Below are 144,179 nucleotides of genomic sequence, written 5' to 3'. Positions count from 1 at the left end.
AAATTTCAAGAAGTTCAAGTAAATAATTAGCACAATATTTCAAGTTTATGATACAGATAAGATCGACAGGAGAAAGAAGAATGAAGTGAGCGGAAGGTGGGAAAAGGAAAGTAGTTTGAATAAAAACAAAAACAAAAATAACACCAATAGTAGCATAGCATATGGCGAAGGGATAAAGTGTAGATAGTCTAACAGCATGAAATACTAAAATGCTATACACCATGACACTACACAAAAATAAAAAACTAATTTGAGGATTCTTGTAGAAGTTAAGATTCAAAATATCTTAGAATTGTAACATGGAAAGGGCGCCAAAATTTGTAAAGCTTTTTAAAAAGGCGTAAAACAATGTAGGTACTAGACATATGTTAGATGATTATAAGTAAAACTTTATGTAAGAACCATTGTAAAGACTCCAGCAAGAACCAGAAGCAACGATCCACAAGTTGCAACAAGAGAAGTATCAAGAAAGAAAAGGACGTAATTAGCAAGAAACAATTCCTACAAGGCAGAAGCGTTGAGAGAAGGGAAAGGACAGCAAGACCAACAAAGGGCAGTTGTATCCGGAGTCGGCAGTAAATCTACTGCTAAGCAGAACCACAGAGTGGCGGAACCCTGCAGAGACACATGGAAGGCCAGAAGGGTCCCAGGACGCCCCGACTCAGCAGAGCAAGCAAAAAGCGGCCCAACGAGAAGAGCACTTGGGCAAGCCACCACTGGCAAAAAAAAAAAAAAAAAAATGTGTAAAAGTCACACTACTGCTATTAAACAGGACACTGATGCACGAAACGGAAGAAAACTTCCACAAGGTATAAATGACATGTCCAAACAATTTATCAAACTGTTACTAAGAGGGGAACTTCATAGTGACTAGTTATCAATAGTATTCCCATATCCTGCCCACAGAAGAACCAAGAATCAAGTAAGAAGCAGAGAAAAAGCAGGAAGAACAGAAGTTGAAGACTCGCAAGATTGAGAACAAGAAAGAAGATGGGTGAAGAATAGACGACATACCATCCCAAATCCCTATCCTATTGTAAGGTAGTCGTCTGCGAAGTATTACAACGAAAACCAACCGCTTTCAGCGACATATAACGATGACTTTCACGTATAGAAAGCCAGTAAACCACGAGATTCGGCACTCACAGCTCCATTCCATTATGGGACCTCCACAACAGCAACTCACAGTTGCAAAACCAACAAGGAACGACGAACGAAGCTGTACATCACATTCTCACCATCCATCTTGTTCAAGTCCATCAACTTCGTGCAAAAACATTCGTCAACCTCATGCATAAACATTCATAGGATAATGCAAATGCGTGAAATCATGTGATGTACGAATTTTGCACAAGACACGTGTGAAAAACTAAATAAGTGAAGCACACCAGACAGCTAATAAACTACAAAATAACAGTCATTGACTATGGACGTAAGTAAAAATAGACTATCGATAAAAATAAGTCATTAGTTCTGAAATGGGCAGTGTATAAAGATCAAAAGTAAGGCATAATAAACGCTAAAACTATATGCTACTTATTTTCTCCTCATTAAATAAAAGAATAATTATATTTTACTTATTTTCTCCTTACAAAAACAAAGAATATAAAAATTATCTTGCTGGATGTTTTCCCAATTTTTTTAACATTTGTACCATTTGTTAGGACAATATCTCAATACTTATGTATGTATATTTCTTTGTCAAAGCAATTCTTGGAAATAATACATATTTGTTAGTGTAACAATGTTGAAATGAGTGTCTAGAAACAAAAACATTTTACTTGTACATAACATTTAGAAAATGTGTTAGGAATAGATTTTACTTAATTACTACATTACTAAAAAAAATATTTCTAAGAAAATCGATGTGAAAGACTCCTCACTTTCGATAACAAACTTCGTAAAAAAAAAGTGAAGTTGAAGAATTAATTTTAAAAGATTGGCTGCTTCTCTCTTCGAACGCAGTATTTAAAGCTAGTGCCTAAGTACTTCACGCACTGGAAAAAGTAATGCGTCCCAGATACATTGTCACACGAATGAAGTAGAAGACACTATAGCTTCCTTTACTAAAACACAGAATGGATGTTAGAAGACAGATATTAGGTATGAGATATAGTTGTTTCCTGCACCGCTAAAGCTGCATGAGTATCTACTGGCTAGTAGTCTTCAGGAACGTCTTACACATTTATATGGGTTACTATCAGATTTAGAGGATCGATAGGGAAAAGAAAAATAAGAAATATACACATTGTTTCATTTAGAATGAATATATATGATGCAATTTTTAAGATTCTTTCTGTTACACTAACCAAACGTCGGTCGTTATTGATGGTTCTTTATTGAACCAATCTGCCTCTGTATCTCACTACGCCCACAAGAGACGTAACCTTTTAATTTTCCGTCTCCTGCATTATTACAATATTCACGCGACGGGAAGTACAGTTCCTATAGTGTCTAAGAAATAATACCAGCTTTCTGCAGGACAGAAAACGCAAAGAGCTATGTTGTGTCGTGAGTGTGTGCAGTGTAGTTCAACTACGGGCATATGCAAAACTGAGGGACGAAAATAGCATGATGTGCCCTTCCAAAACTCAATGAAGCTTGGACTATATATAGAAAGAACTGCTGCACTGTAGTACAGAAGGTAACTGAAGGAAATTTGCAATGAGGGCTAACAGAAATGACACTTTGAATATTCAAAGACAATGCATACAGTGAAGTCATCGCTATTCGTGATGCTTCCCTGATCATTGCAATAGGGCCGGCCGATGTGGCTGAGCGGTTCTAGGCGCTTCAGTCTGGAACCGCGCGACCGCTACGGTCGCAGGTTCGAATCCTGCCTCGGGCATGGGTGTGTGTGATGTCCTTAGGTAAGTTAGGTTTAAGTAGTTCTAGGTTCTAGGGGACTGATGACCTCAGATGTTAAGTCCCATAGTGCTCAGAGTCATTTGAGCCATTACAATAGGCGGGATATGATTCTTAATAGCGTATGTGATCACCACCAACGCCAACGTGCTCCGATGCTGACCACAAGGTTTGTAGATCGTTCCGTTTCTCCATCAGTGCGTTTCACAATTTATAGATGCTCACTGGTGCGCGTGGTCTTGCTGCAATATGTCTCCCCAACGCATGCCACACGTGCCAACTAGATTATAAAGTTGGGCGACCATGGAAGCCAGTTCATTCGCCGAATGTGCCCTCGTCCCATGGCTCCCCTAACTGTACTGCCAGATGAGGTCGCGCGATGGTAACATAAAAATGAAGTAAGGATGAATGCGCCACTGAAAAGAAAAACTTTGTGGTAAGTTCTTATGGGACCAAACTGCTGAGGTCATCCGTCCCTCGGCTTACACACTACTTAACCTAACTTAAACTAAGTTACGCTAAGGACAACACACACACTCATCCTCAACGGAGGAGTTGTAACTCCGACGGGGGGAGCCGAGCGAACAGTGGCAAGGTGCGCTTAGACCGCGCGGGGTAGCCGCTCACTGAAAAGCCGAGCATGACCTGTCGTAGAAGTACAGTGTGACAATAACACTGACGGTGAGTGTAACGTTTTCAAAGACTTCTAGATGTGTATGCCGATAAAACATTATTTCTCTTCACACAATAGCACCTGAACCTCAAAAATAAAGTCCCCGAGTGCATTACATGTTCCCATATCTCGTCATGTGACGTCATAAAATGCAGCCAAAAACATTGTCGAACATGATCGTTTTGGTGGCCTATGTGTTGTTTATGGTTTGACATGGAGAGGCATGAAGTTACATGGCCGTACTGACCTCCAGATCTCTGAATGTCATAAACCAACAGGTCGGTGTTGTTCTGACACTGTACTCCTTCCACACGTGCGTCTTTTCAGGGCTGCATTCTTTGCTGATTTCATTTTTATGGATGACAATCCATGACCGCATTGACCTGCACTGGTGGATGTGTTATTGGAAAGAGATCATATTCGCCGTATGGACTGCTTGCCAGTCCCCTTGACGTTAGTCCCAACAAGCACGTGTGGGATGCGTTCACGAGATATTTTGCAGGATGTCAACATGCATCATCGCCCATCTAGCAGTCGTCAACCACGCTAGGGTGAGTGGAACGCCCTACTACAAGGACTCCTTATCAATCTTGTGACCAGCATGGCATCGTATTTCAGAGCATGCACTGACTGCCGTCTTCATCACTCACCTTATTAATAACCATGTCCCACCTCTTGTAAAGGTCCAGTGCACCATCATATAACACGGTGAATTCAGTGTAATTATTGTGTTTGAATAAAAGCGTCATTTGTGTTCGTCTCACCGCATATTTCTTTGAGCTACTTTCTATACTACAATGTAGCAGTTTTTTCTGTTTGTGGTCCAAGTTTCATCTAACTCTTGGTAGTGATATATTATGCGGAACATACTTTCGTCCATTTGTTTTGCACACCACTGCAAAAGAAACGCCGACAACAGCATTTGATTTGACGACACATTAAGCACGTTGTCATTCAGGCTACTCGAAATAATTTTTTGATTTCTGATTCTGATCGCATGGTTGAAACCAGTACTCGTAATTAATAAACATTTATTTGATTCGCAGCTCCTACCGAACATAAAATACGATTTTCTTACGAATACCTATAAACTGTCGGACACCTCCTAAACAAAGTATAGCTGCTCAGGGAAGTAACAAAAAACTTGATGTGATTCTTGAGTTTCTCCCGGCGTATTTGATTAAAAAACTTGATGTTCCGCGATGTCTTTCCTCGCTTACCAAGGTATTCGCTAGTTAAAATGTAGCTGATGTTACAACATGACACAGTAACTTGATCTCAGTCAGAGAAGGCAGCATATGGAAGAGACGTAGTAATACGATAGAAATATCAATAATGAAGACGTTACCAAAGAGCTCTACTCAGAAATGGAAATTTAGCGCTTTGGTCATGTGTCTGGTTTGTGAACGAAATTTAAACACAGCTTCTTCTAGTCACAGAGACCGCAGCAGTTATTTTTACCACTGAAGTTGAAACGTCCCCTTTTGAACAATTATACAAGACTGTGCTTAAACTGACACACAATATTTTTTAGCGCAACGCAATCTGACTTTCAATAATCCCCACAAAAGAATGGCCCTGACTAACATTAACCTATACCTTTCACAAATCACTTACCTCACAAAAATCTTCGTTACTCGAACTACTGCAATACAGCGAGCGCCACTACTGCCAGCTAAATAAAAGATTCAAACTACTGAAGGCACTAACTACTGATAGGCATAGTTAGCAAATGAAAGATTTTAATAGAGAACAAAAAATGTATTTACCTTAATAATGTTGAAAACTTATAATATACATAGCAGTTCATGACATCCAGTTTTAAAAATTTCAAAACTCCGCCATCTCTCTCCCCACATCCACCACTGCTGGCGGCTCACCTCCAACTCTGCAACGCTACGCGCTGTTAACATCCAGCTGCCGCTGCCCAACACTACAATGGCAGACAACAATGCAAACTATCTACAGACTGCACACAGCACAGGCAGTGATTTTCATACAGAGCGCTACATAACGTTGCCAATAAGAAAACATAAACAGCCTACTTACATAGCCCCCATGCCCCCTCATTTTTTGAAAAAAATTATTATTTACTCGATCTGTAGACATAAAATATTTATATTAGTACATCTATAAAATTTTATTTTAACCAATGCTGCAGTGCAGCTAGAAACTAGATATTAAACAAAATAGGTGAAGCAAGGCGTGAGACGTCATTCACTAGCCATATGGCATTTCATAATGCAGTAAGCAATCTTTCAACTAGCAAGACAATAGACATAAAATGTTTCTCATCATTTCATTTCAGTAAATATCATAAATTAAGAACTCTACAGTGTAATCATTTTTTCAAGTTTGAGGGTGACATATTTACGATGCTTTCTACAAAGGAATGTCAATGGCGAGGATAATGGCCTCCCGTTTTTTTTTTTTTTTTTTCTTCTCCACCTGCGCCTCTGAAACGCACACACTAATGGCTTTTTTTCCAGGCATCTGTCGCGCAGCTGGGTGCTTACAGAGACCTACCTTTCTTCCCGAAATATTTACGATAGCAGTTTCCGCTACAGTGACAGTCTCATATAAAAATATTTCACAGGGCAAGAATTTGCGTTACAAATCTGTAGAAACAAAATCCTATTGATGTAACAGTGTCCAAAAAATTTTCGTTGGCATTGTAATACATTCACGCATTTACATGCATTTCATAACTCTTAAAGTACGATTCTTGGTTTCCAACAACCTTTTAGCTGCCGCTGCCCAACACTACAATGGCAGACAACAATGCAAACTAGCCACAGACTGCACACAGCACAGGCAGTGATTTTCATACAGAGCGCTACGTAACGTTGCCAATAAGAAAACATAAACAGCCTACTTACATAGCCCCCATGCTCCCTCATTTTTTTGAAAAAAATTATTATTTATTCGATCTGTAGACATAAAATATTTATATTAGTACATCTATAAAATTTTATTTTAACCAATGCTGCAGTGCAGCTAGAAACTAGATATTAAACAAAATAGGTGAAGCAAGGCGTGAAACGTCATTCACTAGCCATATGGCATTTCATAAAGCAGTAAACAATCTTTCAACTAGCAAGACAATAGACATAAAATGTTTCTCATCATTTCATTTCAGTAAATATCACAAATTAAGAACTCTACAGTGTAATCATGTTTTCAAGTTTGAGGGTGTCGTATTTACGATGCTTTCTACAAAGGAATGTCAATAGCGAGGATAATGGCCTCTCTTTTTATTTCTTCTCCACCTGCGCCTCTGAAACGCACACACTAATGGCTTTTTTTCAGGCATCTGTCACGCAGCTGGATGCTTACAGAGACCTACCTTTCTTCCGGAAATATTTACGACAGCAGTTTCCGCTACAGTGACAGTCTCATATAAAAATATTTCACAGGGCAAGAATTTGCGTTACAAATCTGTAGAAACAAAATCCTATTGATATAAAAGTGCCCAAAAAATTTTCGTTGGCATTGTAATACATTCACGCATTTACATGCATTTCATAACTCTTAAAGTACGATTCTTGGTTTCCAACAACCTTTTAGCTGCCGATGCCCAACTTCCCCCCCCCCCATGAACAATGGACCTTGCCATTGGTGGGGAGGCTTGCGTGCCTCAGTGATACAGATAGCCGTACCATAGTAACAACCACAATGGAGGGGTATCTGTTGAGAGGCCAGACAAACATGTGGTTCCTGAAGAGGGGCAGGAGCCTTTTCAGTAGTTGCAAGGGCAACAGTCTGGATGATTGACTGATCTGGCATTGTAACAATAACAAATACGGCCTTGCTGTGCTGGTACTGCGAACGGCTGAAAGCAAGGGGAAACTACGGCCGTAATTTTTCCTGAGGGCATGCAGCTTTACTGTATGATTAAATGATGATGGCGTCCTCTTGGGTAAAATATTCCGGAGGTAAAATAGTCCCCCATTCGGATCTCCAGGCGGGGACTACTCAAGAGGATGTCGTTATAAGGAGAAAGAAAACTGGCGTTCTACGGGTCGGAGCATGGAATGTCAGATCCCTTAATCGGGCAGGTAGGTTAGAAAATTTAAAAAGGGAAATGGATAGGTTAAAGTTAGATATAGTGGGAATTAGTGAAGTTCGGTGGCAGGAGGAACAAGACTTTTGGTCAGGTGATCACAGGGTTATAAATACAAAATCAAATAGGGGTAATGCAGGAGTAGGTTTAATAATGAATAGGAAAATAGGAAGGCGGGTAAGCTACTACAAACAGCTTAGTGAACGCATTATTGTGGCCAAGATAGATACGAAGCCCACACCTACTACAGTAGTACAAGTTTATATGCCAACTAGCTCTGCAGATGACGAAGAAATTGAAGAAATGTATGATGAAATAAAAGAAATTATTCAGATAGTGAAGGGAGACGAAAATTTAATAGTCATGGGTGACTGGAATTCGAGTGTAGGAAAAGGGAGAGAAGGAAACGTAGTAGGTGAATATGGATTGGGGCTAAGAAATGAAAGAGGAAGCCACCTGGTAGAATTTTTCACAGAGCACAACTTAATCATAGCTAACACTTGGTTTAAGAATCATGAAAGAAGGTTGTATACATGGAAGAATCCTGGAGATACTAAAAGGTATCAGATAGATTATATAATGGTAAGACAGATTTAGGAACCAGGTTTTAAATTGTAAGACATTTCCAGGGGCAGATGTGAACTCTGACCACAATCTATTGGTTATAACCTGTAGATTAAAACTGAAGAAACTGCAAAAAGGTGGGAATTTAAGGAGATGGGACCTGGATAAACTGAAAGAACCAGAGGGTGTACAGGGTTTCAGGGTGAGCATAAGGGAACAATTGATAGGAATGGGGGAAAGAAATACAGTAGAAGGAGAATGGGTAGCTTTGAAGGATGAAGTAGTGAAGGCAGCAGAGGATCAAGTAGGTAAAAAGACGAGGGCTAGTAGAAATCCTTGGGTAACAGAAGAAATATTGAATTTAATTGATGAAAGGAGAAAATATAAAAATGCAGTAAATGAAGCAGGCAAAAAGGAATACAAACGTCTCAAAAATGAGATCGACAGTAAGTGCAAAATGGCTAAGCAGGGATGGCCAGAGGACAAATGTAAGGATGTAAAGGCATATATCACTAGGGCTAAGATAGATACTGCCTACAGGAAAATTAAAGAGACCTTTGGAGATAAGAGAACCACTTGTATGAACATCAAGAGCTCAGATGGAAACCCTGTTCTAAGCAAAGAAGGGAAAGCAGAAAGGTGGAAGGAGTATACAGAGGGTCTATACAAGGGCGATGTACTTGAGGACAATATTATGGAAATGGAAGAGGATGTAGATGAAGATGAGCTGGGAGATACGATACTGCCTGAAGAGTTTGACAGAGCACTGAAAGACCTGAGTCGAAACAAGGCCCCCGGGGTAGACAACATTCCATTGGAACTACTGACGGCCTTGGGAGAGCCAGTCCTGACAAAACTCTACCATCTGGTGAGCAAGATATATGAAACAGGCGAAATACCCTCAGACTTCAAGAAGAATATAATAATTCCAATCCCAAAGAAAGCAGGTGTTGACAGATGTGAGAATTACCGGACAATCAGTTTAATAAGCCACAGCTGCAAAATACTAACACGAATTCTTTACAGACGAATGGAAAAACTTTTAGAAGCCGGCCTCGTGGAAGATCAGTTTGGATTCCGTAGAAATACTGGAACACGTGAGGCAATACTGACCTTACGACTTATCTTAGAAGAAAGATAAAGGAAAGGCAAACCTACGTTTCTAGCATTTGTAGATTTAGAGAAAGCTTTTGACAATGTTGACTGGAATACTCTCTTTCAAATTCTAAAGGTGGCTGGGGTAAAATACAGGGAGCGAAAGGCTATTTACAATTTGCACAGAAACCAGATGGCAGTTATAAGAGTCGAGGGAGATGAAAGGGAAGCAGTGATTGGGAAGGGAGTAATACAGGGTTGTAGCCTCTCCCCGATGTTATTCAATCTGTATATTGAGCAAGCAGTAAAGGAAAAAAAAGAAAAATTCGGAATAGGTATTAAAATCCATGGAGAAGAAATAAAAACCTTGAGGTTCGCCGATGACATTGTAATTCTGTCAGAGACAGCAAAGGACTTGGAAGAGCAGTTGAACGGAATGGATGGTGTCTTGAAGGGAGGATATAAGATGAACAGCAACAAAAGCAAAACGAGGATAATGGAATGTAGTCGAATTAAGTCGGGTGATGTTGAGGGTATTAGATTAGGAAATGAGACACTTAAAGTAGTAAAGGAGTTTTGCTATTTGGGGAGCAAAATAATTGATGATGGTAGAAGTAGAGAGGATATAAAATGTAGACTGGCAATGGCATGGAAAGCGTTTCTGAAGAAGAGAAATTTGTTAACATCGAATATAGATTTAAGTGTCAGGAAGTCATTTCTGAAAGTATTTGTATGGAGTGTAGCCATGTACGGAAGTGAAACATGGACGGTAAATAGTTTGGACAAGAAGAGAATAGAAGCTTTCGAAATGTGGTGCTACAGAAGAATGCTGAAGATTAGATGGGTAGATCACATAACTAATGAGGAGGTACTGGATAGGATTGGGGAGAAGAGGAGTTTGTGGCACAACTTGACCAGAAGAATGGATCGGTTGGTAGGACATGTTCTGAGGCATCAAGGGATCACCAATTTAGTATTGGAGGGCAGCGTGGAGGGTAAAAATCGTAGGGGGAGACCAAGAGATGAATACACTAAGCAGATTCAGAAGGATGTAGGTTGCAGTAGGTACTGGGAGATGAAGAAGCTTGCACAGGATAGAGTAGCATGGAGAGCTGCATCAAACCAGTCTCAGGACTGAAGACCACAACAACAACAACGCCCAACACTACAATGGTAGACAACAATGCAAACTAGCCACAGACTGCACACAGCACAGCCAGTGATTTTCATACAGGGCGCTACGTAACGTTGCCAATAAGAAAACATAAACAGCCTACTTACAAAGTATGCGTTTACAGTGTATTTGTGACCGTTGTAATAAAGTGGAACAGTACGGTAATTGCCGGCCGTGGTGGCCGAGCGGTTCTAGGCGATTCAGTAGGGAACCGCGCGACTCCTACGGTCTCAGGTTCGAATCCTGCCTCGGACATGGATGTGTGTGATGCCCTGGGGTTAGTTAGGTTGAAGTAGTTCTAAGTTATAGGGGACTGACGACGCACGATGTTAAGTCCCATAGTGCTCAGAACCATTTGAACCAGCCAGTACCGTAATTTATTAATTATTTCTTTATTTACTATTGTTTACAATTTTGACACTCACCAGCTGGACTGTAATGCGGGTCTTTTTTTTTTTTTTTTTTGCATAGCTACAGAAAGTTTTGTAAAACTGTTATTCAGAGTCACTTTACGATTTTTAATTTTGTTGAAGAATTTTCAGTGATCAAATTATATTTTGCCTCATCTCGGTTCCAAGAGGTCCGGAACCAGTACAGAAAATTAAAATAAAGATCAACATAAACATCATTTCCGCCATTTTTATTGCTCATGAAAACCACACATTGCATATTGTACCGCCATACAGCGAGAGCTTCAAAGGTGGTGGTCCAGTCTGCTGTACACACTGGTACCTCTAATACCCAGTAGCACGTCCTCTTGCGCTCATGCATGTCTGTATTCGTCGTGGCATACTATCCACAAGAGGTACTATTGGTCCAGATTGTCCCACTCCTCAACGGCGATTCAGCGTTGATAGCGTGGTTGGTGGGTTACGTTGTCCATTAAGAGCCCTTTCCAATCTATTCCAGGCATGTTCGATAGAGTTCAGGTCTGGAGAACATGCTGGCCACTCTAGTCGAGCGATGTCGTTATCCTGAAGGACGTCATTCACAATATGTGCACGATGGGGGCGCGAATTGTCATCCATGAAGACGAATGCCTTGCCAATAGGCTGCCGATATGGTTGCACTATCGGTCGGAGGGTGGCATTCACGTATCGTACAGCCGTTACGGCGCCTTCCATGACAACCGGCAGCGTACTTCGACCCCACATAATGCCACCCCAAAACAGCAGGGAACCTCCACCTTGCTGCACTCGCTGGACAGTGTTTCTAAGGAGTTCAGCCTGTCAGTCTGACCGGGTTGCCTCCAAACACGTCTCTGACGATTGTCTGGTTGAAGGCATATACGACACTCATCGCTAAAGAGAACTTGATGCCAATCCTGAGCGGTCCATTCGCCATGTTGCTGGGCCCATGTGTACCACGCTGCATGGTGTCGTGGTTGCAAAGATGGACCTCGCCATGGACGTCGGGAGTGAAGTTGCGCATCATGCAGCCTACAGCGCACAGTTTGTGTCATAACAGGAAAATCATTATTCAACATGGTGGCGTTGCTGTCAGGGTGCTTCCGAGCCATAATCCGTAGGCAGCCGTCATCCACTGCAGTTGTAGCTCTTGAGTGGCCTGTACGAAGCATATCATCGACAGTTCCTGTCTCTCTGTATCTGCTCCATGTCCGAACAACATCGCTTTGGTTCACTCCGAAATGCCTAGACACTTCACTTGTTGAGAGCCGCCGGCCGGAGTGGCCGTGCGGTTCTAGGCGCTACAGTCTGGAACCGAGCGACCGCTACGGTCGCAGGTACGAATCCTGCCTCTGGCATGAATGTGTGTGATGTCCTTAGGTTAGTTAGGTCTAATTAGTTCTAAGTTCTAGGCGACTGATGACATCAGAAGTTAAGTCGCATAGTGCTCAGAGCGATTTGAACCATTTTGTTGAGAGCCCTTCCTGGCACAAAGTAACAATTCGGACGCGATCGAACCAAAGTATTGACTGTCTAGACATGGTTGAACCACAGACAACACGAGCCGTGTAGCTCCTTCCTGGTGGGATGACTGGAACTGATCGGCTGTCGGACCCCCTCCGTCTAATAGACGCTGCTCATGTGTTGTTGTTTACATCTTTGGGCGGGTTTAGTGACACCTCTGAACAGTCAAAGGGATTGTGTGTGTGATACAATATCCACAGTCACCATCTATCTTCAGTTCTGGGAAGCGGGGTGATGCAAAACGTTTTTTGGTTGTATAAAGGCAATAAGAAAAGTTATACGGTTATAAGGTACATTCGAAAATGAACTAGACGGAGGCTGTAAAATGAACACCGCTGTAGTGATCGGAACGTCATGTTATACGGGCGCAGGTGTGGTCCCTTTACGACTGCTGGAGCCGCCTCAAACTCGCCGCTTGAGGCACATGGGCGCACACCTAAGTGACGACAGCGCGAGCATGTGCACGGGTTGCCCGCGAACTGCACCCACTAGTGCTGAAAACAAGGTAATGTGGGTTGAAATGAAGAGAGAAGGGACGTAGTGCGTTTCTTACAGCGGAAGCAGTACGGGGACCGGAGATTCATCGAAGAACACCACAACTGTGCGGAGAGCACGGCATGTCCATTGCAATGTCGTCGCTCACTCCGACGTAAGGAGCAACGACTGCCGCCGTAACTCGCCGCTCTTCAACAATGGTGGTATCCACCAGCTGGATGTAATGTGGAATCGTGGCCCAGATTGTGTGCCATCAGCAAACGTTATCTGTCTTTCCATGAATCGCTTGCGCCATGGCTTGACACTTGTAACTGGCGTGCCGTGTTCTTCGTATGCTTGTGCCATTCTTTGGCGAATTTCCGTTCCCTGCACTCGTTCCGCTATAAGAAACGCACTACAACCCTTCGCTCTCCTTTCGGAGCCACCATTACCCTGTTTTCAGAATTACCGACAAGGGGAGGCAAAGACGTTGGGATCACAGACTTACTTCAAGCTTTGTACTCCTCGTGCAGGCCATTAAAACTACATAATGTTCCCAGAAAATCGCAAAAGAAGTGTTACGCGCGTATTATGTACCTGATGTATCTGTGCTAAGATACCGTCTCTGAGGATTCATTGTGGTCAAGTGCTGTCGGCACAGTAGCTAAGCCTGTTCGGTCACAGAGCTGGCTGCTCTCTGTAACAAAAAAACTGAGTGAAAGGATCAACAGCGAACTTCAACGAATGTCATTTGACGTCCGCTACGACCAAACACAACGAATAATAACGAACAAAATGTAAAAAACAAATGCATAATGTTCGCGCTATGCAAGAGCATCACGAGCGAGGCGCCGGTTCTAATCCCGCTGACATTTCTTTTTCCCATCGTTTCGACAGTACTTCTTGCAATCGCCATTGTATCTGCAGAAATCGTCGATGATTGCTCTGTATCAATAAAGTCCGCTTCTTGAAGAAGAATTTCAAAGTACACAAACGCATCTTTTAACACACACATTATACAATGAATTGTCGTGACTTTCATTACCCACAATAGTCGAAAAACGGCGAGTCACGTTAATTTTTGTAGTACTAGTGTAAAATCTTGCACCTTCAGTATTTCACCTTACTGCATTAGCAACGTCTCACCTCTACGCAGGTTAACTGCCAGATAGGCCCTGCCTTTGGTCTGCCGTTGGAAGCGTCGAGGTGTAAAGTAGTTCTGGGTATATAAAATTTAAATTTTTGATCGGGAATTAACTGTTCACAGAGATTTCGGGATTGCAGTCGTCGTAAACTTCATTCCGCGATATTTCGGCTGGACAACTGCCAGCCATCTTGAGCTCAGCCCGACGAGGACTGACGAAGACTTTTTTTTTCTTTATTGTATTTCAATTTCTCATCGGGGCGGGCTGGCAGCAGCATATGCGCTGCTCTTCAGCCGAAAGACATAGAACAAACAATAGAAGACATTTAAAAATAACAAAGGAGAGAATATGGTGAACATAAATATAAAAAAAAGGTGGAACATCATGGAAGGCAATAGACAAAAAATGGGGTGACTGTAAATTGGAGATAAAACTGTTTAAAAGTAGCACACACAAAAAGCCACACACTGCGACAATTAAAAGAGCACAAGGCACAGTATGACTGGAGCATAAAAGGTATCGATGGATGGCGTTGCACATAGCAAACACTGACGGCGGACCTCAAGGCAGTACACAATTAAAATCACACCTCTTGATGCACAGGAGAAACAGCACTAAACAACACTGATGTGGCACACTGACGATGATCAAAACAGAGGATCTGCCAGGTGCAAGGAGATGAGGGAGACCGGAAGACGGGAGGGAGGGAAGAGATGGGGGATAAGCGCGGGGGGCGCGCGAAGTAGGGCCAGGTAGAGAGGGATGTGGGATGGAAAGAGGCAAGTATGGGGTGCAGGGTTTCAGGGGAGGGGGGGAAAGGAGGAAAATCCGCTCTGGGAGAAGGAGGGAAGAGGGAAAAGGGGGCCCTGGGGAAGGGGGGGGAACAAGGCCAGGTTTTAGTTGGAAGGAAGGGTAGATGTCACGCTAAGTTCGTCATCCGGGAGGGGGAGGCGTTGGAAATTGCCCTGATGAAGGAGATGGAGGGTGTGGAGGTGGAGAGAGGGAGCGATACAGCAGTTGAGGCGCGGCAGTGGGCGGGGGGTGGAGAGGAAGGAGGAAACCAGAGTGTGGGGGGGATCAAGCCTGCGGACAATGTAAAGGATGCGGAGATGTTGGAGGAACAGGAGGAGGTGGGGGAAGGGGATCAGTTCATACAGGAGCCGTGTGGGGGAAGGAAGGCGGATAAAGAAGGCAAGGCAGAGCGCATGGCGTTCAAGGATTTGGAGGGCCTTGTAAAAGCGGGTCGGGGCAGAGATCCAGGCAACGCTGGCATAACAGAGGATAGGATGGATGAGGGATTTGTAGGTGTGGAGGATGGTAGAAGGATGCAATCCCCATGTCCGGGCAGACAGGAGTTTCAGAATGCAGAGGCGGGAATGGGCTTTCTGCTGGACGGTCTGGAGATGAGGGGTCCAGGTGAGGTGTCAGTCGAGGGTGAGGCCAAGGTATTCCAGGGTGGGGGTGAGCTGGATGGGACGACCATAAAGGGTGAGGTAGAAATCATGGAGGCGAAAGGAGCGAGTGCTGCGGCCTATGATGATTTCCTGGGTTTTGGAGGGGTTGAGATGGAGGAACCACTGGTTACACCAAGTGGTGAACTGGTTTAGGTGGGTTTGGAGTGTATGTTGAGACCATTGAAGGGTAGGATAGAGAGCCAGGAAGGCAGTGTCATCAGCATATTGGAGAAGGTGGACTGGTGGGGGTGGCTTGGGCATATCAGCTGTATACAAGAGATAAAGGAGAGGGGAGAGGACAGAACCCTGGGGAACACCAGCCGTGGTATAAAAGATATGGGTGTTGGTGTTGTGGAGGGTGACATAGGAAGGACGGTGCGAGAGATAGGAAGCGACCAGACGGACAAAATTGATAGGCAGGGCGTAGGTTTGGAGTTTAAAGAGGAGACCGGGATGCCAAACACGGTCATAGACATTTTGGAGGTCAAGGGAAACAAAAATGGCGGAGCGGCGGGAGTTGAGCTGGAGGGACAGAAGGTGAACAAGGTTAAGGAGTTGGTCTTCAGCAGAGAAGGAGGGTCGGAAGCCACACTGGGTAAGGGGGAGGAGGTGGTGTTGAGCAAGGTGCTGATGGATACGGCGTGAGAGGATGGATTCAAAGACCTTACTGAAGACGGAGGTGAGGCAGATGGGACGATAGGAAGAGGTGGCAGAAGGGGGTTTGTTGGGTTAGAGGAATAACAGGATGCGGGAGGTCTTCCACAGGTCAGGATAGAAGCCAGTTGAGAGGATGGCATTATAGAGATGGGCGAGGACAGTCAGGAAGGAATAGGGGCTTTCTCGAAGGTGACGGTAGGTGACACAGTCGTGACCAGGGGCCGTGTTGCGTTTGGACTGGAGGATAAGTTTAAGGTCTTGTGCTGTGATGGGAGTGTTTATGTCGGAGGGGGGCAACTGCCCCAACTACTGGAGACTAGGAGTAAGTGGAGCGACCGAGGTATCGGCACGTTCCATGACGGTGGGGAAAAGAGAATTATCAAAGTGGGGATCATCGGGGATAGAGAAGACCTCGGAAAGGTGGGAAGCGAAGTGGTTGGCCTTAATGAGGGTGTCAGGAAGGGGGCGATCGTTATGGAGGAGGGGGTAGTGGGGAGCGGATAGGGAGCCAGTGGTGGTGGTGGTTAGTGTTTAACGTCCCGTCGACAACGAGGTCATTAGAGACGGAGCGCAAGCTCGGGTTAGGGAAGGACTGGGAAGGAAATCGGCCGTGCCCTTTCAAAGGAACCATCGCGGCATTTGCCTGAAACGATTTAGGGAAATCACGGAAAACCTAAATCAGGATGGGCGGAGACGGGATTGAACCGTCGTCCTCCCGAATGCGAGTCCAGTGTGCTAACCACTGCGCCACCTCGCTCGAGGGAGCCAGTAAGGCGATGGAAGGCAGACCAGTACTTGGAGGAGTTGATAGGGAGGGTGGCGTTGAATCGTGTGCAGGTCTGGCGCCAGTCTCGGCGTTTCGTTGCTGTAATAAGGTTCCGTACGTGTCGCTGTATTTGCCGGTGGCGTTGGAGTGTATCCCTGTCACGAGTGCGCAGGAAAGAGCGATAGAGGCGGCGGGATTCACGGAGGAGGAGGACAGCCCGCGGAGGGAGAGTGGGACGGTGTGGGTGGATGGTTTTAGTAGGAACATGGGTCTCCACGGCGTCAGTAATTACCTTCTGAAGGAAGGACGAGGCGTGGATGATGTCGTCAGGATGGCGATAGGTAAGGGGGTGGCTTTCGACCTGGGTGGAAATGCGAAGACGTTCTCCGCTCCGCCTTATATAGTGCGCTGATGGTACTGCCGCGCATGCGTTGAAGTCGTGGAGACAGAAGGTCAACACCCTCGCGGCAGCGCCCTCGCTGGTGGAACTGCAAGACACAGCTGCCGTCCGTATTGTCGCTGGCCGCAGCTATCGAAGTCTTCTGGCGTCTTCGTCTCGAGCAAATTTCGGAGATGACGGGATTCCATGCGTTATTCAGTTGGTAACCACTGTCACGGTTCATTAGATTTTCCGTAACGCGTATTTCTACGGATTCTTTGATAATGGAGTCCCAAAAGGTTGTTGCTGTGGCAAATATGTTTGTTATAATAATTAAATTAAATAAAAAATAGTGACTAGTCAAATAACATGAAATTCATTAGAACTTCATAGAAATACAAGCGTTTTTTACATTATATGATCTCTGAGATGTCGTATAAAATAAGAAATAAAAAAAATACGACCAGTGATGAAGAAAGTATAGGTTAAAAATTAATTCTGAAGGGAAGTCGAACCGGCACCTCATACACGTCAGCTTTATTAATCTCGAAAGCTGACCACTTTACCACCATGAACTCTAACGGCCTGCACGTACCGACAGGTACATCAGCTTCATGATAGAAACGTAAAACTTCTGTTATGATTTTCTCGCAATTAACAGAGTAGTGCATCTTCCTGCTTGCACATTATGTTGTTTTGGTGGCCTACTAAAACGTATACAGTTTGAAGTAAATCTGTGAACCCAACGTCGTGGTCTTCCCTTGTGAGTACGGTGGACGGTCGACGCGTATAGGTGCTCGATCTGTCGTCACGTGAGCGTGCGCCCATGACACCTCTAGCAGTGAGTTTGTTTATTTTTATTTTACACGTCTAATTCAGTAGGACCAAATTGACAAGCAAATGTCCAAGGTCATGGAACGTGTCAGTACATGAAATTACAACATAAAAGTAGTAACAGATAAAACAAAATGTTTATGAACCCAAAAAACTCAAGCCATAAGTTTAAGCAAACTCAATCAACAATATGACATGGAAATCAGCTTAATTTTTCAAGGAACTCCTCCACAGAATACAAAAATTGACCCGCGAGGCAACACTTCAGTTTCTATTGGAAAGCGCGTAGATTATCGCTAAGATTTCTGAATTCTTGTAGTAGCTTGTTGAAATTGGATGCAGCAGTATACTGCACTTTCTGCACAAGAGTTAAGGAAGTGTGATCCAAATGTAAATGATATTTCTGCCTAGTATTAACTGAGTGAAAGCTGCTAATTCTTGCGAATCAGCTGATATTGTTAACAACAAACGCCAGTAAAGAATATACTATATAGACAGGCCAATATTAGAAGACCCAGACTTGTGAACAGGAGTCAACAAGAAATTCGCGTACTTACACCATTTATTGCCCGAACTGCCCGTTTCTGAACCAAAACTATCCTTTGATAATGGGAAGAGTACCTCAAAATATAATACCACGTGACATAAGCGAATGAAAATAAGCAAAGTAGAACCGGCAACCTGTGGGCTGGATCCGGGGAATTAATTTGTGGGAGAGAGAGCGAGGCACTTGCAATGTATCACTCCCGCACCGCAATGTCAGATATTTCCACCCACCATGGGGTCGTCTTGGTCTTGCAGGAGTTCCTCTGAACACTGGAGATGTGGTGCTGTGTCTCTATAAAGGAAAAGGGTCCCAAAAAATAATTTATCGAGATGGACGGTTGTTAGATGAATTGGTGTGATGGCTCATGACATTAGAAAAAGTGTGGTCATGCTGCCAGATTCGAAGCATTTCGATGACTTTGGGCGAGAATATTGATTTGTCAGACACAACTCAGTTAGCAAATTCTACAGCAAACAAAATTTTACTTTTTCTTTAAATGGCACGGAAACAGCTGTTTTCAGGTGTGCTGATAAAGAAAATGTTAATGCAAAACAGGGTTGTCTCTCGTTTTGAAGTTATGATAACAGTACGTTACCGCCTGTACATTGTGTTCGGAAATCCTGTTACAAACTACTAGGACTTAATTGAACGGAGTGGCTACATAATAGATTGAACAGGAAACCATGTCCAGAAACGCCCCGTTTCCGTTCTACTACGTTTTTACTTCAGATGTGTAACTCATCACCTTCTGCTTCAGGAATTGAATTAGTGGTGCCGCGATACTATAATTAGGTAACAGTTGGAAGGGAAACGTAACGAAACTTCCATTACTCACTTAAGGGGGGTAGGACGTCAAACGGGCCGACTTGGAGCAGGACAGGCACCGCAGGACATTTTAATTTGCACTGTCTATACTTTTACAAATAAATTCATAAAACTTTAACAGCATGAACAGGAAGGATTCAGGATTCATACTCATAGCAGTGGAAGCTCAAAAACGTAACAAAACACTTTTTTTTTACATATGAAATTTCATCATTTTTTCACTTACTACTGGCTGCATTTGTTGCTATAGGTACACTTTTCTTCCTAAGTAAGAGAGATTCTTCGATGACTTTTGCGCGGCATACAAACCATAGTTCCAGGTGTATGAAACTCTAGAAGTTATTTAATTTATGAAAAAATGAATGAACTGTTACATTTTAAACTTCATGTTTAGAAAAAATTCAAGTTTTATAGTTAATCATCTAAATTTTTTTCCACAGTTTTTTTAATATATTTGGAAAATTCTAGAGTTTCATACGCCTGTAACTACTCTCCGTATGCTATGAAAAATTCATCGAAGAATGTCTCTTACTTACGAAGAAAAGTGTACCTATAGCAACAAATGCAGCCAGAAACAAGTGAAAAAATGATGACATTTCACATGTACAAAAAGATATTTTGCTACGTTTTTTAACTTCCACTGCGATGTGTGAGTCCTCCATCCTTCCTGGTCATGGTGACAAAGTTTTATGAATTTATTTGTAAAAGTATAGACAGTAGAAATTAAAATGTCCTGTGGTGACTCTCCTGCTCCAAGTCGGCCCGTTTGACGTCCTACCCCACTTAAGTGCATTTGTTTGTATTAATACTTAAACATTACGTGTTTATGTTACTCCAAAACAAAAAAGAGCCCAGCATACTGTACGTACAGAACAGTACTGATGTATTACAACAGTTGCTCGATGTGGCGACCACCAACGTTGTTACAGACGTTGTACCTATAAGGTATGTCCTGGTACACACTCTCCATCCCACCTGGTGTCTCTTCAATATGTAGAGCAGTGGCCAGCACATTTTCCGCTGTCTCTACACGAGTCTCATAAATTAAACTTTACGTACGACCCGACAACAAGTAGTCCATACGAGTTAAATCCGGCGATTGTGACGGCCATGCGGTCGAACCACTTACGCTTTTCCATCTTTCACCATACCGTCTGTTGAGATGTCTCCGAACAGCATGTGAGACGTGGCGTGGTGCACCATCATGCTGAAAGCACATTTCCTGAGGGAAATTCAGTGCGGCATCATCCTGGACGAGCAACTCTGAGACTTTTCCCCTCATCAGACGTGGATACTTCACATATCTGAACTGAAACTGTCGCACAAAGGAAACAGTAACTTTCCGGACATGGGTTCCTACTCAAACTATTATGTACTCACTTCCCTGTACAAGTCCTAGAAGCTTGTATCGGGAATTCCCGAACACCCTATATCAACTTATACATATATTTACCTTGGTGTTATTCCTTGGAGGAAGGTCACTAAAGGGGCAACCGCTTTGCCTAGTATTTGTAGTTTTCTACTGGTGATTCCCTGATTAATGTTCAGCAGTAATCAGCTAACACTGATGCAATCCACTTTCCCTGGTATCTCATTTCCATGCCAGATATTTGCTGATGTGAGGGTTCTCCATGACCGTCGGTTACAGCACCACAGTTGTCAGGAAAGAAGGACACGCAGTAGCACCCCAATCTAATGTAGAAGTGCAGAAGATTTGCCAAAAGATCTTTATATTTTTCTGTCCTCTTATTTCATGGAAAGTTTGTTGACACTTTAGCAAAGGCGTCCAAAGCTAAAGTAAAAAAAAAAAAATGGCTGTGAGCACTATGGGACTTAGCTTCTGAGGTCATCAGTCCCCAAGGAACTTAGAACTACTTAAACCTAACTAACCTAAGGACATCACACACATCCATGCCCGAGGCAGGACTCGAACCTGCGACCGTAGTGGTCGCACAGTTCCAGACTGTAGCGCCTAGAACCGCTCGGCCACGCCGGCCGGCAGCTAAATTTTCATCACATGTCAGGATGCTGTTGAAATGCTCATCTTTGTACAGCTTGCGTGTCTCGGGACCCATCTTCTACTTTCTCCTCGCCAAGACGTGGAAATTTCTAGCGTAAACAGAGAACTGCTTCCCCAGCTTTGTTTTCCATTTGGCCCAATTTCATATGAAGATTGGGGAGAATTACGTTCTTGGATTCGGTAAGTGGTTCGTGAAAACAATTGTGAGATTCTGGTTCAGGTGACTGACGCTGAGGTCAGACTTTCTTTTTATAATGAGGAGCTTTGGCGCGGCTGGCCCTGAGGCACAGGAAGCAGCAAAATTTGGTGTAGCCGTGTTGCAGCCCAAGTAATATACCTATGACTTCCAGGTCCCCGGAAATCTGCCATTTAGAATTGCCATAGTTCAATCACAATAACAATTTTTTCATGTAATCATATATTTCTTTCATGTTAAATGCATATCCAATCGGAATCGATGGCGACACTTTTGCCACTGGTGCAGTAGGATGCACTTGAGACTTATCCGGGGGGAGTCGATGAACAACCGTTGATCACATTTATAGCCAATGCACATAGCAGCCATTAGTCCCTGTACATCTCTACAAAATGCCACGTTCTTTTCACTTTCGAAAAATGGAAAGAATGGCATATGACGGCTAGGAAAGCAGTCAGATTTACCGTCTTATCAACACAATTCCACTGTTGCAGTCTTAACGCCAACAGTGCAGCTTTACCTTTCGGCAATTACAGATCTCTCACGAGGTCGTTGATTTCACACTGTGCTGTTTTAAGAATCTGTACACTCATCGTTACTCACAAAATCAGGATCTTTCGAAGATCTGGGTTTCGAACGCGATGGTGCAGCACCAGTTTCACTACAACCCTCGTCAACTTTACAGTAAAGTGAGCCCACAACAAGCAGTCCGTCTCTGTGAGGCACTGACCGCATGGTCAACGGTATGTTAGGTCATGTCATGGAAGACTTTTTCTTCTTGCAGGAATTGTCACAAAAAAGTAAGAATAAATCACATTATTTGATTGTCCTCCCCAGATCATCGCCATCCCGACGTCAATGGAAGATCTTTTACAGTTCAACCACGAATGAAGACTTGAGACGCAAATTATGCAGCATACATGAGAAGCCCAGAGTTTGTCACAGTACTCGATTTCACAGCCAAAGTACAGTTTGTACGCCTTCCTAACATACGGCGTTATATGCCTTCTTTGCGATTTCAGTATAGCCTGTCCGCTTTACGAATTTTCAGAGCATATTGAATCATAGGAATTACAATGATCATACGCTCCAGTAACACGTTCTTCCAGCACACAAACAGAACAGAGGTTGTAACAGACTGAAACTACTCTTAAATAAAAAACGCTCCGTTCCTACCTTTTTCTTCCCCTTCCCCTCGTTGCTACGAGGCTGCTCTGAAAACAGCAACAAAATACACACAGTTATTGTTGCCTGAAACTTCATCACTCTGTGTACTATCAGCGGAATTTCGAAGTCGCTATGGGAAGTTACTGACAATAAACGCTAATAAAATACGATTACAATTGAATGCACCACCTTTAACTTGGAACCGAGATCTAATTGCAGTTTTACATTGTCGTTATCGATATCAGCTTGGCCGATATAGTTAACCAATATTTATTTCATCCCAGTTACATTTTCATCGTTGGCTAGTATTTTTGTCCGTGGCGTATGTGTGGAATACAATTTATAATCATTACCGCCATTAAAAGGAAGCTGGTGAAGATACTTTTTAAGAAGTGAAAAAAATGTATCTACAGTGGTGTCAGCAGGCTACATTTGGTCCTGACTGAATACATGCGATGATCGGATCAAGAAATTGTTTCTTTTGTTAACATTTTAGCATATTCAATAAAAAAATCCTTTGAATTAAATATTGAAGTAGCCAGTGTAACAGTATTTCACTGCATTACTTACCAACAAAGTTTCTGTGCGGCCTGCATACTTGAGTAAGTACACAAATCTGTCCCATGGGTACCAAAGGTTGCCCACGTCTGTTCTAGATGGATTCACAAGGCTCATAGCATCCTCTTCTTGATGTCTGTACCAATTCTGCCCTTAAAGTAATGCAACCGCATATTCTTGAACAATTTTTTATTGAACATTATGAGCATCACACACAACAAAGAGTGGTGTTTTATCTACACATCCTACTTTTTCCCCATGTAATCTCCACCCCTTTCCTTGATCTTTCGCCAGCCCGAAACAAGGGTGTGTTTGCCCTGTCGGTACAAACACTTTTGAATATCCAGGAGTGCTGATAATTGCATCCACACTTCCTTTGCTGATTGACAGATACAGCGCCAACTGCCGAGTCGTGATGCGTCTGTCCTCGCGAATGACAACATCAGCTCGCTGCAACATGTCAGGTGTGACAGCCGTGGATGGTCCCCCCGACCGCTGAAAATCGTGGAGCTCCACCGAACGGCCTTCTGATGGACCACCTCACCCTCAGTGCCCAGCGACTAACTGTACTTCTGTCGACAGCAGATGCTCCATAGAGTTCGCATAAGCGTTTGTGAATATTCCGCACAGTTTCTTTCTCTGCAGCGAGAAATTCAATGACAGCAAGTTGCTTGGTACATCTCCTGCAGTTACGTTATGTGTCGGAAGTGACGAAAACTTGCCGCGCTCACTTAGGAGGCTTCAAATAATACATATGGAACATTTCGCGTTTATAGTAATGTTTTCGGCTGAGAAAAAAAAAATTCGGCGCGTTCCTTTCTGGACAACCATCGTAAATACACAGTATCCCATACACACCAGTATGGTAAGCGCCACCGTAAAGCCGTCGGCACACGGACCGTGCTGTCGAACGTTAACGTTGAGCGAGCCAAGTTCAACGTGCTGCCGAACGCTCAGGAACGATGCGACTTGTGCATACGGTACGTGGGCCCCAACGTGGTATACGCGATCGCAACACACTCCAGGGGCAGTTGTGGGATGTTTCTAGAGCGTAAATCACAGTGTTTATGTGGTGTCACCGCCAGACACCACACTTGCTAGGTGGTAGCCTTTAAATCGTCCGCGGTCCGTTAGTATACGTCGGACCCGCGTGTCGCCACTATCAGTGATTGCAGACCGAGCGCCGCCACACGGCAGGTCTAGTCTAGACTCCCTAGCACTCGCCCCAGTTGTACAGCCGACTCTGCTAGCGATGGTTCACTGCCAGCATACGCTCTCATTTGCAGAGACGACAGTTTAGCATAGCCTTCAGCTACGTCATTTGCTACGACCTAGCAAGGCGCCATATTCAGTTACTGTAATCTGAACAGATAATATTGTGAATCATGTACCGTCAAGAGCGACGTTCATCATTAATGGATTAAAGTTACGTATCAAAATAGTTACGCCCGCTTTCTGAATTCTAATTCCTTGTCATGTTCCAGACCTCACGTCAGTATAGTTCTTCCCTCCTCACGCCAGCGTGAGCTAAAACGCGTGCATTTCGGCCTCCACTAGTAACACAGTGTTGGCTCTCAGCCAACACAACAGTTGACTCAACAGGCTGCGTAAAATTCCCACGATAGCTCTATTAAAACGCACATTTCCTCCATTTTTCATTTCCTATTCACGTTGTTCTACATGAAATATACACAAATAAAAACATCAACATCGATGTACATGGTTTAAGACAAAAAGGAAAGTAAGACGTCCAATCAATAAGGAAACAGGCTTATAAAAGTTCTATTACAAACAGTGCGACACAAATTTGCAATAGTTCTTCACATAAGATAAACACTATTTTATCTTCCCCACATTTTAGTAAAACCCTAAAGTCAATAGCTTTATACAAGTAGCGCAAGCTGTCCTGTAGATTAAGCCAATCGAAGAAACTCACTCCTCAAAGAAAGGTGAACTTATATTTACATAACATCAAATATTGTAGTATATACTTACATTAAACTAATAATAAAGCATCAGAACCAATTATGAGGGCAGTTCAATAAGTAATGCAACACATTTTTTTTCTGAAACAGGGGTTGTTTTATTCAGCATTGAAATACACCAGGTTATTCCCCAATCTTTTAGCTACACAACACTATTTTTCAACGTAATCTCCATTCAATGCTACGGCCTTACGTCACCTTGAAATGAGGGCCTGTATGCCTGCACGGTACCATTCCAGTGGTCGATGTCGGAGCCAACGTCGTACTGCATCAATAACTTCTTCATCATCCGCGTAGTGCCTCCCACGGATTGCGTCCTTCATTGGGCCAAACATATGGAAATCCGACGGTGCGAGATCGCGGCTGTAGGGTGCATGAGGAACAGTCCACTGAAGTTTTGTGAGCTCCTCTCGGGTGCGAAGACTTGTGTGAGGTCTTGCGTTGTCATGAAGAAGGAGAAGTTCGTTCAGATTTTTGTGCCTACGAACACGCTGAAGTCGTTTCTTCAATTTCTGAAGAGTAGCACAATACACTTCAGAGTTGATCGTTTGACCATGGGGAAGGACATCGAACAGAATAACCCCTTCAGCGTCCCAGAAGACTGTAACCATGACTTTACCGGCTGAGGGTATGGCTTTAAACTTTTTCTTGGTAGGGGAGTGGATGTGGCGCCACTCCATTGATTGCCGTTTTGTTTCAGGTTCGAAGTGATGAACCCATGTTTCATCGCCTGTAACAATCTTTGACAAGAAATTGTCACCCTCAGCCACATGACGAGCAAGCAATTCCGCACAGATGGTTCTCCTTTGCTCTTTATGGTGTTCGGTTAGGCAATGAGGGACCCAGCGGGAACAAACCTTTGAATATCCCAACTGGTGAACAATTGTGACAGCACTACCAACAGAGATGTCAAGTTGAGCACTGAGTTGTTTGATGGTGATCCGTCGATCATCTCGAACGAGTGTGTTCGCACGCTCCGCCATTGCAGGAGTCACAGCTGTGCACGGCCGGCCCGCACGCGGGAGATCAGACAGTCTTGCTTGACCTTGCGGCGATGATGACACACGCTTTGCCCAACGACTCACCGTGCTTTTGTCCACTGTCAGATCACCGTAGACATTCTGCAAGCGCCTATGAATATCTGAGATGCCCTGGTTTTCCGCCAAAAGAAACTCGATCACTGCCCGTTGTTTGCAACGCACATCCGTTACAGACGCCATTTTAACAGCTCCGTACAGCGCTGCCACCTGTCGGAAGTCAATGAAACTATACGAGACGAAGCGGGAATGTTTGAAAATATTCCACAAGAAATTTCCGGTTTTTTCAACCAAAATTGGCCGAGAAAAAAAATGTGTTGCATTACTTATTGAACTGCCCTCGTATATACGCTAATATTATAAAAGAAATATTTAGACTTTGTGAGATTCGAATCACCATCAGAGCATGTATACGGCCTAGAATCATCATCGCTACTCATTACGCTAAAGTGACAATTTCGTAAGGGCTTCTTATAAGATGTTGTCACTTGCTAAAAGCTTTAATCGTAGCTATGTTACTAACTGAAATTTAATTATAACAAATTGTACCAAGAACAATGTGTTTTTCGTGGATCCTCCGTGTGTAGCTACCTTCAAATGATATACTTTCATAATACGCAAGTTACAACAATTCTTTTGATACGAATATGATGTCTCTCATTATTTTATTGCAATGAATCACGCAGCTAACAGGTTTTCGAATGATTCTCAATTTGCTGGTGCTCAGAAACGACACATATACGTGTAGGCTTGAACCGAATGCCAATATGGCGCCCCACAGCTCAATGCTGAAGGGAGATGGCGTGCATGTGACGTAGATGGCGTTGTGCCATCTGATTGGTCAACGCTCAGACGCATCCTCAGGATATCTGACATGCTAGATATTGCTCTGCACGTGCGGAAAGCCTCCCGAACGTGCTCTTCCACGCTCTGCCTTCAGAAACTCGGCACGCTCAACGCTCAACGTTCGGATGCACGGTCCGTGTGCCGACGGCTTAACTCTGGTTTCAGTTGCTAAACTGTGTCGCCTGACATTTCCTCTGGAGTAGGGGCGCAAGCGGCATTAGACTGAGCCGACAGTCCGTTAGCGTTGCGACGCGGCGGGCGAACCGTCCCACACGTATTGCGGAGTCCGGTGGTCCGTCTGAAGGGCGCACCAGAGCAGACTGTGAGGGCCGAGGGGCGCTCGTAAAGCGGACAGGGCGCCCCTGGCGAATAAAACGACGGCCAGCCCGCGGGGGCGGAGGTGGCGGGGGTGGGTGGCGGCGTGCGTCGTGAGGCGGACGCGCCGAACGCCAGACACTACAGCACACACCGCGCCTTGCCGGGCCGCACTAGACGGAGCTTATCGCAACTGCGACTCCAGTGTCCGCCGTAAAGTCTTATCCAGCGACACTCCAGTAATGAGCAGTAAATTTCCGGCCAACAGCTTAATCGCTGCCAACTCTGGAACAAGTTTCCTCCGCCGGACCCTCGATAGTTAACGGCGGCAACACGCGAAAGGCCCCTGTTGATGCCACCGGTAACGTGAGTGGAATTAAACGCCCAGAGGCTTTACTGGTCTTACTTACTACCCATCAAGGTCCTTGCTGTTTCTTGATTCGGACACATTTCTAATGTTCCATTGTTTGACCGACGGAAAGACTAAGGAATTAAATTTCACGAAAAATGCATTTCATTTATAAATTCTCTTTCGGTCAAGGGTTTTCTAACTTTTTAGACCCACGGCTCCGTTGACCTGAACATAAACGCTCAGAGCTCGTTTCACAAATGTGATGAAGTCTTGGTGTAAATAAATCAAAGTTTCGGAAAAAAAATAATAGCAGTATTTATTTATTTATTAATTGTTGACATAACACATTTAAATCACCTTTTGATGTTACTGCGTCGTATTCTTGCAACGAAATCACTGGCAAGGATTGGGTTGTTTCTACAGCAACAATTCATCAGAATGTCGGTACATGATTTGAAACAGCGAGTCGCATTTCTTTCTCCACATTCATTCGCGTTAATGCCTGCCAGTGCGGAGAAACCTACCTCACATGAATAGGAATTTTTAATTTGTACGAAAAGTCGTAGGGCCTCGTTACCTGCTTGCGGATAGTCCAGCTTCACCAACCTGCAAAGCTCAAGTGGTGGTGTGGAAACGAACTTCGGTTTCAGTGTGGAGTTCAAAGAAGTATCAATAAATTGCTCTGTCCGCCCATCAACGCAAGTGTTGATGTAAGTTCTGTACTCAGAGGATCTTTCATCCAGTTGTGTTGATGAATTCCTTCTGGCAAGTACTTGAGAAAGTAATCACTGAGTTCAGTTACATTATCCTTAAACGCAGACTCCAGTTCTTCACCCAATTGAAAGTGAGCAGTAAAGGTCCTCCGGGTGTTCAACGCGGTTGTTTCCGTTTCCTGCACAATATTTCGCGGAGCGACGCAGCCGTTTTCTTTAGACGCTGTGTGTGCTCGCTACCTGAACACCCGGAAGCTCACGCCGAGAAAAGCTGATACAATATTTTGAAAGTGCGATACTAGTTGAGATAACGTAATGTACATCTTTATAATCCAAGATACTTTTTCTTCAATAATAGAAGTTCCTTTCTGAAAGCTAGGATATCGTCCGAAACTTGCAGAACGTTGTTCTTATTACTTTGAAGGAACACTATCAGTGATCTGAATATTCGAAAATATCAAAACGATACCGCAGCTTGAAAACAAAGTCACTGCGGTCTTCTCGCAACTCATATGATTCTATTGGAAAATGGAAATTTGTGGTAAGGTCTTATGGGACCAAAATGCTGAGGTCATCAATCCCTAAGCTTACGCACAACTTAATCGAATATAAACTAACTTACACTAAGGACAACACACACACCCATGCCCGAGGGAAACACGAACCTCCGACGGATTGATGATTCTCTTGAATAAGATTAGAGTGAAGGTCATTCCAGAACTCAAACACCAATTTAAGGCAGTTTGACGTGAAAGCCAACGAGAGTTGGCATCAACTCATATTTTTTGAAAACACTTCGGCTTAAGCTGCCAACTCTTAGTGACGGTTACCATTTCGATGACTGACAACAGGGTTCACGCTCTTTGGTTACAGTTCCTCTCGGGGTATAAAGTAGTGTGTAAAAATAACATGGGGAACCTCTTCATGGGTCACAGCTTGCAGTCCGACATAGGGGAAAGGAGAGGGGCAAGATAGGCAGCTTCAGCAAAATGGGAAAAGGCTATAATCTATAGGTAGAGAGCCGGTATCTGAGGGAAACTACATCAGCTTCACCAGTAGATAGCAGCCCGTCATGGGGAAGAGGGAAAAAGATGGTGAAGCGGGAAAAAAAGTAGAAGGGCTGTATTTTATAGACTGTGTGCTGCTATCTGAGACAAACTGCGTCAGCTTTACCAGTAGACAGCAGTCTTACTTAGGGGAAAAGGGAGCAAAGACGGTGAGGAGGGGAAAAATGGGGAACAGCGACATTTTATTGATGTAGTACTGCTATCTGTGGAAAACTACGCCAGTTTCACCAATAGAGAGCAGGCCGACATAGAGCATTAATGAGGAAGATGGTGAGTCAGGACAAGATGGTGAAGGGCATTATTTCATTGGTAGAGTGCTGATATCTGAGAGAAACTACCGCAGCTTCTGCACTAGACAGCATTATGATATAGGGGAAAGAGGGCAAGATAGAAAGTTGGAACAAAATGGGGAAGGGCTACATTTTATAGGTAGAGTGCTGTTATTTGAATGAAACTACGTCAGCTTCACCAATAAACAGCAGTCCACCATAGGAAAGGAGGGAGCCAGATGGTGAGGTAGGGAAAAAGGGAGAAGGACTATACTTTGTAGGTAGAGAGCTGCTACCTGCGGAAAATTACGTCAGCTTCACCAGTAGAAAGCAGTCCGACAAGGAGAAAGGGGAGGCAAGTTGGTGAGATGGGGAAAAATAGAAAAGGTGTATATTTTATAGGCAGAGTGCTGCTGTCAGAGGAAAACGTCAGATTCGCCAGTAGCCAATCGTCACAAATACGAGAAAGAGGACAAGATGGGGAGACGGAACAAAATGGGGAATGGTTGTTTTTATGGACAGAGGGTTGCTATCTGTGGGTAACTGTGTCAGCTTCACCAGTATACAGCAGTCCAATAAAGGGGAAGGGGGAGCAAGATGGCGAACTGTGGCAGAACGGGAAGGGTGCATTTTATAGGTAGAATGCTGCTGTACATGGAAAACTACATCAGCCTTACCAGTAGACAGCTGTCTGTAAAAGGGGAATTTTGAGCAAATGGTGAGGTGGGACAAAATGTCAGATCACCAGAACACATCAGTCCATCATAGGGAGAGCTGGAGAAACAATGGGATACAGAGCAAAATAGGAAGGGGCCGTATTTTATATGTAGAAAACTGCTATCAGAAGGAAATTACGTTCGCTCCACCAGCAGACAACAGTATAATAAAGGGGAAGGGGTATCAACGTGATGAGTTTGGCCAAAATGGGAGAGAGCTGTATTTTACAGGTAGAATGGTGTTAAACTACATCAGCGTTACCAGTTGACTACCGTCCAACAAAGGAAAAGGTAGAGCAAGATGGTGAGGGAGGAGGGGGCAAAATGGGAAATAGCTATACTTTGTAGCTAGAATTCATGTCAAAGGGAAACGACCTCAGTTTCAGAAATAGACAGCAGCCGGAACTATGGGAAGGGGAAGGAAGATGGGGAGGTGGGACAAAATTTGTAATATATATATTTTATAGCTAGAGTGCTGATATCTGTGGGAAACTACGTCAGCTTGACCAGCAGACACAGTCCGATGCAAGGGAAGTGGGAGCAAAATGGGAATTTGGGGCAAAATGGGGGAGAACAATATTTTATAGTTAGAGTGCTGCTGTATGAGGGAAACTATGTCAGCTTCCCCAGTAGGCATCAATCCGACCTAGGGGAAGGGGCAGCAAGATGAGAAAGGAGGATAAAGGGGAACGGGTACATTTTTTAGGTAGAGTGCTCCTACGTGCGGAAAACTACGTTGTCGTCATCACCAGAGAGTAGTCATTGTTTCCCGCATCAGATACTGTGATACGTGTACAGGTATGTATAATTTGTACCCTGATTTGCAATATTTATTTGTTTTTGTGGAAGTAATACGTATTGTACATTAACAACTGTTGAAATTGTATATGTAGCTTGAACAGTACACCTTATTGGCAATAAAATGGTGGGCATGAATTCAGTTTTCACTAAATAGTTTTCGTCTAGCCCTAACATAACCTGAAAAGAATTTAGCTTTGCTGTGAGGGTCGGAATGGGTAGCTTTCCTGTCTCCCCCAACCCCCTCCACTCCCACATACTACAGCTCACTACACAGGGTTTTGCTTTACTCAGGTCTCTATTGACTTCAGAATATAATAATTATGCAATTTTAATTATAAATTTCTGTGTAGTTTCCAGGTTTTGCTATATATTATACAGTAAAAAAAGTTTTTTGGCCTAACTAGTAAAGACCTTCGTGACTTTGTGTTTCAGTTTCCTGAAAGGAACAACATTAAACATCCGTTAACGCAGCAGCCAGTTATGCTGGATGAGAGTGGGTAAAAGTTTATTTGAACTAAATCCGACCTTGACAATAGGAAAACTGGATGCTACATCAGTCGCACAAGCAATGTGCTTTAGCCAAGTTGTTGTAGGAAATTTTTTCGATCTATTGGAAAGTTAAGTAGATAAATTGAAGTCTACTGGAGACAGAATCTTCGATTGTGATGAAATTTTTTCCACAATCAATCCTAAACGACATGCGAAAGTTGTCACTTCGAATGGCTGCACGTAAGTAGGAGCAGTTACCTCAGCAGAAAGACCACAAACTTGTGACTGCAGAGATATGTCTTTCAGCTGCAGGGTGCTACGTCCCACCGATGTTCACCTATCCCCAGAACAGGATGCAACAAGAGTCTGAGAGTGGACTACCTTCTGGTTCATGGGTAGAAGTCCAAGAGACTGGTTGGATACAAAAGAGCTCTTTTTGTCTTGGTTTAAAAGGTTTGTTGTATTTATTGGAGCTTCAAAGGAAACACCAATACCTCTCATGGATAGTCACAAAATACGCACCAATAGCTTAAAATTCATCGATATAGCCTGTGAAACGGGTGTTACTTGCATTGTTTACCAAGCATTCCTCACACCACCTTCAACCTTTAGACGTGACATTTATGGAGCCTGTGAGTAAGTTTCACGAAGATAAGAACATGGCTTTGTAAAAATCATGGCAATGTTTTCACGCGGCATCAGATAGAAAAAAAATGGCTCTGAGCACTATGGGACTTAACATCTATGGTCATCAGTCCCCTAGAACTTAGAAGTACTTAAACCTAACTAATCTAAGGACATCACACAACACCCAGTCTTCACGAGGCAGAGAAAATCCCTGACCCCGCCGGGAATCGAACCCGGGAACCCGGGCGCGGGAAGCGAGAACGGTACCGCACGCCCCATCAGATAGAAGTTCATTCGAAAACGCTTTCATCAATTCAGCCACCGTGAACACAGTAGTGACACGATTTAGAAAATCAGAAATTTGGCCTTTAGACAAATATATGTTTGAAGGAAGTGATTCCCCCCCATCCTCAACTTCTGACTATCACAAAGCTCTTGCATCAGAAGACACAGAGGGCTCTACTAAAGAACAGATGCCAGAAAATCCAAAAACAAATTGGTCTACTTCGGGAGATCCATACTACGGGAGTGAAGCAGTTGTGTCAAACTGGAAAACAACTAGAAAGTCACCAGCTGAAGATCAAGTGGGCGCTTCGTCGAATTTTCAGGTTGTCAGCCCTGAAATAAGTTTAGCTATTCCAAAAGTTGAAAACAAAGGAAACGAAAGCCCTCCAGCCGACGCGGAAAAACGTTTTTACTGACACTCCTCACAAGAATGAATTGGTTGAAGAGATTAAAAGAAAAGAAAAACCCTAAAGTTGTATACCAAAACGAAAATCATTCTGGAATAGTATGCCTACTAATCAAACAAAAAACAGGATAAACACTCTACTGTTAAAGAAATAAGTACTTCTCCAAAGAAGGTTGGACACGGTGAACTGCACCTGGACGTTGGGTCCACAGCTCTTGCGCAGAGATAGGAAGTGATGGCGATGAGGCAGTTCAAGTTTGTACGTTATGCGAAAGTGATAAGTAGGGTAAGATCCTAATTCAGATACAAAAATTTTAACTCCTAAAACTACAAAATCATGCTTTGAGATCTTTTCATTTTTTCATTACTGATTATTTCAGAAGTCCTTATTTAAGCTTTAAAATCATATAAATGTTGGTTCCCCATCTTACCCCGCATATTGGGCAAGACGGGGAACACGTTCTTTTTGCGTAATCAGGGTATGCATAAGTAAACTTGAGAAATTTACTAGTTTCTTCTTGTGTATTTTTGTAGTTTAATAGTTGAGTAAACAATTATAACCAGATCGGCTTATGCCGGCCGCGGTGGTCTCGCGGTTCTAGGCGCGCAGTCCGGAACCGTGCGACCGCTACGGTCGCAGGTTCGAATCCTGCCTCGGGCATGGATGTGTGCCATGTCCTTAGGTTAGTTAGGTTTAAGTAGTTCTAAGTTCTAGGCGACTGATGACCTTAGAAGTTAAGTCGCATAGTGCTGAGAGCCATTTCTTCCTTTCCAACAACAGTACACGTAAGGCCAAGAAGCGGGTAGCTGTTGTCTTATTTCCTGAATTTCCGTCTATTCATGTCTTTAGAACCGCATAACACATTTGAAATACTCCGTTTTGTACTTATAATAAAAAATTTCATCTTGTTGATAGAGAAACACAAAAAATTTCTTCTTGTTGATAGAGAAACACAAATGACACATAACATACCACTATTAAGAACGATCTACATTTGATAAAACCAACCCTATTCAGAAAGCAAGAAAAGCAAATTATAATCTTTATGAAACCAAAGCGATTTCCCTAGTGTAAGGCCGTGACGTCCCTGGGAAAAGTGACGTACATTTAGAAACCACTACATTAGAAGGTTATCAGTTTCATTCAGTAAATATGAAAATTTTCTTACATTTGTTTTATAATTTAGTTTAATCTTGATTTAACGTATAATCTATTTTAAAACTACATAGGTACCAGTCGCACTTCAAAAAACAAGTGTAGTGGGGACTTTAAGTGTTCGTGTAGGTCAACAAGACGCTTTAAGAAAATCTAGCCAAAACGTTCTTTCCCAGAAAGTTATAGGATAACGTACAGTTTATCGTGGACTCCGAGCTCAGAGCAACGTCACACTTTTCAAACTGTCAAATATTACCTCAGTTAAGGTACTAGGCTGGGTTGTAGCAATTTCCTTATCTTGCCAATACACTCGGCCAGCTCGAAAACATGCGTGGTTTTTTTAGAACTGTAGTAGTTTATGCCCGACAAATAAATACTGGTGCAGAGAAAGAGGGAGAGAGAGGAAGAGAGAGAGAGAGAGAGAGAGAGAGACGCTATAACCACCTATGCAGCGGCACTATTATTCTCAATGTTACGTAAATTCTATGCTAAACAATGACTTTTCATAATATTAATTGTGACTTGAATAATATTTACGGCAGTGAGAACAAGATTTTTACCAGATAGCGATTTATTCATTAGCAGGCCTGAGTCTCGTAGGAGTATTCAAATGGTTCAAATGGCTCTGAGCACTATGGGACTAAACATCTATGGTCATCAGTCCCCTAGAACTTAGAACTACTTAAACCTAACTAACCTAAGGACAGCACACAACACCCAGCCATCACGAGGCAGAGAAAATCCCTGACCCCGCCGGGAATCGAACCCGGGAACCCGGGCGTGGGAAGCGAGAACGCTACCGCACGACCACGAGATGCGGGCTCGTAGGAGTATTCATTATCTTTGCGTTGGTCGGGTATATTTAATGAAAACTCTTGTACAAGATATATTTTCTTTTGCCGATGGCAAAAATATTTAAAATATTTTTTTTTCTGTTATCTTATGGGCGAATTAATTATATTTCACGTAATGGCTGCCAGTAAGCTATTACGACGAAAGAATGGAAACTGGCCAACGATAAACTAGAATTCTAGCGATAATTAATTATTTCCACATAGTTATATTCACATGCAGTGAGAGGTATGAAGTCTTTACCACACAATTACATAGAAATTCCGTACATTATGTACTCATAGTCTTTATTATTCTTAGCATTTGTTACAAAGAAAAATATTTATTATTAAAATTTTTCTTCAAAGCAAGTAAAGGTGGAGAGTTTTTCTCACTCATAAATAATATTTCACCACTGATATCAGCTTTATATACAGGATTAACCCAGGTGCAAAAGCTGCTAAATGTATTTTTTGACGATTTTGAGTTGAGCATACTACCGTATAGAAGTTTTTCAGCGCCGGTACGATGGAATTAGTTTCAGGGTGCAAAACCCGCTACAAACCATTGAAATTGGCTGTAGAAAATCGTGTTCAGTTACAAAAGCCACTAGCTGCACGTTGTCTTCGGGTACAAAACCCGCTAAATGTCCAGCGTTTTCAAAACCCACCAAGTTCAACAGGCATGGCGGTCGCAAGGAACGCCAACTGACATCGTACTTATCAGTCTAGAAATTCAAAGCAGTTGTTACGATTCGAAGGTATGTTTTTATTATTCAACGTTAGGCACGCTGCGCTGTAGCGAACGCATACGCAACAATGAAGCTCTCGCTGCCGTTGCGTTGTCAGAATGTACTCCGGAAAGCACAGTTCAACTGTTCAGTAGGATGTTCGTTGGCGTGTTTTCATGAGTGGTTTGAAGAAAGTAAATGATTTTGTGGACGGTTTAAATGCAGAAGATGGCACAGACGGAGTGGAAGTAATTGAAACAATAGGAATTCTGCAAGAAGTCGTATCCATCGTTGTAGTTACAAATGGCCAGAACGAGACCGCGGGCGAAGTCCCCCCCCCCCCGCCCCCCGGAGAAAGAAGAGGCGTCCTGTTCAGTGGAGAAGAAATGTTTCCAAAATAGAGAGGTATGGACATGAAAGTGTTATTAAAGCAATGTTATGCAATGAGTATTGCCCTGACACTGTTATAACATACGTGGAAGGATAAGTGAAAATTACTGGTAAATGACATTTCCAGATTAAAAAAGCCAAAAAAATTGTGTTCACGAAAAGGAAAAACAAGAAGATTTGTCTAGTTCGAGGAGAGCCCTTCTACAGTTTTGAAGCTGGAGACAGGAAGAGCATCCTAAAGAGCGGAAAATTTGAGCAAAGGAAACGGCTGATACCAATCACAGCTGGTATAAAACTTTCAGCAGCCAAACTTGGAAACGTCAAACTGCTTTTGGAGTCGCTCCCGCAGCTGCCAACCATTTGAAGATGCCGGAAGCGATTTTGAGTTGATGGATAGTGTTGAAGTCGACGTACTTAAAAGCAATTTTCAGCTAATTTCATTTTCTAGAATATTTTGTCGCTGTTTTAACTAAGATGCAACTTCCCACCAATTTTATTGTTTTCTAAAATTTTGTCGATGTTATACCAATATGCAATTTGGAGCTTATTTTATTTTCTGCAATAAATTGTGATCTCAAAAAAGTGAAGGTGTATTTAAAAAAAATAAAAAGCTAATGTTAAACTTTCGTATCTGTTCCTTTTTGACGTTACGTAAATCAGTTTTTCCTGGTAAAATAATGTCACCTTCGTATTTCTATATGCCAATTTTGTAGAATTTTCAGACTTCTCTTTGAAAAAAAAAAACTTATTATGTTTATATTCGCAATAATTTGATTCCACCTTTATTTCACTCCTAACATATCACCGAACAGCCGGTTTTGCAAGCGAATGTTTGTTTTCTACTTGGATCGATACATTTATAAACCCGCTACTTGCATAAATCTGGTGCAAAAACCGCTAAGTCAATATTTCACTTAAGTTCTTGACGTATAATAGATAACTGCAAATTTCAGCTATTAATAATGTTTAATTATTTTATTTCTTATTTTTAGGAATGACATGTAGTCTACTTTAATAGTTAGGATGATACAAGTTCTTCGCGATTATCTCAGTTTCGCTTATCATGCAGTTAGTATATTTTGCATCTGAGCTACTCACATAAATACGTATAGTTTTTTTCGTTATTGACACAGTTCACTTGCGGCTGTCGTAACATTTTACTACGGTTTTTAGGAGGCTTTCCAGGAGACGGTGCAGTGAGTTAACAGTTTGCTCGTGATTTCGGATGATCTTCAGAGTACAATATGTCATTGCACCTCTTTTGCGAGAGGCAGCGGATTAGTAATGCTTACACTCCCTGCAAAATTGTTTTTCATTTTTGTTCTATATGTAAGCTTCTATGCTTTCATTGTACTTCTCCGTCTCCCCAGCCATCAGCACTAAAATCCCTACTGCCCTATAGTCTGGAGCCGCACAACCGCTACGGTCGCAGGTTCGAATCCTGCCTCGGCCATGGATGTGTGTGTTGTCCTTAGGTTAGTTAGGTTTAAGTAGTTCTCAGTTCTAGGCGACTGATGACCTCAGCAGTTAAGTCCCATAGTGCTCAAAGCCATTTGATTTTGAAAAATTTGGAAACCGATATGTGTAATAACATAAATGGATTAAGTAAACCGTTCTTCCATGACACCAATGACCACTTCACCACTAGGATTGCCGGAGTGGCCATGCGGTTCTAGGCGCTACAGTCTGGAACCGAGCGACCGCTACGGTTGCAGGTTCGAATCCTGCATCGGGCATGGATGTGTGTGATGTCCTTAGGTTGGTTAGGTTTAATTAGTTCTAAGTTCTAGGCGACTGATGACCTCAGAAATTAAGTCGCATAGTGCTCAGAGCCATTTGAACCATTTTTGAACCACTAGGATTCGCTACTGTGCATGGCAGTAACATCGAAGGAAACAAGTTTGGGGAAGATATTATTAGCACGTATAATATCGTGCAACGGTAAGGAAAATTATTCATAAGAGATAATTAAGGAAGGAACCATGGATATGAGAGGAAATAATAAGTGAGGAAATCTGGAAGTATGTTGATAAGTGAAAAAAACATTAGTTCAACGTTCGAAAAGAAGATGTCTGGCGAGAGATCTCACTAGAGACCCTACAATATTGTTAACAAGAAAAAAATTTCTTTTTTAATGCATCATGGATTAGATCAGATACAGGTTACTAGATAGTTTTTTCCGCAGACACAGGACTGTAAGTGAGAAGAAGAGGAGAAAATTATAGTGACTCGAACACACATTCGAGTTACTGAGCATGTCAGATTTTGTACTGCAGTTACGGTGCACGATTCACTCATGTCCAGAATTAAAAACTTCATTTCCATAGAAATCCCATCCCCTAGACAAACTCGCGATGGAAGGAAAGTTATAGAGCGTAAATTAAAAATGAATAGAGAAAATTTAAACAAGCTGAAGCATAATTATTTTCCATCTTTCCGAACACTTCGATGGTAGTACAGGCTACAAGAGCAGACTAAAAACTAAACTTCGCCCGAATAGACCACGAAGGCCCAACTGTACCAGCCGGCCGCCGAGTTATCCTCAGCCCACAGGCGTCACTGGATGCGGATGTAGTGGGGAATGTGGTCAGCACACCGCTGTCCCTGCCGTATATCCGTTTACGAGACCGGAGCCGCTACTTCTCGATCAAGTATAGTCACCCACGCAAGTGTTAGCCCAACCAGGTAGCGCTTAACTTCAGTGATCTGACAGTAACCGGTGTTACCACTGCGGCAAGCACGTTGGCTATAAGAGCACATAGTTTACTAGAAACCGTACAGTTTGTGTAACATGATGCTTTTTCCCCACTATGTCCACAGCAACATCGAATGTAGTGGTAGATGCATCATTTAAGCAAAAACATAAAGGCAGAATAATCAGATGCCCATATCTGAATTGTGTGACTACTTACGAGCAAAATATACAAACTGAGTAGTCCATGTGCAAGAAAAGCAACATCAAGGCTGATGTGAGCTCAGGAGCGCCGTGGTCCCGTGGTTAGCGTGAGCAGGTGCGGAATGAGAGGTCCTTGGTTCAAGTCTTCCCTCCAATGAAAAGTTCAATTTTTTATTTTCAGTTTATGTGACAAACTCTTATGTTTTCATCACTTTTTGGGAGTGATTATCACATCCACAAGAAAACCGAAATCGGGTAAGGTAGAAGAATCTTTTTACCCATTCGCCAAGTGTACAAGTTAGGTGGGTCGATAACATATTCCTGTCATGTGACGCACATGCCGTCACCAGTGTCGTATAGAATATATCAGACGCGTTTTCCTGTGAAGGAATCGGTTGACCTATGACCTTGCGATCAAATGTTTTCGGTTCCCATTGGAGAGGCACGTCCTTTCGTCAACTAATCGCACGGTTTACCGGTGAGGTCGCAAAACACAGACACTATACTTATTATACTGAACAGAGACGTCAATGAACGAACGGACTGATCATAACTTTGCGAAAATATAGAAATTAAACTATTCACTGGAGGGAAGACTTGAACCAAGGACCTCTTGTTTCGCACCTGCTCACGCTAACCACGGGACCACGGCGCTCCTGAGGTCACGTTAGCCTTGATGTTGCATATCTTACGCATGGACTACTCAGTTGGTATATTTTGCTTATTTTTTCATAGTTCCACACAACTTCTTACGGTTTTCTCGATTGATCTGTGTTCAGTTTTTCAAGGCCTATCCATTGTGCCAACGTATATCAAATCTGAGGGGGGTGCGATGGGGAGGTTCTCTTGTAAGCTTTACGCCTCGCCTGGACCCGTCAACAGCGACATTGGACTATTGATGACTGGAAACATGTTGCCTGGTCGGACAAGTTTGAAATTGTTTTGAGCAGATTTATGTTTACGGGTATGGAGACTACCTCATGAATCCATGGACCCTGCATGTCAGCAGCAGACTGTTCGAGCTTGTGGACGCTCTGTAATGGTGTGGAGCGCGTGCATTTAGAGTCTAGATACGACTCTAACAGGTGACATGCACGTAAGCAACCTGTCTGATCACCTGAATCCATTCATGTCCATTACGTATTCCGACGGACTTGAGCAATTCCAGCAGGACAATGCGACATCCCACACGTCCAGAATTGCTACAGAGTGGCTCCAGGAGCACTCTTCTGAGTTTAACCACTTCCGCTACCCACCAAACTCCCGACACATGAACATTATTGAGCTTATCTGGGATGCCTTGCAACGTGCTATTCAGAAGAGATCTCCACTCCCTCACACTCTTACGGATTTATGGTGAGCCTCGCAAGATTCATGGTGTCAGTTCCGTCCGACACTACTTCAGACATTAGGCGAGACCATGCCACGTCGTGTTGCGGCACTTCTGCATGCTGGTGCGGGTGCTACACGATATTAGACAGGTGTACCTGTTTCTTTGGCTCTTCAGTTTAAAATTAACTAAACAACTTTAGTTTTAGAGATCATAGTTGCAAGTTTATGAATTACCCTTGTCGTTTCTTAGAATTTCCATGACATTAGTCAGTTACTTCAGCATCGTCGTGGCTATGTAGCTTAGTGGGCTAATGCAATAACTTGTAACACTTTCGAGACAAACAATAGCACGTGAGCAGCATCAGCAGCGATTGTTTGTGAGCGTGCCGCCACCAGCTCGGGATTCTGCGGCCGTGCTGGCTTCCGGAAGGTTGAAGGCGGACAAGAGGGTGCAGCCTGGGGGCGGCGGCGGCGGCAAGTATTCAGAGCAGCTTGCTGCGCGTGCCGCCAGGGGTCAGGATTAGGGGCGAAACGGCCAAGTTGGGCGCAAACATTTCCTCAGGGAGGCGCGACGCAGCTGCCGGCGGCCAACTTCGTTTACAGAATTAAAACTTCGGCGCAGCACTTTTTTCCCTCTCCCGCTTTTCTTTATTTCGCCGTCTCTTGCGCTTCTATCAGCGCGCTGAGTATAGGTGAAATTTATCTTTAATTTCATTTGGACTCTTTGCTGTTGTAATGGTACATTTCTTCCTTTGCATTTTTCATTAAAAGTTAACCTGTAGTGTCTCTGAAGGATTGTGTTTAGGAGATGTTTTGTGGCAAGTGTAACGTATTTCCACCCAAAGTAGTTACATCAATGTTGAAAAATTAATTTGCGCATCCACTGGTACTTTCCAAACGTTTCACAACTTCACTAATTGTATTTGCTTCATAAAGGGAAGATCACAATGAACCTTTTAGCGGAAACATTTCATCTGTTGTTTTTGGTTAAACGTGCAATTAATTTGATATTCTCTGCGGTATGTCGAATTGTGTGGCCTTCACGGAGGTGGGATGTTACCTGCGTCAAAATCTATATTCTGCAGACCACTTGAAGTGTGTGGCAGAGGGTACTTCCCATTGTACCTGTTGTTTTCCATTCACATATGCAGCGAGGAAGAATGGTTGTTTCAAACCTATATGCGCCCTGTAATTTTCATAATTTTACCCTTGGGGTCCATACGGGAACAATCCGTACGACGTTGTAGGGTATTCCAAGGCCCATCACTTACGGCTATTTCTTGAACCTTTATAAGCAGACATTCTCGGGATAATATGAGTCTTGAAGATACACTCAGATTCAGATACACTTCAGTTTCTTTAGCAGCAACAAAACTGCGACCACTTGTTCTTCCCTTCGCTGTTTAGGTCCAATATGTCTGCTGTTTCTATTTGGTACAAGTCCAACAAACTTGAGTTGCATTCTAGGATGGGTCGCCCGAGTGTTATCTAAGAAATCTCCTGTGTAGACTAATTGCATTTCCTTAGAGTTCCACTGATGGAACGAAACCTGTCACTGCTTTACCTATGACTGAGCCTACGTGATCTTTCACTTCCATATCCTCACGAATTGTTACAACCAGTTCAGACACGTTGATACTGTAGCTATAGGATACAACGACTTTTCGTTTTATAATTTCTAAACATTTAATGTAAGTTGCTAAACTTTGCACCACTTCGATATTTTATCAAGATCTGCTAAATATTTCTGAATCTTTTTTTAGGGACTACATCATCATGGATAACTGCATCATCTGCGAAAATTCTACAGTGACTATTAATGTTGTCTGCGAGATATTTAGTATATAACATAAGCAACAAGGGTCCCAAAACACTTGCCTAAGACACCCTTGAAGCTATGTCTTTCTCCCGATATCACCATTACTCGCCTTCGAAGAAAACAAGACGTGTCCTCCCTACCAAGAAATTTTCAGTCCGGTCACAAATTCCGCTTCATACCTATATGGCCGGCCGCGGTGGTCTCGCGGTTCTAGGCGCGCAGTCCGGAACCGTGCGACTGCTACGGTCGCAGGTTCGAATCCTGCCTCGGGCATGGCTGTGTGTGATGTCCTTAGGTTAGTTAGGTTTAAGTAGTTCTAAGTTCTAGGGGACTGATGACCACAGCAGTTGAGTCCCATAGTGCTCAGAGCCATTTGAACCTATATGGTCGCACCTTCGATAGTAAGAATACGTGTGGAACAGAGTCAAATGATTTCCGGAAATTACATATTAATCTCTACTTTCTATTTAGAACTTCACGTCAGATGCAAAAATTCACGTTTTATTCATTTAAGATGTCAGGGAACTTAGCCCTCTGTCTAGACATATGCGTTAGAATTAGAATCCTGGTACAAGCATTTCTGAAGCAATGCTGTTGCTTAACTACAGACGGTCTGCCATTATCAAGAACCTGAAGTACACCGACTAAATTTATTCGACTGCTCAGAGATATTTTCCGAGCACTTTGCCATAAGGCCTCGCGGTCTCCCGTAATACATTACATAATAAGAGTGTATATCTGGTCTATTTTGAATGTAAAATTTAGTCCAACTGGACATGAACAATTCCAATATTTCAAACAACATCACGAATTCTCATTTTAAAGCAGAAAAATTAATTGAAAGAATAACAAGAGTCAATGAAACAGAGAATTATATGCAAAGTAGCAAGGGGCTTCATTCAAAGTGGTCCATAACTATTACATAAAACCTTCGCACGTACTGTTAACTTCTTTCGCGTCTGTTGGTCTCTATCGTCTGTGACTCCTTAGCGTCTGGGAGCCTTTGTGTTCGAGGCTTCAGCACCCGAGCTGTTAGTGTTGCAGTTCCGAACATTCGTGACCCTTAACCTCATGCGCTAGTGCGTGAAATAGCTAACCTCACTAGAAGCCGAGCTAGTTAAAAGTTAATTTCTTCGACTTTCGATTACAGACATTTACTATTGGTCTCAAGTACCAACATGCTTCATAGTAAACCATATCAAATAAGCTGTATTAAATGAATCCTGTGACCTTTCAAGGTCTTAGTTCGTTGTACAGGTGCAACTCAGAATCAAAGTTTCAGTTCATTTTGAAACACGGTAACTGTTAATGAGCATCTTTGGCGGAAACCACTAAATGGTGCCGCTAGCTGATTGTAATGTTTGAATTTCAATTTATTGATCAACGAATATTGACTGCAATGACTGATAATATTGTGTCGCGTCGCTTTCACGTATCTCGACGAGGTGAAGAATACTGGCTGGGCATAGGAAAAGGACATTACACCTTCGCTGATCGTGGAAGTGCCAGGAGGCAGCAAATGGGAGGAGTCACAAATGGCGCGGCACCCTGGGGCTCGAAGGTAAGAAGTCAACAATACACAGTTTGTCCTTGCGATTTCGTGTATCATTTAGTGACTGTATACAAACGAAATAAGCATTCGTGTATACTTGCTCGTGTTATATGTTCGCTGTCTTCGAGAAACTACGCACGGAGTGACAGGCAGGAAGTACACGTTGTAGAACGAACTGAAAGCGATAGACGTCGTGTCTGAGGGAGGCACACATACAGGTGTTATAAAAGACACAAACGCCAAGTATGTATCGAAATAACTGACACGACGAACTTGCCGTAATAATCGATGTTTAAAGTTTAAGCAATAGCTCACTGTGCTTCAATTAAATACAGTGTAACAGCTGGTGGGTGACTAAGGCAAGTTTGTCGCGTTGTCGAATTGGTATTGTAGCCTATACACTATTGGCGTGTTGAGTGTCTGTGGTTGTGTTAGTGTGATTGGTAGTAATTTGTAGTATTTGACCATGTTAAAGAAGTCCTACAGGCTCAGATCTATGTAGAGGACGTGAACGAAGAAACAAGTACGGGGGAACAGAGATGGATGATAATAGGATATGAAACGTATTCCCTGAACAAATGAATACGGCAGAAGAGTTAGTATCATCAGATGCGACCGAACTGTACACGTTGTTTTGCGACGGAAAAGATTGAAAGTAACAGCGTCGGATTGTCGATACGCAATATTGATTCCACTGTACGGCCTAGCTGAATAGGTAAACCTACAAATGAAGTGGGAATGGATGTTTTGTTTGACTTTTTAATTAAATTCAAGGAGGAGTATCGAGAATTTAAGGAGGAGATATTAAAAGCTAATCGGCAACGGGGGGTACAAGAACGAAAACACAGGGAAGAACGGGATCATAAAGATCGAAAATTTAAAGGGGAAATATAACAGGTATTCAAGAACAGGATCTAAAAGGTCGAGAATTTAAAAAGGAAATCAAACAGACGATTAAATCGATAGAGGCTCAAAATAAGGAAAGAGACGAAAGGTTGGCTAAGGAAATCGAGAAACTGAGACTAGACATTAAGTCAGCCAGAAGTTAACATCATACCTTCCAGGAATCGGTAAATACTTTAGAGGAGGAATTGGAAGAGATAAGTAAAGAATAGATGACCTATCGATCAAAGTAAAAGATCTACAGATAACAAGCCAAGAGTATATCGACGATTATTTAATGGGTCAGACGAAAAAGACTGAGCTGGCGTTGTGGCCGATCGGTACTATGCGCTTCAGTCCGGAACCGCGCTGCTGCTACGGTCGCAGGTTCGAATCCTACCTCGGGCATAGATGTGTGTGATGTCCTTAGGTTAGTTAGGTTTAAGTAGTTCTACGTCTAGGGGACTGGTGACCTCTGATGTTAAGTCCCATAGTGCTCATATCGATTTGAAGCATTTTTGGAAAAGAATGAGGAAGACATGTCCAAGTGCATAGAGACCACTTCAGAGGAGGTACGATGCCAAGTACAGAGCGCTGTAGAATCAGTTAGTAAATCGATGAAGCAGGGATCATCGACACCCGGAAACACCGAAATCATAGAACAATTTAAAGCTGAGTTTCAGAATATTAAGGAAAAGCGTAATCTCAGAAATTCCCGCTTGGCAGTGTGAAGTCAACAATTGAGTATGATTGATTATGGCGTGTGGAAGACGAGTCAACCGAACTACAATCACTGGATAGATTCTCCGATCAACGTTCACAGATCTCTCCAGAGATAAAGAAAAGGAGGTGGAACGACTATCGGAAGAAATCGGTTAGCAGTAGCGAAGATTCAGATTACAGGAATCGACTTTTAGACCGTCGAAGTGCAACTTCGTCGACAAAGGTCAGAAATAACATATTTAAAGCCAGGCAGTTCCAAACGTTTTCAACAGAAAAAATTCTATTCACCCTATGATGTTCATAAAAATTTTTCAAAATGTGATTGAGATTTACAATTCATAATTTTACTACCCGATATAGGGCACACTTCGAAAGGTACACAAATAAGACCCGATATGGGGATGAACCCATCAACCATACGGAGGTTTTAAGAATTCTGAAACGGAAAGTCCAATCCACCTGCGAGAGAAACTAAAGTACCAGATGATGATTTAGATCAGTTCCTGTCAGTAATAGACTCTCTAGAAGAGAGGACGCTAGGCAGCTCGTAAATCAGATATATAATGCATATAAAACGAATCCGTACAATGTATACCACGGTGATTGTTGCAAGGAGTAACATCGCAACGGAAAACCGCAATATGATAACAATAATACTAATAATCGAAATTATCATCATAATAATCGGTGTACTGACGATCATTCGGGAAACAGAAGGTCTGGTTCACATGATCATCAGCCGGGTAAAGGAAATGAGGAGCGCCGGAACAAAAACCGATAAATCCGCATTTGCTGTTAATAGAGGAAGTAACAAATAGTGATCTCTAAATGGCTCCACAGGCTATAAAAAGAAGAAACACACCATAAAACACTTGAAGTCGCGTTGTGCTGAAAATTATTTTGTGGCAGCATGTGTTATTACTCCCGTATCTCCCCCTTACAGCTCAAACACGCGAGTACTGCAAAAGTGGATACATCGGGTTTTGTTCTGGCTTTCGCCAAATAATAATGAGGGTGCTATGCACAATAATAATAAGAGGCATTATGAACAGAGACCGAACGACAGTGACAGCGGTTCATTGAACTACACACATAAGCGAAACTGTGACGATCATAATATGACACCGGAGTATAACATGAGAGACGTCCAATGGGGTAACACCAATCGGCCGTTCCATGGACAGCGTCTGCAAACATAATAGAGACGTCAGGGAAATACATGCCACCTCAAATTATAAATAAAACTGAGAATAGGCCGTGTAATCAATACCGTGGATTGGCGACTCAGAACCATGAGGTACGACTGGTAGTTGTAGAGGAAGGGAATAATGACAGAACAAATGAATCAAAGAACTAGAGCCAGCCTCTTCGTGCCTTCCGGAAGTGGCTGGTCGTAAAGAGGAAGCAGAAACACCATTAGACGTAAGAGTGCTAAGACACAATGGTGGGATGGACGTTCCAGAAGATGTACTAGAAAATTCGAGTGAACGTAGAATAAATGGTGCAGGCAGTGGTCCAGTTTTAATAAATAATGAGCCTGTTCAAAAATGGTTCAAATGGCTCTGAGCACTATGGGACTCAACTGCTGAGGTCATTAGTCCCCTAGAACTTAGAACTAGTTAAACCTAACTAACCTAAGGACATCACAAACATCCATGCCCGAGGCAGGATTCGAACCTGCGACCGTAGCGGTCTTGCGGTTCCAGACTGCAGCGCCTTTAACCGCACAGCCACTTCGGCCGGCAATGAGCCTGTAAATATCCTGCTTGATAGTGGAGCACCGTTTACTGTGATGAGGATTTGTCTGTTTAACCAATTGAAGAGTAAAGCAAAAATTACCTGTGTTGCCACCTTCAAACTTTACGTCGTCAGGTGCGTTGAGTGCTCATTCCGTTCCTGTGAAGTCTCGGGTCCGGTTAGAAGTGGTACACAAGGCGGAAGACGATCAATCACCTTCTTGTTAGCTCCTACACTGTCTTATCCGCGCATCTGGGGATGGGATTTTCTGAGGGGGAAAAATGCAGTAATTGACCTCTTGAAAGGGGTATGCACCCTAGCCAATGATGGGCGAATTATTGTTTTGAACCTGGTGAGAAAACTGGAATTTCACGGCAGATTCTGACAGAGAATAAAGATTAATTAGGTACTATTCTATTTATTTAAATGACAATTCTGGACTAAGTGGTTTACCAAGAAACAACTCATCGGACGTTGAAAACGTTATCCAGAATAAAGTAATCGAGTCTGAATTCTTAACTGAAGTACAGCGGAATGAATTAGCTAGCTTGTTAAAGGGATATTTGGAAGTCTTTGAAAAGAAATCTGGTGTGACCAAGGATTATGTTTATGAGACGGGCGTGTATCCACATCAAACTTATTGTGAAACCTCTTACTCCATTCCGCGAGCCAAGTCACTTCCGACTGCAAGACCCACATTGAAATATGTAGTTCGCTTCTGTGATTTGCTTTCAAAATATCATGAAATGTACCGAGTAAGGTCTACTAATGTTAAGCCTATGTTGAATCACCTTATTAAAGACTACGTATCTAAGGCTGGCAGGCCGAGTACTATTCTATCACATAATACAGTATTTTATACCAGCAAGGCTTGAAAGCAGTGTATGTTAAAATTAGACATAAAGCGTATCTTAATACCACGATATCATGAAGTGTCGCCAGCTGAGCGTATATTTAGAGAGTTTAATAGATTTATTCGCACTTACGCTGCAACGCAACAATATAAGTGGATAGAGTACGGTCGGTCTTTGAAGTGATTCACAATAACACGCCGCACTCAACCACCAGACATACTCCAGCCGATACAAAATACAACACGGGCGAATATAATGAGTGGATTAAAACTTTGCCGATCTTAGTTGAGCCAGACAAAGATAGAAAGTCGTTGATGGACGACATGCGTGAATCACTAAAGAATGCTGCGCGACTGAGGAAAGTCAAATTCAATACCAAACTGGGTAGAACTGCGACATGTACAATAGGCGATAAGGTCTTATTAAGAAAACACCCCATGTCATCGACTCTTAAGAGGTTAAACACGAAATGGGATCTTACCGGATCACTCGCATTCCGCATGAGGGGAGCTACTTGTTAGCTAGTGAACATATTGGGTGGGGGGGGGGGGGGGGGGCAATCCGAGGATTTGTTTCCTCACGAACATCTGAAGAAATTTTATGGACGAAACCTTCAGTGAGAGTTAATGGAACATGAATGAGAAGCTTCACCTAAATAGTTTTCATAATTTAGCAGTATTACAATTTATTGGTTTAATAACGTTCTGATTTTTGTGGATATGAGTGTATCCTTTCTTTAATAGTATAGCAGTTAATTGACAGTGCAATTTGTTAATACTTGGTTCTGTAATTGTTTGACCCAGTGAAGTGTCAATTATTTCAATAGAGCTGTGCCCGGAACTGAATAGCACAGAATCTTGGTGTAAACTGCGGAAATGAAAGTGGTTCGAGCACTGAGCATAATTGTGAAACAATGAAATTTCGCATGTGCAAACAGCTGGCGTCTGCCACTAGTGGGAAAATGAATGCTGTGAACTATTAGAAAATCTAAAAGACTGCTTACATTAGTGAACAAGAATACAGATACATTTAATGAGTTACATTAATGGACATTATGTTATATGTCATTTGTATATGTCATATCTATATGTGTTCGTTATATTCGTGATTCTGGAGCATGCGTGGATACCTTACCCGTCGCTGAATCAAAATGGTTCAAATGGCTCTGAGCACCATGGGACTTAACATCTGAGGTCATCAGTCCCCTAGAACTTAGAACTACTTAAATCTAACTAACCTAAGCACATCACACACATGCATGCCAGAGGCAGGATTCGAACATGCGACTGTAAAACTCGCGCGGTTCCGGACTGAAGCGCCTAGAACCGCTCGTCCACCAATGCCGGGCCAAAAAATCCTAAGGAATTGCTGCTATTATCTGATGGGGTGAGTCGTCTTTTGGGTGCACGCCGCTATATACGGTAACTACGAGCTATGGGGCGTCCCACGACTTAGGCGGAGAACGTCGACGTCGGTAATTCGCTCGCCTTGTAACCTAGAGGTTGAGCGAGAACGAAGAAACCAAAACCATTTGCCTGAAGTTCTTCACTGGAAAACGTTGCTCAAGAACCTAGCTGTTCGTTACTGTCAGTCGGAGATTTGATTGTCAATTCAGTCAAGAACATCACAGCAATAGGAGGCGTCACAAATATACAACCACCAAAATCAACACTACAAAAGGAAATTAACAGAGCAGCTCTCAGACAGCATGGAGTCCTAGTACTGCTCTCCTACTGCATTCAGTCAACCCAGACATGAGGCGCATTTCGGCCAATTCTTTGTCTGCATCCATAGTTTAATTTTTAATTTAATGATTTGCTTAACTGCCCACATACGTTTCACAGCCGATATTTCTGTGTGTTTGTATTAGCGTGTAAAAAGCATAAGCAGGACTTGACTACATGCATGTTGTGTTTCAACCAGCATGTTCTCTATATCTTCTCTAGCCCAGCTTAATCTCTGCAAAGTATGAATTTGCGGAAGTGTACGAACCTATTATTGAGGGAAACAGTCACTTTCTTGCGTTGTATTGTAGTGTAATACCAACATCAGTAATCTCCTCCAAAGAGGTCTAACAAGTGCTTTCTTTAAGTCAAAGCATTACGATGATTTTAAGCAACATTGTCAATGAGAAACACCCACTGTCCCTAAGTAAGAAGAATGGTTGTCACGGTAGTATGTCGCTGGATATCTCTTTTTTAGCGCTCGACAAAGTGATTCTATGCGAATCAGAGAGCTTCCCGTCTTTTCTTGCCAAATGCTAAGACATACCACAAACATCAGGTTTAAAAAAAATACAAAAAAAAAACGGAGTGTCGGGGAACCGCCTCTCCGGCTTTTCTTGAAGCTTTCTTTTGCTTAATAGAATAACGATTTTCATTTAAATCACTATTGTACTGTAACCAGGCAAAGATTTCCGTGTGACAAACCACGTGTGTAAGGTAGTATTTAGCTTGTATCTGTTTATTAGAACCGTTGTCTGCAGAAATCTTTTCTATTCATGCTGTGTAATGATGTGAATAAGATCACAAAATATGTGATTTCTTTTCGAATTTCTGAGATATGACTGTGCGATTTCACAACCACATGTGAACGAGTTAACGGTACTGCAAGTGTGGGCTATAGCACTGCATGTATTACTTAATCCTACGGAGAGTCTACGCAGTTTGAAATATATTTCTCAAATAGAATAACGGTTATGGAATGTACCTCTCTTAGTGAAAAGGTTTTGACGTTGATTTTAGGACCTCTCTGGTTGTCTGTATTTTTTCAGTCATGGTGGAATAAACTGTTTCCCTCATTTGTTAAGTTATTGTTTGTTGCTATGTTTAAATATCAACACAGGATTTTCCTCCATCTTGTGTAGTCTCCAGTTTTTCTTATCCCTGGTTTTGACTTCATTATGCTGGCTTTCTTCGCAATCTTTGATTCAAAGATAATCATTGTATAAGTAGTACACTATAATGTCGTTGTTGATTTATGTTAGTTCATACATTTGGCGTCGGATTTGAAGCAGGATAATAAATTGCTCTTATCAGTGGCAATTGTTTTGTAAACATCCTACCTTATGTCATGCTCCACTTTCCGGTAACTGTACCCCTCAAAAGATAAAGAGATGACACATTAGGTTCAATGTGATAATCATGGAGCTTCTTGTGTATGTGTTGCGCACCATGTCTCCTTGTAGTTGGACCGCATTCAATGAGCATATCGTTGCTCTTTTTAAAATCACGTTTCCTCACAAATTTTTCCAATCGGCCGTTACTCCACACATGAAGACGATGGTGAGACGTTACTTATTCTAAGCTGCTTGTCACCTTATTTTAGTGAGAAAGGAAAGTAATAATGCCCATGGTATCAGGCCACTTGCTTGTCTACTTCACATAGGAACCGTTAACCGATCTCTAAGCACATTCTATCGATTAAAAATAAGAAACAATTGCTTACTTGACAATGGGCATTATGATTTTAAGGTCGAGAGAGAGTTTACATATATACCTGTTATTGTTCAACAAACATTGTCGAAAAATGAAAATCCGAAACTGAACCGAGCAATACTGAATTCCAGCTTTAGTGCGAAGAATAATATGGGCACAGCTGTTTTTAACTGCAGGTACCGTGAACCAACGGAACAATTATGTTTCCAAAAAAGGCACACAACACTTCCTGTCGACGTTTGCACTGGGGAACGAAATTCAATTACTCTGTAACGAGTCACAGGAGATCAGCGATTCTGCTAAAACAATCAAGAAATATTCCTAAAAACAACGTCCGAAATTTGCAGAACATCCTACGTAGTTCGAAATGGAAATAGAAGTTTTGCTTCGACGATATTTCAATCAAAAACAATGGCCTGTTCCAGTAAAGATGGGAAAATGATAAGAGAGGAAGAACAGATAGTGGGAAGATGGGCAGAGTATTTCAAAGATACACAAAGCACCAGCCTAGAAGATGCAGAGACAGCCGCACAGGAGGAAAGAGTGGAGCTGGAAGTAGACAATGAAACCAGTGAGGCAAGGAAGCCAACACTACAACAGGTCTCCCAGGCTGTGCACAAGTCGAAAAACAATCGATCCCCTGAGGAAGACAGCATAACTGCTGAATTAATAAAAACTGGTAGTGAGGCTTTAATAAAGGAACTGCACATATTAATATCAGATATATGGGAAACAATAACTATGCCAGATAATTGGAATATTGGAATAATAATCCTCATTTATAAGAAAGGGGACAGAACAGCACGTGAAAACTATAGAGGTATAACACAGCTTATAAGATCTTTGCAAGTATATTAAACGAAAGGATACAGAAGTGTGCAGAAGGGATGCTAGGGGAATATCAGTGTGGCTTTCGACCAGTCAGAGGAACAACTGATCAAATATTCGTGATAAGACAAATGATGGAAAAGTTCTATGAGGATATATATCTGCATTTCCTATTAATCGACTTCAAACAAGCCTTCGACAGCATAAATCGGCAAGAACTATACAGAGTACTGAAAGAAATTGGTATATGTGCTAAATTAATAAGACTAATCAGAATGACAATGACAAGAGACAAGAGCAAAAGTAAAGGTCCTTAGGAGAACAAGTGAAAGCTTGGGCTTTAATAAAGGTGTAAAGCAAGGTGACAGTCTCTCCACTGTCCTATTCAATATAGCCCTGCATAGTGTAGTAAATAAAATCAACAAAAGAGGCGCCATATTTATGAAAACTAGCCAGATATGTGTGTACGCTGATGTCATTGCCACAGTAGGAAGAAATACTGTAGGGAAGCAGCCTACTCACGTCGTATAAAATTCACATCAGTCTTTCCATTGTGTGCCAGCCTAGTCCGCTGTAACTAGCTCTGACGTCATAAATGTTGCGCAATACTTTAAAAATCACGTAAATAACCTGAAACGTTTCTAGCATGTCAGGAGTAATACTAAATCAATATGTGTTGAATATCAGTTCAATAACTTTAACCATTTTCTAAATTTGGATGTTTTTCTATAAAAATCATTGGCGCAACAGAAAAGAGCTAGAAACTTAAAAATTTGTATTTCGATTCCTTTTTCATAATAATTTAGTAGAAACAGTATTCTGGATCTCACAATTTAAAATTTTAGTTGAAATTCATGATTTTCTGGTTTTTTTCTTAAAAATTAATGAAGCAGGATAGATTAAGTAGGCGAATAAATAAGGCTAGGATGTTTAAATTTAAGTAGAAGGGAGATTCGCTATAATAAAAAAGATGTGAGAAGTTTCAATTGAATAACTATAAAACTATAGCGATAGTGTATCTCCAAAGCGCAAGTTCAGAGCTCGTCTACTGTGTGTAGTGTAATTAAATTTATTCTCTCGCCCAAAATATTTGACTTAGCCAAGTCAGACTTTTATAATGATTACTTACCTGTGTGCTGATTGCACATTTAAATTAAGAACTTCATCGGCCATCAGCAAAGGAAGCAATGATTTATTCAATAACTTAAGGTGGTGCATTACTAGCCCAGCGGCTAGTCGGGAGAGCCGATTTGATCAGGCTTTCCCTTAGCCGTCCGCACCGCGGCTTTCTATATACGAACGCTGTGCGAGGAAGTAAGGCCCCAGTTCTCTCCAGACGATGATTAGCGCACCATCTGTGCCGGGAGTCACGTCGCGTCGGTATAATTGCTATAAACAGCCTGGGATGCCGTAATAAGTTACTCGGGATATGCGTAACCATGAAATCGTTTTCGAGTGAAGTGTTAATTCTGCGATGACTTTAATGATCTATCTTCAGTTTGCGTATGTCATACTTTCATGTGCTGCCATGGGACAAACATTCTACCATTAGTTAGCATGGCGTTTGATGAGCAGTATCATCAAATTATGGTGAGCATTCACTTAAACATTTAATTTGGACAGTTATAGTTGCTTCAGCGCATTAGACTCTGAACTGCTCTGGTAGTTGGATTGTGTGAATCTTTTTTTTGGTCTGTGACTTTCAGAATATAGTGAACATTTTAGAGAGAATCGTTTTTGATTATGAATCCCAGACAATCTCCTAATTCCTCAGAGCTATAAGCTGTAGCTATAAGTGTATTTCTCAGATGAAGTGGGCACTAGGAATTCTAATTACAGGTTTCACGTTTTGCTAATCACTTTCTGGTTGCCAATACTGTAGTTAGAGAGCCAGTATTGAGAACGGCAAACAACAGTATTACATAAATAATAGGAACATTTAAATACGAGGGCCGTTCAGAAAGTAACCTCCGGTTGATTTAAAAAAATACACCAAGTTAAATAAAAATATTTTAATACATACATCTTACAACTACATCTTTGCACTATTTTTCTACATAGTCTCCATAGCGATTGAGACACTTATCGTATCTCTTCACAAGCTTTGAAATTCCTTCTGCATAAAAATCACCCGCTTGTGCCTGGAGCCAGCCTGTGACCGCTCTTCGTCATCATCAAACCGTACAAGAGAGTCTTAGAAATCTGTGGAAACACAGTAGACAACTCCGACATTGAGAAACGTCGATTTTCACGAACTTTTGCATCAACTGTCTGAACGAGTTCGTCAGTCACCAATGATGGTCTACCACTCCTCTCTTCATCATGAACGTTTTCTCGTCCACTTTTAAATAAACGTAACCATTCACGGACAACTCCTTCACTCATAACTCTTGGTCCGTACACGGCACAAAGCTCACGATGAATAGCTGCTGCAGAATATCCTTTGGCTGTAAAAAACCTTGTGACAGCACGCACTTCACATTTGGCGGGGTTTTCTATTGCAGCACACATTTCAAACTGCCACAAAAACTAAACTAGCGCAGGTACGAAGTTCACTCGACCACGGCTTGATGCCGACTGACCTGTTGAGTGCGTGAACGCACAGATGGCGTTGCTACTCCCCCCACAACCCGCACTGTGACCAATCGGAGGTTACTTTCTGAACCGCCCTCGTATATAGCAAATTATTCCACCTGCTGCCCCACATATGGTGCATCGGCAGGGAAATGCATCTTTTCTTCATTACAAACCAAACATTATATAACAACAATTATTCCACCCGCCACCCCACAATTGGTTAATCGGCCGGGAAATGCATCTACATTACAAAACATTCTACATTTTAAATATAACAACATAAATTCCACACGCCACCCCATATGTTGCTAATCGGCCAGAAAAAACAAACAAAACAAAACATATATTGTACAAATTATTCCACCAGCCGCCCCACAATTGGTGCATCGGCTGGGAAATACAAACTGCATAAAAGTGAAAGTGATTTTTAAATATTCGGATTCGGGAGTGAAATGCGACACGCAACTGAGTAATAGAACGGTGATTGTGTTACGGGTGCATGTGAACGACGCAATTGGATTAACAACGCATCTGGATTGACGAACCTGGCACTGAGTCTAGCGGCGCTGCTGGCATCACGAGAAGCCAGTTTCGCCTCACCACAGTCGTCCACTGGAGCAACCGGAGCCGTGCCCGCAGTTGCGGGCCACACAGCAGCTGTCGAAGTGCCGTCTGCAGTTCAACGCGCTGCATCGCATCAGTAATCCTGGTATGCCGCGCCAGCAACGCCATACGTCGTGCAGAAGGAACTAAGTGAAGTGAAAAGCTGTTAAAGATTTTACTAACCTGCACTAAAAAACTGTCGGCGATGGAATCGCCAGAGGAAACTAAGGTTAAACTTAAATCAGAACCTATGTCTGTTGAGGGAACTGTAAATCTAGACAACGGTTCAGGTGTAAATATGTATGAAAATAGTAATGTTAAAGTGAAATATGAAGTACTGTCTCCTGACAGTAGTGTGAAAAGGGACAACGATTCAATAATAGAGACCCCTGTAGTAAAACAGAAAATAGAAATTGTTAATTTATTGGATGATAGTTTATCTGATGAGCTAAAAACGAAACAGGCATCAGAGTTGGTAGAGTTTAAGAAGGAGAAGTTAGATATGACTGATCAATCAGATGTTTCATTAAGTTTTGATGATTCTCGTGTTGGAGCTAGTTTTTCGTCACCTGAGTGTGATAAAAAACCAGCTAGTGAGCAACCCAAAGATACTGGGGCTAGTGATTTAAATGTAATACTACAAGCAATAGCTGCCATTAATGCTAGAATGACAGCTGAGTTAAAATCTGATATAACTGAGGTAAATAACAGGATTGTGGCCAGCCAAACCAATTTTAATAAACGGTTTGAGGTAATGGAAAGTAAATTAGAATCCAATAGAGCTGAATTAATGTCTGAAATAACTGAGGTCAAAAGCACTAATGCTGAATTAAAATATGAGATTGTGGCCAGCCGAACTAATTTTAATAAACGATTGGAGGAAATGGACAATACCTTCAAGGCTGGTTGCAATAAGTGGAAAGAGGATCTTGATAGTTTGAATTATAAAATTGATTACAATCATGAGGATATTAAGAAAAAGGTTTGAAACTTCCTGGCAGATTAAATCTGTGTGCCCGGCCGAGACTCGAACTCGGGACCTTTGCCTTTCGCAGGAAAGTGCTCTACCATCTGAGCTACCGAAGTACGACTCGCGCCCGGTCCTCACAGCTTTACTTCTGCCAGTATCTCGTCTCCTACCTTCCAAACTTCACAGAAGCTCTCCTGCAAACCTTGCAGAACTAGCACTCCTGAAAGAGTGCCAGGAAGTTTCATATCAGCGCACACTCCGCTGCAGAGTGAAAATCTCATTCAAGAAAAAGGTTGCTCAACAATTTTCTGAAATGTATAAAACAGTAAAATCTGAAGTTGCTGAGGTTCGCAGAGACTTCCAAATGGAAGATGCGAAGCTGGAGCACAAGTTAACAGAAAAGATCGAGGCGGAATCTGAACTGTGCTCAGATAGGTTTAAAGATGTTAATATAAAAGTAAACATATGTCAAGCAGAAGTAGATGCAATCAAAACTGATACTACTCATATTATGCAAAGAGTAGATAATGTTGAAATGAGAGTAGAAAATATCAGTACTAACATTACTAACATTGAGAGTAAAGTAGCTTCAGTAACTTCTGGTACTGGTAGTATGCAACAAGTTGTAGCTGCAAACGCCGCTTTTATCGGGTGTCGGCCGTTCTTGCGGTTCGATCCAGATAAAAATATCCACCCGCTAGATTTCTGGAACGATTTTGAAGATGTGATTCCACCAACTTGGTCTGAACGAGAGAAAATCTCATTTATTAGAAGCCATTTAGCAGGTGACGCAATGCGTTGGTCAGCTAATGTTATGCTGAAGTGTAAAACATTAGCGGAATTTAAAACAGCTTTCACTAATGAGTATTGGTCTAGTAATAAGCAAAATGAAGTGTTGAGAGAATTTTGGAGTGGAAAACGCTTCAATGTAGGCAAGGAATCTATTAAAGAGTTTGCTAGGTCATGGATCTCACGTTTATCACATTTGGCCGAAAAGCTGAAACCTGAAATGATAATACTAGGTCTTCAAGCCAAACTGCCATGGTATTGGCAAACTAGAATTATATCTGCCCCTAGAGACAATCTGGATCGTTTCGTTGAATATTTGGAACGTGTACAGCGTGTGGCTGCCAATGAGGAGCAAGCACGTAATAACAGAAATGCTAATAACTCTAGTAGTAATTTTAAGAAGGAGCAGAATGGCAATGTAAACATCAGAACAGTAGGTGTTCGCCATCCTAAGAGAGGTAGGAATTGGAGAAATAATTATCAGAACCAACAATGGCATCCAAATTATAGTAATTTCGTTCTTAACAAAATTATGCAGGTAAACAACACTGCGGAAAGCAATGCTGTGCCAGTTAACTATAATGGAAATAAAGGAAACAGTAGTAGGCTGAGGCAGGAAAACTAGTTCCCGTCTATGAGGACACTGGCGCTCACCAGGGGGTTACTTTTCCTAAGCCAGTAATTACAGTAATTGGTAAGACAGATCAGAATACTCAGACTGAACATGTGGATGAGGGGTCGGTAGCATCTAAGGGTACAGCAGAAATATTAGATCACTCACAGTGTTTGATAGATACCGTATTAGAGTGTTAGAAACGCTTTCTAAGTGGGAAGAGAAAGAGAAGGCGCAGCAGTGTAACGGTAGGGAGGAGCTACAAAATACTGAATTGTCAGGTGAAGAAGCAGAAGAAATTCATGCTTATATTTACGATGAGGATGATGTGCTCTTATCTAAAGTGCCTGTGCAGGATGGTGATACTGTACTAATAGATTTAGGAAAGGAGGTAAGTGAGAGTGTAGAGGATAGCCTGTTGGGGGTCGATGAACCCAGTAGCTGTGACCAGTTGCCACTTGAGAAGGAACCTGACGATAATAGTGAAAGTGGTTTAGCTGTAAATAGTGTTATGCCCGGTCTGGAGGCGCAGAATCGCTCAGACTACAGTAATTTGGGTCATGTTCAGCAAACTAAGTGTAATAAAGTCGTGCGGGGTTTCGATTTAAAATTAATAGACCGACTGGAAAAGGCAGCTGAAAATGTAATTAAGGAAAGCCCTACACAATTTGACCTAAATGTAATGACGACAGATGTCGCTGACTTTAGTTGGAGACAAATCCAAAAGGAACTATTGGATGAGTTTGAGGAACCACTTGTACAAACTAGAAAAAGCCACCCTATAATAATAGTGAATATGTTTGGTATCAATGTACGTTGACTCTTAGACAGTGGAAGTGAGGTGAGTGCGATATCTCAGTACTTCTTTGATGCATTACCTGGTAAAGACAAGCTTACAGTAATGAGGGTATCAGGACTAAGAATAATTGGTGCTACTGGCAAGGGGTCAAAAACGGTAAAGCAAGAAGTTTTGCTGCCCTTTGATATTAATGGTAATTTAATTGATCATCCATGCTTAATTGTAAATAGTCTCAGTATTGAGGTTTTAATTGGCATAGATTTCTTGTCGAAATATCAGAGTGTTGTTGACTTTGAAAGAAGCCAGTTAAAATTGGTCTTGCCAATAACCGGAGTAATTACAGTACCTTTTAGTGATAAACATGTAGTAACTAATGATGAAACTTGGGAGCTGCCTATACGAGTTCTGAAAAATAGGAGATATTGGGACGAAGGTGTTAATCTTAGTAAAAGTAAGCTAAACACAGAGAAAGAAAGGAAGAAGCGTCATGACGCAAAAGCTGTACCCACCAGTTTGTAATAGGTCAGTTAGTCCTTGTCAAAACCAAGGAAAAATCAAAGAAAATAAATGCAGAAACAAAGAAATTCATGTTCGTATACCAAGGACCTTTTAGGATCATAGGATAACCACATGCCAATGCATATAGGCTAGAGTACCCTAAAAGTAAAAAGCTATAAGGTCTCAGGAACGTGATCGACCTAAAGAAATTCATAGGTAGTGAATGAATTATGTAGGGAGGAGGTTGTTCTGTAACCTCTACACAGTGTGGCATCTGTGCAGTCCCAGCTGTGTAAGATCTTCTTTCCATTTCAGGTCTCACTCAATCTTCATCTTTACTATCCACCAAAATTTCGGCTCTTACTCTCAAACACATTAAAATTTCCGTTATGGTTATCAATTTCAATAATAAACTAATGAATTCCGTAGGGAGGAGGTTGTTCTGTAACCTCTACACAGTGTGGCAGCTGTGCAGTCCCATCTGTGTGAGATCTTCTTTCCATTTCAGGTCTCACTCATTCTTCATCTTCCCTACCTACAAAAATTTCGACCCCTTCTTTCCAATTCCAAAATTTTAATAAGCTAATGAATTCTGTAGGGAGGAGGTTGTTCTGTAACCTCTACACAGTGTGGCAGCTGTGCAGTCCCAGCTGTGTGAGATCTTCTTTACTTTTCAGGTCTTACTCATTCTTCATCTTTCCTATCCACAAAAATTTCGACCCCTTCTTTCCAATTCCAAAATTTTAATAAGCTAATGAATTCTGTAGGGAGGAGGTTGTTCTGTAATCTCTGTCTGTGCAGTCCCAGCTGTGTGAAATCTTCTTTCCATTTCAGGTCTCACTCACTCTTCATCTATCCACCTGAAATTTCGACCTCTTCTTTCCAATAGAAAAATTTTCGCTCATGGCTATCAAGCCATGAGTTCTGTAACCATTCTATCCACCGATTAGTGAAGAAAAATACCTGATGTGACAAACCTAACAGTGACATAAACAACAGAGAAGTATGATGTAATTGAGATACAAAGGTATTTGAGTAACAAGTATATATAGAACCCTGGTAATATTATAAGTACAAAGTTGGTGTTTTATTGGAAATGGTCCACCAACAGTAATTTAAAAAGATATACAAATTCGTGTACAAGCAGGATCTGAAGTGGTAGTGAAACCTAGTGTATGCATTAGAGCTAACTAATTAATAGTAAAAGAGATTGCTTAGTGTTACGAAAAATATGCAGATAAGTTGTAAGAATGAACTCACCTTGTGTAGCAAGGAATGGCAGTGTAATAGAATTGCACAGTGTTTGTGGTTGAGACGTGAAGGACACGTCCTTGAAATATTTATAAGGTTGGAGCTGGCCGTTATTTGGTGTAGTGTGTGACAGGACACACCTACATGTATTGAGGTTATGAGTTGGAGGCGTGAATGCGACCATAGGTACCCTTATGTTAGATGAGACAGAGCAGCTCATGGTGCCCTATAGGTTTAAGGAATTTAGCATTACGCTCGTCCATTTTAGTGGTAGGTCGAGAGAGACTAACTGTGGTTTCAGCATTCAATCAAGTGGAAGTGGATTGCAACGTGAGAAAACTGATCAGCTGCAATACACTATAGATATGAAATAAATGTGCTATCCTATGCGTTAAATCCCCCCCCCCCCCCCCCCCATGAACCATGGACCTTGCTGTTGGTGGGGAGGCTTGCGTGCCTCAGCGATACAGATAGCCGTACCGTAGGTGCAACCACAACGGAGGGGTATCTGTTGAGAGGCCAGACAAACGTGTGGTTCCTGAAGAGGGGCAGCAGCCTTTTCAGTAGTTGCAAGGGCAACAGTCTGGATGATTGACTGATCTGGCATTGTAACAATAACCAAAACGGCCTTGCTGTGCTGGTACTGCGAACAGCTGAAAGCAAGGGGAAACTACAGCTGTAATTTTTCCTGAGGACATGCAGCTTTACTGTATGATTAAATGATGATGGCGTCCTCTTGGGTAAAATATTCCGGAGGTAAAATAGTCCCCCATTCGGATCTCCGGACGGGGACAACTCAAGAGGACGTGGTTATCAGGAGGAAGAAAACTGGCGTTCTACGGGTCGGAGCATGGAATGTCAGATCCCTTAATCGGGCAGGTAGGTTAGGAAATTTAAAAAGGGAAATGGATAGGTTAAAGTTAGATATAGTGGGAATTAGTGAAGTTCGGTGGCAGGAGGAACAAGACTTTTGGTCAGGTGACTACAGGGTTATAAACACAAAATCAAATAGGGGTAATGCAGGAGTAGGTTTAATAATGAATAGGAACATAGGAATGCGGGTAAGCTACTACAAACAGCATAGTGAACGCATTATTGTGGCCAAGATAGATACGAAGCCCACACATACTACAGTAGTACAAGTTTATATGCCAACTAGCTCTGCAGATGACGAAGAAATTGAAGAAATGTATGATGAAATAAAAGAAATTATTCAGATAATGAAGGGAGACGAAAATTTAATAGTCATGGGTGACTGGAATTCGAGTGTAGGAAAAGGGAGATAAGGAAACATAGTAGGTGAATATGGATTGGGGCTAAGAAATGAAAGAGGTAGCTGCCTGGTAGAATTTTGCACAGAGCATAACTTAATCATAGCTAACACTTTGTTTAAGAATCATGAAAGAAGGTTGTATACATGGAAGAACCCTGGAGATACTAAAAGGGATCAGATAGATTATATAATGGTAAGACAGAGATTTAGGAACCAGGGGCAGATGTGGACTCCGACCACAATCTATTGGTTATGACCTGTACATTAAAACTGAAGAAACTGCAAAAAGGTGGGAATTTAATTAGATGGGACCTGGATAAACTGAAAGAACCAGAGGTTGTACAGAGTTGCAGGGAGAGCATAAGGGAACAATTGACAGGAATGGGGAAAGAAATACAGTAGAAGAAGAATGGGTAGCTTTGAGGGATGAAGTAGTGAAGGCAGCTGAGGATCAAGTAGGTAAAAAGACGAGGTCTAGTAGAAATACTTGGGTAACAGAAGAAATATTGAATTTAATTGATGAAAGGAGAAAATATAAAAATGCAGTAAATGAAGCAGGCAAAAAGGAATACAAACGTCTCAAAAATGAGATCGACAGGAAGTGCAAAATGTCTAAGCAGGGATGGCTAGAGGACGAATGTACGGATGTAGAGGCTTATCTCACTAGGGGTAAGATAGATCCTGCCTACAGGAAAATTAAAGAGACCTTTGGAGATAAGAGAACGACTTGTATGAATATCAAGAGCTCAGATGGAAACCCAGTTCTAAGCAAGGAAGGGAAAGCAGAAAGGCGGAAGGAGTATATAGAGGGTCTATACAAGGGCGATGTACTTGAGAACAATATTATGGAAATGGAAGAGGATGTAGATGAAGATGAAATGTGAGATATGATACTGCGTGAAGAGTTTGACAGAGCACTGGAAGACCTTTGTCGAAACAAGGCCCCCGGAGTGGACAACATTCCATTGGAACTACTGACGGCCTTGGGAGAGCCAGTCCTGACAAAACTCTACCATCTGGTGAGCAAGATGTATGAAACAGGCGAAATACCCTCAGACTTCAAGAAGAATATAATAATTCTAATCCCAAAGAAAGCAGGTGTTGACAGATGTGAAAATTACCGAACCATCAGTTTAATAAGTCACAGCTGCAAAATACTAACACGAATTCTTTACAGACGAATGGAAAAACTAATAGAAGCCAACGTCGGGGAAGATCAGTTTGGATTCAGTAGAAACACTGGAACACGTGAGGCAATACTAACCTTACGACTTATCTTAGAAGAAAGATTAAGGAAAGGCAAACCTGCGTGTCTAGTATTTGTAGACTTAGAGAAAGCTTTTGACAATGTTGACTGGAATACTCTCTTTAAAATTCTAAAGGTGGCAGGGGTAAAATACAGGGAACGAAAGGCTATTTACAATTTGTACAGAAACCAGATGGCAGTTATAAGAGTCGAGGGACATGAAAGGGAAGCAGTGGTTGGGAAGGGAGTAAGACAGGGTTGTAGCCTCTCCCCGATGTTATTCAATCTGTATATTGAGCAAGCAGTGAAGGAAACAAAAGAAAAATTCGGAGTAGGTATTAAAATCCATGGAGAAGAAATAAAAACCTTGAGGTTCGCCGATGACATTGTAATTCTGTCAGAGACAGCAAAGGACTTGGAAGAGCAGTTGAATGGAATGGACAGTGTCTTGAAAGGAGGATATAAGATGAACATCAACAAAAGCAAAACGAGGATAATGGAATGTAGTCGAATTATGTCGGGTGATGCTGAGGGAATTAGATTAGGAAATGAGACACTTAAAGTAGTAAAGGAGTTTTCAATTTGGGGAGCAAAATAACTGATGATGGTCGAAGTAGAGAGGATATAAAATGTAGACTGGCAATGGCAAGGAAAGCGTTTCTGAAGAAGAGAAATTTGTTAACATCGAGTATAGATTTAAGTGTCAGGAAGTCATTTCTGAAAGTATTTGTATGGAGTGTAGCCATGTATGGAAGTGAAACATGGACGATAAATAGTTTGGACAAGAAGAGAATAGAAGCTTGCGAAATGTGATGTTACAGAAGAATGTTGAAGATTAGATGGGTAGATCACATAACTAATGAGGAAGTACCGAATAGGATTGGGGAGAAGAGAAGTTTGTGGCACAACTTGACCAGAAGACGGGATCGGTTGGTAGGACATGTTCTGAGGCATCAAGGGATCACCAATTTAGTATTGGAGAGCAGCGTGGAGGGTAAAAATCGTAGAGGGAGACCAAGGGATGAATACACTAAGCAGATTCAGAAGGATGTAGGTTGCAGTAGGTACTGGGAGATGAAGAAGCTTGCACAGGATAGAGTAGCATGGAGAGCTGCATCAAACCAGTCTCAGGACTGAAGACCACAACAACAACATGCGTTAAATGTTAATACGGTGAGTGTTAAATAAGTACATGCACTAGCAACATAACTGAGTAACATAATAGCAGACGTGAAACATTATTTATAGCTCAGCATAAATACACTTCGATGAAGTAAGTACATAATTGCAGATGTGGAACTGACACAACAGCAGAGGACCAATAAGTGGAATTAGTAGTCAACTAAACGTAGTGTGTTTTGAACACTCAGAACTGTACTATTACCACAAGTTACTCACATTTACTAAGAAGGTGAGAAGACAACTACTAATCAAATATATTCATACTATCTCTAAGAATAAGGTAATCGAAGATGAGTCACCTAAGTAAATAAAATACAAATGTATCAGGAATGTACCGAGCATTGGTTCAGTGTTCCAGCCCAGAAATAATAAATTGAAATTAAATAGGATTCATGATTGTATGCCTTGAGCATAAATTTTCTCTAGTACGTAACTAACGGCGTTTTGAGCCATTTGTTTACCGATTTCATGACAGTTAAGTAACGGCGAGAGTAAAATTGAAAAAGTTTTGTTAACTTTGTTCCAGTAACAAATTGAAAGATAAAATTTATATATCCCAATTTTATTGTGAACCACCCTTAGATATTAAGTGAACAGAGTCTGAGGCACTCTTTTTGTTTGTTCTACAGGACAAACCTGATAATGGCAGCCTGGTAGCTGCGTGAAAGCGTGGAGTGACTTGGACACAACTCACAGTGACCCCTCCCCTTTTCCCATGCAATTTAGAATGAACGTGAAGGACACACACCATAGCAACTTCCCCTCCTCTACCCTTGTGAATGGAAGCGTAGAACACCAGCCAAAGCGGCTACAACCATGTTTGTAAAAATGAAATTGTCATGATTTGTGAAATTTTCTTTCAGGTTTAGAAAAGACTGCTAAGATATAATTATCTGTTTATGTATCACGAATAACTGTGTTATTTTCTTTGAATTTGTGTATGTAAAAATGTATTTAATGGATTTAAGATTTTCATAATTTTACATATTCTATGTGTTTGTCTGTCTAAGGCAATGTGTATGCCAAAGTGTTTCATTGATTTTGCGTAAATTTTGAGTAATAATGCTGCTTAAGAGGCAGTGAACATGCCAGCAATTTAAATAATTGAAGTGGGTAATAAGTTTTCTTTTAATATTTTTATGTGTTTACATTTCAATTTTAATTTACATAGGGAGTTAAGCTGTACTCTTGCTTCCCTTTTTGTAATTAATTTTTTTTTCTTTTCTCCATTTATATTAAAAAAATTTAGTAGAGGCTGATGTAGTGAAGCAGCCTACTCACGCCGTATAAAATTCACATCAGTCTTTCCATTGTGTGCCAGCCTAGTCTGCTGTAACTAGCTCTGACGTCATAAATGTTGCGCAATACTTTAAAAATCACGTAAATAACCTGAAACGTTTCTAGCATGTCAGGAGTAATACTAAATCAATATGTGTTGAATATCAGTTCAATAACCTTAACCATTTTCTAAATTTGGATGTTTTTCTATAAAAATCATTGGCGCAACAGAAAAGAGCTAGAAACTTAAAAATTTGTATTTCGATTCCTTTTTCATAATAATTTAGTAGAAACAGTATTCTGGATCTCACAATTTAAAATTTTAGTTGAAATTCATGATTTTCTGGTTTTTGTCTTAAAAATTAAGGAAGCAGGATAGATTAAGTAGGCGAATAAATAAGGCTAGGATGTTTAAATTTAAGTAGAAGGGAGATTCGCTATAATAAAAAAGATGTGAGAAGTTTCAATTGAATAACTATAAAACTATAGCGATAGCGTATCTCCAAACGGCAAGTTCAGAGCTCGTCTACTGCGTGTAGTGTAATTAAATTTATTCTCTGGCCCAAAATATTTGACTTAGCCACGTCAGACTTTTATAATGATTACTTACCTGTGTGCTGATTGCACATTTAAATTGAGAGCTTCATCGGCCATCAGCAAAGGAAGCAATGATTTATTCAATAACTTAAAGTGGTGCATTACTAGCCCAGCGGCTAGTCGGGAGAGCCGATTTGATCAGGCGTTCCCTTAGCCGTCCGCACCGCGGCTTTCTATGTACGAACGCTGCATGAGGAAGTAAGGCCCCAGTTCTCTCCCGACGATGATTAGCGCACCATCTGTGCCGGGAGTCACGTCGCGTCGGTATAATTGCTATAAACAGCCTGGGATGCCGTAATAAGTTACTCGGGATACGTGTAACCATGAAATCGTTTTCGAGTGAAGTGTTAATTCTGCGATGACTTTAATGATCTATCTTCAGTTTGCGTATGTCGTATTTTCATGTGCCGCCATGTGACAAACATTCTACCATTAGTTAGTGTGGCGTTGGCGTTTGATGAGCAGTATCATCAAATTATGGTGAGCATTCACTTAAACATTTAATCTGGACAGTTATAGTTGCATCAGCGCATTAGACTCTGAACTGCTCTGGTAGTTGGATTGTGTGGATGCTTTTCTTGGTCTGTGACTTTCAGAATATAGTGAACATTTTAGAGAGAATCGCTTTTGATTATGAATCCCAGACAGGCTCCTAATTCCTCAGAGCTATAAGCTGTAGCTATACGTGTATTTCTCAGATGAAGTGGGCACTAGGAATTCTAATTACAGGCTTCACGTTTTGCTAATCACTTTCTGGTTGCCAGTATTGTAGTTAGAGAGCCAGTGTTGAGAACGGCAAACAACAGCATTAAATAAATAATAGGAACATTTAAATGTATAGCAAATTATTCCACCCGCCGCCCCACATATGGTGCATCGGCAGGGAAATGCATCTTTTCTACATTACAAACCAAACATTATATAACAACAATTATTCCACCCGCCGCCCCACAATTGGTTAATCGGCGGGGAAATGCGTCTACATTACAAACCATTCTACATTTTAAATATAACGACATAAATGCCACCCGCCGCCCCATATGATGCTAATCGGCTAGGATAAACAAACAAAACAAAACATATATTCTACAAATTATTCCACCAGCCGCCCCACAATACCAATACACTCCTAGAAACATACCGGGGAATGGAAACAGAAGCCTTAAAAATTGGCCTCATAGTAAATGAAAACAAAACAAAATATATGGTAATGTCACAATCTGAGGCCAGAAGGACCCCTAAAAACCTAAACGTCAATGGGAAATGCTTCAAAGGAGTGTCCTCTTTTAACTACCTGGTAGCCCTAATAACAAATGATAACAGTATTGTAAAGGCTATAAGGGAAAGAATACAAGCAGGAAACGGAGCTTACTTTGCAAATATGCAACTTTTCAAAAATAGCCTTGTTACAAGAAAAACAAAACTGCTAGTATATAATTCCCTAGTCCGGCCAGTTATCACATATGGATCAGAGGTATGAACGTTGACAGACCACGATAAAAATGCACTAAGAACCAGGAGCCGAAAATACGACGCAAAATCTATGGGCCAATAAGAGAGGAAGAAGGCTGGAGAATACGCTACAATGCCGAATTACAAGAGTTAATACATGGTAGGGACATAGTAAAATTTGTCAAATCACAGCGAATACGATGGCTAGGACACTTGGAGAGAATATCAGAGGATGGAATTCCAATGAAAAGGTGTGATCCATTCAGCTAGGCGAAAAGGGAGACCTAGAAAAGATGCATCGACGAGGTTATAATGGATATTACCAGTATGGGAGTCCGGGAATGGAAAAGTGCGGCAAATAACCTAGAAGTGTGGAGGAAGATTGTTGAAGAAGCCAAAGTTTACCAAGGGCTGTAGTGCTGCTGAAGAAAAATGAAGATTTAGTTCTCGCAAAGTGGCTGCAGTGAGACAATCGGGGGCTAATATAAAGGTTTTTACCGAGAGACAATCGGCAACACAAGTTCTGTCTTTTGTTTTCCCGATAAATAAGAGGTAATAATCTTGTGTGACATTTGTGTGCCTGTAACTGGATGGAGTGACATTTTAATACACACACTAAATTTATATCTACATCTAAATGCTTACTTTGCAAGGTATCATTTGATGCATAGCGGTGGGTACCCTGTACCACTACCATCCATTTCCTTTCCTACTCCACTCCCAAATAGATGGGGGGGGGGGGGGGGGGAAGGGGTGAAGACTCTGTGTATGTCTCCACATGAGGATTAATTTCTCGTATCTTACCTTTCTGGTCCTTATGTGACGTGTACGTTGGCGACAGTAAAGTCCTTCTGTAGTCCGCTTGAAATGTCTGTTCTCAGTAGTTTTCCTCGAAAAGAACATCGCTTGGAGATTCTTGGTTGGGGATATACGAGGTGTGGCTAGAAAAAACCGGACTAGTACTGGTGAAACAATAAAACGAGTGCAATAAGGCTGAAAGTCGCGTGGCCTGTCACGTGACTCTCGCTCCGCCTACTGATCGATTTTCATCTGCCTCCTGCACTCAGTCTGCCCGTGGCGTCTGTTTTAAGTAGTTGACGTTTTGTCTGTGCGTCGGAAAATGTTGAGTGTACAGAAAGAACAGCGTGTTAACATCAAATTTTGTTTCAAACTAGGAAAATCTGCAAGTGAAACGTTTGTAATGTTACAACAAGTGTACGGCGATGATTGTTTATCGCGAACACAAGTGTTTGAGTGGTTTAAACGATTTAAAGATGGCCGCGAAGACACCAGTGATGACACTCGCACTGGCAGACCATTGTCAGCAAAAACTGATGCAAACATTGAAAAAATAGGTAAACTTGTTCGACAAGATCGCCGTTTAACAATCAGAGCAGTGTCTGAGTTAACAGGAGTTGACAAGGAAAGTGTTAGGCAGATTCTTCATGAAAGTTTCAACATGAAGAAAGTGTGTTCAAAAATGGTTCCAAAGTGTCTCACAATTGAACAGAAGGAACGCCGAAGAATGATTTGTTCTGACATCCTGGAAAACATTGAAAGTGATCCCACCTTCTTACAAAATGTTATTACTTGCGATGAATCGTGGTTTTTTACTTACGATCCCGAAACTAAACGCCAATCGATGCATTGGAAAACTTCTGGTTCTCCACGACAAAAAAAGCACGAATGTCAAAATCGAAATTCAAGGCAATGATTATTGTTTTTTTTTGACATCAAAGGGATTGTGCACATTGATTGGGTACCAGAGGGACAAACAGTGAATCAGCATTACTACATTAGCGTCCTGGCTACCCTACGTGAGCGAGTACGGAGAAAACGGAACGATTTGTGGAGAAAAAAGTCTTGGATCCTTCACCAAGACAATGCCCCAGCTCACAGTGCGTTGTCAGTGAAGACGTTTTTGGCAAAACACAACATTCCCATCTTAGATCATCCACCCTACTCACCTGATTTGGCCCCCTGTGACTTTTTTCTTTTCCCTAAAGTCAAGTCAGCTTTGAAAGGAACTAGATTTGAGACTGTTGAAGGAGTAAAAGAAAAAGCGACGGAAGTAATGTGTGGACTTACCGAAAATGATCTGCAGCATTGCTATGAACAGCGGAAAATTCGTATGGAGCGGTGTAGAGACCGAGGAGGAGAGTACATTGAAGGAGATAACATGAAATTGTAAATAATTGTAAATAAATGTTTTTTCCAGCATCAGTCCTGTTTTTTTCTAGCCGCACCTCGTATTGCAATTAGAACTATATGCCCAAGACGCGACTGTCTCACAGTGTGCCGGGGGCAACGTCAGGAGTGGTCACAGGGCTTCGGCTGACCGGCAGCAACGGCTTAGACTCGCTTAACTGGCTGGTTCAGAGAAAGGCTCCAGCTGGTCAGTTCTTGCCCGCAGCCACATGTACATGTCTGAGCGGCAGCACCTACGTCGCCCTTTGGATGGCTGAATAGCAACCTACACAGTTTGCTGGCTGAGAGGCGGCAGAAGTGGACGTGTGTGTTGCGTGTATCCTCTGATTTTTATGTGGAAATTTGAGAAGATTGAATATGGTAAGTGTCTGCGCTGGACGAATATTCGCCATGTAAATTGATGGCTTGACAGCTAGGTGTTCACGTTGGCAGTCTGTCTGGCCTCTGAGCATCTGGTATTGCTGGCATGTGGATCACTGCGCCCTCGATACCCGCCACTCTTGAACTATCTGCACTGGCAAATAGTGTGCGTTTCACGATCGCGAGTGCGTGCGATCGGAAGACTTTTCCTTCTCCGACGGATATGTTTAGTGGGAACATTGTAGTGGGGGATGACGCTTGTGTTTTCAATTGTCAGCGCAGAACAGACTTTGGATACATTTAACGCTACGCTCTATTTGTGGCGGAAATTCGATTACTTGATTTGCAAAATGTATGTGTGTGACTCTCCCGCGAGAAGACATTATATATCTATTATTACGGAGAAGAATCATTGTAAGGTGGTGGCAAGTGTTTTAAGCGATCTATTTGATTCCTGCAAAAACAACTAATTCGACAGAGTAGTGCAAATGGACTATTTCCACCTGTTCTTGATATTGCACTTGCTGTAACCTCACAGTCAGTGCGGCGCTGCGGTGTAGAGGGCTTGCAGTGAGTTGAGGAGTGTGCTTCTTACGATGTATCCATGCGCAAATTCCTGACCAGCTCTTCCCACTCCTTAGTGATAGTTTGTTGTCCTGTTCCTTCGTACCATATACGTATGTGTGTATGTTCAACTTTCTCAAGAGCTATACGCTTGGAGTTCAGTAGGTTGTAATTCTTCTAGCAGTGGCTGTAGGACAGTTCCCCGCCGTTTTAGAGCGGTTTGTGGATTACGGAACACAGGAAGCTCATAATATACACACACACAATCTAGACAGGGAGAAAAACCCATTTCAAGTGTGTCCTCAGTTGAAGCCCATACACCAAGACGAGCACCTCTGGTGTATTCAGTCTGTGCTAGTGGAACATGACTAAGTTGTCCTCGCAACTGCAGATTGGTCTGCCGTTTAAAAAAATTGAACAGCTCCAGCACAGGCTGTAGTCGCTATGAGTTGCGAAATTGCATCTTCAGACCATCCTGCTACATCACTCCTATTTGCTGAAAAGTATTCCCGCTACGCTCATCCTTTATCACCTCCTTCCATTGCTCGTGTAGGAGGATAATTTGCTCACTAAGCTCCACTCTGTCCAACACAAATATGTCGTCAGCTGAACACATTTCATGCCAAAGATACAGTACCTTCCTTTCCCGCCTTTTCCCCGCCACTTCAGAAGAGGGGTCAGAGGGCTGTGGAAAGTTTGGGTGGGTGGGGGCGGCTGCAGTATAGTTCCGAGCAGCCTCTGGCGGTGGTAGTGTGGACTAGAGTAGTCAGCCTTCCAACTTCAAGGTCAATATATACACGTAGAAGAGGAAAGATTGGCGGCTGTGGAAGGTGGGACGCCGGCCGCGGTGGTCTAGCGGTTCTGGCGCTGCAGTCCGGAACCGCGGGACTGCTACGGTCGCAGGTTCGAATCCTGCCTCGGGCATGGGTGTGTGTGATGTCCTTAGGTTAGTTAGGTTTAAGTAGTTCTAAGTTCTAGGGGACTTATGACCTAAGATGTTGAGTCCCATAGTGCTCAGAGCCATTTGAACCATTTTTGAAGGTGGGACTAGAACGTGGGGCAGGGAGTGGCAGTGTGTGTAGAACAATCCAACACCCTCAGAACTAATGTAAGTAAGTATACGCATTACCTTACATCCTTCCCCTCCAGCAGATCAGCACAGCTTGTAACTTTTTTTGCCAATTTGCAGTTGTCGTAGGGGAGAAGGGATAGTTGGGGTGGGTAGGGAAGTGCTGGGAGATAAATATAAAAACAGTGAGTAACTAGTTCGTACATGACGGCTGAATTCATGTCGTAACACGTAATGACACACCATCGTATCATTGTTTCAGCTTAGCCATATTGCTCAATATGATTTGGGTTACATTATACAGATAAAATGTATGCAATCAGTAATATTGTATTGTTATGGTAAAGACTGGAAAACTGAGCACACTGGAGACAGCAACACAGTACACAGTGTATTACTGAATATATTGGTGATAATGAGTTTGGTGTCATAGCTAGCTGTAGATGATACGAACGTTTCAGCGCCATAATTCGATTCGCGAGCTAGAAATTAAGTGGTTAATCCTATAGTTAACATTATGGCTAATTCATCTCCCAGCCAAGCATAATAGTCCATCACACTACAGTTTCACAGTTTAGTGGAGATAGTAAGAAATGAAATGTGAAAACAGAAATATGAAATGTCAACTAAATTTAACGAGCTGTCAAACCAGTTCTCAACTAAATTATCAGCTGAAATATCCTCGGAACATAATAAACTACCATAGCAGTTATCCACACACTTATCAGCTGAAATATCTATTCTTAATAATGTCATATCCATTCTTCGTAATGAAATGTCCAATAAACTTAGTGAACTGTCAGTTCAATTGGCAACGAAATTTAATGAAATGTCGGCGTAGTTATCGTCTGAAATTTCCAACAAACTTGATGAATTTCGTTGTGAAACATCTGCTCAAATAACGAGTTTTTCTATGGACGTATCAAGGTTAATATTACAGTTTATCCTCACAACAGACGTAGCAAATTTGTCATTGGAAACAAAGAACCATAAATACTGATGCAACTGCATTGAAGGATGCAAACGATGATTTTCCTAGCACAATGAAACAACTGTCTAACCGAACTGTTCGGTAAACGTTGTTGAGCTCAAAGTGAAACCATCAGACAACACACTAAATGAAATTCTACTGGAATCACTTGTCAACGTAACCACATAAGTCCGTAATATATAAAAAGTACAGTCCAAAGTGGAACAAACAGTACCACACATGTTTCTTTCTGTTGTTATCATAGATAGTAAAAAATCTATTCCTCCCTAACAGTGGAATCCTCGTCAACCAAACACATCAGATACGTCTGTCACCCGAGGATCTGACGTATGGGGTGGGGGAAGTGCCTTATGTACAAGCAATTTTATTTCTTGAATGTTTGTCTGATGATGAACCAGTTCAGATATTCACTAACAACATGATCAAAAACTGAGGAGCAACAAGAACAGTGGCACAGGAAATTTCTGTTCTCCACATCTGAAATTGCACAGTCATGACATGCTAAAAAACAATAATATCAATTTTGTAACACAGACGGTGACGCACACGTTATATTGTACTCAGTGCGTATAATGTGGTCCGCCAATTCTCACTTAATGGAACAGGGAGAGTGGCCAAAAACGGACTAGTAACCCTTATACGCACCCAACTTAGAGAGTGCACACTACTTGAAATGTGAACACAATAAATCTAAACTAAACTAAACTCCGTCCGAACAGGCCTTGGAAGGCCCAACGGTACCGACCGGTCACCGTGTCATCCTCCTACCACAGGCGCCACTGGTTGCGGATATGGAAGGGCATGTGGTCAGTAAACCCTCTCCCGGCCGTATGTCAGATTACGAGAGCGACAATACATCTACATAGTATTTCTAAATTAAACCATACAGTTAATAACAAACGATGGAGCTACGGCAGACAACATTACTAATAAGAAGCGAAGTATGATCGCTGATGATAAACTGTGGGATTGTTCGCGGTTCACATAGAAAATCCAGTAAATATGCTATGTTATAACAATGATACACATATCAGGGAAGAATTAGCGACAGATCAGTTTAAATGTAGCAATCAAACTGAAGAGATTGGGCAAGCTACTGTACATGCAATGGTGGGTGGTATACCAACTGACTTTGTGATTGTTACAGGAGCTATGGTAAGCATTATGTTAACTAGTTTATTCAATAAAATACATGAGGTCACAATGATACCTATGTATTCCGTCCAGAATTGTAGAGACATGGGAGCTATTGGCATTAAATTGTGCGAAGTCAAAATACAGGCACAGGTAGGAGTAAGGTTAGGAAATGGAATGATTAAATGTCGATTCTAAATCGTCGGTGAATTTTCAGTAGAGGGTACGAATATTTTGGGAACTGACTTTTTATGAGAGAAAGACGTAATAGTGGTTTTGTCTTCGGGTAAATGCGATATGAACTTCGGTAGCAACAGATTACAGTTCATCTGGTAAGGACAAAAGCAGACCATGGCAAGTATGGCCAAGAACTAAAATTAAGGTTAATGAAAACCAAGGCAGTACACACATGTAGCACATCTATGCAAAGCAGTCATACTGACGATACCGAGATTCCGCTATTCGTCAAGGTAATGGAGTCTAACACTCCTCACTCGTCACAGAGAACTGAGTTAAAAAATTTATTACTGAAATACGTGCGTGTATTTAATAATAAATCTGATATAGTAAACATTTTTCAGTATCATGTGGTAGTCCACCCAATATGTATTTCATCCCATGGTCTAAGAGCTCAGCAGTTAAAATGGTATAAAACATATGCCTGAGTGAAATAAAATAGAACCTTTTGTTTCACACTATTGTAAGCCAGCGTTAGTTGCAGCAAAACCTGGTGACACTGTTCACTTGATTTTGGATGTGAAAACAACTAACAGTATTACCATCCCCGAAATACTTCGTCCGAAGAATGTGGATGAACAGTTCCAGAAATTTTTTGACGTTAAATCCGTCACCAGCATTGATTTATAAGTTCATATGTGCAGCTAAGTCTCACCAAGGAGTCTAGGAAATGCCCTGGAATTATTTATGGCGGAAGTTCTTTGTATTGCCATTTGTTCAGGAGTCTTTATAAGCGACTTGGATACTGTCATTGGTCATGAACTGCTTGACCAAGTTACAGTCTATGTTGATAATATACTAACAGCAACTGATACATGCATGGGAAGAGCATATAAGACTGATAGAAAGAATACTACACAAACTGACAGAGGCAGGAGAGACAGTTGATTTGAATCGTCTAAGTTTTTTAGGGAGAAGATTAAATTTCTTGGTCACATTAATAGCTCTAGTGGAATTACACCTCTCCGAGATAAGACTAGAACCATAAGGTTTTTTTCCCTACACCCATACTAAGAGACAGCGTAAAACACTCTTTCGGTTATTCTGAAATTTTTTCGTCAATTTGTACCAAGTCAGCTTTAAAACAGTACAAATATGCTCAGTCTTTAGAAGAAAAATGCACCACTGAACTGGATGAGTGATTCTGAGAATGCTTTTAATGCGTCATAGTAATACGATTAAGGATTCCTGTTTAGTTGCTGATGCATCATTTCCTGAAATAGAAGCTTGTTTATTTGAAGTCCTTGAGGAAGAAGGAAAATGAGGAGTTCGAGTAATAAGTTTTGTTAGTCATACTTTATCTTAATGAGAACGCTCACGCTCCACTACTGAATAAGAAAATGTAGCAGTGGTTTGGGTGTTCAAAAAGCTGAACTATTAAATTTATGGAAAGGACATTAATGTAGTCTGTTGTGACCAACAAGCTTTGAACTTTCTCATATCACGCTAGTTACTACATCTCTGCGTAACGTGCTGGTTTTTGTTCCTCCAGGAACACAAGTTCGAGGCTATTTACGTATCCAGAAGAGATAACATTGTAGTAGATGCCCTGCAATGATTAACTCAAGGCTTGTCAGAATACACGGAACTTACTGAACAAACAACTGACTACTGAGTACTGTTAACGCTAGACTGTAATTATCACCAGTATTACCTAGATATGTGCAGGAATATGGGTGATTTACAGAACGCAGACAATAATCAGCAGAAGGTTAAAACATTACTTTCACTAAATAATTTCACAAGCTGAAACAGCACTACGTGATTGAGAATTATGTCCTATTCTATAGACAAAACCCTAATTCCGACGCTTTGTGCTTATGACGTATAACACAATTTTTGTACACATATTGGTTGGAGGCATTATCAAACTTAGATATATGTAGAGGATTAACTTACACTGTCCTAGCATGAGAAAATGAATACAACTGCTAAAACATGTCCTGTTGGTCAAAAATTCAAACCCACTAATAAATACCATCACACAGTATTGCATCGGATCATATTAACACAATCACTTCAAATAGTCTACATGGATATTGCAAGACATCTCCCTTCTGTGTAAGGTGGAGTTAAATAAGTCGCAATCTGATGTGATATATTCGCCAAGTATGTTAAATTATATGTCACAAGATCTGCAGCAGCAGCTATCATATCAACAGAATATTAACATACTACGTCCCTGGAATCGACTAACCTGCTGTGCAGCTATCTGGCAATGTGTCTAACTCTACTTGTCAAACATGGAAAACAGTTATATGTGAACATGACGTCAACCAGAAAGAAATGCATTCGGAGACATCTGTAGCAGTTTCAACGGATACCGGCACAAGAGGACTTATGCAGACTGTCACCAAATGAAATGTGTCGAGTATTTGGATTTTGTATGTACCTTAACTATCACTTATTGTCCGTACAGGTTTGGTCTGTACCGACCGACCGCTGTGTCACCCTCAGCCGATATCTCACTTGGAACCTGCAGTCTCTATTGCTGTTGCACGGAGTCCGATTATTCTTGCTGCACACTGTAACACACATTACCGCATTGTGCTGCATTTTAACACAGTTATCGCTCTCCTACATTGACCTCTGCACCCGGTTTTCTCGTAATAGGAAATTTAAAGGGTAACAATGGGCAGAATGAGGTACAGTCTGGACTTTTGGTTGAATCCTATCACAAGTGCGATCATTTTCGCTCCCGCTTCCCTTTTGTGACTCTTTTTCACCTCACAATAATTAGTACACTGAGGTAAAAGCAATACAGCATTCCATCTTTATTCAGATCACCACCTCCCTATACATTTTTTAAAAGAGTCATATACGTTAAGAACAGACAGTAGAAGGCCATTCTCGACGGTAATGAGAACGGTTATGACGAGGAATCTCGTTGAGACAAGCACGGTTAAGTGGAGGTGGGGCTGGAGGGGACGGTGGAGGGTGTGTGCCCCAGGATTCAGCACTGGGAGCACTGTTGTTCCTTACACATACTGTAAGATGATATGGCCATTCTGAAATATTACTGGTTGCTGATGACACTAACTTAGTAACGAGGAATGTTGAGTGCAGTCAGACTATGTATCAAATAGCGGACGTCATGATGTAAGTTCGAGGCTTCTAGAAAAAAAAAAATTGTGATAAATAACAGAAGGAATTAGGTTTTACAATTCCTAACATAATAAACAATTATAACTGACATTGTGATTCAAGAGAGTGGGCATATGATTAGTGAGCCTGAACATTCAAAATTCCTAGTTGGTCAGATAGATGATCACTGTCACTTAAAACACATGTTCACGATCTTGTTAATAAACTGAATGCTGCCGTATTTAGCACTAGAACAGTATTTGCACCAAGTTATAGTCCAACACGAAAATTAGTCTACTTTGCTTACTTTCATTCACTTATGACTTATCCAGAAAGGCCCGTACAGGACCTGCAACATGCGGTCGTGCATTATCCTGCTGAAATGTAGGGTTTCGCATGGATCGAATGAAGGGTAGAGCCACGGGTCGTAACACATCTGAAATGTGACATCCACTGTTCAAACTGCCGTCAATGTGAACAAGAGGTTACCGAGACGTATAACCAATGGCGCCCCATACCATCACGCCGGGTGATACGCCAGTATGGCGATGACGAATACACGCTTCCAACGTGCGTTCACCGCGATGTCGCCAAACACGGATAAGACCATCATGATGCTGTAAACAGAACTTGGATTCATCTGAAAAAATGACGTTTTGCCATTCGTGCACCCAGGTTCGTCGTTGAGTAAACCATCGCAGGCGATCGTGTCTGTGATGCAGCGTCAAGGGTAACCGCAGCCATAGTCTCCGAGCAAATAGTCCATGCTGCTGCAAACGTCATCGAACTGTTCGTGCAGATGATTGTGATCTTGCAAATGTCCCCATCTGTTGACTCAGGGATCGAGTCTTGGCTTCATGATACGTTACAGCCATGCGGATAAGATGCCTGTCATCTCGACTGCTAGTGATACGAGGCCGTTGGGATCCTGCACGGCGTTCCGTATTAGCCTCCTGAACCCACCGATTCCATACTCTGCTAACAGTCATTGGATCTCGACCAACGCGAGCAGCAATGTCACGATACGACAAACCGCAATCGCGATAGGCTACATTCCGACCTTTATCAATGTCGGAAACGCAATGGTACGCATTTCTCCTCCTTACACGAGGCATCACAACAACGTTTCACCAGGCAACGTCAGTCAACTGCTGTTTGTGTATGAGAAATCGGTTGTCAACTTTCCTCATGTCAGCACGTTGTAGGTGTCACCAGAGGCGCCAACTTTGTGTGAATGCTCTGAAAAGCTAATCATTCGCATATCACAGCATCTTCTTCCCTTCGGTTGAATTTGGCGTTTGTAGCACGTCATCTTCGTGGTGAAGCAATTTTAATGGCCAGTAGTGTAAATGAAATGAAATTTGGTAGATATCTCAGAGCCATAGAGATCCACATATCTTGGAAAGAAAAGAGCGATTGAAACCGTACGGCACCAGGAGTCGGTTACTGGAGCAGACAGTGTCCAGGGCTTGACAGAGAGCAACGGGTGACGTATGGGGCGCCTGCAGGAGACCGACTCTGCAGTCACGCTGCGGCTGCGTGGCGTTGCGTGCGCAGCGCGTCGTCACGTCCTGGGGCGGCAGATGCCGCGTCTCGCCGGTTTGTGTCGCAGCGCATTACTTCTGCTCGCTGCACGCACACACGTGTCCTGAAAGCCCACAGGCCGCCACTAGCGCTTCCTCGCAGACCGGGCTTACTTATTTACAGCGTGACTTCTCCTCCCGTAATGGGGCGCCGTCCCCAGCTCGATGCAGGAGCAAAAAGTGTTGCAGGACATACTTAAATGCATGACGTGCTGAAAGACACTTTCAACGTCGCAGAACTACTTCACAGGATGACTTAAGATCAGGCAGCTGCAGTTAGTTCATGCTGAAACGTGCGAGGCAGCTCGGTAACATACCCGCAACTGGAAGGAGCAATAGCATTGCTATAACACTTTAACCAGTTTCCGTTACATCGTACGACACAGTTACAGGATCAAGTTTTAGAAACCTCGTATCTGTCTCCCATTACGAGGCAGAGATTTGAAATTTGGTTCAAAGGTGCCTTCTACTTTAATTCTGCAAAAGTGTGGCGCCCTGCGAGGTCGCCCTCGGGCTCCACGGCGTTTCAAACAGCAAGGTGTCGATACGTGGGAGAAAGGTCAGACTTCAGAATTTCATATTACGTGTGAGATGGGTTAATGATGTCACATTGTGGAAGTATCTAACCAAAATTGGTTCCTTTTTTATTTGTGAAAGTGCATGGGGGCTTAATTAAAAGAATTAATGAATAAATGCAATAATTTTAGTAGCTGTGTGACCGGTTACGAAGTCTCATAACCGGTTGGCCCTGACTAGTATTAGCACGCAATCTAACTGCATAAAATGAAAATAAAGAATGACAAGGAATTTCCATTAACACAATTTATTAATTAAGTCCCCTGCAACTCTAAAAGCTACGAAACCACAAAACACAATTGTAACTGTTCTGTGTGTGGTAGTGTGACTCAGTGTACATGTATCTGGCTCGGTTCTTTCTCAATACCATAAAATATTTTAAACACCATTTACAATGAACTAATTGAAAAACCAGAAATAGTATAATTGCACATAGAAACCAGAATTACAAGTCTAGTAAATGAACACGAGCCAGATGCCTTGTTGACTGTACCTGTGAGCAAGAGGCATTGTCATTAAAGAAAACTGTAATACTTTTTTACCTCAGTATATATTGACCAAAATTCTCCATTAAACCAGCATCATAAATCAAAAGCCCATCTCCTCAAATACACTCTGGAAATTGCAACTTCTTTCATCTATGCATTACACCAACCGAGCAGCATCTACTCTCTCGCCCAACAGAACAACAACAGCCCTCGACATCCTCTCAACTACTACTGCACCAGTGGAGGCGGCGGAATAATAATCTTTGGCGCAGTCTCTGGCACTGTGACTCAGTATAGCCACCTTTGAAAAGTATCATTGATAAGATCTGTCTAAATTAATTATTCAGAAAACCCGCATCTGACTGCGTCTGTGGACTTGTTTCTTGCACTCCTCCATTTTCCCAAGAATGCAACATGTATTTGACTTAGCAATCAAGTTTAAGAGAATAATGCCGTTTGTGCAATGACATTAAGATGGTACTGAAAATTTAACTTTTGGCCCTGATGTTTATTTAATGCAACTATATCTTGACTTGAATAACGCCAGTTCTGCTGTGGCATAAAATTAGTTATTTGAAATAACTTTGCTCTGATAACGTTAGTTAAACCAAAATCGATGAACTGCATATATATATATATATATATATATATATATATATATATATATATATATATATATATTGCGTAGAGGCCTCATTTTCTTTACGTTCTTTCACTGGTGAGTAACTTTACTACTTATTTTAATATTCGATACAAACAAAGGATGTGGATTATGATTCAGGCTGTTAGATTTAAACACAATGTTTATCTCAATATATATATTGTTAAAGTTTTAAGTCATACACAAAACCCACCATTTGGAACATTTTCGTAGCACGAATAACTCATACAAAAAATTTTGCAAAACGCTTACCGTGTCGAACCTTGGACAAACAAATCCTAACTCTGAACATTATCTAACAAAAACCAACTTGAAATCATTATATATCTTCTCTCATTTATGTGCTAAAGTTTTCTTAGGGTAAATGTGTAGCGAGCGCGACTCCTACCTTAAAGCTGTCTGCACACGTCTGCTTCCTCCGGGCACCTACCTGCACAGAACACCAATATAGTAGAAGTGCAAAGACCACATTATTATACGGAAACACAGAACGACACCAGCGCTACTTGTGGCCTGGCTGTGAACTTCAATACGAATAAATATGGCGCGAAAATCTCTTATGTTTATTTCTAAATACGCGAATTAGAGGACAATATTTTTCATTTAATCTTTGAATGTGGGCCGCATAGTGCAGTAATAAAGGTTTTTGAGATCTTGCAAAGTAATATATAAAAGAAATCTCAATCAAAAACAAACATTAACTACTCGTAGCTGCAGTTTACATTGTGAAAATTTTCGTAAATTACGACGTCAACTTTTGACTGTAAAATTTTTTTGTAAAACTCAATATTGCGATTTTGGCCGTGTGGCCATTATCATGTGGAAATAAACGAGCTTTAGCACATGGAAGACAAAAATCATCTGACATTGCATGCATATATAAATGATTTTTACGTTTCCACATATCCTAAAGCACATTATGTCCACTCGCATAATCGAAAGTGGAATAGTAGGTTACACAAATAAATAACTACACAGCCAATGGATAACCAAGAGGTCATTTACAAAAAAATCTGTGCTACAAACCAAGGATGTACTGTAAAGTCTACAAAATCCGATTTATTATTTTTTCTGTTGATTGTTATTTATGGATATTCAGTCATCTGAAATTGAACTTCTGCACAGTTCAAATAAATTTATGAAACATACAAAATACTACTTTACAAAACTGAAAAACAAATTGGGAGCAGAGCAGGTAGACACTCCATGAATGTAGCCAAAATGTTTTTGCCAATGAGACGTACAAAGAAAATGAACTGCAATACAACATATTTTTTTCTTTTTTCCCCAACTTGGCTGTTATTTTGGCAACACCCATCATGTTTAAATAATGAAAGAAGACACTGGTACAACATTTATTTCTAACATTTTTATTTATTTACTTCCTCTTTGAAAACACTGTTTGGTACACTACTGAAAATTAACACAAATTCCCCTTGACAGCACTTTATTCATTATACTTTTAGAATCGAATGATCACATCTAGAAAGTGTTAAGTTATGTGCCTGCTGAATTACCAGATTTTGTCATAACAAGTCAAAGGCATGATTTTGATACAAGAACATTTGTTTATGTATAGGGAGCTTACTCTCATTCTACATATAATAAACAAAATACAAAGTCTTTTAACATGATTTGAACTTCTTTTTAAGTTGCTGCATACACAATTTCCTCTTGTTTGTAAATTTCTTTTCTTTCACATACTTGTATATTATAAATGGAATACTTGTCTTCAGAAGTCTCTCTTCAATGTCATGTTTATTACAAATTGTTGTATGAGACAGAACAAACGTTTTTTTTAAAATTATCATGTAGTTTTGTTGTATGACCATAACTATTTAGATACTCATACAGCTGATCAAGGAGTGCCCTTAGGAAAATCATGATTCTTTCACTTGCATATTTCAAATGAGAATGCTCCTCACTATTCTCTTTAAATGAGGTAAACAAATGATTTTCAGTCACAACATAGGAGTAGAGACTGGTATTACATGTTTCACAATCATCTGGTACATCTATGGTTTTAGTACATAGCCTGCTACATAGGCTAAGGATTGTTGATCTTCTACAGACTCTATGATACCATCTGAGAAGGAATAAATTTGCTCAGGTGTATCAGTGTCTTTCATCTCACAGTCACTTAAATGTTCACTCCTACCACTAGCTGCCAAAAAGTGACACAAACTGCTCAAGGGAGTGTAATCATCATTTTCAGTTACTTACACGCATGGCTTTGAAAGGCAAAGTCATATGATTGACAACACAAGTCTTCAGAGCTTGTACAAACTGAAAACAAGTTGGGTTTGTATTAGCAATACCATGTTGTCTTATACAACAAAAGAAATTTTCTAAAGCATCTTGATTGAACGCCTTTAAATTTAAGTACTTAAAGCCAACCACTTTCAAGGTCTTCCACAAGAAAATACACTCCTGGAAATGGAAAAAAGAACACATTGACACCGGTGTGTCAGACCCACCATACTTGCTCCGGACACTGCGAGAGGGCTGTACAAGCAATGATCACACGCACGGCACAGCAGACACACCAGGAACCGCGGTGTTGGCCGTCGAATGGCGCTAGCTGCGCAGCATTTGTGCACCGCTGCCGTCAGTGTCAGCCAGTTTGCCGTGGCATACGGAGCTCCATCGCAGTCTTTAACACTGGTACCATGCCGCGACAGCGTGGACGTGAACCGTATGTGCAGTTGACGGACTTTGAGCGAGGGCGTATAGTGGGCATGCGGGAGCCGGGTGGACGTACCGCCGAATTGCTCAACACGTGGGGCGTGAGGTCTCCACAGTACATCGATGTTGTCGCCAGTGGTCGGCGGAAGGTGCACGTGCCCGTCGACCTGGGACCGGACCGCAGCGACGCACGGATGCACGCCAAGACCGTAGGATCCTACGCAGTGCCGTAGGGGACCGCACCGCCAAACTCCAGCAAATTAGGGACACTGTTGCTCCTGGGGTATCGGCGAGGACCATTCGCAACCGTCTCCATGAAGCTGGGCTACGGTCCCGCACACCGTTAGGCCGTCTTCCGCTCACGCCCCAACATCGTGCAGCCCGCCTCCAGTGGTGTGGCGACAGGCGTGAATGGAGGGACGAATGGAGACGTGTCGTCTTCAGCGATGAGAGTCGCTTCTGCCTTGGTGCCAATGATGGTCGTATGCGTGTTTGGCGCCGTGCAGGTGAGCGCCACAATCAGGACTGCATACGACCGAGGCACACAGGGCCAACACCCGGCATCATGGTGTGGGGAGCGATCTCCTACACAGGCCGTACACCACTGGTGATCGTCGAGGGGACACTGAATAGTGCACGGTACATCCAAACCGTCATCGAACCCATCGTTCTACCATTCCTAGACCGGCAAGGGAACTTGCTGTTCCAACAGGACAATGCACGTCCGCATGTATCCCGTGCCACCCAACGTGCTCTAGAAGGTGTAAGTCAACTACCCTGGCCAGCAAGATCTCCGGATCTGTCCCCCATTGAGCATGTTTGGGACTGGATGAAGCGTCGTCTCACGCGGTCTGCACGTCCAGCACGAACGCTGGTCCAACTGAGGCGCCAGGTGGAAATGGCATGGCAAGCCGTTCCACAGGACTACATCCAGCATCTCTACGATCGTCTCCATGGGAGAATAGCAGCCTGCATTGCTGCGAAAGGTGGATATACACTGTACTAGTGCCGACATTGTGCATGCTCTGTTGCCTGTGTCTATGTGCCTGTGGTTCTGTCAGTGTGATCATGTGATGTATCTGACCCCAGGAATGTGTCAATAAAGTTTCCCCTTCCTGGGACAATGAATTCACGGTGTTCTTATTTCAATTTCCAGGAGTGTATTAGACTGTAATGTAATCTGCCAACCTTTTATGAAGCTAAACATATTAGTCTTGTTTCTTCCCGTTTTTAAATCTGTTATTTGCCAGCTGCCTATTTCCCTCAATATGCTATACCACATTTCTAAATGTGGCGAATTTTCTGATAAAGCACACCAAAATTGTTTTCCATCGCTGGGATATTGCTCATTACTGTTGAGTGAATCAAAGAGATTATCTACCTTTTCCACAAACTCAGCTGTGTGTATAGCTCCAGATGGTAATGTGTGAGTAGAAAGATATGTTTCAATTGCAGCTGCAACAGTATGGCTCATTTGTGCAGCAGCAACTTTTACCTTCATTTTGACATGGGAATCAGAAAAGTTAAAGTGTTGTGCTTTTAATTTGGGCAGAGTTTTCAACCGTTTTTTTAATCCAAAAAGAACACTGTACTGATGTACTCAAACTTTGCTGCTTTGTGAGGTTCAAAATGAATTTTATTATCTATCAAAGCATTTCTAGTGTTTTTGAGCAGATGTGGTACATCGTAAATGGTAACAATTGGTTGATTATTGACGACAAAATGAAATATACTGTGCTTCAACAAATTTGCTTCACACAGTTGCTTAAGGGCCTTTTGGTTTGTTGCATTCTGGTCACATACAGTACAAACCACTTTGAACCCAATATTCTGTAGTTCACTTATGATGTGAATAATGAGTGATTTCAAATGGGTGTAGTGGAAAGTGGTTGCAGTAAAGTAATATGCTAGAACTTGTTTCCAAGTTCTGTGAATGCCTTTCAGCATAAAAACCAATGCTTGACTGGCAGCTACAGGTGAACGTCCTAAATGACCCAAGTCCTGATACCCATAGATTAGCTGTTTGTGTGCATCGTAGTACATACCATCATCCAGAGACATTTCATCAAAAAGTAGAGCACAATACTTGTCATTTTCATGCATATTACTTACTTCCCTTGCTAAAAAGTTTAATAAAGCTGGATTAAGTCCTGTATCAAATGGTATGTGGGAAAGCACTCCCTTGAACAGCCTGACTGATGGAAGGGAGAAGTATGTGGCCAAATATCTGTACATCCAGGGACTACGCTTATAAATAGATAAAGCAAATGCCTTATCTTGTATATAACACCGTACTGCTGTGGGCTGCATATTGGCACTTCTTAACTGACTATTAATAAAAGTTTTAGTCACATCATTCATCAATTAACTGAAATTTCCTGTCATCATACAACTCTTTTAGAATTTTCAATTTATTCCTCTCATTCTGTAGCTGTTTTTTCAATTTACACACTCTGGAAACTATAATTCTATGAAATTAATACATTTTGTGTTTTCTTGGAGTTAAATCACGTTTAGAAACGCCAGATCCCATTACACCTGCACTACTTTCAAGATCATAAACAGGTTAGGATAAGAAGCTGTACTCACCATCATCTGTGCTCTGTAAAGGGAGACTGCTTCGTTGTATTACTGTAGATTTTGCATTGTGATCTGTCTTGTGCACACTTATATTTGCACCTGATGTGGTGAAATCGCTACTACCACCACCAGTGTAACACAGATGGTTGGGGGGAGGATGATACAACACCAATTCTATGTGCTTTGGTATAACACCAGGATTTAACCTGTGTCTAGTAAAGTTCACAAAATCTGCTTCATAAAAATGATCCTCACACACATAATAATAAGTACAGTTGACACCTTCATCTATATTACAGATCAATTTCCACTTCTTTAAAGTCTCACTTTTTGATGCAGCTGGAAATTTATAGAAATGTTTATTCTTGTGTTTGGAATTTATTTTTACATAATAACTACTCCTGCATCCAGGAAACTTGCACGAGTATTTCAATTTCAATCTCAAACTTGATTCTTCTCTTCCTGTATGATCCATCCTCATGTGTCTGAAATGTTATTCAAACCAAAAATTAAGAACGAGAAAAAAGATCAGGTATGGTTTACATTGATTAATGTTAAAGAAAACTCAATGTGAAATTAATTTCACTATCAAAAATCATATTAGCTTATGTCTAAATGCAGCTATCCTGTACTGAAGTATTGATAACTGCTATCATGGCTTGTAATCTGATGTGTTATTGCTACAAAATAGTGAAAAAACAAAACAAATTCTCATTTCTACTACGGATATGCACATCACTCTATATATAACTGCGTGAGCGTAGTTGCACTATGTTCTATATTCAACACTACTTCGTTAAACAGTGCTAAACAGTGCTATCAGGCGGTAGAAAAGCTGCTTATTGCACCATTTCAGTATGTTTCAGCATCTAGATACCATGGTAGATACAAAATTCAACTGTACATTATCAGTAACAGTTACAGCTGTAAATCTGTATTACATTGTGTTGAGCATTAAGGTGCGAGAAGATTTCTACTGCATTGGATATTGCCACAATAATACGTGTAAATGTTCAACTGCTTGAAGGACCTGCTTTGTGTGACTTCGAAACAAATGTCTTATTATGTGAGAACACAACCTTGGTCGATACAACAGCAACAAACACTTTTTACCTGGATAGAGTGTTATGTACTGTACAGAATATTTACTGTCGAAATTGTAACATGTCCAATATTTGGTATGTAGTAAACGCCACAATAAATGATACTTATTATGTCACTAAGAGTACTTCGTGGCAAAAAGGAAGATGAATCAAAGCCAGAATTATAATCCATTACAGGATTCGGAAAGTTGAATACAAACTATGTCAAAAGCTGCTAGCATGGGATTCTCTATGAAATACAAGGAAATATTAACAGAAATAAGAAATATACTTACCCTTTAAGTAAACTGAGCAACGGAAATTGTATTTCTTTGCAGGGAAGTCCACAGAACGTAATGTGATGATACAACCTCGTGTTTTATATGAAACAAAAGTAAAAAAGTAAATACTGAATCATCACACCACCAAATATTACGAATGCATCCAAAAATTAAGCAGAATAATAGCAACATACTTACACTGCAATTTAAACGAAAAATCACGATCACGTTGCTACGATGCCAAAACAATTATGGAAGACTACGTCATCCAATAGTAACACGAGACTATAAATTGCTAAACTGGCGCTCCAAGTGGCCTGGGACCAAACCAACGTCGTGTTACCGGAAATCCCTATATGAGTTTCACCCCCCTGCCTACCTGCGACTCTCCGGTTTCTTACTGCGCGCGCCCGGCTCTCTTAACCACCAAAGATCCTCCTACTCAAAGATAATGTAATCGTTCCACCTTGCGGTTGGCAACTACCGATTCTATTTTCTGGACCTATCCTGATCAGACCTTAGCACATACCTTTCAATTGGCAGAAAATTTCACCAAAATTTGGCCCAGGGCTACAGTAGACCTGTCACACGAAGGGAAGGCCGTGACACCCCTCTTACCGACATAGAAGACCTTATAATTCCCTCTTATCCTCATTTAACCCTTCTTTTGACGCCTTCGCTATGGAGTTTCAGAACCGCGACGACCATCGTCGAAATCACACGGTTTTCTTATGAGTATCCGAGGAAAACAATTCAGGCACTTCGAAGCTTAGAACGACAAGAAAAGGCCTCAGGGGGCGACATAAAGGGCATCATTGAAACCATCCCTTTCCTTGGAGCATTGATTTGCACACATTTCGCAGTAGAAAACGACAGTTCGCAGTTCTATTAGCAATGAAGGACGTCTCAATCTTTTCTACGGACATTGTGGGGCTGCATCCCCATTGAATGTGATCACAGCACCTTGGAGAGCTGCTCGAACGCAGGTTTTTCTGTCACTCGCTGCTTGAAACCACTAAGGACTGTTCAGAACCATTCGAGAAAATTTGAAAGTGATCCGAAACAGGAAAGAGTGCGTATGCGGTTTCAGCTCTCGTGTTTCGAGCTCTCCTGTGGTTTGTTAATGGGGGTGGGGAGGGGGGGTTGCGATATTTATATACAACGGAATGAAACAAGCACAGGATCCCTCTAAAATCCCCACCAAACCAGTTCAACATCTTCGATGGTACCCGCCCATATTATCGAAAATTTTTAAAATGTAGCTATACAGAGACCATCTATGAAGTACCTCTAGACGCTTGCAAGGTTGCATCCTGTTTAAGCGTCTCCGATTCCTGGTGCCTGCTTGCATGCACCTACAGCTGCTTTTCAGGTTGGCCCTGAAAAGGCACATTTTTAAAATTGTTGATAAAGGTGGCCAGGTACCACTGAGACTTGCCGAACTGGGATGTCTTAGAAGGAATCTTTACTGTTGTATTCACGCCTGTATCGATGTCGTCGTCCCCATCCCCCGCCCCCACGATACAGGAACGCGCGGAGTAAGAGGTCTGAATATGTATGAACACATTTTGCTACTACTGATGACGTTCAAATTTTATCGGATGGTTCTGAACGGTCACTGGTATTCCAAACTGTACACGAGAGCAAAAATAGCGGCCTTTCTGCACTCCAAAGGCGACTAGTCCAATGGGAATGTAGCCCCACAATGTCATTAGAAAATTGTTGAAACGTCCGGGAGTCGTTAGTACTGTCAAACGTCGTCCTGTTGCTCACTGCACTGTGAACTGTTGTTTTCGACAGCGAAATGTGTGGGAATCAACGTCCACAGCAAAGGGTTCGTTTCATTGACGCCCTTTATGCTATCATTTAAGGCCTTTTCCTGTCGATTCTGAGTTGCTGCGTGTCTGACATGTTTCCCTCGGCCATCCGTAAGCAGCCCGCACGATTTCAACGCTGGGCGTAGCGGTTCGAACCTTTATCACAGAGGCGTGAAAACATGGGGTCAACATGTGGCTAAGGATGGGTGCTACCGCCTTCTCACTGTGTGTCAGGTCCACGGTGGCGTTCGCCAGAATTGTGGTAGAACCTGGTGCCGGATTGACATCGTTAATCCACCTTATGTGTCACATGAATTTCTCAGCCCTGAGCCTTTTCTCGGATGAGTCTGCGCCTTGCTGTCAGAAGCATCGTCCAGCCCGAGGTATGACGCTTCAGAGCGCTGTGCTTTTGTACCATTACAGAGGAAGGCTCTAGGTACCTTTGAGGCGAGTTTCAAATCTCTGCGTAGCAATGGTAGAAAATCACAGTGTGATAAGTGATCCTTCAATAGTGTTGAGCAGCGCACTCACTTCCACACGCGATGCAAAGGAATGAAGTTCTGAAAAAATAAAAATTAATTTTAGTGGTCCTGACTGACAAACTGCCAACTGGCACGAGGCACTATAAACTGCAGATATCTCAACAAGACACAGCCTGTTGTTACAAATGTAGAAAGTTGCATATTTTAACGTGTCGTTCCAGTTTATAAACTGTGTGTCGTTGAAAGTGGTCTTTAAATAATAAAAATAGGATTGAAGTACTCTGTTTTTGATTGAAAGATCTGAGCTGTAATAATAAATGAACTGTCGTAATATGACTTACACTGTCGTAATGTGATAGCAAAGCTGCACTGTAATAATAATTAATGGTCGTAATGAAAAGGGAAGTCTGTCATACTGTTAAAGTTAGCAATCTGATTGCAAGAATTTTGAACAGTATAAACTACCTGAAAAATTAACTTGGACATGAAACCTAGAGTAATTAGCTTCGCAAAATTTGATCGCAAAAACTGTCTCTGAATAACATAAGATGGCCCTGATTGAATAAAAAAATCATAATATTTTCTCCTTACCTCTATTCTGCGAAAATATGGATAACGAGTTGCAGGACTGCTTTGTCTTGTGCGCCGCTATGCTAAAGCTGTAAATTACTGTATCTACACAGAGACATTCGAGTGGTGCAACGAGAATTGTAAGAGAAAGGTTGGTAAGAAAATGAAATATGCGCATAAGTGAAACACTAAGTATTTTATATACTGTGAAAAAGTGCTCAAGGCAGATTTTAAATTTAACGAACTTCTTAACATCCAAGCAATACACTTCCTATCTCTCAAATCTAGCAACTCTCTGTACAATAACCAAGTTAGTCCGATGTCGCAGCAATAGTGGAAAAAAAGTAACAACATTATAACGTTTACCTGATTTCCTATTAGAATTCCTGCTTTACAAAAAAAAAAAAAATAAATAAATAAATAAAATAAAATATTGATAAATTGAAACTTTAAATTTGAAATATAATATTGCCATTGCTTCCTCATTCTAACACAGGTTAAGATTGTCAGCTTCATCACTCTTACACTGCTTAACAACGTTATCAGCTCTACTCTAACATCGCTAAACTTTGACAGCTCTTTCTACCAAAGCTAAACACTGTTCTACTGCGCCCTCGTGGACATCAAAGATACTCTCTTAACTTCTGTGATACAGATTACAACATCGCTGCTCGCTCACAGTCGAATCAGATACCAAAGTTATACATAACACCTATCATCGTTTGTGCTTTTCTAAGTCGCGTTTTTACGTCTATCTTGCCAACTGAAGATGATGAATGAACCAAACTGATTTACCTTGGGTTATCAGTCTTTCGAGTGGTTGGATACGGCCACGACTTCATCTCCTGTTCCAACCTCTTCTTTTCAAGGTAATGATTATACCCGACGTCTTCTATTAAATGTCGGATATATTCCAATCTGACTTCCGTACAGCCTTCTTTTCTGCTACAGCTCCTTCTAATTCCATGAATGTTTTTAATGATGCCGTAATATACGTCACATCATTCTGTCCGCTCTTCTAGTGAGTATTAGCAAAGTATTCCTTTTATCGGTCATTCCGTGGAGAATCTCTTCCTTTCTGTGCTTATCAGTCCACTGAAGTTTCATCATCCTTTTGTAGCACTACATGTTAAACTCTTCGATTCTTTTCTTTACCGCTTTTCTCACCGTACGTATACGCTTCCATAGAGTGCTTTGTTCCAGACGTATGTTCCAAATTTTTTTTCTCAAATTAAGGAAGTTGTTTAATAGCACTAGTTTTATTTCCACGAGGACTGGCTACTTTTTATGTGCTTCTTATGTCAGCCTTGTCCCGTCTGTGTAGTACTTGGTATCCAGTTATGGTGTTCAGTTTATCACTTATCTCATTTCTAGCCAGGAAGTTTCATATCAGCGCACAGTCCGCTACCGAGCGAGAATTTATTCTGGTAATTTTCATTACCTTCAAATTTCTTTCGCTTACTCCCAGTCCATTTGCTATTGTCATTCGATGGTTGATTACATTCAACACACCATGTAGTTCTTCCTCACTTCCGTTGACTATAGAAATAACAATAGCGAATCATATCATTGATTTCATTCAACCCGAATTTTCATCCCACACTTCAACCTGTCGTTTTTATTAATAATCGCTTCTTCGATGTAAAAGTCGAAAAGTGGGGGCTCGAAACTACCTTTTAGCTTCTTCTTTCCTTTCTTCTGTTTTTTTGTGTTATCAGTTTCTCGCTAGTTCGATACGGCCAGCCATAAATTCCTCTCTTATATTAGCCTCTTCATTTCAGAGCAGCACTTACAAAGTCCACAACTGTTTATTGGATAAATTCAGCTCCCTATAGTACTACGAAAGTTGTTCGCTGATGTCGTAACGCTTTTCCTATCATTCCGTACCTTCTTTCTTTTCATCACGGTCCATATGTCCACTTTCTTCTCTGATCCTGCGGAGAACTTCTTCATTCCTTATCATATCAGTTCAGCAAATTTTCAACATTCTTCTGTTGCACTACATCTCCATTGCACTACAGAATTCATTAAATTTGTCTACTTTGTAGTCATCAGTTTAGATGCTGAGTTTGTCGTTAATCTCATTTTTCCTACTCCACATAATTTTCATCATTCTCTGTCCATATTCTATACTCATTAGAGTGTTTATTACATTCACCGGGTCCCGTAATACTTCTTCACTTCCCTAAGGATAGCAACGACATGAACGAAGCCTATCGTTAACAACCTTCCGTTTTTAATCCTAATCACACACCTGAGATTTTCATTTATTTCCTCCAACGCTTCTTCTAATAACAGGTTTAACAGTACAGAGGAAGACTTCATCCCTGTCTATCACTTTTTTTAAAGCGACAATTTCTGTCTTGCTCTGCCATTCTCATTGTCACCCCCTTTGTTCTTCTACATATTGTATAGCATACGTCCCTACAGCTTTTATCTACACTCCTGGAAATGGAAAAAAGAACACATTGACACCGGTGTGTCAGACCCACCATACTTGCTCCGGACACTGCGAGAGGGCTGTACAAGCAATGATCACACGCACGGCACAGCGGACACACCAGGCACCGCGGTGTTGGCCGTCGAATGGCGCTAGCTGCGCAGCATTTGTGCACCGCCGCCGTCAGTGTCAGCCAGTTTGCCGTGGCATACGGAGCTCCATCGCAGTCTTTAACACTGGTACCATGCCGCGACAGCGTGGACGTGAACCGTATGTGCAGTTGACGGACTTTGAGCGAGGGCGTATAGTGGGCATGCGTGAGGCCGGGTGGACGTACCGCCGAATTGCTCAACACGTGGGGCGTGAGGTCTCCACAGTACATCGATGTTGTCGCCAGTGGTCGGCGGAAGGTGCACGTGCCCGTCGACCTGGGACCGGACCGCAGCGACGCACGGATGCACGCCAAGACCGTAGGATCCTACGCAGTGCCGTAGGGGACCGCACCGCCACTTCCCAGCAAATTAGGGACACTGTTGCTCCTGGGGTATCGGCGAGGACCATTCGCAACCGTCTCCATGAAGCTGGGCTACGGTCCCGCACACCGTTAGGCCGTCTTCCGCTCACGCCCCAACATCGTGCAGCCCGCCTCCAGTGGTGTGGCGACAGGCGTGAATGGAGGGACGAATGGAGACGTGTCGTCTTCAGCGATGAGAGTCGCTTCTGCCTTGGTGCCAATGATGGTCGTATGCGTGTTTGGCGCCGTGCAGGTGAGCGCCACAATCAGGACTGCATACGACCGAGGCACACAGGGCCAACACCCGGCATCATGGTGTGGGGAGCGATCTCCTACACTGGCCGTACATCACTGGTGATCGTCGTGGGGGGGCACTGAATAGCGCACGGTACATCCAAACCGTCATCGAACCCATCGTTCTACCATTCCTAGACTGGCAAGGGAACTTGCTGTTCCAACAGGACAATGCACGTCCGCATGTATCCCGTGCCACCCAACGTGCTCTAGAAGGTGTAAGTCAACTACCCTGGCCAGCAAGATCTCCGGATCTGTCCCCCATTGAGCATGTTTGGGACTGGATGAAGCGTCGTCTCACGCGGTCTGCACGTCCAGCACGAACGCTGGTCCAACTGAGGCGCCAGGTGGAAATGGCATGGCAAGCCGTTCCACAGGACTACATCCAGCATCTCTACGATCGTCTCCATGGGAGAATAGCAGCCTGCATTGCTGCGAAAGGTGGATATACACTGTACTAATGCCGACATTGTGCATGCTCTGTTGCCTGTGTCTATGTGCCTGTGGTTCTGTCAGTGTGATCATGTGATGTACCTGACCCCAGGACTGTGTCAATAAAGTTTCCCCTTCCTGGGACAATGAATTCACGGTGTTCTTATTTCAATTTCCAGGAGTGTATTTGTTTTGAAAAATTCAAACATGTCACCCCATTTTACGTTGTCTAACGCTTATTGTAGGTCAACATATCCTACCACGGTGTCTTGATTGTCGTTGCATCTTGTCTCTGCTTTAATGCTGAGTTTTAGAACGGCATTTCTGGTACATTTACATATCGTAAAGCCAAACTGAACGTCATGAAACACACCATAAATTCCTTTTCTGTTTTTCTTTACTTAGATACATGATGCATTCTTTATTCATCTCCCAAAGAGAGACATAACATATGGTTGAAGAGCAACATGTGCTGCACTAAAGAATATTACCACAGCGGAATAACGAGAAGCTGAACAGAATGACTTCAAATTAATAGTTCAAATTTAGGTTTGACAGTACCCTGCAACTGAGGCGAACTCAAAAAATCAAACACGTATTTGCAAGTTCGTTCATGATTTCTTTTTACTGGAGAGACGAAATTGGGCGTAATATTTAATCCTAAAGAAACGTTGAACTGAATATTTGATATATGAGATGTTCCAAATCCTGCTCCTAATTACCACTCACTGTCAAAACAAATTGCTTAGGACGTTCGCGGAGCATTAAATTAAACAAAAATCTACCTCTGATTAGTTTAAAATAGTGCCAAAGTGGGGTATGAGCAATAGCGTAAATTTACCTGAGAAACTGTGTCACTTAAACGTGTGCATAAACTATCTACTTGTTAAGCAAGGAGCGAGTTCAAAAGCTGCCAGAATTGAAAAGTAGTGAAGCAAAATTCTCTTGCGTTCGGACTACCGTTCAATTTTAATTTTGCCAGGGCCAGAGCGCAGGTTTTCCTTTTTTCTCTTTATTCTAATTAAAGTTTTGGAAACAAAATAGGTAACGCTGTTTGTCGGGCTTTTCCCTCCAGTTCGCGCATGGCCACATTTCAATTGAGCATTGATAAGGAATTGCAAATGTTACTGAGCCTCGTTACTGTACCGATAAATGAAGAAATAACTAAGAAGAGACACTGAATTCTTTCATTCTTTACCTGTTTGTTGGTAGTGTTGTTTGACAGATTCTTTAATACGTTCTGTGATTTTGATATTTTTGCAAGTGAATTTTACTCGTTGTAACCAAAATCAAGACCAAATCCGAAAGCATCTTAGAAAAAAAGCTACGTTTATTACGAACACCAAAGTACGGACAGAACAGAACTGATTCCAGGGATAATGCTGCTATTTATACAAAAATCGAATATTTCACAATATTAAAACATTAGGAACTTAAGAAATTTTAAGAACCTACCAGAAAAAGTAAATACTAAATAGCAAACAGGAAAGGTAAAGGCACCAGAGAGGCAGCGCTGACGTTTTGCATGATAATGGAAGAAAAACTGAAGAGAAATCAAGACACCTTCATAGGATTTGTCGACCTGGAAAATGCATTCCTCAATGTAAAATGGTGCAGGATGTTCGAAATTTTGGGAAACAGAAGTAAGCAACAGGGAAGAATGAGTAATATACAACATGTGCAAGAAAGTAGAGAGGACGATAAGACTGGAAGACCAAGAACGAAGCTTTCGGTTGAAAAAGGCGGTAAAGCAGGGTCACAGTCTTCCATCCTTACTGATCAATTTATACACGACGGAGGTAAAGGAAACGTTCAAGAGCGGTATTAAAACTCATGGGGAAAGGACATCAATGACAAGTTTCGCTGATGACCATCCTATACTCGGTGAAGAATAAGAATTACGAGATTATTGAAGGGAATGAACAGACTAGTGAATACAGAATACGGACTGACAGTTCACCTAAAACTAAAGTAATGAAAAGTAACAAAAATGTGAACAGCTAGAAACTTAACATCAAAAATTGTAACCACAGGGTAGGCGAAGTTCCGGAATTCTGCGCCCCTGCAAACAAAATAACCCAAGACGGTACAATGGGGAGATAAAAAGGAAACTATTGTAGCCAGAGAGGGTGACCCTGACCAATAGAAGTCTGTTTGTATTAAACACAGGTCTTAACTTGAAGAAGTTTCTGAAAACGCACGTTTGGGGCACAGTATTGTATTGTAGAGAAACATGAACTGCGGGAAAACCCGAACTGGAATGAATCGAAGCGTCTGAAGCGTGGTACTACAGGAAAATGCTGGAAAAAAGGTGCGCTGATGCAGCCCTGGAGAATGGCGTATTGTATCATTTGCTACCGGGGTTGCGTAGACAAGAGCTTTCAAATGCCCCCATAAAAGAAAGTCAAGAGGGTTGCGGTCAGGAGAGCGTGGAGGCCATGGAATTGGTCCGCCTCTATCAATCCATCGGTCACCGAATCTGTTGTTGAGAAGCGTAGGAACACTTCGATTGAAATGTGCAGGAGCTCCATCGTGCATCAACCACATGTTGTGTCGTACTTGTAAAGGCACATGTTCTAGCAGCACAAGTAGAGTATCCCGTATGAAATCATGATAACGTGCTCCATTGAGCGTATGTGGGAGAACAAACTAAAATGAGCTCTAACATGGAAAGTAAGCGTTTCCGGACACATGTCCACATAACATATTTTGTTTCTTTGTGTGTGAGGAATGTTTCCTGAAAGTTTGGCCGTACCATTTTGTAACACCCTGTATACAGCTAACTTCTGTCTGACTGTATGTGGGCGAGTATTTCTAATTTTGTTTCTTGAAACAAAATTTTAAGACAGAAATAATTTCAAAATCTTTAAAATTTCAAACGAAAACAGAATAAAACTTCGTTACAAATTTATTACTGCCGAACTGGTAATTAACTAAGGCTACCATTTTACAAAAAATTGTTTTTCGGAAAAATTCTTTACAGGGAAATGATTTTATACCAAAACTTCTTTCAGTTGGTATTAATATTTTACGAAAAACTGTTTTTCAGTAGTTTCTCCTCTACATTGTGCGTCCCTGTTCGCATGCTACACATCAAATTGTCCCTTCACTTCTCTAAATGATCTCTTCACTGGTATTTTGGTATTCCTTACAAATTTACATTCAGTTTTAACTCGCATTCGACACTATTTTGTTGTCCTTCTGTTGTGTAAGAAGTTTTCTTTGTATGTATACGGCACTAAAATTGTGTGGCGTCCATATTATTCAAGTATCATTCTTCGCGCAGTCCACACCTCTGCCTCATGCATATTTGCCTTGTAAACATAGTTTCGTCTCAACTTCGAATTTATACTGTATCTTTCATATTTTTGCAACATACTCTTTTCTTTACATTATCAGTTACATATATTAATTTCATTCCCTCTTTTATTTTTGCTCCTCCAAGGAAGTAAAATAACCAAGAATGCAACTTACTGCTCTTCTCAAATACCACAAAAAATGAAACTTATCTTCGTGAAAAATATTACGGTTAAAGTGAAAATCAACATCCTTAGCAAATATCAGATTCAAAGAATTTTCAGCATTTATTAAAAGAACTCATAATATTTACTCTATGCCTCTCTTTACAATCTCACACAGATCTAAATCTAGGAAGAAACATTGTGTTACAAATATAAGATTTCTATCAGTGCTCTGTGCAATTGACAGGCAAACCACTGTGCTTCTCAAAACCCTTAACAATTTTATAATCTCTAAAATAAGATAAAATTGCACTGCACATAGTAAAATCAAGTTACTATTTACAGAATTCCTTCATCATTCTCTTTCATTCTCAGGTTAATCATGTTAACATTTCTATGGCCAATCAAAGTTGCTATCGAAATCCGTTAAGTCACCACCCTTTCTACAAAAATCATGCCGTATCCATCATTGTAAAAACAAAAATGTCTTCCTACATCCCTACATCTCTTACTTCAAATATCTGGTTTCCCTATGAAAATATAGTCACCTTCAGTTGCCACATCTCCTGTCAGTTATCACATTACATCCATCATTGGGGTCTATATATTTGATACCTCTTATCCCAGCAAGATACAGCAATATTTACCTTGGTACTTCAGGATCCACAACTTTTCTACCACAAAACATTGCACCACTCTATGCCAATTAGTCTTACTCCATGATCCATTACTTCATCGTCAAATACATATTTTCCGTCAAAATCTCTTAATATTTACTTCCAACTGATTATACCTCATTCTCAATAGCTAACTGCCTGATAGCGAAGAACATTACATATAACAGACACAGTTCAGAATGACAGGAGAGAAAGACTGACAACATGAAAAGGAATTAAATGGTTTTGAGAATGAAAATATGGTCCAGGTAGGCTGTATTACTTTTTTATTATCTATGCAATTGGCCAGTTTCAATCTTTGGTCATTTTCAAGCACGCATCTTAAGCTCCAGCTTCACACTACATTATGTTATAAAGTGAAATAAAGCTGGAGGCTGTGACAGGTCGTTTCATGCTTGTGTAGTGTACTGCACTGTTGTTTCAGTGATCTTTAAATATGCTTCAAATGCAAATGCAAATAAGAGTTAATGTCGTTATTCCTTGCATTAAAAACTGGTATTGGTTTTAGAAATCCACATTAATACTGAAATTGCAGTTATGTTGAGAGGCACCCACATGCCTTGCTCATACTGTGGCATCAAGCAGTCAGGCCAGCAAGACGAGTGGTCTGCCAAGCGAATGGATTCATTCTTATTTATCGAGTAATATGAACTCTCGTACTCTCAATGAAGTTACAAATTATCCTCCTGTATGAATAATACGCAACGGAAACGCACATCTGATTATCAGTAATTTACAGAACTCTGACGGTTCACTACGCACTGGCAATACCACATTTTCTCTTTGTCTTTTATTTAACGGCTTTTATCAACACGTGGCCACCGCACTGAATATGAATGGCGCACACATTATAAATTCGGGACATCATGACAACATACAATTCGAAGGAAAAGTCCACCAATGTTTTTCTTTTCACTATCTTATTTATTTCGATAAATTCTATAACCTAAACACACAAATTCTATAACCTACAACAATAACACATGAGAAATTCCGCCCAGTGGGCATGGCTTTACATTGGTGATTCTCTACCTTATGGTCTCGTAATTATTTAACGCTACAGTGCACTTTCTGGATAGGTTGGTGGATCTTTTATTATATCTCACACTTCGACTCTCACAATCATCATCACGAAACTTTCCTCCAGACCGAGCGGTACAGAAGGAACAAGCATAACCCACTAATCTTTTGAAACTACCTTGCTACTCTCCCATGCAAACCACACATACCCAAATTACATGACATACACCACACTACAACATGGAATACAATACAATAAATAGTCACAACACTATCACTTTCAGCTTTCCCACTTCAATTAGTATTTATCCCAGTTTCACACGACACTGCCCCACTTTATAATTCTACTTTCCTACTATGAACTCTGGAGATATATGCAAGTCTTCCTGTGCAACGCAAGCCAAGTGGCGTTGCTGGATAGACGGCCGATTCACCTTGCTTCTCTCTCAGAGTTTGAATCTAGCGTCACACGGAATCATATAACGCAAAGTAATATTAAGAACATATTCATCAGACACGCGAGTCCTCAACTGATACCATGGACGAGTACTTCTCTTTATCCTTTGTCTCATACACAGATTGATACTCACACAGTACTCACCACGTGGAAGTACTCGTCTCTAATTTCAAGTCTTGCACACGCCATTTCTTAAATATTTCAACTTATGGTACACACGCTATTTCTTAAATATTTCAACTTATTGTACACACTCAAGTAATTCAGCTTAACTTAAGCACACGGAAGTATTTCAACTTATTGCTACACGTGGTTTCATTGTGACCGTTGGTCACTTCCGAAGATTACTACGATCCCATTAATATTACCTGCCTGACATTTAATTCCCCCTCACAAAAGTTCCTGAAATAGAGAAATTATTATTTCAAACTACTCTTAAATATTCCACATGCATACCATGTCTCCACTCTTTTGTCTTTACGGAGCACTCCTAAGACAGGTCTTAACTACACAAGATCCAGCGGCAGAGTGCTGAAACATGGCCGTTCTTCAGGTCCTCTTGCACCTCTGCTGAAGTGGGGGAGCACTTTGCTACCGTATTGGTCAGCGACATTTCAGGCACTCAAAGCTCAGGTAAATTTTATCTCTTTGGTCCCACCAAAGGTGGCCAAAGGATCGTCTCAAAGATGATCATATATTCACATTCACTGTCTGCGGTTAGCAGACGACCATACATTCATACCTGTATTTTAATAAGAGGTATTACAATCACGTCTGTCTAAGCCAGTGGTAATCTTAAGAGACCTAGAGTCAGACTCTGATCGCTGGACAAAAGAAGCAAAGAATATTAATTATTAACGTCTTCTGAGTCAGAATCAGTAATAACACAGTCATACGTAACCATTCATCAGCATCACTGGTCACCTTTTATCACTTGCTTGACATGATTCCTTTCGTTTCCTACAGTACTTTCAGCGTATTCTGTCAGTTTTTCAGTAAGTCCTTACCTGGAGACAGTACAGAGCCTCCAGCTTTAATTTACATTATTAAATTACAATATAAAATGAAGCTGAAAGCTTAAGACATGTACTTCAAACTGACCAAAGGTCAAAATTGACCAGCCGCACAGATAATAAAAAAATAATGAAGCTTAACTGCACGATATTTTCGTTATCATAACATGTTGAGGCTGCGGACGTCCACAAAAACAAAATTAAAAAATAGTTTAAAGTTAAGTATTACTGTCAACAACTCGAGTACCTGGTGATCATCAATCACCTACCATTGCAAAGAATGCAGTGCACTCTGAGGTCCTACTCTTGATGTAGATATCGTTTTATACTCCTCCAACTCTTCTTGCTAAATGAAAACCCTTCTCCCACATCTGCTTTAAAACAGAAGTTTGATGTTCTACTTTTTCACTAATTTCCAAATTTGGACGACAAGCCAAACTACTCATGCTAAGAGATTGTAGATCAGTTTTCTTATTGAGATAACCAGCTTATTGTTTGAGATCTCTATAAATCTATTTTACCCTCTGATCAAGATGCTGACTGAGATTACTGTAATGCATGGTAATTCATAAGTTGTAAGGTGATTCTATATGTAAAAATAAAACAGAACTGGAACAAATTGAAGACTACACACATTCATGAATTAATACGAAGAGAAATGTATTACTTACGAAAATGCTGTGTAGGCACTGTGGTGGACAGAATAACCGTGGAACAGATGACTGTTCCATACTACAAGAGGTGTGGAAGTTCTCCAACAGACAGCACCTCTGTGAAATCCCACCAAGGGAACGTCTACAAACATACCCACTGTGCAGTCACGAGATGGATCAGTGAGCAGACGTGTGGCCATGTGCTTTGTGGTGGTTGTTTAATTGAGCAAGTCCATTGTGTCTATGAATACCAACATGCTGTGTACGTTCACCAGTGCTGAATATGCAGACATGTTGTTCGTGTATGGATACTGTAATGGCAGTGCCTGGGCAGCTGAATAGAATAGCAAAGACGTTTCACTTATTGACGAACCCTTATGTCACGGTATTTCCCAGTTGTTTTTGGACATTACGTGAATCTGAAACAATACCAATTGTACACGTAACATCAGAACGTGAGGCCAACAAGTCAGTTGAGGAAAGGGAAGAGATTATGGTAATGGCAAAAGGAGTCCCATCATCAATACATGGCGCATTAGCTGTCAGCTGAACATTCCACAAACATGAGTGTGGCGTGCGTTACATTCTGATGGTTTGTATCCATCCCATGTGTAGCTCGTGCAACATCTGCATCCAGGAGACTCAGTAAGGAAACAACAATTTTGTGCATAGTTGGCTTCATGCAGATATGTCGTGCAACACACTTTATTTACAGATGAGGCTACTGAAACCTGGTGGTAGTCAAGGGAAGGCAGTATTCGGTTACGATTATGGATAGGGCTGTAATCAGTTACTATTGGTTGCCTCTTACAGTTACACACAATTTATTTCAAACCAGTAATTCCGGACTCAACAATAAATTTAAATACCGCACAGTATTAATGAAGGAATAAACAACTGTATAAATAATAGTATTTTCAGTGAGTTACAATTCATCAAATCACCATTAAATTTAGATACAGTAGATAATGATTTAAAAGCAAGCCACTGTGACCTGGGCAGAAGGCCTTACACGCCAGGAATGACAATAAATTAAGAATTGTTTAAGAACTCGCTGCAATTTACAACTTACAGGTATTGAAATATTTAGGTAAGTCGCCACAAACACAGCAGAAGGGATCAGACGCCATGAATGGCAGTAAATAAGCTTTTAAGGTGCAATTGGTTCAAATGGCTGTTCGCATTGTGGGACTTAACATCTGAGGTCATCAGTCCCTTAAGGTTTTAAGGATTACTGCTAAAGTACAATACCAAATTAGAATTTTAAGGCAAATGACCACAATCATGGCTGAAGGCCTTACACGCCAGGTTACGGCAATAATATAAAAAAAATTTGAAACCTGCTGTAAAACAGCAAGTACATTAGCAAAAGTTAATTAAAAAAACAAGCAACTGATCCAGATGGTGCTCCAGGAATCAACCTCTGAGAGGGTCCGGCAACAAACACTTTTGCGAGCGATGAGGTAGACAGCCAAGAGTTGCATTCACTTCACAAGATGGTAACTCAGACTAGTGGCAGTCTAACGAATGACAATCTTGCTGAAGCTACCTGACGTTCGATAAACTAAATGCAACGATGGAACAATACGCCAAAGCCGCAACCGGCGGTCTGCACTACGTCCCCAAAGTACTATGTTTAGAGCGCCCGGAACGAGGAAGGAATCACTACTACCAGAGTAGAAGAATCATCAACCGGTCTATAATCAAGAAAGCTGTCAAAACTACACGCCTTACTGGACAGCAACAGCAAGGCAAGGAAACGTACACTGCCGTTACATACACTGACCCCCAGGGCAGGTAACTGGAGTGTTAGCGGCCACCGGGGAAGCAAAATTACCGCTGGTTGAACTTAACAAATTGAAACTAGTTGAACGCAGTAAGTAGTAATAAGGAGTCGAGGAAGCTAATCAGATCCGCCTTCCCCAAGCACTCCACTCGCTGCTCTTCGCCTCGGCGACACCACGAGCAACAACACGAACCCAAGTCACTGGAGAATCGCGAGATGTCACAATGATGCAGGTTTCTCTACTTGAATTGAGATGCACTCATCTTAAAGCTTGCTGGATCCGGTTTACGACGAGCTCGTGCACCCTTGTGACCACAGCCCTTCCATCCGGCAGTCCATGCGTGTTGCCAGCAGTCCCGGCGTTTTCTGGCACTGTGTGGACCTGGCTCCTCCTGAGTCCCCAACCAAACTGGTGCACTCACACGACCCGGACAAACAACGACGTCGCCCCAAAGACAGGGCAACAGTTACTACATATCGATAACCGCCGCTGCTGCCACTAGCGGACCGGCAACACTTGGGAAACCGAGTGGCGCCAGTCAACACGAGAAGAAGACAAACAACCGCTACCATGCCAACTAAACGATATCGTCTGACCTGCAACAGAGGGCGGAAACCTACCAACAGCACCAACGCGAGCCGCAACACGGCTCAGCTACATTTCCTCGGAATGGTACCATGAACATCCGCAGTTTTCATTCATGGGCGAAGGAGAACACATATTACGCTAGGGAAGGAAGATTCCAAGTAAGGTCCTCAGTGAACGTGTGGTGTGGTATGACTGATGACCTAGTAAAAGGGCGTGTGTTCCTGCCAAATCGCAGGCGTAGCACATACACATATCCTGATAGAATACGTGATATTAGAGCAACGACGCCAAATGTACCTGCAACGAAATGGAACACTTATTCACTGTACCAGGCAAGTATCCCAGTATCCGAAATAAAATATTTCTTCTACAATGGACTGACCGTGGCGGACCCATTAACCGGCCTGCCAAATCACTCGACCCAACCCCAGTAAACATATATTATGGAGCTGGTGAAATGGGGACGCGGACGCTACGAAGATGGATACATGTGAAGAATTTGTCACTTGACACAGTGCGCTGTTGATGCCATTTAAGTCCACCGAGAAGATATTCGATGTGCAACACAACACACCGTGAACGCATTGACAAGTGCACTAAGATGGGTAGGGTATTTTTTGAACACCTCTTGTAGGATGACTCGGTCATCTGTCCCACCATTATTCTGTCCACCACAGCGCCTACACAGCATTTCACTAAGTAGTGTTCACACTTGTCCTCTTAATCATTCATGGATGTGTGTAGCTTTCAACTCACTCCAGTTCTGTAACGAACGAAAATCAGGCACATTTTCATAGGCCTTTTCGTTTTATTTCCACGTGTAGTATCACCTCAAAAATTACGTGACATTCCTCGCGAATCACCTTGCATATTGTTGATCCGTATTCTTATATACATCCATAAAATTTTTGTTGACCTCCATAAAATTTTTATTCTTGGTCGCTATTAACGCAGCAAATATTTACTGTTTATTTTCCTCGTACACAACTTCCTTCTTAATTTGAATTATAGGCAGCAAATCAAAATTAGTATCTATCTGCTTCCACTGTACCCCATTACCTTCCTCTACTACTTCTGCATTATCTATGTATTTAACCGACATAGTTGGGAGTGTGAACGATCTTACTTGTGATGATTATGAAAGAGCAGTCATGATCACAAAATATCATTTATTTAAAATGACCGGTTTCGGCACATACAGTAGGCCATCTTCAGACTGATTGCACCATTTGCTGGAGCTGGCGACATGCTCAGCAGCTGCGTATTGTCAGGACGATAGCTGCTCACAGTTATCCTTTTGACAGCAGACAGCTGCTCAGCATGTCTCCAGCTCCAGAAAATGGTGAAATCAGTCACAAGATGGTGTACTGTATGTGCCAAAACCGGTCGTTTTAAATAAATGATATTTTGCGTTCGTGAGTGTTTCCTCATAAGTAAATGCTGCATTATCATTTTTTTTCCATTTTGGTAGGTTTTCTAACACCAGCAAGCACGAAATAAAATAAAGCAAACTATAGTTGTCTGCTACAGTCGTGGCGTGTTGTCTCTCTGGGTAGGAATTTCACACACTCCTGCACCAGATTCCGATCCGTCGCTCGGTGAATGCTTGTACGTCGTCAGCATCGCGCTGCTGGCAGGCCCATTGCTACAGAATCTGCAGAATCACGCTTCCTCCTCCATCGGTTTGGTGCTTTCGTCCAGCCACATTACGCTGCAACAAACTAGTTTTCGCCACATCGCAACGTCAGTCTCGATTTCGGTTCCAAACTATTGTATATATTTCTTGGCCCGATTACTATTATGTGTGACGACGCTGTCTGTTGATGACAGCAGAATTTATCACTTACCTTGTGGGGACTCCTTCTCAGCTCACGCCTTCCAAGAAGAAACGATAATTGAGTCTTGGTGAGAAGAGCTGTAGTAGAAACTAGCCCTACGAAACGTATATAAGGCGTAAAAAGACTGTTCTGCAGTTCCAGGTTTGGATAGCTATCAAACGAGATAAAGCCATAGAATGAAATCTCTGGTACATTCTACTAGCCAGTATAAGGCTTCACCCCGAACTCAGGCAAAAAATACACACGGATTTTCCGTGATTCGAATGCTCGTTCAGTACTCTGTAAATGTTGACTCGGAACTCAGGAAGTTCGCGGTTAAGAATGGCATAGCACACCACGGAAATTTAGTTATTCGAAATGAAGTTAGAGTGCACACAAAATATCCGGACTTTGCATACTCGTCATTTACGCTTATGAGGTAATACCTTCCGACTCTCCACAATCTCACAATTAATCAAAATTGAAACTTTTATGTAGATTTTAGTGCTGGGCAAGCTGGCCACTGTGACCTTTATTCGTAGCGCTAGTGCTCGCCTTACCATAGTGTGCAAACAGCTGTCTTCTGATTGTGTGCATCCATGCGTAACCAATCAGCTTTCAAATTTTACTATAGCATCCAGCGTTGTCCGTTCTGCATTAATCATTTTACAACATTATTTTAAACCACTCCCATTAAATAATATGTTTCAGAAAAACAAATGAACTCAAAGTAATCTTCTGTTTAAATGAGTGAATTGTAGATATACGTTTCTAGTTTTACTAGTACCGTAAACTGGCAGTTTACAAAATACAAACTTGCCTGTTGTATGTGACTCATGCACTTTACACAGATTCACGTTCTCATGCTTCAATACACTCACTTCCTTACAACTGCACATACTCACTTCCTTACAGCTGCAAATAACCTCATGTAACATACATCACATTTATACCTTCATTCACTTAGATAACCAGACACTTGAAACTGGCAATATTTATCAGAAAAAATTAGAAAAATGAAGCGTTTTACAGAAAACTATTTTGCCTTGTTACTTTGAAGCTAGTTATTTCATTAAATTTTTTCGCGGAATGTCGAATTTCTGTGTTTTAAGTAATTTCCTGTACCTCAGAAAGCAATGAAGATACCCAGCTAAAGTTAACACAGTCTTCAGCTATACATAACATAGACTACCGAAGGAAGTTTCATCCCACTTCATAATATGGAACAGATGAATTTTAGAATGTAACAATGTACTTAATATTTCGTTGTCTGTAAGATAGAGACACCTGTCGGCTGAGGATGTAGGCTATCTTAACTTCTGTTTGATTCTGTAGGAGCGATGTGTGGCACTGCCAACGGCCTTGTTGCACCGGTAACAACTTTTCCCGTCAAATCAACGAAGTTATAGGCTGTCGCACTTGGCTTGCACTCTGATTCGTGGCTACTCGGACCTGCAGAGCACAGTTGGCAAGTGGGGTGCACTCGGCGCTTTTGAGGCCAATTGACGAGCTGTTTTCATTGGGAAGTAGCGCCTACGGTCACGAGAACTGTATATGGCAGGTAACCGGTGTGCTGACCACATGCCCCTCCATACCTGCATGCAGTGACGCCTACTGGCAGGGGATGACATGGCCGTCGGTAGGTACCGTCGGATCTTCCAAAGCCTTTACGGACGGAGGTGTGTGACACTACGCAACAAAACGTGAAAGGGGATCAAATGAAGAAGACTCTAAGGAAGTTAGGAAAGAGAATGTAGATGAAATAAGGTATTTTGGCTTGCTGTTAGTAGATCAATAGGCTAATATTAAGCATGGTAAAAGCATTTCTGCAAATACGAGGCCTGTTCAGAAAGTAAGCTCCGATTGATTGCCAAATTGAAACCACAGTGAACATCAGAAATGTTTTACTTGTAACAATTAGCTACACCTTTCAGCTACTTCTCTACGTAGTCGCCGTTCTGACTTAGACTTTTGTCATAGCGTTGTACCAACTTTTCAATAGCCTCATCATAGAAGGCAGCCGCCAGTGCTTTCCGCCAATTCTCCACGCTGGCCTACACCTCGTTGTCTGTGTCAAAATGTTGTCTTCAAAGACAGCGGTTCATGTGACCAGAGATGAAACTCAGGGGGAGACAATTGCGGACTGTATTGTGGGTAATCTCACATTTCCATTTGAAAACGATGCAGGAGCATCTTCATTGCCCCTGCAGAATGCGGCTGAGAATTGTCTTGAAGAAGAAACATCACGACAGTTATGTAATGTTAGCTGCATAGCTTCACGCGAAATTTCTCACCAGGCCCTCGTACTTGGCGGCAGACACTATTTTCTAGACATCTTTACGCACTCACTGCGAGCTCAGAAATGAGAAGAGCGACGTGATGCTAACTGGGGTTATACTAGAGACACTACCCAACACATCTGTGCAAAGCTTTATCGGATTTTCATAGTCGTTTCCATTTCGCGACCGATAGGAGCTTACTTTCTGAACGCCCCTCGTATATGTGTGGCGCCTAAAAAATAAGAAGATTTTGAGAGACGAGAAATTGTGCGCGGTTTACTGGAAGAATCGGAAGTTTATACACTATAGAACCAAAGAATCTGATACACGTGCCTGATATCGTGCAGGGCCCGCACGAACACGCAGAGGTGCCGCAACAAGATTTAACATGGACTCGCCTAATGTCTGAAGAAATTCTGAAGGGAATTGACACCATGAATCCTACAGGGCTGTCCATAATTCGGTAAGGGTTCGAGGGGGCAGATCTCTTCTGAACAACACGGTGCAACGCTTCCCAGACATGCTCAATGATGTTCATGCTTTGGGAGTCTGGTGACCAGCAGAAGTGTTTAAACTCAGAAGAGTGCTCCTGGAGTCACTCTCTACCAATTCTGGAAGTATGGGATGTCGCATTGTCCTGCTGGAATTGCTCAATTCCGTCGCACTGCACGTATGGATGCAGGTGATCAGACAGGTTGCTTACGTACGTGTCACCTGTCAGATTCGTATCTAGCCGTAACAGGGGTTCCACACCATTACAGAGCCTTCACCAGCTTGAACAATCCCCTGCTGACATGCAGATTCCATAGATTCATGAGGTTGTCTCCATCCCCGTACACTTCCAACCGCTCTATACAATTTGAACTGAGACTCGTTGGACCAAGCAACATGTTTCCAAACATCAACAGTCAAATGTTGGTGTTGACGTGCCCAGGCGAGGCGTAAAGCTTTGTGTCGTGCAGTCATCAAGGGTACACGAGTGGGCCTTCGGCTCCGAAAACCCATGTCGATGATGTTTCCTTGAATGATTCGCACGCTGACACTTGCTGATGGCCCAACATTGAAATCTGCAGCAGTTGTCGGAGCGGTTGCACTTCTGCCACTCTGAATGATTCTCCGCAGTCGTCGTTGGTCCTGTTCTTGTAGGATCTTTTTTTCCGGTCGTAGCTATGTCGGATATTTGATATTTTACCGGATTCGTGTTATTCTCGTTAAATGATCGTACGGGAAAATCCCCACTCCATCGCTACCTCGGAGATGCTATGTCCCATCGCTCGTGAGCCGACTATAACATCGCCTTGAAGCTCACTTAAATCTTGATAACGTGCAATTTTAACCGCAGTAACCGATCTAACAACTGCGCCAGACGCTTGTCTTATATATAGGCGTTACCGACCACAGAGCCGTCTTCTGCCTGTTTACCTATCTCTGTATTTGATTTCGCATATCTATACCAGTTTCTTTGGCTTTTCAGTGTAGTCGTGTGGATGTCACAGGACAGCCGGTTATTCAGTTGTTAGTACAGGAAGCAGAGTTGCTGTGTTTAGCTAACAGTGGAAGTGATCTATGTGTAGTGATTGGGAAAGGGATAGAGACTCTGTCTGATAGGAAATCATTCGTATTCAAATAATTGTCGCCACAGGGAAATTAAAGAAATTTATCAAACGTACAGTAACGCTATCTACAAAAATTAATTGTGTCTTGTCATACATAATTGAAGTGGTTAAGATTTGCTACGTCGATAGGTATAGTTCTTCTGTTTCAATAAGTGTGAAGGAAAGTTGGAATTTGTTGAGTGTTATTTGATTTTGGATATGAATCGGAGGAAATGAAGTATACCAATTCACGGCGAAGAATAACCTGACGCCCGTCGAAAGGGATGGCATTCTATTATGATATGGCAGGAAAAAGGTTATTATTAAAGGACTATGTGTAATAGGGAAGAAATGAGCATGAAACCTGGGAAATGTGAAGCAGTAGGGAATAAAATAGAGGAAAATGAGGAAGAGATACAGGAATCACTGGAAAACCAAGAACGAAAATGAAAATGCTTTTTGGTGGAGCACAAAGCTGTTTCTGTTCATCCCAGATTAGACGAGAGTCATGCAGGAAATAAAGACCGTTATAATTGGATAATACCATTCTTTTACATACTTGAAACTTTCTTCCCTTCTCTATATAATCACCTCCTACGATTGAACACTTGTCGTTTCTGGTCATGAGCTCCAGAATTCCCATGTTGTACTCCTCTGCCGCTAGTTCGCTAAGCCAGGTGCCCATTCCATTCATGCAAAAGACCGCTCTCGCATTTCCGCCGATCAGCTCACTCCTCTTTCTCCTTTCATGGTCAGCTGGCATCCAGAGGGGGTTGCAAGAAGTTGCCCTCGTTAAACAATGGACGAACAAATGTGCACAGTGAAGCTTGACATGGATGCTCATCGCTGGTCGCAGAAAACTTGAAGGCTGAAGTCAACAACAGAACTCCGACGAACTGTACACGGTGTTTCCAGGCATTTCTCGGTTTTTCCTTGGTGAAACTGTCTCGCAACGTTTCGGATGTGACGAAGTTTGTGTACAATGGGATCCTCGGCAACTGAATAAGCAACATAAATATCAGAGACTGTTCTCAGGATTGACTTCCTTAACGCGATTTCACACAGATGAAGACGCCTTTCCTGAACCGGCTGTAACTAGTGATGAGACCTGGGTGTCTCACATCATCCCACAGAGCAAGCAGTAGTCACTTGATTGGCATCATCCTTTGTCATCCAAAAAACCAATAAAATTTTAAACAGACTCCCTCAACAGGAAAGGTGCTAGTAACCATGTGTAGGGGTCGTAAAAGTGCACTTTTGGTGGATTTCGTGTCAAGAGCTACTACGATCAATGCAGACCGTTGTTGCCAGACTCTTTGAAAACTATGTCGGGCCATGGAAAACAGAAGGCGAGAAATGCTTACAGGAGGTACTGCGCTTCTTAGCGACAGTCCCCGTCTCACTGCTCTTGCAATTCGAGAATTGCTGGATCGGTTCGGATGGGAAATCCTTAATAATCCACTCGTTTGTTCGGACCTTTCTCCTCGCGATTTCCACCTTTGACCTAAGTTGAAGAAGTTTCTGGGCGGGTAACATTCTGGAAGTGATGCAGAATTTGAGAATGCGGTGACCATCTTGTTCAATGAACTGTCGGCAGTTGAGTATAACATGGGAATTCTCAAGCTCGCAGCCAGATAGGGCAAATGTTTGGATGCCGAAGGTGGTCATGTTGAGAAGTGAAGAATGCTTCATGTGTGTAAAAGAATTGTTGTTGTTTTTTAAATATATACTGCGTGTTCAATTTTGAATAACTAGACGTTCTTTATGCTTCAGATGGTAACAGCTTGAGTCTTTTAGTCTAGAAGTAGTTGTTGTATCTGTCTCCTAAGTGCATTTCACCTCGTGGTTAATGCGTTAGATAGTTTCAAAATATCAGCTAGCGAAAGACGCATTATTAAATCGTTTACTTTATGTACAAGTGATTAACTCCTTTCAACAACTGTAAAAGTTAGCCAGTTTCTCATATAGCCTTGTACAAAACAGGCTGCTAAGACCAGCACAGTGGACAAAAAATTATGTCAACCACCGGAGATGTCATGTAACAGCGTCTTTGCGTTGATTACGGACTCATTTCAGAGAGGATGTAATTCCATAAGTTTCGACAGGAATACCACATCCCACTGAAGCCACTCACTGAACCGTAGATTCCATAGAGCTTCCACTTCTTGGGATGTCAAGCCATACGTTTTACTCGCTTCTCTAAATAGTCCACACCCTGAAAGTCGCCTGTTCCTTCGGCTCTTTCATTTATTCCCATTATGTGATGTTTCTAATAGAACGCAATATACAGGGTGAACATTAATAAAACCGAAAAACTGCAGGGACGTATTCCTGACTGGAAAGTGAGGAAAAAAGGTCCTATGAACATGTGTCCGGAAATGGACGGTGTGCATACAACTACAACAAATCGTCCTGGAGCACAGTGTACAGCTGCATTGCATCCACGTGACAACAGATGTTCAAAGTGGCCTCCACAGGATGCAGTGCATGAGTTCACTCCTTCGCACGTTCCGCCCTCCCTCTGAACAGCGTCACAGGAGTCGTGAACGCGCTGTCTACACATCGAGATTTGGTTCACCATACACAACGCTTTCCAGATGGCCCAGAGGTTATAATCCAAGTCCGGTGGAAAGCTGTTGTTGAGGTGTCGGCGAACTGTAATGCGGAAGTGGGGTGGTGTTTCTTCATGCAGAAACCACATAATCTGTCAGACTGCCAAAGGTACATCTGAAATAGCCCAGGCAGAATATTCCGCAGGAAGCCCACATACGTTCCTCCGTCGAGGCGTTGTGGAATAATAAATGGTCCGTGCTACCTCTCAGCCGTTTCCACCTGCTTTGCCGCACACAAGCAGCATCTCGGCTTGTTGCCGACATGAATACCGGAGCATTCTGCAGCGTACAGTACGCTACGTCAATTACACAGCCTGCAACACACAAAGAAAACACGACAGGTGGGCAGAGAAACTTGCTATCGTTAACGCCATCTACCGTGACGACGACACATTTCCTGACACATGTTCACAGCACCTTTTTGCCTCCATTCCCATTTAGGAATGCCGGCCGAAGTGGCCGTGCGGTTAAAGGCGCTGCAGTCTGGAACCGCAAGACCGCTACGGTCGCAGGTTCGAATCCTGCCTCGGGCATGGATGTTTGTGATGTCCTTAGGTTAGTTAGGTTTAACTAGTTCTAAGTTCTAGGGGACTAATGACCTCAGAAGTTGAGTCCCATAGTGCTCAGAGCCATTTGAACCATTTTTTTAGGAATCCGTCTCTGCAGTTTCTCGGTTTTATTAATGTTCCCCTCTGTATATCTTTACAATACTTTACGCCACTCTTATGCAACCAATTTTGATTAATCGATACAAGCACTGTACCAACCTCTTTGCTTGGACACTGAAGCAATTTTACATCTTTGGAGAGTCGGGTTGTTTTTGACCAATCGCAATCGTTCGCAGGTTGCAGCCCTTGAGGTCCTTCTTGTTTAAAAGCCATTTAGCGATTACATTACGTTTGGAATATTATATGCTGTTCCGGGTTCCATGAGATAGTTGTTGTTGCAGCTATGTTTGGAGAGAAGATTACCTTTCCCTAGTGATGATCGATGTGGTTTTAGAAATTCTTACACTGAATGAAAAATTGGGTGAAACCATTTCAGTTTACGTGCTGTGATGAATCTTAATTATTTCAGTGTGGTTAGAATGACAATGCTTGCTTAAGATCACTCCGCGAGTAGGAATCAGTTCGAGTTCTTGCACATATAAAGCCGAGAAGCTCGTAGGATGCTTTACTTTGTTGAATTTAAGCTGATTATAGGATCGTACGTGATATTTTCACTTTTTCGAGTTCCCAAATCAGTAATGTTACGTTCTTCTGAAGTATAAAGTAGTTTTCAAAACCATGAGCTGAAGATATGATGTTCCTTTCGCTTGTCGTGAATATGAATCTAGTACCTGTAAACTTGAGTACACATGTGATGCTATAAAACATTTCATTGTGTTCCTTGCAATATGAATGCTTATCAATCCACTTCATTCGCATTGATTTTGACATATTCCCTATCATTCCATGCATTACAGCACTAAAGCATGAAACCTTTCATGGGCGTCTTGTTGAACGGCAGCCCCCTCGGGGAGTATCGGAACTCGATCATGTCATTACGTTCCAGTCCGCCCCCGGTACCTGAGTGGTCAGCGCGACAGACTGTCAATCCTAAGGGCCCCGGTTCGATTGCCGGCTGGGTAGGAGATTTTCTCTGCTCAGAGACTGGGTGTTGTGTTGTCCTAATCATCATCATTTCATCTCCATCGACGCGCAAGTGACCGAAGCGGCGTCAAATCGAAAGACTTGCACCCGGCGAACGGTCTACCCGACGAGAGGCTCTAGTCACACGACATTTATTATTACGTTCCAGAGCCTGTCAAAGCCATTTCTCTGACTGCTGATCGTTACGTATCATGCAGATCGATTTTGCAAATTATTACGATGCCACATGAGAACGACGTTCATGAATTACATTTTGAGTGGGATGATTTACAGACGCTTTATATTCTCAGAAAACAGTTACAGAACTAAGGAAACGTCCTCATAGCCCCGATGGGTACATAAGCAGAAAGCTAACAAATGTTCGGTTGAAATCACTGCGATTTACGAAACAGTACACAAAGTGCAATCCTAAAGTATTTGCTGAGCAACCCTATTTCTCTTACATTGTTCTGAATTATGAAAGAACAAATGTGTGTGTGTGTGTGTGTGTGTGTGTGTGTGTGTGTGTATGAGTATTCATGTTCACCTTTACGAGTCAGATTTCTGCCTCCATAGCTGAGTGGTCAGTGCGGCTGCACTGCGATACGGGGAGCCTGCGTTCGCTTCCCGGTACTGCCAGCGATGTTTCCTTGGTAGGATGACTGGTACGGGCTGCACTCAGGCTCGTCACACCAACTGGGGAGCTACTAGACCGACTAGTAGCGGTTCTAAGCTCAAAAAACCCGGCAACGACAGTGTGTGCGGTATGCTGACTACATGCCACTCTATACCGCATCCAATGACACCATTGGCAGAGCATGGCGAGGTTGTCGTGCGGGACCGGTTGGCCCGTATATCGACAGAACGTGGAACGTTACTTTTTTCTGTCTTTTCACCAATGACATATTTCCAAATTATTTTTCTAGGGCATGAGAATTACACATTTTGCGTTCCTTGAATGATTCAGGGCTTCATTATCGCTACTTATGGAAGTAGTTCTTACTTTTTATCACCGCACACGTCCTTCAACTTTGTATGTGATTCAGATCGAGTGAATTTACTGGCAAGCCGAGATGGAATAATCTACCTAAGTGTTCGCCGGCCGGAGTGGCCGAGCGGTTAAAGGCACTACAGTCTGGAACCGCGCGACTGCTACGGTCGCAGGTTCGAATCTTGCCTCGGGCATGGATGTGTGTGATGTCCTTAGGTTAGTTAGGTTTAAGTAGTTCTAAGTTCTAGGGGACTTATGACCACAGCAGTTGAGTCCCATAGTGCTCAGAGCCATTTGAACCATTTGAACCTAAGTGTTCGTAAAACCTGAAAGATATGCATGCAGCCCTGAGAATACAACAGTTGTGTGTTGGATGAGGGGAGGGTCCACAGGAGACTCATCATGAAGATGTACAAGATATGGCGACACTTTCTCACAGAGAATACTGAAAAAGACATCCTGATGAATTATATAAGTCACTGTCTTGATCATAAGCTACTCTTACTAAAACTGTTTATCACTTTCAGCTTTGAAGCCACCACGAGACCTAAAAATTACAGCAGACGCATGTAGACGTCTATTCAGCACATAGATATCCTGGTTCATAAATATTCTGGTTTATAGACATCCTGGTTCATTTAATCCTGAATGAGTGGGCCCATGATATGGCATAAAAATATCGCAGGAAAAGCAACGCTTCCAGTCAGACGCTGTCCAGTTTCTGTGTTGTCTGGTCCTCCCAAGACGCGCAGCTTCACGCACCACAGTGAGTAACGGCATTCTGACAGGTGGCAGACTGCAAACGTATGTACAGTTTCAGATGCGATGCTCACTCACAAATTGGCTGAAAAGGTCTTGCATTCTCTGACAGCAACTAGTCCTGTTGAATTTTAAACCGATTTATCTGAAATGACCTGACACTTGTCTTCGGTCTTTCTCAGTCAGGATACTTTTACGATCAGTTTTCTTACGCCGTTTCATTTAATTTGATTTATTCATCCAGGGATCATATCATAATGATACCGGATTTTTCAGCGTAATGCTGAAACGCGTATGTGTTTAGTACAGCGACGGCGAGGCATGACAGAATCTCTGACCAGAGAGTTATTCATCGTTGCTAGTCTGCGCTTGACCACGCGAGAGTTCAGAGCAGTTGCGGTCAAGTTGCGAGAGAGTTCAGTTGCATGTAGGGAGTCAGTAGTAGCAGTTGCGGTCGAGTTGCGAGAGAGTTCAGTTGTACGTAGCGAGTCGCGAGAGCATGTAGTAGCGCGCGAGAGACAGTCGCAGTTGTGTGTGAGGAGTCGGCGGGCGTCGACACGGGCCTCTGGTCAAGATTCGGGACGAGGTATATTTTTTAAATAATGTAATGAAGCAGCATTGCGCACATCTGAGAATGTAATGTATCTTAACTGTAAGTAATTTGTCCAAGAAATGCCCCAATAATAATTTTATTTTCAAAGCAAATTTTTAAGAAAACAATCATTTGAATTGAAAGAAAGTTTCCCATGCATTTCCTTAAAGAAAAGTTTCACTTAAATTCAAAGTTGCACAGGGCCTAAGATCGACATTTCGGTCTATTTGCGTTTTCATTGTCACTGAGATTTCATTATCATTGAATTGTCTTACATTTTTGTGGGCAGCTTACTTTTGGCTCAGATTGCTATTTCTCATTTAATTGTCATTGTCAATAAATTATTTTATTTGCTGGGAGGTTACACTAGGTTCTATTCTCATCAACATTTAAATATTGTCTTTCGAAATTTTTGTGGGAAGGTTACACTTGACGACATCCAGTCCAGGATCGTATTTCTTTGGGAATCTTCCAAGAAACAGTCAGATATCTGCTCTTATTTGCTTAAATATAATTAGCATTTGGCGCAACGCTTTTACTAATTTTATGCCTTTCTTTCCTCAGATAATCGGCAATTCGTTGCTCTGTTGTATTTGTGTGTTGTTTTTGCATTGTGCTTATTTATTTTGTGAATAATTTTGACTATTGTAAAAATGCCGCGAAAGACTGTGAATAGTGTATCGCGAGGTATTATGAACGAAATTACCGACTTAAACAACGTGACCGATAGTAATTGTGACACGCAGTGTAATGATGACAATCCTGCGTTCACTGACAATCAATGCGTTCCAACCACTAATGATGAGTTTTATCTTAATGATGAACAAATGAACTCAATTGTCTCCTTTGTTAATTTGACGACAATTGTAATGAGCGCGGCCCAGCCTAACACAACCGGTTTACTGAATTCACGTGATGAACACACAAATTTGTCTAATGAAAATGAACAGGATACACAAAGTAAGACCGATCTATTTAATTCCGAAATAGTGACCAACAGTATACATTCGACTGACAAACCTTTTTGTAAATTACAGAATGGCCAAATGGTCGCACAAAACGCGACAATTGCAGATACGCAATCAAACAGCACAGAGAATAGGAATGCTGATTTGGGGTCGGATCCAATTATGGCATTATTGCTACAAATGACTAAACAGTTTAATGAAAAATTAGACAATCTTAATGAAAAACAAGACGACATGATCAAAAAACTTGATGAACAGAATAAACGATTTAATGAAAGTTTTAAACAGCCGAAAGAAAACCACGACAACCTTAACGAACAGAACAAACAAGATAGTGAACAGATTACAGCCGTTACCGTGCAATGTCAGGACAGTAAAGAACAATTACGTGAGGATACTAAGGCTTGTACTAATAACAGTAATGAAGAAGTTGGCACTGTTGCACAAGGCTTAGATAATTCAAATGCAACACAGATCCACGAAATTAATGTAGTCACTGAACAATGCCCTAAAAACACGGTACAGATTCGCGACGAGTTCAATTTAAAGTTACCAGAAATTTCACACAGTCTGAATACGGATGTCGATAATAAAAGTGAACGACACAACAACCAAATTGACGAAAGTATTAAAGTAACAGAATTGAAAACTATTTCAGTCACCAATACGTCACAGAATCCGCCACGTTGCGAGCATTTGTCAGAGTTACGGAGCGCGTATAATTTGAGCAATTTACAGAGACTACGCGACTTAAAATCTGAAAAGCTACGCAACTTGAAATCTGAAATGACACTGACAAACAGATTCTCACACAAACCTGAACGTGTTCTCAAATTCAGTGACGAGAACATTGATTACAAGCAATTTTCATTTGTAAAAAATCTAAGGAATTTAATAATGACAGAGCACAGATACACGATTTATTTTTGTATTTTTAATAGCATTACCTGTAATGAAGAAACAACAATTAGCATGGATACAACAACTTGCTTTTGAAATTTTACCACCATTGCCCGTAACGCAAAAGCTAAAACTTATTTGCAGTGCGTAATAGACCTCAGGGGATTCATTACGCTTTAATGAATATGTGCCGTAGCGTGCATAGGGCCCCGAGCTGTAGTAGTGCTGTTTCATCTTTAGTTTTCTGCACTGCTGCCTTCTCTTCTACTATCCTTTATATCTATCAAAACAGCTCTTTAACTATTGCTCTACCTAGAATTAAGTAAAATATAATGAATACCCGATGTGACAAATTTTTTACCGAAAGTGACAATTTTCATTAGGCACTCCTGAATTACCAGCGTAATTTTAATATCAGATAAAATTTTAATCATCAGTATGTACAAAATTTTCAGCAACAGCGAACGCATTTTAGTAACAATAGACGTTTTTCTCCACAACAGCATGAAAGTCAGCCGCTTAGCATACCTAACCAACAATGCAGTCTACAAGGTCAACCAAGCTTTAATGTTTCGCCGCGTGCACATATAGTCTCAGCTCCAACAAATAGTAACGCACGGCAGCAAAGAAATAACTACGTACAGACAACATACTATTTCAACTCGTATCGCAATGCGCCGTATAGAAATTACTATCATGACAGACGTAAAAATCATAAGCACAATTTTCAGCGTACATTTAATAACAGTCGATCTTATGAGCAGCAACAACATCAGCAACAACATATTATCATGAATGAACCAGACAATAGGTGTCATCCATAGCGTAATACGTCAGGAAGAAATAATAGAACAGATCAAATAGTAAAAATGCCGCAACATCGTCCAGAAAATAATAACACGTCAGATAGAATTTGACCAGATACAGTACAGCAGTACAGGTTGCATATTCCAGTAACGTAAGCCATAATTTTGACACGCAGAATCTTGTTCACGAAAATGTTATTAATTTTGACGCCATCCGACACACGTTTGCATGAAAGACATTATCACGACGTACGTAGATGACATTCTTATTGCAGAAGCTAACTGGTCTGAACACAATATGATTCTTGAACGACTGTTACAAACTTTTCATGCACAAGGACTTACAGTTAATCTTAGTAAATCGCACTTCGCCAAAAATTCTATAAAATTTCTTGGACACGTAATTTCAGCAGAAGGCATTGCGCCTGATCCGGAAAAACTTCAAGCTCTAAGTGATATTACTGTTCCTACAACGAAAAAACAATTACGCAGTTTTTTGGGCTTAATTAACTTTTTTCGTAAATTTACTCATCACTCTGCTTTAGACACACCTAGATTATGCCAATTAACAGGTAAAAACACTATTTGGTCCTGGGATAAGCAAGCACATTCTGAATTTATGAACCTGAAACATGCTTTGTTAAATGCACCACTTTCATCGCACCCAGATCTTACCAGAAATTTTCCATTGCCACCGACAGTTCCAACACCGCTTTAGGCGTACATATTTTTCAGGAAATTGAAGAAGATGGCTCTACAGCAATTAACAATATCGCATTTGCAAGTCGCATTCTGTCACCTGCTGAACGAAATTATTCCATTACTGAACTTGAAACATTATGTGTTGTATGGGCTTTTACGAGATTTAGGCTTTTTCTTTATGGCAGACATACCACCGTTTACACAGACCATAGAGCTATACAATTTTTACTTTCAGCTAAATTCACACACGACAGATTAAGCAGATGGAGCTATATTTACAGGAATTTAATTTTACAATATTTCACATTCCCGGTACACAAAATGTTATAGCACACGCACTATCTCGTTCTCTCAGCAACAATCAGCAAGACATCGCAACCAACTTCTGCAAAGCAAATTTCAGCGTTATGTACATTCAGCAAGTTGCATTTGAAAATTTTATTTCGTCGTCATTACAGGACATAGCAAAAGAGCAAAGTAAAGACAACGTGTGGAAAGAAATTAAACACCTTTGGCAAGATAAAAATAATGTTACGATTAGAAAGCATTACACTGTACGCAATGACATTCTGTTTCGCCGCTCTCAACCTGACAGCAACAGTTGGTTATTATGCATTCCTGACGAACTGGTTAACAAATTAATCTGGTACACTCACTTAAGTTATGCACATTACGGAGCCAGAAAATGTTTTCTTATACAGAGAGAACTGTTATTTTACCAACATGGAAAAACGTATACGACGAGTTTTAGCGTCATGTAAAATTTGCCAGAAAGCTAAGTCAGACACAACTTCACATATTCCTCCATTATATCCCATTGTACCTGTTAAATTAAGACATATGGCCGCTGTAGACATTTTTGGTCCAATTCCGAGAACTAACAGAGGTTTTTGCTACATCTTTGTCGCTGTTGAACTCACTTCAAAATTTGTTACTTTCACTCCGTTACGCAAAGCTACTGCTAAAACTGTTTCAAGAGCATTTGTAAAGCATTTTCTATTTCATGTAGGGCATGTGATGAAAGTAATTTCTGGCAATGGATCGCAATTTCGTTCTGTTACATGGACACGTATGTTACGAGCTAGAAACATTTCTCCGATCTATATATCCAAGTACCATGCTTCTTCGAACCCTTGTGAACGATTAATGAAAGAAATTGGTAAACTGTGTAGAATATACTGCCACAAAAGACATATTGACTGGGACACACACGTATTCTCATTCCAAGATGTAATTAATTCCATACGAAATGAATCCACTATGCTATCTCCGTCTGTTATACTGAAAAATGCTGAACCACCTAACAAAATTAAAGAATTAGTACACTTTCCTACATCTCGTCGATTACGACACCATGAAATAATTAACATTGCGCTGAACAACATCAAACGTGCCGCAGAGCGCCGGAGAAGACAGCAAAAACAGGTTTGTACACGCCGTGACTTTCACATTTAACAGAAGATATTAGTACGGACACACTATTTATCCAGCAGAATAAAAGGTAAGTGCAGTAAATTTGAACTTCTGTACGCATGTCCATACCGGATTCGCAGCATTCCTCACCCCAATGTTGTACACGTCGAAACTTTGAGAACCAGGAAAAGTAAGGGCAACCACCATGTATCGAACATTAAACCCTTTATTGAATGAAACCACTTTATGATTTAACGTGCTATGATGCCATTTACTAATTTTTATGACTACTTATGCAATTATATTCACATGATTACTTATTGATGACTATCGTATTTTTTTTTTGGCAAGTGCCCGGCAAGGTAAGGTTAGCAGGTCGCTCTTCTTGTCGTTACACATCAGACCGTGCATATTTTCCAGATGAACTTACACATTTTATGACCACTTATGCAATTATATTCACATGATTAATTATTGATGACTATCGTATTTTTTCTTGGCAAGTGCCCGGCAAGGTAAGGTTAGCAAGTCGCTTTTCTTGTCGTTACACATCAGACCGTGCATATTTTTCCAGACAAACTTACGTATTTTATGAATAATTATGCAATTCTATGTAGTGACGTATTAATTTTATCAAATTCTCTCTCCATTAAAGTCTTTAATTCTCGCCTCTATTAACTACACTACATACAAGCTGAACACAACGAACATCACATTTTGTCTTTCTTAAGTATGTACGATTGTTTTCATGTTTTGTTTGTATGCAATATGAAATGGTTAAGGTATAACACACACCAGTTGACTTTGACATTTTTTGCCTTATGATATCTCAATATCGTGACTGTTTTAAATTTTTTTTTTTTTTTTGCTGCTGCATTGTGATATTCTGTGTACATTTTTGCCTTTGAACACTGTCTATGCTTTTGACATATTACGTTTTCTGTCATCGTCTGCTGTATGCTCAAATTATGTTACTATAAACCAGTCATTATTTAATGGGTATATTATTTAAATGCAAGACATTAATCTTTGCTCATCAATTTCAGAAAGAAATGATGCGTGAAAGAAATAAATTAAACAGAAATGGGAATTTCAACTACGGAATAGATGAAAGAAGATGCAAAAACCTTATGAGGAAGAGTAAATGGATCAGAATTAACAAGCATTAACAAGAATATACTATACATCGTAGAATAGCAGTTTTAACTAATTTTTTCTTTCAGAATACAAGGCGATTGATGCAGGCTGTCAGACAGAACTACACATCTTAGTTTTAGTGATGAAATATGCTAGAGATAAGGAATAGTTGTGTAATGAGTAATGAGGTGATTTTTTTTTTGCAGATGATAATGAATGCTGATGAATAGTTATGAAGGATATGCTACTATGAATAATGAAGTTTTTCTTTACAGGTGATGATAATAATGAAGTTATGATAATATGGATAATGAAGTGATGGATAATGAAGTTTTTTCTTTACAGATGAGGATGATGTTGAACTTTATGTATTTATGCTATGTAGTTATTTAAGTATGTGTTGCAGTTTGTTTTGACAGTATGTTTTATATCGTATGGTATGATGACTGAAGGTTTTGGAAAGGACAGCTATGGAACACATTTTTTATACACATTTCACTACCTGTTAATTCGAAGTTCACTACTTTTCAGCATAGTATGCGTTTCTTCTTTCAGCTCAATAATCAATTTTGTATTTTTTTCAGGAGAAGCTTTTCATGATACTTACTAAACCTGTTACTTATTAAACCTGTACTAGTACTTGCATTTTTTTTACCCAGTTGTGTCTGTCATTTATAAATGTGATCACATATACTTCCTTGTTTCATAACCTTGCTACAGCTGACTCATGACGAATGACGTTACACATTTTTCATTTACAGGAACAACCCAGAAGCAATTTTTTTTTCTCTTCTTGCTATTCCTTATAATTACCCAAAGCAATGCATTGCTAACAAAAAAAAATGTATCACCAGTTCCAAATAATGCTACCCATTTAAGAGAGTTCTGAATAATACTGAATGATGAACAATGTTTTGTACTATTCGATACTTGCTGACCAATGAGTGCCAATAATTAGTATAACTAAATGAATTATGTTAATACTATGTCATTCATTAGCTCCTGTTTTCAGTGATGACTTTTGATGTTTTGTAACTGGCCAATGAGTGCCAATAATTATTTTAACTAAATGAATTATGTTAATACTATGCCATTCATTAGCTCCTATTTTCAATGATGACTTTTGATGTTTTGGTAACTGGCCAATGAGTGCCAATAATTAGTATAACTAAATGAATTATGTTAATGCTATGCCAATAATTGACTCTCCTTTTCAATGATGACTTCTGATGGTTTATAACCGGCCAATAAGTGCCAATGTTCACTATAATCAGTTAATTTTATGAACATTATTCTGTCATACTAAATATGCTTTGTAACTGGCCAAGGACTGCCACTGTTTATTGTAATACGATTACCCATGATGCCAATAATTGCTATATTCAGTTAATTTTATGAACATTATTCTGTAATACTAAATACATGGTACAGAAATGTTCAATAACTGGGTTACGAATGCCACAAACTACTAATGTAATTCTCAATGAAGACTACTATGTGACTTAATGTCCTTCACCTTCTGACCTAACTACCTGGAATTACTGTAATATCCATTTGTCCTGTCTATCCTCATGATCATGAAGCACTATATTTGGTTTTTGCACTAATTCTACGTTGGTGTGCCTTGTAAGAGCGTGGTGTTGACACGACATGCTGTCCACCACCGTCAGCGATGGAGACGTTATTATGGTCCCACTGTTTGGTGTACCTGATAACAGGGAATATTACTACGACATTTCAGTGTCTTGGCTACGCTGATAAATACTTCTGGGAAAAGAACTTCAGATTGTCTCACTTGATGTTGTACTTCTGTGGAAAGATATGGACTTTCAGTGCAGATGCGTGCAACCTAAAGTGCTACAACCATGACGCAATTCTTCCTATTCCTTTCCTAATTCTTGTAAAATGAAAAAGTCATATACAGTGCGTGTGCACTTCCTTTCATTTGTTAATAAGATCAGTTATCCTGAAATTACTAAAGACTTCTATAGTGCATGTGCACTTTATTACACTCCTTGATTTGTTTGTTTGTTGTAGAAAAATACTAGAGAGCATTACAGTGCGTGTGCACTCTATGCCATTTGTTAATATGATTTGTACTCGTTGCCTATATATTTGTGATTTCCTGATATGTACACTACTACAGTGCGTGTGCACTTTTGTCATTTGTCAATATGATTTGTACTCATTAGGTTTCTTTGTCGTAAAAATATTAGAGAGTTTTACAGTGCGTGTGCACTTTATGCCATTTGTACTCGTTACGTATACATTTTGTGGTTTTCTGATATGTTCTGTACTACAGTGCGTGTGCACTTTTGCCATTTATTAATACATTTTGTGATTTGATGATAATTGTAAAAGTTAATTAATTAAAAAAATTTGTTGCTCATGGCAAGTCCAAATGACTCACCATCGCTGCCAAATTTTTGCCCCCCCCCAGTGGAGGGTTATGAAACGCGTATGTATTTAGTACAGCGATGGCGAGGCATGACAGAATCTCTGACCAGAGAGTTATTTATCGTTGCTAGTCTGCGCTTGACCGCGCGAGAGTTCAGAGCAGTTGCGGTCGAGTTGCGAGAGAGTTCAGTTGCATGTGGGAGTCAGTAGTAGCAGTTGCGGTCGAGTTGCGAGAGAGTTCAGTTGTACGTAGCGAGTCGCGAGAGCATGTAGTAGCGCGCGAGAGACAGTCGCAGTTGTGTGTGAGGAGTCGGCGGGCGTCGACATGGGCCTCTGGTCAAGATTCGGGACCAGGTAAATTTTTTAAATAAGGTAATGAAGCAGCATTGCGCACATCTGAGAATGTAATGTATCTTAACTGTAAGTAATTTGTCCAAGAAATGCCCCAATAATAATTTTATTTTCAAAGCAAATTTTTAAGAAAACAATCATTTGAATTGAAAGAAAGTTTCCCATGCATTTCCTTAAAGAAAAGTTTCACTTAAATTCAAAGTTGCACAGGGCCTAAGATCGACATTTCGGTCTATTTGCGTTTTCATTGTCACTGAGATTTCATTATCATTGAATTGTCTTACATTTTTGTGGGCAGCTTACTTTTGGCTCAGATTGCTATTTCTCATTTAATTGTCATTGTCAATAAATTATTTTATTTGCTGGGAGGTTATACTAGGTTCTATTCTCGTTAACATTTAAATATTGTCCTTCGAAATTTTTGTGGGAAGGTTACAATGCAATGACAATAAATAGCTCTAAAATGTGCATACGGAGTTTTTGAAATGTCTAAACAATTTCACCTGTGCTGAACATGGAAATTTGTGTTAGTTGTCAACAGCTTTTATTTCAAAACGTTTTTAAGTATAACTGATTTTCAATAATACTTCTTCTTAATCTGCATTCACTTATTGATTATTGGTGTGCAGGAGAGTAAAAATGTAACATTTGGGCCATTAACATTTATTCCTCAGTACATTAGCATGTTATATGTTGGAACAGTTTCTCACATTTGAAAACTAAACTTTTCTGAGAAACAATTTTTTAATTTCAGAAAAAGACTGCACCACACATAACGCTAATATTATCATTTCCAAAAATGTTCAAATGTGTGTGAAATCTTATGGGACTTAACTGCTGAGGTCATCAGTCCCTAATCTTACACACTACTTAACCTAAATTATCCTAAGGACAAACACACACACCCATGCCCGAGGGAGAACTCGAACCTCCGCCGGGACCAGCCGCACAGTCCACGACTGCAGCGCACTAGACCGCTCGGCTAATCCCGCGCGGCTTATCATTTCAAAATGGACTAAGAAAATATGCTAACTTTCAATTACATAGCTGTTTTGAGACAAAAGTCCGGAAGATGTTCCAAGGTACAACACTCTCCCTTGTGCCGTACCTAGTAGACCTCTTCCATTTCATCTGATTTATTTATCCATGGATCATATCACATTGATACTGGATTTTTCACTATAATCCAACGACAATAAATAGCTCAAAAATTTACATTTACGTAGAATGTAGAAGTATGTCTTACGACAATAGGACAGGTGGTCAGCTGTGCACATGATTAAGGAATCTACCAGCACTCGCCTGAATGATTTAAGAAAATCAGTGCAAACCTAAATCCGGAAGGTCACAAAGAGAAAAAGCTCTTAACAACGGAGCTACCTCATTCAGCTGCTCCCTATTGATCAGTAACTGGCAACACACGAGCGGATTTTAGAGACGGTCTACGGATATTTCCGGCGGATTCTTGAACACCTGCAGCCGCCTCTCCCCCCCCCCCCCCCCCCTCCGTATTCGTTTTAATAATAGTAGAGGCACAAACTTGAGACTGTTACCTGCATTTCTGGGAACTGGCCATTCAGCCTGTCAGCAGGTACTCATGCATGCGAATTTTGCGTTAGGCCTCATTCGGGAAGTCCACGAGTTTTCAGCGAGCCCGTGTATGACGCGCACTCCGGCAAAACAGCATTCTCACGTCGGCTACATTGCAAATCTTGTCACACCATTCGGCAAAAACAATGGTTTTTAGCTTACTTATTGCTTTATACTTAAGCTTCATGATGAATTCTATTATTTCATTAATGGATACAGTCATTACGGTATTTTCGATGTAACTAACATACAGCATAAAAGTCGAATACATTGCAATGAAAAACAGTGTTCTCTAAGAACTCGCGTTTAGTACACTTTAGACAATATAACGCTTCGTATGAAATGTACCTAGAATGTTGACCTTTTCTTTAGACTTGGGAGGAGATCTGTATCTGTCACGATACTCAAGAAAATGTATTTTGAGCAGCGCACTAATTTGCAGTCGCATTCGACATTGATAAACCTACGATAACGATCAATAAGTAATGCAACACTTTTGTTCTCGACCACTTTCGTTTGAAAAAATGAGGAATTTTTTGTGAGGCGTCATGAGATATTCCCGTTTCAGCTCCTGTAGTTTCATGAAGTTCTAGGAGGGGGCGACGCTATACGTAGCTTTCAAAATGGCGTCTGCAACAGAGGTGTGTTCCAATCAGAGAGCTGTTACTGAGTTCCTTTTGGCGGAACACCAGAGCGTCTAAATTACTCATAGACGCTTGTAGAATGTCTACGGAGACCTCGCAGTTGAAAAAAGAGCGCTGGGTCGTTGGATGAGGCTGTTATCTTCGCAACTTTGTCGCACAAACCTGTCCAATCTCCCGCGTTCTGGCCGGATGTACACAACTGCGATCCTGCAGTGTTTGAACTTGCGGATGCTCTCATTCGATCACAATCAAACAACTCGCTGCACAACTGGATGTCCCTGTTGGTAGTGCTGAACTCTCTTCCACCAGGTGGGGTACACAAACGTGTATGCCCCTAGGTTCCTCGCCGCCTAATGAAAGAACATAAAGAGGACTGAAGGACCATCCGTCCGCAACTGCATGCACGTTTAGGGGATGGTCGTTACAATTCTTTGTCGAACATCATCGCAGGCGATGAAACGTGGAATCATCACTTCGAACTGCAAGAAAAACGGCAATCCTCGGAGTGGCGCCACAGCACTTCTCCTCTGAAGAAAAAGTTCAGCGCCACACCCTCAGCCGGTGGAGTTATGACGATGGTCTCTGGGACTCTGAAGGTGTTATTCTGTTTGATTTCCTCCCTCACGGCTCAACGATCAACTTGGAAATGTATTGTGCTACCCTCAGGAAACTGAAGAATCGACTTCAGCGTTTTCTTCCTAACAAAAATGTAAACGAACTTCTCCCTCTCCATGACAGTGCAACGTCTCACACAAGTGTTCGCACCCGAGAGGAGCTCACAGAACATGGTTGGACTGTTCTTCCTCATCCACCCTACAGCCCGGTCCTCGCACTTTGATTTCTGTCTGTTCGGCCCAATAACGCTGCACTTCGCAGGAAGCAGTACGTTGATGATGCAGCAACACATTGGACCCGATGTCGACCAGTAGAGTGGTACCATGCGGGCATACAAGCCCCTACGGTAAGGTGGCGTAAGACCGTCGCATTGATCGGAGATTATGTTGGAAAATGGGGTTTTATAGCCTAAAGAGTGTGGAATAGTGTGGTGTATTGGAATCCTGAATAAAACCAACATGATTTCAACAAAAATGTGTTACAATGCTTATTGAACGTTCCTCGTAGAATGAAATAGTCCTAACACCCTTTATATATAAACTGTTTGAGATGCCTTAACGATATTTGGCAAATTACAGCAAGTACAGAGAAGATCATTTAGCCACATGGTAAACATTCATATCTTCACTGCTGGAAATTGAAATAAGAACACCGTGAATTCATTGTCCCAGGAAGGGGAAACTTTATTGACACATTCCTGGGGTCAGATACATCACATGATCACACTGACAGAACCACAGGCACATAGACACAGGCAACAGAGCATGCACAATGTCGGCACTAGTACAGTGTATATCCACCTTTCGCAGCAATGCAAGCTGCTATTCTCCCATGGAGACGATCGTAGAGATGCTGGATGTAGTCCTGTGGAACGGCTTGCCATGCCATTTCCACCTGGCGCCTCAGTTGGACCAGCGTTCGTGCTGGACGTGCAGACCGCGTGAGACGACGCTTCATCCAGTCCCAAACATGCTCAATGGGGGACAGATCCGGAGATCTTGCTGGCCAGGGTAGTTGACTTACACCTTCTAGAGCACGTTGGGTGGCACGGGATACATGCGGACGTGCATTGTCCTGTTGGAACAGCAAGTTCCCTTGTCGGTCTAGGAATGGTAGAACGATGGGTTCGATGACGGTTTGGATGTACCGTGCACTATTCGGTGTCCCATCGACGATCACCAGTGGTGTACGGCCAGTGTAGGAGATCGCTCCCCACACCATGATGCCGGGTGTTGGCCCTGTGTGCCTCGGTCGTATGCAGTCCTGATTGTGGCGCTCACCTGCACGGCGCCAAACACGCATACGACCGTCATTGGCACCAAGGCAGAAGCGACTCTCATCGCTGAAGACGACACGTCTCCATTCGTCCCTCCATTCACGCCTGTCGCGACACCACTGGAGGCGGGCTGCACGATGTTGGGGCGTGAGCGGAAGACGGCCTAACGGTGTGCGGGACCGTAGCCCAGCTTCATGGAGACGGTTGCGAATGGTCCTCGCCGATATCCCAGGAGCAACAGTGTCCCTAATTTGCTGGGAAGTGGCGGTGCGGTCCCCTACGGCACTGCGTAGGATCCTACGGTCTTGGCGTGCATCCGTGCGTCGCTGCGGTCCGGTCCCAGGTCGACGGGCACGTGCACCTTCCGCCGACCACTGGCGACAACATCGATGTACTGTGGAGACCTCACGCCCCACGTGTTGAGCAATTCGGCGGTACGTCCACCCGGCCTCCCGCATGCCCACTATACGCCCTCGCTCAAAGTCCGTCAACTGCACATACGGTTCACGTCCACGCTGTCGCGGCATGCTACCAGTGTTAAAGACTGCGATGGAGCTCCGTATGCCACGGCAAACTGGCTGACACTGACGGCGGCGGTGCACAAATGCTGCGCAGCTAGCGCCATTCGACGGCCAACACCGCGGTTCCTGGTGTGTCCGCTGTGCCGTGCGTGTGATCATTGCTTGTACAGCCCTCTCGCAGTGCCCGGAGCAAGTATGGTGGGTCTGACACACCGGTGTCAATGTGTTCTTTTTTCCATTTCCAGGAGTGTAGCTTATCCACTGCGATAATGAGTAACTGTAGATTTTTGAGATGGAATGATGAAATTTTTTAAGATTCATAGATAGCTGGCGAAATGAAAATTTGTTGGCTTTGCGACAAAATAAGGACAGAAATTACACGTTTATTTCTGTTCTGAAAATATGCTGTTCCGTAATCTTATGAACTGATTTGTTCTCAGGTCCTCTTTCTATAAACTACTTTTTAGGATTATGTGACAACTGCAACGACATTAGGATGTTGGCGAGGTGACATTCTGTAAACTCCACATTTTTTCACCAGAAGAAGCAAATTACAACATGGCAACAAGAGAAATGTCGGTGATACACAAAACTGGTCACTGATGAATTAGTTGTTTTCAGGTGGCAGAAAATTTTATTTGCTCCAATTACAGTGACGTTGGTGAGTCAATGACCACATCGAAAAACTTATACAATATTGTAAAGTGAAACACCTTGTTTGTGAAAATTGACACATGAACATTATACTAACAAGAATGTAAAAAATAGATAGTACAAAGAGGTGGTTGAAAGATTTCTAGTCAGTATTCCAGCTGTGAACCAGAGTTTTATACAAACTAACAACAGTGACAAGGGATTGAATACTTCAGAAACGTGAAAGCAGACGGCGTTTCCTGGTGCGGGTGAAAATCGGACGTGGTGTGTCATAAGATACATAAACATCTTTTGTAACGAATAGTTTTTAGATGCAGACATCAAGACAGATCGTAAATACGTTTCACTATAGACCACTGACGATTTTTTATGTATATAAAACGATATCCAGTTGACGAAAAAATACGCACTTTGTTATAGTTACAAAGACAGGTTTAAAATATCTTCAATGATTTTTCATTTGTTCATTTATTCTTCATAATTACAGCCTATTATCTGAAATGCTAAAAACTACCATAAAAATCACAATTTCTTGGGTAGTAATAAATTACGTTTTAATTATTTATTACTTATAAAATATGTGTGTATAAAAAACTACAACTACTTTTACTACTAAAAAACTACATTAAACCCTTAACCAATTACCCAGCTACTACTCTACTAAAAACGCTACAGAATTTCTAATTCGTTTGTTCATTTTGTTTGGTGCATTTAACTTGTAGGTGGTTGTCTCCGCTACTGGTTCCGCCATCATATTACCCCGGTCAACAACCATAGTCTGTTGGACTGCTTGCCGGCCGAAGTGGCCGTGCGGTTAAGGGCGCTGCAGTCTGGAACCGCAGGACCGCTACGGTCGCAGGTTCGAATCCTGCCTCGGGCATGGGTGTTTGTGATGTCCTTAGGTTAGTTAGGTTTAACTAGTTCTAAGTTCTAGGGGACTAATGACCTCAGCAGTTGAGTCCCATAGTGCTCAGAGCCATTTGAACCATTTTTGGACTGCTTGGCCGTCGGGTAGCACACTAGTAGCGTTTTCACCCATCCGTTACTTCTTAAAGTCCACACTTCCATGATCACTTGCACCGAAGCAATGTAAATTCTTGGGACAGTATTTCACTCGATGTTCGCCGATCTCACGTATATTCTCTCCATCTCCAGAGTTTTTTGTCTAGCCTGGATGGCAGCATGATGACTTACGGCTGAATGTCTCTCGAAGTCTTCCTCGGCCTTCATGGATACTGTGACTGCAGTGTCGTCCAAGATGCAACAGGTCGACTCAATCCTCAGTGCTGCTTTGGGATCCAACATCTTTAACATCTGACGTTCCATTACCCACCGCATCTTCATATAGCATGCATGTGTGTTCTGGTATGCCCACTGTTTTTGTATAGATACATGGCATAATGACTAGGCCAGCCAGGTAATGTATCTGTTCACTAGAGGGGTTAAGAAATATCAATTTTAACCTCTCCATTATGTTAGGGAGAGATTCGAATGTTCTGCTGTCTTTGCCTGAAGTGTTCCATTCATTTTGACGCAGTTGCAATATGTGATCTTTTATTGCGTCTTTCGAACTGGCTCTGTTCCAAGCACCCCTCGTTCTTCGTTTTGATTGTCTTTCATTAATCAGTAAAAGGTTTCCCTTTTCCTAATTTCCAAGTCCAGTGGGCGCATTCCTAGAATTACTAACAAAGCATTAGAAAGCAAAGCAAAGCGAAGAATTATGGGCAAATATTAAACACATTGTAAATCACGCATTGGAGAAGTATTTACGGACGGAAAAGACCAACCGTGGTTTAACAGCGCAATTCGGAGAATGCTCAGGAAGCAAAGACAGTTGCACTCGCCGTACAAGAAAGATCGGGAGAATGAGGACAGGCAAAAGTTAGTAGAGATTCGTGCTCCTGTAAAAAGAGCGATGCGCAAAGCATACAACCACTACCACCGTTATACTTTATCAAAAGATCTTGCTGAAAACCCAAGGAAATTCTGGTCTTACGTAATATCGGTAAGCGGGTCGAAGGCTTCCATCCAGTCACTCACTGATCAATCTGGCCTGGCAAAGGAAGACAGCAAAACGAAAGCTGAAATATTAAATTTAGCATTTGAGAAATCTTTCACGCAGGAAGATCGTATAAACATACCGCCGTTTGAGTCTCGTACAGATTCCCGTATGGAGGACATAGTGATAGACATCCCTGGGGTTGTGAAGCAGCTGAATGGGTTGAAGATAAATAAATCGCCACGTCCTGATGGGATTCCAATTCGGTTTTACGGAGAGTACTCTACTGCATTGGCTCCTGACTTAGTTTGCATTTATCGCGAATCTCTTGCCCAACGTGAAGTCCCGAGCGACTGTAGAAAAAAGCGCAGATTACGCCTGTATATAAGAAGAGTAAAAGGACGGATCCTCAAAATTACAGACCAATATCCTTAACATCGGTTTGTTGTAGGATTCTCGAACATATTCCCAGTTCGAATATAACGAATTTCCTTGAGACAGAGAAGTTGCTGTCCATGCATCAGCACGGCTTTAGAAAACATCGCTCCTCCGAAACGCAGCTCGCCCTTTTTTCACATGATATCTTGCGAACCATGGATGAAGGGTATCACACTCCTTGAATTCCGGAGAGCGTTTGACTCCTAACTAAGGTACGAGCATATGGGATTGGTTCCCAAATATGTGAGTGGCTCGAAGACTTCTTAAGTAATGGAACCCAGTACGTTGTCCTCGATGGTGAGTGCTCATCGGAGGTGAGGGTATCATCTGGAATGCCCCAGGGAAGTGTGGTAGGTCCGCTGTTGTTTTCTATCTACATAAATGATCTTTTGTATAGGGTGGATAGCAATGAGCGGCTGTTTGCTGATGATGCTGTGGTGTACGGGAAGGTGTCGTCGTTGAGTGACTGTAGGAGGATACAAGATGACTTGGACAAGATTTGTGATTGGTGTAAAGAATGGCAGCTAACTCTAAATATAGATAAATGTAAATTAATGCAGATGAATAGAAAAAAGAATCCTGTAATGTTTGAATACTCCATTAGTAGTGTAGCGCTTGACACAGTCACGTCGATTAGATATTTGGGCGTAACATTGCAGAGCGATATGAAGTGGGAAAAGCATGTAATGACAGTTGTGGGGAAGGCAGATAGTCGTCTTCGGTTCATTGGTAGAATTTTGGGATGATGTGGTTCATCTGTAAAGGAGACCGCTTATAAAACGCTAATACGACCTATTCTTGAGTACTGCTCGAGCGTTTGGGATCTTTATCAGGTCGGATTGAGGGATGACATAGAAGCAATTCAGAAATGGGCTGCTAGATTTGTTACTGGTAGGTTTGATCATCACGCGAGTGTTACGGAAATGCTTCAGGAACTCGGGTGGGAGCCTCTGGAGGAAAGGAGGCGTTCTTTTCGTGAATCGCTACTGCGGAAATTTAGAGAACCAGCATTTGAGGCTGACTGCAGTACAATTTTACTGCTGCCAACTTATAATTCGGGAGAAGACCACAAAGATAAGATAAGAGAGATTAGGGCTCGTACAGAGGCGTATAGGCAGTCATTTTTCCCTCGTTCTGTTTGGAAGTGGAACAGGGAGAGAAGATGCTAGTTGTGGTACGAGGTACCCTCTGCCATGCACCGAATGGTGGATTGCGGAGTATGTATGTAGATGTAGATGTAGATGAAAGCATCATTCGGGGTAGAGCAGTAGGCGACCGTTATTCTTAGTAGCACGTCTCGTTGAACTCTTCTCACAACTGAGGCTGGCTTCGCTAACTGCAGTCCATGAGCTCAAATGTTCACTGTGGTGTCACCGCCAGACACCACACTTGCTAGGTGGTAGCCTTTAAATCGGCCGCGGTCCGTTAGTATACGTCGGACCCGCGTGTCGCCACTATCAGTGATTGCGGACCGAGCGCCTCCACACGGCAGGTCTAGCCTAGAGACACTCCCTAGCACACGCCCCAGTTGTACAGCCGACTTTGCTAGCGATGGTTCACTGTCTACATACGCTCTCATTTGCAGAGACGACAGTTTAGCATAGCCTTCTGCTACGTCATTTGCTACGACCTAGCAAGACGCCATATTCGGTTACTATGACTGAATTCTGAAGAGATATTATTGTGAATCATGTACCGTCAAGAGCGACGTTCATCATTAATGGATTAAAGTTAAGTATCAGACTACGAGGGCAGTTCAATAAGTAATGCAATACGCTTTTTTCTCGGCCAATTTTGGTTGAAAAAACCGGAAATTTCTTGTGGAATATTTTCAAACATTGCCGCTTCGTCTCGTATAGTTTCATTGACTTCCGACAGGTGGCAGCGCTGTACGGAGCTGCTAAAATGGCGTCTGTAACGGATGTGCGCTGCAAACAACGGGCAGTGATCGAGTTTCTTTTGGCGGAAAACCAGGGCATCTCAGATATTCATAGGCGCTTGCAGAATGTCTACGGTGATCTGGCAGTGGACAAAAGCACGGTGAGTCGTTGGGCAAAGCGTGTGTCATCATCGCCGCAAGGTCTAGCAAGACTGTCTGATCTCCCGCATGCGGGCCGGCCGTGCACAGCTGTGACTCCTGCAATGGCGGAGCGTGCGAACACACTCGTTCGAGATGATCGACGGATCACCATCAAACAACTCAGTGCTCAACTTGACATCTCTGTTGGTAGTGCTGTCACAATTGTTCACCAGTTGGGATATTCAAAGGTTTGTTCCCGCTGGGTGCCTCGTTGTCTAACCGAACACCATAATGAGCAAAGGAGAACCATCTGTGCGGAATTGCTTGCTCGTCATGTGGCTGAGGGTGACAATTTCTTGTCAAAGATTGTTACAGGCGATGAAACATGGGTTCATCACTTCGAACCTGAAACAAAACGGCAATCAATGGAGTGGCGCCACACCCACTCCCCTACCAAGAAAAAGTTTAAAGCCATACCCTCAGCCGGTAAAGTCATGGTTACAGTCTTCTGGGACGGTGAAGGGGTTATTCTGTTCGATGTCCTTCCCCATGGTCAAACGATCAACTCTGAAGTGTATTGTGCTACTCTTCAGAAATTGAAGAAACGACTTCAGCGTGTTCGTAGGCACAAAAATCTGAACGAACTTCTCCTTCTTCATGACAACGCAAGACCTCACACAAGTCTTCGCACCCGAGAGGAGCTCACAAAACTTCAGTGGACTGTTCTTCCTCATGCACCCTACAGCCCCGATCTCGCACCGTCGGATTTCCATATGTTTGGCCCAATGAAGGACGCAATCCGTGGGAGGCACTACGCGGATGATGAAGAAGTTTTGATGCAGTACGACGTTGGCTCCGACATCGACCAGTGGAATGGTACCGTGCAGGCATACAGGCCCTCATTTCAAGGTGGCGTAAGGCCGTAGCATTGAATGGAGATTACGTTGAAAAATAGTGTTGTGTAGCTAAAAGATTGGGGAATAACCTGGTGTATTTCAATGCTGAATAAAACAACCCCTGTTTCAGAAAAAAAATGTATTGCATTACTTATTGAACTGCCCTCGTAATTACGTCTGCTTTCTGAATTCTAATTCCCTGTCATGTTCCAGACCTCACGTCAGCATAGTTCTTCCCTCCTCACGGCAGCCTGCGTGAGCTAAAACGCGTGCATTTCGGCCTCCTCTAGTAACACGGTGTTGGCTCTTCTGCCAACACAACATTCGCATCATATCTTATGACTGATACTAATATAGACTGTTGGAATATTGCGATTATCTTCAAGGGAAGCGGAAATTAAGTATTAGCAAAGTTAATAATTTTATTCATGAGGTTGGTATCTTTCATACCTGCTTCCTGTACATAATATCCAAAGATACGACGTTCATCCAGAAATACCCCTAGATATTTCGTTACAGCGCTTCTCCTTATCGTTACATCATTTAATTTTATTTTTGGGTTTCTTATTATGTTCCCTTTCAGCAGGAGGTACGTTGTTGTGAGAGGTATTAGTGACAACTGGACGCTTCGACACCAGACCTCAAATTCGTGGAGCGTCGCATTACGTTTAAGGAGTCAAATGAAATTCTTGACAGCAATAATTCCAGAAGAATACTCTGAAAGGCGTGGGCCTCTTGTAAGCAGCATAAAAGAAGGGTATGAGTTGCAGGGACCATTACTTTGTGAGCGGTAGTAAAATGTTGCTTGCAGTATGTTCATTAATGTAGGCAATTACCAATAACTGTTTATGTTCTTTTTTTACAGATATTAGTAATTAATGCACTTTATAAAGGTTCAGACAATTGGCAACTGCCACAATTTTCTTCCTAGGACCGTCAATACTTTATCTTGAAGAGACAAATTACTTTCAAAGTGCGAAAATGTACTAAAATAAACAAAATACTTGCAATACGCCGCATTGTACAGCGTAATTGAACTGAGACTTGGTGGCAACATTTGAAGTCCGTTGCCTGTAGCCTCTGGCCCGTGGAGCGTGCATCGCGTTCCTGTGTCCACAGGTAAATCACGAAAAGCCGCCTATTTGCCCCCACACACAAAACGACCAGCCTGAAGACAGATCGGAGAGACTAAATCCGACGGGTGGGGCCCTAATTAGCTTATCTCATGCGTTTGCAACGTGGACATTAATTAAGAAGTATGTGAAGTAGATAATTGTTAAGATTTGCCTGATTGGCAGGCGAGATCCTTCAGAGATACACAGGGGACTGGCCCGTCACGGAAAATAGCTCGTGTTTTGTCAGCAAATGGCTGTTGAGCCTGCTGACCATACAAAACTAGTATTGAAAAAATCTAGAAGTACTAGGTGTAACGGGAATAACAAAAGAGTGATTCCAGTCTTACTCGAAAAACAAGATGCAGAAGGTACGGATAGTGACCTTGCCATAAAAAATCCTTATTACTGCAGTTGCCAGCCAAGAAATATACAAACACAGGAGTTCCTCAGGTTAAAGTATTGAGTTCAGTTCTGTTCTAAATATGTATATACCAAAGACGTTCTAGACAGTATAAGACGTGGACGAAAAGTTCTCCAGGTCTCTATAATGATGACAGCAAGCACATAGTCACTTCTTTTATAGAAAGCGCATGAAGCTTTCAAGGATGTCTACTAACGCTCAACGTAAATACGCAGTTGAGAGACCCGAGGGAACACAATTCTGTCGCTCTAAGTGTAGATGATAATTTAAGAATGTGTAGCAAACACTTCCGGAAGGCGTTCGATACAGTTCCGCACTGTCGCCTGATAAACAAAGTAAGAGCCTGCGGAGTATCAGACCAGCTGTGTGGCTGGATTGAAGAGTTTTTAGCAAACAGAACACAGCATGTTGTTATCAATGGAGAGACGTCTACAGACGTTAAAGTAACCTCTGGCGTGCCACAGGGGAGTGTTATGGGACCATTGCTTTTCACAATATATATATAAATGACCTAGTAGATAGTGTCGGAAGTTCCATGCGGCTTTTCGCGGATGATGCTGTAGTATACAGAGAAGTTGCAGCATTAGAAAATTGTAGCGAAATGCAGGAAGATCTGCAGCGGATAGGCACTTGGTGCAGGGAGTGGCAACTGTCCCATAACATAGACAAATGTAATGTATTGCGAATACATAGAAAGAAGGATCCTTTATTGTATGATTATATGATAGCGGAACAAACACTGGTAGCAGTTACTTCTGTAAAATATCTGGGAGTATGCGTGCGGGACGATTTGAAGTAGAATGATCATATAAAATTAATTGTTGGTAAGGCGGGTACCAGGTTGAGATTCATTGGGAGAGTGCTTGGAAAATGTAGTCCATCAACAAAGGAGGTGGCTTACAAAACACTCGTTCGACCTATACTTGAGTATTGCTCATCAGTGTGGGATCCGTACCAGATCGGGTTGACGGAGGAGATAGAGAAGATCCAGAGAAGAGCGGCGCGTTTCGTCACAGGGTTATTTGGTAACCGTGATAGCGTTACGGAGATGTTTAATAAACTCAAGTGGCAGACTCTGCAAGAGAGGCGCTCTGCATCGCGGTGTAGCTTGCTCGCCAGGTTTCGAGAGGGTGCGTTTCTGGATGAGGTATCGAATATATTGCTTCCCCCTACTTATATCTCCCGAGGAGATCACGAATATAAAATTAGAGAGATTAGAGCGCGCCCGGAGGCTTTCAGACAGTCATTCTTCCCGCGAACCATACGCGTCTGGAACAGGAAAGGGAGGTAATGGCAGTGGCACGTAAAGTGCCCTCCGCCACACACCGTTGGGTGGCTTGCGGAGTATAAATGTAGATGTAGATGTAGAATTTTTAGGAATGAATACTGATTGTAAGTTTACATGGACTGAAAACACAAAGATGCTGGCGGGGAGAATGTTTTCAGAAGGTTTTACTCTTGGGATCTATCATCAGTTTGTTACAGCCAGTGTCTTGTGGTGCCATACTATTCACACACGCACACGCTCACATACACACACACACACACACACACACACACACACACACACACACACACAGTAATCACATATGGGACTCTTTTCTGAGGATCGAATGCACAAAACATGGATAGAACTTTGAAACTGAGCAAAACGACGGTAAGAAGAAAAACTAGAAGTAGTGGTCGGGGTCACTGTAAGGAACTGTTTAAAAACTATATACTGCTAGTGCAGAAGATGAGTTCATCTACAGATGTATAGTACAGTAGCGCTCAATAGCAACCGAACGACCTGAATTGCATTTCGCCTGATTCGCATCCGACCCTCATAACGCAGCTGTCTAGCAGGTCCTCTATCGCTCCTCGGTACAGTCGTTTAACTATTGAAAATGGTTCCAACAAATCACTACTAGAAAACACTGCTCTGTATCGCAGTAACTCAAGTTGTAAAGTAGTACCATTATACTACAAATATAAGGATACGCCTTATCACAGATAAGACTGTCCTTATGGCTTGTAAGCTCACATTTATTACAACAAACGACATACCTGAAATGTTACCACTCTCATTATTACGTCAGATAACTAATGCCCGCAGTACGTTTATCGTATTCATGATTTCCTCTTCAAAGTAACATACCGTACTTATTATTTAAAAATGACATTAAAAAATTAAGTTTTTCACGAACTGCTAGTTGAGAATATGTATGAACTTCAAACGACACGACGAACCGTCTCGTTCTGCATATGGATTCAAAAATGGTTCAAATGGCTCTGAGCACTATGGGACTTAACTGCTGTGGTTATCAGTCCCCTAGAACTTAGAACTACTTAAACCTAACTAACCTAAGGACATCACACACATCCATGCCCGAAGCAGGATTCGAACCTGCGACCGTAGCGGTCACGCGGTTCCAGACTGTAGCGCCTAGAAACGCACGGCCACTCCGGCCGGCCATATGGATTCAAACCAAGGTCATGCAGACTAAGCAAAGTATTCGTGACTGACAGAAACTAACAGTTATTCCTGACTAGGCATACAGTGAGAGATATACCTCGATTTTAGACAGTATCAGTTAGGAAATATCAACTTTAAATTACATAAGGTAAACATTTTTAACGGACGCGAATTCCTACCCAGCATCTATTGTCCCTGTTAACGAACTACGAGAGATGTTAAATATTGCTTCTTCACAAGTAACTTACTTTTCATGCCGTGAGGTAAAGCTTTGTGATGGACAGGGATTCGAACCCAGAACCTAATTGTATTGTTATCGAAGCACAACCAACTGTGACATATCGGATTTTCTCGGCAGTAGCAAGATGCTTTACCGGAAATGACGAAACGAAACATTAATTTTTTCCTTCCCAGGACTCCAACCCGGCACCTATCGCTAGAGAAAACGAACGTTAAATATGGGTTTGTTACACTAGCAGCGACATGTGAGCATGTCTGCACTAGAAATAATATGACGAAGATTTCAGTGCTGACTGGTAATCGAAACCCACACATATCGTTGTTGACTACACACAAAGAGACGTCAGCTACCGAAGTTTTCTCCACCAGCAGCTCGGAATGACATCCTTGAACTTACAGTGATCTCGCAAATAGTTCTGTGTCTCACTGGCAGACAAAAACGTCTGATATCGTTAGTGTTGACAACGAATGAAAATACATTAAAAATCAAAATTATTATCCACCAGCAGATAGGTGTTTCATGCCAGAGCTTGATAATGCATAATGAAAACTTTAGTGCCTGGCCAGTACTCGAACCCATTCACGCGCAATATGTGGAGACGTTGAGGGATCTGCTGTTTTGAACAAACAACAAATTGTAGTCGAGCTGTATTGTCACGAAGGGATCAAATTTCGCGTTAAGGGCGGTCTGAGTTGCATTCGAGTTCAGAACCAATTTTATCGACATACAGAAGCTCAAATAAAACGTGGAATAAGTGGCCTTTGACCCTACATAGCGTTTGTTTCGTCACTAGAAATAAATAACTAGTATAATAAAGATTACTGGTGATAGAGTTTCTACATGATGCCACTTCTGACTATATTGTGGTTCTATTGTAACGCCGTTGCGCTACACTGGATGAGAATTCTGACGCACAGGCTTCCTGTAGTGGTTTGCAGCATGTTCAGTACATTCATTAACTTGGTTGATCGAATCGCCATGAAGTAGCTGCCTCAGCTACTCAGTGCATACATTCGACTCTATTTTGTAATCACTGAAATAAAATCACGTAACTGCCACCTACACCGAACTGCCAATAGTGTAGGATGTAGAAATTTAAATAGAAAGTGTTCCTTTCCACTTGAGCTACTCTATTGCGCTATCTGTTTGTTGAAAACGTCGTGCAGTCCAAAAGAAAACCTGTAATTGTCTGTCTCTCAAAAATCTTCATCCGGCCATATGCATTATCTCACAACACTGTGGAATGTGGAAGTTCTCGAGGAATTGTTGTTGACATCTGAAGCTGCTGTAGCTACGGTTCAGCTAGTAGTGTAGTGCTAAGTGTAGTGCACTGTAGACATAACGTCGCGAGTTCAAATACAACTGCTACATTTTTTAAAACGCAACTCTGCTGTCTGCTGAAGTTATCCATCTAATGGAACTTTGAGCATAATTCTTTTCACTTCTCAACCCAAAATAATCGCATGTGGAAAAAGGGCCAACTACTGCGACATTTTGTTCTTTTCAGGTTTAATGGACGGCCAGGCAGCAGATGCATCTCGAAACTCTTGTATTATGTATGGGGAGAAGGCATCGTGCCAAAATACGCCAGAAAAGTATTTTCTACATTAGCTGTCTACATCTACATCCATACTCCGCAAGCCACCTCACGGTGTGTGGCGGAGGGTACCTTGAGTTCTTCTATCTGTTCTCCCTTCTATTCCAGTCTCGTATTGTCGTGTGGTAGTGGCATTTTATATTTCTTCAAACCTTGTTTGACAGCTTTAACTCAGAACAAGTTTTCTACATGCATGTAATCAATAAACTGCGTGTGCATTGTCAGACTGTTATAGATAACATAAGAGAATTCGCATATATCGGTGATGATAAGTTTCTCTCTCATGTTTACTATTGTTTCAACAACACTAAAAGAAACCTTACGAAAATTGTGCATTGTATTGTAAAAATGAAATAAAACTACCACGGTAACCTTACGACGAAAGTCTGTTTTAATAAAGCTGAGTATCTGTACACAAGCGTGCCTCTATTGAACCGAATTAGCAAAATACTACTCACTTAGATTTCAATGGGAACTGTGTTTAATTGGTATGCTGTGTCGTACTCAAGAGATATGCAAATGTAGCATTTCATAAATAAAGTTATGTTTTCCTAGAAACCCAAAATTTGCTTGTCAGCAACGTAAAGAGGCATTACCTGTTGTGCAGCATTGTAAGTTTTTCACCATTGCACTATGAGCCGAAAGCATTTTCTTGCGGTTTTCTTATCGATGTTTGATGTGACTGCTCGTAGCTCTTTCACAGAAGGGATAAAAAAGTCACAGTCAGAGATAATGGAACTGCGTACCAGAACAGACGCTTTTTACAGATGTTTTTGTATTCAAAATATCCACGGGTGTGCTGCCGGTCTATAGTGTCCAACGGGCACAATATTTCGGCGATCGTACATGTCGCCATCATCAGGTGAACTGACGGACTGAGCTCCTGTGAACGTGCCGGCACGGAGATCCGTACGCTAAGGCTGCTCAGAGGGAACCGGGTTCGGTCGCGGTGGCGGACGATTTAAATACCCTCCGCCCGCGGCGCGCTCCCTCCGCCGTCCGCGCCCCGCGCCACGGTCGCGCGGTGGAACAGATTGCGACGGCGTCTGAGATGACGTCGGTGTGATGGCTCTGTCCGCCGTGGTCGTTACAACTATACGTTTTCTCGATGTACTCTTGATTAACCCGATCGCTGGTTCCCAAGCCTTGCTAAGATTATAGCCACAGTCGCGGTTTATGAGGTCGTCATTGGTGCGAATTTCGATGGCCTCTCTAACAACGCTGTCCCAGTATCTCGACGTCTGTACCAGAATCCTCGTGCGGTCATACTCCATGGCGTGATTTTCCGACAAACAATGTTCAGCGACCGCCGACTTGCTCGGATACATCAGTCGAGTGTGCCTCTGCTGTTCACGGCATCAATCCTCGACGGTACGCATCACCATCGATGCGGTGAACACCAGAGGCACACTGGACTGATGTATCCGAGCAAGTCGGCGGTCGCTGAACATTGTTTGTCGGAAAATCACGCCATGGAGTATGACCGCACGAGGATTCTGGTACAGACGTCGAGATACTGGGACAGCGTTGTTAGAGAGGCCATCGAAATTCGCACCAATGACGACCTCATAAACCGCGACTGTGGCTATAATCTTAGCAAGGCTTGGGAACCAGCGATCGGGTTAATCAAGTGTACATCGAGAAAACGTATAGTTGTAACGACCACGGCGGACAGAGCCATCACACCGACGTCATCTCAGACGCCGTCGCAATCTGTTCCACCGCGCGACCGTGGCGCGGGGCGCGGACGGCGGAGGGAGCGCGCCGCGGGCGGAGGGTATTTAAATCGTCCGCCACCGCGACCGAACCCGGTTCCCTCTGAGCAGTCTTAGCGTACGGATCTCCGTGCCGGCACGTTCACAGGAGCTCAGTCCGTCAGTTCACCTGATGATGGCGACATGTACGATCGCCGAAATATTGTGCCCGTTGGACACTATAGACCGGCAGCACACCCGTGGATATTTTGATTATCAAATACGCCGGGAGAAACTCCAGAATTTTTTTGTATTGTTTTTCTTTTTTTTACAGTTTTTCTTAGCTAGTTGCTATTTTTCACAATAAGGGCCAGTAATCAAACAAATGTTGTTCAGGTTTAACAAACTGTGGCTTGGCTTGGCTACATTAAAGGAGAGATTCAGACCTCATTCAGAAAGAAAGCTAATGTTGTCTGAAACTACTCGTTTGAACCTCATTCAGGAAGAAAGACAATATTTCTGAAACTACTCTTTTTTTTAGGATCCAGTCTGCCGTTGCGCAATATAAGAAATGAAATGTCTTCTTCAGGTTTTTTTTATTTTTATTTTTTATGAGGAAGTGAAAATAAACATTTGCTCCAATTTGTAATGAGAATAGAATGAACAAAGTGTGTATCATTTCCAGGCTGCTGTTGTGCAGTATAAGAAATGAAATGTCTTCTTGAGGTTTTTGTTTTGCCTAGTAGTAAACAGATAATTTTATGGTGCACAATGGACTATCACTTCATTGTTCAAGGAAAGTTACTCCTCTGCTCTGTGTGAGAAGGAAAATGTTAAAATAAAAATGGGAAAGAACAAATGCCTTCTGCATTGGTAAGCGTCTGGATATTATCTTAAAATTCCTACAAGGAAGCAATTAGGATCTATACATACAGATCACTGGCAATCTTTGCTATCTGAAATATTGGAATTGAAGTATTTAACCGTTAATTATGATTTTCAGCATATTTCCCAATATTCTCCTGTAGTCACAATGTTGGCTCATTTTAAAGTGTTCAATTTCTATGTAAGAATAATAGTTTAGGGAAGTAGTATGCCTATTCTGCATAATAAACGATGCTGTGTGGTCCATGATCCACGTTGCAGCGTTGTTTTTTGCTCGTGGATATCTCAGTTTTTGTGGCTAAATGATCTCTAAAAGGTCTACACCACTGGGCATCGTACGGTCTATCAACGACAATCGTTGACGAAGAAATGTTGTAATTTCTTCTGCATGTCCGCACGTGAGACTATGAATAAGCGTATCTATTCTTCCGCATGCGTCACAGTTGGGCGTTGGATGAGGCCTGTCTTATGTAGCTTTTCATTCGTTGCTACTTTATCGTTGACTGTTAGATACCAGTCGGATACGAAGCGTGATGGTAACATGTAGCTGTGCACATTCCGCCATACTATACTCCATTGTGTATGTTTTTCTTCGAGACGTTTTCTGTGGTTTGTTGTCATGAGAAGGTCATAAAGATTCCTGTTCGTCAGGCTTCCGTTATCGACGATGCTGTGTCGAATGTAGCTCATTTCCATGTAGTACAGTCGCACATGTCAGTAAGGAAGTGGAATGCCGGTGATATTAACGGAGGGTCAAGATATGAGGCTTCCACCGCTGGATGAGGTTTGT

The sequence above is a fragment of the Schistocerca nitens genome, chromosome 2 (genome assembly GCF_023898315.1).
Source record: "Schistocerca nitens isolate TAMUIC-IGC-003100 chromosome 2, iqSchNite1.1, whole genome shotgun sequence".
Lineage (NCBI taxonomy): Eukaryota > Metazoa > Arthropoda > Insecta > Orthoptera > Acrididae > Schistocerca > Schistocerca nitens.
This window is presented reverse-complemented; position numbering follows the sequence as displayed.